The sequence below is a fragment of the Ricinus communis genome, chromosome 10, assembly GCF_019578655.1.
Source record: "Ricinus communis isolate WT05 ecotype wild-type chromosome 10, ASM1957865v1, whole genome shotgun sequence".
Taxonomy (NCBI): domain Eukaryota; kingdom Viridiplantae; phylum Streptophyta; class Magnoliopsida; order Malpighiales; family Euphorbiaceae; genus Ricinus; species Ricinus communis.
Genome location: NC_063265.1, coordinates 4,551,233 through 4,677,751, shown reverse-complemented (window position 1 = coordinate 4,677,751; position 126,519 = coordinate 4,551,233). Strand labels below are relative to the sequence as shown.

Genomic DNA, 126,519 nt, shown 5'->3' with positions numbered 1-126,519 from the left:
CAAAAAAGAAAAAAAAAAGAAAAAAAAATCATTAAGATGATGAAAAAATGACAACGTCGACTCTAAAAAATACATTTTTAATATAAGTTATATTATACCGCTCATCTTTATTTGTCTCAATTCTTACTTATATAATGTGGTATATAATATTTTTATTAAATCTATCTATTAATATTTTTATAAATGGCTTACATATTACACTAGGTAGGTAAGAAAGAATAATGAGATATTTAAAAATTCCCTTACTACATTGACAGAAAGGTTGAAATATCATATGGAGATATATAACTCCAATCCAAGTAAAAGTAAATAGGTTTAAATCCCCTTGGTGAAAAAAAAAGGTTTAATCTCATATAACTCATTTTAATAAATTGTTAAAGTAGAACTTTTAAGCTTGCAGAACTTTTATGATTATTATAAAGAAATAAATAATTTCTCTCATTTAATCTCTTTAAAATCCTAAATTTTAAACTAATAATTTATATACATATCAATAGTTATCTTTAAACCCTAGTATGACTCCTATTTTACTATTAATATACTACCTTCTCTATTATGGTTGCCATATTTTTGGGTAACTAGATTTTTGGTCACCTTATTTATGAACTTACTTGACGTATTAGCTTTTAACCACAGCTCACCGTGCAGGATTTTTATAAATATTTATCAATAAAAGTAATTATTCTTTTCTTTAATTTATAATTGTAATAATAATAATTTTTAAATTTTTATTTTTGTATGTACTTCTTTTATTATAAGTTAATTAATTTATTTATTTTATTTTATTTTCATACAGTATTTCTTGTTATATTACAAAATATTGATTTAAATCTAATCATCTATTTGATATATTTTATTTATTTTATTTATTTAACTTCATTAATGAATTTTATGTTTTTTCTATAGTTTAATTATTCTTTTATTGCTTTTTACTCATTTTAATCTAAGATTTGCATTTATTTATAATTATTTTTTTTTCTTTCCAATGATTTATTTGTCTCTTATTTATTAATTATAGAAAAAGTCTAAATATCATATAATTCTATAATATTTTATAATTTCTATCTAGAAACGGCCTCAAGAAAAAAAAAGATGAGAAACTTTATTTTAATAAAAAGGTATTGTAGCCATTTAATTTTTTAAAAAAGTTACTTCAATTTTATTCTATTTTATATTATTGAAATTTAATTAATAATAAATAAATAATTATATTTTTTCATACATATTTTAAATTGTCATAAATTAGAGTTTAGATATGAATTTTTTATTTTTTTATATTTTATATATTCTAATATTTTCTATATTAGTTTTCAATATTCAGATAAAAAATTTATAAATTAGATAAATTGAACCGAAATGGTCAAAACAGATTGGAACTATTTCAAAATCAGAGATCAATCAAAATCGGTTTCTTCTCAACTAGAACCATAACTATTAAGTCTAATTCTAACTCGTAAGAAGAACTATTTTAATTAATTTTTAGAATTAGTTGGATCAAGCTGGAACTAAAGTCGGCCGGTTCTATTATCATAACAACAAATTAATATCAATAGGGAATACGTAACAAATATGTTCTATTAAGTATTTAGTTTATGGTAGAATAATAATAATTTAGATAAAAATTGAGTAATATAATTATTATATAGGGTATAATAATTTTTTTATAAAATATGAACATAATACTAGTTCATAAATAAAATATAAATAGCTTTAAATTGGTTGACATATTATTTTAATCTTAAATAATAAAATATGTATCAATCATTTAATACAAAAAATATAAAACTCGTTTATATATATGTTATTCTCTTATTTATTATGATATATACATCAAGTCGAATTTTTTAAAATTCAATAGGATTAAGGATTAGCTCAAAATCAAATGTATGCCGTTTAAATTCTTTTTGGTTTATGGCTGTTTATTTAATCATTTTACCTCTTTGAACATTCCAAACTTAATTTCCATATATATTATTATTATCTTAATAAATATAAACTAAGAAAGCAATAGCATTATTATACATACTATTTCGTTTTATATTTATAAAAACTATAGATTCAAATTTATAATTTTACTTAATTAAAATATATATCTGATATGAGACTAAATCTATGGATATATATTTTAATAATATATTTGAATAGACTGAGAATAGTTATCAACTTTATTTCCATATATATGTAGATAAGATTAAATTTTATCAGTATCTATATAGACAATATTCGAGAAGCTTAAATATATAATTATATATGATGGGGACACTGAGGCAAGGAATTCAAGATCATTAGGTTAAGCTAACAAGCAACCCAATTTTTCGTAGCCCCCAAGTCTCTCCACTAACAGAATGTTTCAAGGATTATACGGAAATGAAAGGGATAGAAGAAACGCGTTTCATGGGCAATCTTGTGAGGCATGCTAGCGCTCTTCCTTTTTTTTTTTTTTTTTTCTTAAATATAACTTTATTTATTATTTTAAACTTTTTATTATAAACGAAGTGTGATCTTCAATTTAATATTTTTCTCAAATTGGGATGCGTATTTTACGTGCAAAATTATTGGAAGATTTATTTGTGTATGTCTTTCTATTTATTTAAATTTTCTACTTGGAGAAAACTCTTACTTGTTTTCCTATTTATATATTTATTTATTATATTATTATACTCTTATTTTATTTATTTTACATCTTAGTTCTTTTGTGACATTAAAAAGTCAACCATCTTAAATCGCAATGCTTTTTTCCCCTTTTCTACAGCATGTCTATTTGAGTTGATATTCATGATTTGTTCTAATAGTACTAACATTAATGATACACCCTCATCTAATATATTTCTTTTGTTATTATGAACATATAAAATAATTTATTTTACGTAATATTTCTCTAACGATTTTTATCTTATATTTTTCTAAAAAAGATATCATATTCTCGTATTTTGTCATATTTTTCGTTCTGTTATGTTCTGAGACAATATAAATATGAGCTAATTATACTTTTGAAATCTATCGGTAGTAATGAAGAATGATCTGTTAGTACCTCTATGCTCCTGGTTTGAATTGAAATATTCCACCACTACCTAGTCGACTTTTCAAATAAGACTCCTTATATCATGTTCTAATGGGAATAGTTATACATGTTCTACCACACGCATGACATACAAGAAAAGTTCTAGTCTTTCGTAAGAGTCTTTGGCTATTTTATCATTGTCTTGAGAAAATAGAAAGGAACAAAAGACAAAATGAGTTTGATCCAATGATTTTTTTTTATTATTCAATCATGTTTGGATGTGTTATGTTTATATGACTGAATTTCTTTAACTATAAATGCATACATACATTATTACTTTGTTATATTTTGTACGGAATGATGAAACCCTATTAATAATTGCAGTAGGTTTTTGGCATGGTCCTTGGCGTGTGCCATGGAAATATAGTTTCCAGGATAGAGATCCTAGGAGTGAGTTTAAAATGACCAGTAAGGATTTTATGGAGTCTTGATTATTAGGGATGACAACTTGATATGTTGAGGCAGTGGAAATTAGGCTTGGACGTTTGTCAGCTATGGTGAAAGGAAGAAAAAGGAGATTTAAGGTTGTAAAGAAACAGATGAAAAGGAGGTTTGAGACATGGTTGGCAGCATAGAGGCTCTAACACCATGAAAAGATTTAGAGTATATGGAAAAGTTATATGATCATTCATCCATCAATATTTGTATATGAATTGTATTAATAATTCCAAAATAAAAAGACTCCTAGTATGACAAGTAAATACAATTGCAAACTAATTATAACTCTATAGATCCTATAAAGTAGGAGGATAGTTGTCTCCTTTCCGAGAAAATTTTATCTAGACTTGGTGTATGTACCAGAATAATATAATAGTGATATGAATGTATGAATGTCTTATATTTTAGTATTGGATGATTGATGCATACTATATTACTAAAACGAATAAATATATGTCATTCATCTATCAGTTTGGTATAGAGGTGGGGACATATATCAAACCTATGCAAGAATTTTCCTTCCATCTCTAATAAGTACCTTTATGTTTTTCTATATATTGATTCTTTTAACAAAACATAATCTTTTTCTGATTGTTAGCACCGTATTAGAAAATGATTAGCAGCTAATTATAAAATCACAATAAAATAGAAGATATGTATATATTTCATTTTAGGACATATATTTCCAAATATTAAAATTTAAACTAAAATTTTGTAGGATGAGATTATTAAAATTTAACTTTTGATGGGGTCATAATTAAACTTTTAGTAATGAATAATAAAACTTTTTATGAAATATAAGGCTATTTATGTAATTAATCAAAACAAAAGATAGATAATACATTACTTCTGTTTTTAAGAAAATAAATCTATGCAGGTGAAATCATCAATAAATAAAATATAAACATAGATAATTAAATCAGTGGTCACCTAATTATACACTTAGTTTCAATTAAGTCATTTAATTTTAATTTGAGTTATATAGTGGTACTTAATTTTAATTTATTTTATGAAAATCACTTACCTTTAATTGGAGTTGCATAATGATCACTTTAGTTTGAGTTTAATTTGTTATGCTCCTCACTTTGCTCAGTATCATCATTTAAAATCACTTTACCTTTATTATTGCTACCTAGAGTATCTCTCTCAATACCTATGTCAACATACTTCTTAAAAAAGTGATCACCCACATTAATTGATAGTGACTAAAAGGTAATTCACTTTGTGAAAATTCTACAGACATATGTTCTGAAAGAGATACTCTAGATAGTAACAGTAAAGGCAAAATAGTTTTAAATGAGGGTGTTGAGCAAAGTGAAGAATATAATAAAGATAAAGAAATGTAATACCCGAAAATTTAATAATAATTATATTAATAATGAATTTTTATTTAAATTAATTTTATTTTATCTTTATTTGGTCTAATTGGAATGATTTAAATGCAAATTTTAAATTTTTAATATTAGACTAATAAAGGAGTCATTCTTTCTATATCCTATTAGTTTGAATTTTAAGAATTAATTAAGTAAATTATTTGAAGGGTAGATTATATTTTTGGTTATTCTAATTTAATTATGTGTAAGACATAATTGGAAATTTATTTTGGAATAAGGATTAAAAGGATAATTTTATATTTATGGGGTTTTAATGGAAATTTGTATGTTTTTGTGTCGACAAGGGTATATATGTAATTGTGTATTTTCAATAATTCTGATTTGACCCAAATTAATTAGTTAGGGGCTTAATTGAAAGGCTAAAAAAAAGTTTAGGGGTTAAATTGGAGTTCTACTGGATGAAATTGTAAGTAACTAAAAAGGTTAAGGAACCAAATGGTAATAAGGAAAAGTTTGGGGGCCTAATGTCGATATGGAGAAGAAGAAAAGAAAAGAAGGATCGGGGAGAGAGAAAGAAGAATTAGGGAAGAAGGGAGAGAGAGAGAGAGGGGGGGGGGGGCGTCAGCGTGAAGAAGGAGGAGTCGGGTGCTGCATCGTTCGGTAGGTGGCGGGGCGCGGCGCTGGAGTCGAGGCAGCGGTGGAAGCGGCGGCGTGAGGCGACAGAATCGCAAGGAGAGAGGCAGCGGCTTTTAAGCGTCGTTCTAGCCATTTCTTGTGGCCTTTTCGGCCGATCTCGGTGGCGATCGGCTCCCCTTGGAGAGAGCTTCCTTTTGGAGACAGCGGCATCGGTTTTGGTGGCCGAAGGAGAGAGTTCCGGCGAAATGGTGGCAGCCGTGCTTTCTGGCTTTTTCGGTGAGCTCCGACGGAGGATGGACGATCGAAGGGCATATCTCGAATCTCCTCAGCTCAAGCTTCGCAATGGCACCGGTTTTGTGGCGATCGGACTTCGTTTGCAAATCGACGGTCGAGATAGTCCGAAAAATCTCTTCGGATGATCAGGTGTCAGATCGGAAAATTAGAAGCAGGAATCATCGTCAGCGCGTAGTTTTGAGTCCAATAGTGTGTTCGGATCGTCGATCGGACTCCGGCGGCTAGAGGCTAGTCGACCGAACGATCGAGCGTCTCAATAATTTTTCTGTGGCCTGTAATTCTAGAAATTCTTGGTTTAATTTGTGTCTATTGGTTTATATGATATTTGTGAGTAAAAAAAATGATTGTCTGTCAGTTTGCCTGCCTCGTGTTTTGTGCTGTGTAGCGGAGTCGGGAAAATAGTGAAGTTTGGGGACTCGACTCTCGTTGTTTAAATTATTGGTTATTTGAAGTGTTTTTCTGTCAGGTCTTGGACCTGTTTTACGGGGGGTAAATATTCGTGTTGTAGGGGAGGTTCTGCCGGATTTTCGATAGAATTCTCCCGAATCGAGATTCTTAGACAGTCAGTCCTAGGAGTCTAAACCTAGGATTAATGATCGATTGTTTCAGCGTTTTAATAAATTGTTTTCCTTGATTAGATGATCTGTCTGTTCGACTCGCTCCAACCGAGGCACCGGAGCAGAGTTAGGAGGTCTCCAAACCTGTGAGTTAAAGTCATATATCGCTTATGCACGTGTCATGCATAAAATTTGATTTGCTACTGTGATTGTTCATTTGCAATTCCAATTATTCATTTAATTATTATTCACTGAGATTAATTTCAATATTGTTACTCGTAATAGGATATCACTATTTTGATAGTTAATGTTATATTTACACAATTGTTATTATTATTTTTTCACACAAATTGCATGATGTTTTCCTCGGAATTCTAAATCTTTATTTTAATATGTGTTGAATAATTTTGTTAGACCATGATTATTATTATATGTGTTGATTGTGATTTGGGGATGAGACTTTAGTAGAACATGCCACCTGGTGGATTGCATCAGGACCGTGTGTGCACCGGTAATGATCATGGACATAAGATTATTATGGATTTGTTTGCCTTGATCGAGCATTGCTCTCTGGGCTGAGTTCAGTTGTTTGCCGGAGATAAGGTCCCTAATCGAGCAACGCTCTCTGGGCGCTGGCTTAGTTGGAATTCAAATGTTCAGGTTGGAGGTAAGGTCCCTGATCGAGCTTTGCTCTCTGGGCGCCAGTCCTGTTGGAATGAGAGAGTTGAGATATAAGTGTTCAGGCTGGAGGTAAGGTCCCTGATGAGCTTTGCTCTCTGGGCGCTAGTCCTGTTGGAACAAGAAAGTTGAGATATAAGTGTTCAGGCTGGAGGTAAGGTCCCTGATCGAGCTTTGCGCTCTAGGCGCCAGTCCTGTTGGAATTAGAGAGTTGAGATATAAGTGACCAGACTGGAGGTAAGGTCCCTGATAGTGCTTTTGCTCTCTGGGCGCCAGTCTTGTTGGAATGAGAGAGTTGGGATTAGGGTTCTACTGAAGTACTCCGTCCCGTTGCGTGTGGAATAATTTTTGCTTAAGCATGGCATGACACATATGTTTTAGCATGACACATATGGTTTGCATGATTTATTAATTATTTTAAAATTAAATATTGTGATATTGAGATGTTTGAAACTGTTTTAGATATATGATTTTAACTCACTCTCGAGACTGACAGTCTCCATTTACTGTTTTTTAGATTTGTGACTGTTAGTCTTCTTGCGACTCTTACTCAATAACCCGACTTCTTCACCATCGGGTGGTGTTTGATTTGATATGTCAAATTGTAAAAATCTTAGATTCTCCGCAGTAGTAATAGTAGAGGTATCAGTGGTAATTTTTCTGTAGTTTCGCATCTCACCTAATTCTTCTGGCAGACCGATTCAATTGTGTAAGATTTAATGTCACTGTAAATTATAGCGTTAATAATAGTAAAAGTTGAGATGAGATTTTTTTGAGTTGTGAGTGTAAGGCTTACTACGGGATTCGGTGGCCTTACGTCTACCCATTCCCTAGTGCCGGTCACGGGCCCACGAATGGGATTGTGACAAAAATAGTGTGAGTAAAAAGAGTAAATTATATTGGCGACCATCACACTTTACACTTTATAACAAGGTACCAAACCTTTGATTTGTAATTAAATGGTTGCTAAAATTTGATTTTAAGAACACCAGTGGATTTTTCCAGTACACATAGAAGGAATGACATATATAGTGACCAGACTTTATACTTTGTAACAAAAAGATACCAAAAATTATGATTCGTTACCAAAAAGTACCACTTATGTATGTTCTAAAATTAAAATTTTACTACCTTTTTATTACAAAGTGTAAAGTTTAGTGATCGACCATATAATTTTTCATCACACTTGCCAAAAAAACTCATTGATATAATTAAAAATAAAGTTCAATAACCATTTAGTTATAAATTAAAGGTTTGTTACCTTTTTGAGATAGAGTGTAAAGTTTAGTAACCGCAAATATAATTTACCCTGAGTAGAAAGGTAAAGATCAAATACCTTGAATTTGATAATAAAGGGAAAATGAAATAAATTGAAACTCATACCAAATTAACCATTATGCAATCTAAATTAAAGTTAAGTGAGTTTCATAAAACAAATTGAAATTAAGTGACACTATGCAACCCATGTTAAAGTTAACTAACTTTCATAATTAGATACCCATTGAAATAATTATCCCATATAAACACCTAAACTTGAAAGGACGCCTGGCATATGCCATTTCTTAAAAGAAATATTTTCGTCAGTTGAAACTTGTTTGTCACTTTGTTGTTTATAGATAGTGTACAGACCATGCTCACTTAGGCTCTATAGTAGAATTTGCCTGGTTTCTTAGTTCTTTAACAATAAAATAAATGGCCAAAACTCAAAGAAACTCAAATTTTCTCTTAAAAAATTTAAAATATACAATAATATTTTAAAAGAGAGCTGCATTGTGAATATAAGGAATATGTAAATCTACAACATTGAGAGTCGATCACTCCCCTTATACTCACTTACAATGTTAACATTAGGAAAGTTTGAAGTACTATGATTAGTAGCTTTTATATCTAGATACTAAAATTGAATTACACACGGAATATATAATTTTCATGATGCTTATTGGAGTATCAAAAATTATAGTGTACAAAAGGATTAAATAGAGATTCTTAATTTCCTTGAGAAGAAAGGGACCGTGATGGTAGATGAAGATTTATTTCCTCATGTGGCATCTTTTAATGCAACTATTAATAAGAGTATGTATGGTAAAGGCTAGGAAGTGAGGTCCTAAAGAATCATCAAAGGTCGAATAATCAAAATTCAAGGAAGCATATCACAGAAGATGGATATATAAGGAGTTGCAGATTTACCTCTAATTATAATGGTACCGGAGCCTACAAATTGATTTTAGAGTCTGTTGAAAGAAATAGGCAGATTTAGGTTTAAATTTGAGCCACTTATTGAGAGTACATTTTGATCATCATCATCTTCCTAGGGAGGAGCGCCACCAGCCAATTAGCATCTCCATAAATTTTGGTTACTAAAAGACCTACCCGTGAGCCACACGTCCTAGTCCCATGCATTGATGCATGTAGGCGTGTCTATTGTCAAAAATTATTTTGATCTTCCCTAGATTTTTCTAGTTTTGTACTACAGATATTTGTGCTTTGTTTAAGGACCATCCATTTGGGTGTAACACTTTAGTATGAACAAGTGTGATTTTTCTTTTCTTTTCTTTTCTATGGCTAAATACTTTATTTATTTAATTTCTAAAATTACGATAGACAATAAATAAGTATTTATGATATATTTGATTCTAGTGATGAAAAAATCACTGAAGATAAACTTAATGACTCTAATTATCTGGATTGGAGTAAAATTGTTTGTCTTTATTTATGGAGTATTGACAAGAATGATCATATGCTTGATGATTATAGACAAGCATGGCTAAGGTGGATGCTTGATTATTTTTTATATAACGTGAATTTGAAATTTCATTAATAATGGGTAATTGATTAGATCAATTATTGTGAATTTATTAAAGAATTAATAGATTGTCTGAATTTCTTATATGTCAGAAAAAGAAATATTTCCTCCATTTATAAGTTGTGGAAGGCTTCTTATCATGCAGAAAAATAAGACAAGTCTCTTATAAATTATTTCATGGACTTTAAAAACATTGATGAGGAGCTTAATATATTGTTGTCATATAGTTATAATGTGAAGGTTCAATATGAGAATTTTAATTGGTCTACCTACTGAATTCAAGACTGTGAAGTCTCAGATTCTCTCTAGTTCTTATATATGTTCTTTTTAAGATATGTTTAATAAGGTACTTTACATAGAAGGTACTCTACCTATTGAGTATAGTAGTACCTAATTTTTAGTTTTATCAAACATTTTCTAAGTTATTCATTAGTTTATATATTATATGTGTGTTGATATATCGAAAAAATACAATAGCAAAAGTCTTTTTTATTCATTAGAGGGCCAACTGGCTATGGACTATATAACATGAGGTAATTATTCCCTTAAACTCGTTATAATAGCAAAAACTCACCTAATGTGAAGGAGAGGACTCGAACTTGAAATTTCTTACTCCTAAGAGTAAACGCTCTTGGCACTTGAACTAAGTCTTAAGTGTACACTAGCAAAAGTTTAATAAAAGAAGAATTCTATTTGTGCAGTTTTAAAGGATTATATGCACATGATATCATAGAAAACTGAGCCGAGCTTTGGTTAGCTAGGGCTTGATTCGTTTACTATTCAACCAAACTTGAGTCGACTTCACTAGATTTTTTCATATCCAAGAGTCTAAACAAGTTTAATGCATATAAATCAAAAATTAATTAGTGATCAATCTAGTAAAAAATTAAAATAATTAAATAAAATTTATAATTTTATTTTAATAAATATTTTCAATATGTACTTCAAATATAGCAATAATTACAAATTTAGTATCTTAACTTTTTTATTTTTTCTATTTAAATATTTAAATTATTTTTTTATTTAATTAAGTATCTGAACCTACTAATTTATATATGTTATGATTTCTCTTAATTGTTTTACAGATTAAAATAATAATTTAACTCAATTTGCGTATGAAATGATCAAAATAATCGTACTTATTATTACTTACAATTTTTTCCATTTATTTATCTTTTTTTTCATTAGTCTTCTTTCTATCTTTTAGCAGGATTTTCTTTTAGCATTAAAAAACAAAGGTGTTGCATTAATTTATCTTAATTTTTTATTCATTTTAAAAAATAATAATTTTACTCAACATTTTTTGTTATTTAGATGAATATAAGAAAATAAAAGAATAAAAAATGAAATTTATTTTATTTTTAGTTTTTTGTTTGAGTGAGTGAGAACAAAGAATTTTACTATTTTTTTCTTTTAATTTCTCGAGAAACAAATAAGAACTTTTGAAAAAAATGTTGAGAACATATAGAAAAAAGAAGAAAAGGGGGAAAGAAAGAAAGAAAATATATTATTATTTTAAAGGAGGGAATTTAAGTCAATTTATTATTCAAAATAAGTCATATAAACACTTTAACTTATAAAACCTGTTATAGATACTATATTAAGTATTTTTAGCAAATTCAAACACTTAATTGAATAACAAAAATTTAAACACAAATAAAAAGTAAAAAAATTAGAACACCAAATTTATAATCTTCCCTCTAAGTAAGAACATATAGATCTTATATTTAAGTTTAAAACTATTAGATAATTTCTAATGCACTTTTTATATATGTCAAACCTTTTATTTTAAAGAGTCATATAATAAAATAACACTCTAAAAGGATTTCCAACGGTGCTTCTTATTTTAAATAGTATAATTTCTATAATAAAAAGCATCTTAAGGAATACTGATATATGAAGAGTAAAATATTTTATTTAAGTCCAGTAGACTCTTTATATTTTATTCTATATCTTGCTTTTATTTCTATAAGCATTAATAATTTTAATTTCTCTTTATTTTTCTTTTTAACTTTTACCAATAGAAAAACAAGAATTACTAATATCAATTAAATCAATGCATAGAAACTTCTGGTGCATTTATTAAATATAGAATATGAAATGAAATTTGGCTCTTTATATGTAGAAAGTCAAATTGACACTCTATTTTATATTTAAAGAATAAAGAGTATTTGAAATGTCATTTTATGACATGAGTCTTTAAAATAAAGAGTCTGCACTCTTTATTCTTTAAATATAAAGTAAAGAATTACAGAAAGTCAAACTTCACTCTCAACTTTATACTTAATAAATATACTACAAATTTTTATATAATTGGTCGATTGATATTTGTCAGTCTTATCTTTTTATTGGAAAAGAAATTTAAAAAAATAAAAAAATTAAAACTATTGATGTTTGTAAATAAAAATAAAATAACGAATAAAATATAAAGAGTGTTTGATTTAAATAAAATATTTTATTCTTTATATTTAAATATTTCTTAAAATACTTTTTATTATAAAAGTTATATTCTTTATAATAAAGATCACCATTTGAAATGCTCTTAATATATTAATTTATAAAATATTTCATAAATTTATATGTAAATCAAATCACGAGTCTAATGAACTGAGTTTTACCTACCTTGGACTTGACTTAATCAATAAACGAGCTAATACATTTTATCCAGTCAAAGAGTGACTCGACTCTAGTGATGAAGTGCAAGAGTTAGCATATACATGGTTTCAATTTTTGTCTTGCTTCTAGTTGCATGCCAAAACCATATGATTGAAGTATCTTTTTTTTTTTTTTCTTTTCCCTTTTTAGGATATTGAGTTATCATAGTTGGAGGAAATCAAAAGGAGAATATCATTAGATTTTACGATGGACGAGAAATTCTTGTTGTAGGTGTAATTAATTGCTTATGAAAATCACAAATATACGAGAGCGTCGAGAGAGAGAGAGACGTGTAATACATTTGATTTCAGTACAAATGTATAAAACATAGTGTTAATAGAATAACTTTTTATTTAGATTTTAAATAAATATTTTAATTCACGAAATTATAAATATAACGTCATGTGAAGCATATGTTCTTATATATTTGAGGTTACGCATTCTCTGTGTCACCAAGACAGCCCAAAAAATGTGCACATTTAAAGCGTACTCCACCTTTTTAAGATGGCTCTCCCCAGAATTCAGATTTCCTATACAATTCCTTCCCCGTGGCAAAGAGAACATGGAGGAAGAAAACAAAATTTTCGAGATTTCATAATTGGAAACGGTGTCGTAACCGAAGCTCTCGCCAATCTTTTTCTAATAATACCCTCTTTGTTTTTTGTTTTATTTTTTTGGGAAAAATATATGTTTTTTGTTTGTTTAGTGCTAAAATTTATTTTCATATGCATTTTGGTCGTTTATGAATTATGGGTCCTTGAAGATTATTTATGAGAATTTTGAATTCTAAAACTTGCTTATTTCGTTTACTACAGTGGACTGGCTTAGACCTACCAAGAGAGAGACCAAGAAGTAGTTACAGTAAGACAAACAAGGTAGAGTACCCACCATTCACCACTCTCTAAGCAATCATCTAAGACTTTCTCTTCTCTTCTCTTCTTCTTTAGTCTCATCTCTCCTTCTATCAAAGCAAATCTTGCAAGCGTTTTGAAACTTGTAATTGTTAGTGTCAATACTCGGATGTAGTAATGGAGCAAGCAAGGTGCTGGATGTGGACTAAGCGAAAACATAATTTGACTAGTTCTCATCTTCAAGCGTCGACTAGACCTCCTCCTTCCATAGATGATTCATGGGAAGAACAGGCTTTTGCCGAAGACGCAGCTGGTCCTTTAGGTGGGTGTATATGGCCACCAAGATCTTATTCTTGCAGCTTTTGTAGAAGAGAATTCAGGTCTGCTCAAGCTCTAGGTGGTCACATGAATGTTCACAGGAGGGATAGAGCTAGACTAAAGCAGTCTCCACCAGGCCCCCATAATGAAGTAGTTCATCATCCTCCTCATCATCACCATGATGACCACCAAAATCATAACAATCTCTTCCCTAGTCCCCATACATCTTTGGCTTTTCAATACCCATCTCATCAGATTTGTGCCTTGGTTTATAGCCCTAACCCTAATTCTGATCCTGGTATTATTGCATCACCATCTTCACCTTCTAACAAGGCTTCCACTACACCTACTCGAGCGAATTGCGATGAAAAGAACCTGTTCCCTCCTTTCTCTTCTTCTATTATTAAAGAAAAACTTGACGAGAGGTACCGTAGATCTTCCCCTCCGTCGCGGCCGAACTTGGCCGAAGAAAGATATTACCATATCTCAGATCCCAGGAGTGAAGGAGATCATAAGGATTCAATTCTAGAATCAGGATGTAGAGCTAAGGTAGATTATGTCAAGACTGATCTGGCTGTGAGCTTGAATTTGGTTGTTCGACGAACTCGCCAAGCAATATCAGATGATGATGAAGCTGGTGATGAGGAGACGGCCATAGGCTGCAAAAGAAGGAGAACTAGTACTTCATCATTATCTTTCTTCAAGAAGTCGAATTCAGTTGATAGACATCATGTCCAATCAGAGGTAATCGAAATTACTCCTTGTTCTATAGAGGAGTTGGATCTTGAACTCAGGCTAGGTGACCGGCCCAAGGTAAAGTAGTTGTAGAGCACTCCCAAGTTGCCATATGGGCATATAGTTACTAAATACCGAGTTCTTCTGCGTTATATTGCTTATAATTATTTCTTTGTTGCTTTCAGTTTAATCACTTTCTTCTATATTTGAGTGCTTATGAATTCTCACAAAGGTGCATGTAACAATAACAAGAAAAAAATGACAAAACAAAACAAGTAAAAGAGTGAAAGTTTCATCTCTATTTTGAATTATAGCTAAATTACAGTACTAATTCTATACATATATAGCATTAGTCATTGTTGCTTCTATCTATCATTTCTAACACGGGATTCCTCTACAGCAAAATGGTCATCAAAGAAATGGAAGTGCTTCAATCTATATTGCATATCTATGCCTCTTAATTTTAATTCGTTCCTTATTTTCAATGAAGATTTATTATTGAAATAGAAGTGTCTTTTTTTGGTTACATGAAATAGAAGTGTTTTAAGCAACGTAAACTCGGTTAAAGAAATATAGGGTTTCCTCTGTTTGTAGCAAATCAGATTTCCTTTTTAACCCTCTTGACAATTTTTCCCAGAAAAACTCGATATATAATGTAAGTTCAGGTCTAGGCTAGCTTATAAACGTAAGAATAAGAAAACTACTTTTTTTTTCTTTTTTCTTTTCTTTTTCTGCCAGCTGGTAGAGGTGCTTAACATAATCAACTGGATGCGTATACGTCCAGAACTTCAGGTTAAGATGGAATATATGTCTGCTCGTGTCCCTTATGTTTGAGAGAGAGAGAGGGAGATCAATAATAGAAGTTAAGAGCCATATAGGTTAAGAGAGATCAAGAGGGGTATGAATGGGGTTTAAGGGGCAAAGCAACTGACTAAAAATATTCATGGAGAAGAGCAGTATTATTTCCTATCTGAGTACTTTACTGACAATCCATCAGAGTTGCACAACTAAACTGACCCACAAAACACACAGAGATTAGTGTCCATGGTAATACAAGTCAAATAAGTCAGATACATCACAACATCGAGTCCCTTTTCTCTTGTACTATTAGTAATAGATCATCGTCATCATCAATCAGATTTCTTCAGTTTCAATATCTTCCAAATAAGTCCATTTGCTTGTGTTCTATTCTATCACTTTTTATCACTCTTTTTTTTTTCCCTCTCTCTCTCTCTGTCTCTATTGTTCATAATCCCTCCAAAATTTGCTACCTACTCCGGGAATCACTGCATTTAAGTATTGCGCAAGATATTATATTATGCATTTTTTAATCGCAAAGAGAATATTATCGCATCATGATTCATGGACATCATCTATGCATCTTTTGGTTTCTTCTGAAATGTATAATTAGTTTATATATCTATACATCCTCTTGATAATATAACCCTTATGCCGAAATAATTAAGGAATATAATATAAATACTATTAAAAAACAAAGCTAGACTAGAGAGGACAACTAAGGTATAAACATTAAATCCCTGTGAAAACCCTAACCCTAGGCGCTATTCACAAGAAGGAAACCTACGCAGAATTATCACAAGAAATTGGGTACTCTTTACTTGTTTCCATTAATGGGAAATTTGATAGAACATGCCCTTGACTTCAATGGAATTTCAGGGAAACTGATGAGAAAGAGAGAGGGATCATCAATCATCATACAGAAAGAATTAAAGTCATACCCAACAAAACCTTTCCAATTAAAGGCCAGGAACTGAAGTTGTTTTAATGATTTGAGGTCATTTTTACATGTGGGTTACTTTTGTCTTCTACGATGCATGTGTATGATAGAAATTGCTATAGTAGTAGTAGTGCATAGAGTAAAATGAGTACAAGAGAGGAAACTGGGATTGCTTGCATTGGATTCTACGAAGTAGTACAAATGTGTGTAAGATAGTTTAAAGTTGATTGGTTGGGATTTGTCAGCATTAGGATTATGAGTTGGATAGGTTAATTTGTTTGGCAACAACTAGCGAGGTCTGAATCTGATAATTTCATGCAGTGGCAGAAGTGCACATGGGCATTGGATGTCGTTTCTTCTGCTTCTTTAAGGAATTAAAAATGGACTTAAGTGAGGGAATGGGGAAGTTATATTCTCTGCTTGCTTGGTTTCCCTATCTTAAAGGCATTTTTGTAATTCCAAATTATTGTTTAAAGAATAAGAATTTTAGAAAACAATGTTAAAGAATAAAAGTTTAGTAGAATTAATTCCATAGCAAATGGGTCTGTTTTTTGGAATTATGTGTTTTGACAACTAAAGGTATATTTGCATGGGAGGAAGTTCCGCTTCACGAGCTCATTTTACACTTGACAGTAGCGCATATTTTCCAGGCACTTAGTCAGGCATCACATATCCTTCAGGAAGCCCCTCACTCTCTCCTCTGAGTCCTCTCTCTTGACCAAAAAAATAAAAGGAAAAAGTATAAAGATATATTTTGTAGTTAGATGATTTTTCATTTTAAGGATTGTTTTTTGTGTGATAAAGAAATATTTTATGATTTAATTTTCTTACATTTTTACTATCTTACAAATTAATATTTTAATCTTTTATAATTTAATACTAGTATAATATTCATTTTCAATAGTAAAATTATTTTATAGATGATTTATCATCAAATCAACTATAATGATATTTCTAAAAATATTATAATTTTATTTTATTAAATATTTCATTTTATTCTTAATAAAATAAAAAAGTATATGTTAATTTTATTTAATATGAATTTAATATGGTATGTTATATATTAAATCACTTAATAAATGACTTTGTTATTGAAAATGAGTATTATAATAATATTAAATCATAAAAATCTAAGACTATTAGTTTGTAAGATAGTAAATATATAAAAAAATAAAATTATAGGATACTTTTTTATCATGAAAAAAACCAAAGCCTTTTAAGTGTAAAAGTGTTAAGCCACGTCATACTTTTTTATACTTTTTCTAAAAGTAAAAGATTAAATATTCAAACCATTAATAATTTTACACTAAAATTATTTTAACAAACTATGAGTTCGTACTTTTAAATCACGTGATAATATTTTATTATATATATAAATCAAACTAAATTGCTGCTATATATTAATTAAAATTCCAGCAAAAGAAATATTGAGTTTGTTATTTAATTGCAAGATTAATTAACTTTAAAAAAAAATTAGGGAGGCGTACGTAATGTTTAAGATTTGTCCATATATGAATATGATGACAAGCTTGAGCTAGCTTTTAAATTGTGTATCAATGAGACGTGCAAGGGAAAGACGGGTGATGTTACCTTGTAATAGCTATCTTTTGTTTTTCATAGGAAACATATATATCAATGTAATAGTGCACAGGTTAGTTATACCTATTAACGATACTTTGATTGGTCTTATTGATATCATTGGAGGTGTATATGTATATATATTGCTTTATGTAACAATATGATAATAAATGCAAAGTTAAAAAGGGTACAGAGGTAAAGATAAAGGAATATAGAGACATTAATAATGTAATAATTATCAAGTTGTTTCAAAAATATATACATATCAAGTAGGAGATGCTAACCTTCAACACCCTTAAGAACATGGGCCAGTGGAGATATGAACTTTCACAAATAAAATCATACTTTCTTCCATCAATTTTGATAAATTATTTTTCTTTTTGATCTGTCCAAAATTCTTTTAGTCATTACTTTAATAATTAAATATTTAAAATATTATTTACAAATTAATATATATATATATATATATATATATATATATATATATATATATATACATCTTTTGATATTTTCTTAATTTTAAAATTGGAGATTATTATATAATTTTTTTTAATTTTAATGTAAAATATATTTAAATTATTATGCACTATATTAAAAAGATCTACGAACGTATTTAAGAAAATATCGAATGATAATTTCAAAAATTATCATTTCCTCTCGTGTTAGCATGACTTTAGCCTTGAAAGCCACTCCAGAAATGGCCCAATTTAGCCCTACTGTTACTTGCTCCAACGAATCCATCTCTTTTCCAAGGTCAAGCCCATTTTTCTTTCATATAATATGAGGTTTGAGGATTACCCGGAGAATCTTTTTAATTTTTAATTTTTCTTTTAAAACACAAACCTACTAAACTCTCTATATTAATAATAAAATATACTAAACTACTAAAAACATTAATTACCTAAAACATGAATCAATTTGTGTAAAATTAACTTAGGTAACAGGAAAAAAGAAACCCTTATATTGATGAATTGCTTGGTATTTGCCCTTCACTAATATTGATCTCCGGTTGAAAGTCTCAAACAAAAATAAACCTTTTTATTTGACCACTCTTAACAATAGCTAAATAGGTATTTAAGAGAAAAATAGATTTTCTAAGGAATTAAATATAAGATTACATATATCTTATGAGTTTCTCTTAATGCTCCGTATATAGACATATAAAAGTTATATCTTTCCTATTTGAATTGGTTTAGATATATCCTATACATTGAGAAAATTTATATTTCTAATTTCAATCTTCATAAATTTAGAAATCATGCTCAAATCCAACATATCTATGACCTATAAAAAAGGTTAAGTTTTTTTATATGATTCCATATAGCAAAATTCTATGAAGTCGTGTCATATTACTTTTCAATGAGAAAATAATATATGACACATTTATAAGAATATCAACCATAGATTTTTATTAAAAAAATTAAATGTAATTTTAGATACTAATAGTGGATATGATATTTATGACTTATTTAAATATAAGATTATTATATAATTTAATAATTTTTATAGTTACTACAAATTAGTAATAAATCTTATTATCTTTCTATAAAATATATATATATATATATATAAAATAATAATAAATTAGTAAGAAAATAGAAATTTTAAATTTAGATCATAGAAATAGTTAAATAAATTTGTGACTAAACTTATTAGTTCAATATAATAAATAGGAAAAAAAAAGTCAATATATATACATGTGATATCAAAACATATAATAATAATAATTAAAAATAATTATTATTTGGATATACAAAAATTTATTAGTGTAATGAAATAAATAAAAATTAAAATTGATAAGTATATATATTTCTCATGTTTATTTACTTTAGCATATAAAAGTATAAAAGTTTCATAAGAATGTATTACATAAATTTTTTATAAAAGACTAATATATATATATATATAAATAAAAATATTATAAAATAAAAATAAAATTTATTTTTGTATTAATATAATTATATATTGATTATATAAAATAGATAAAATAATCATACAACAACATGAGCAAAGTGCTAGTATTTACATGTGATTAAGCATCCTTTAAAAATATACTTCAATATTGTTACTTTGCAATCAAAGTAAAATGTACAAATAAGTCTTTGAACTTTCGACCGAAGGAAAATTAAAACTTTTAAATTCTATAATAGCTCAATTACAGAATAATTACATTTTTGAATCTAATTTTTTTATTTTACTATGTAATTACATGAGATTCAGTTAATTTTTAGGCGTTAAAAAATCGTTTAATTTTTTTCAACTCACATTTTTTTACATATGAAAAAGTATTAGTTTTAGATTTTTAGTATGTATAAATCACAAACTAATAATCTCTTATTCACTTTGACAAAAAAAATACAAACCATTATCATTAAATAAAAAAGAAATTAGCTCCAACAATGTAGTTTTTTTTTTTAAATCTTAGAAGTATAATTGAAATACTTTAAGGACTTAATTGCACCTTGAAAAAAAGATTCAGCAAGTCATTTATAACTTTTGCCTATTATCAATAGTCATTTACTCTTATAAGACGCCTAATCTAAATATTAGAAAATAAGGAACCGTAAGATCTAAGGTCTGAGTCTCTCCTAACTTGGATGAGGTCACTCTATACAACACCAGCCGTATGTACGATAGCTCCCAATGAAGGACAATATGTGTCATTTTCATTTTATTATTAAATTGTAGGCTGCCAAACAATAGTTTATTGGGGGTACTAAATTTTAAGTTTTATTTTATTTTCAAAAAAATCAAATTAAATTATTATATTTTTATTTTTGCTAGTGCAATTATAAATATTTACTATTTAACTTTTAATAATATATATAAAAAATTTAATTTTTAAAATTAAATTATTATATAATTAAAAAATAATTTATTAGTTTAATACGATTAAAGCGTTTTGCTTTCGCTCTTCGTTAAAACTTTTAAAATCGCAAGAATACAGAGATCGAAAATGCTCGGATATTTTACTTATTATAAAAGCTATATTGCCTGAAGGGCATGCTGCAAGAGCTTGAGTGAGCAGTGAGCATAAGAGGCGAGCCCGATAAACAACCGCAATCGTGTGGTTTCAGGTGTCGTTGCATCACTGGAATTTGTGTATAGTATCAGAATATTATTTTTTTTATAATTAAAATGTGATTAATAAATTAATTTGTTAATTATTAAAATATAATATAGAATATTATTTTAAAAATTATAATTTAATTGTAAATAGGATTTATTAATTAATACGTTAATAGAAACAATGGCATTACATAAATTTAAATTTTATATATTAAAAGAATTAAAATAAAAATTATATATAACGGTGACATATATCAAAAACGAGTTCATATACCTAAGGAGTTTAGAAAATGGGCAGAATAGTGTTTAGCATTTAGGTAGTTTATTTTATTACGAAATATTATGTTACTGTCGGTTGGTCAGGCACATCATTTTACCCACGTGTCTTAAAACTTTTGCCTTAGAATTATTTATATGGAATTGGGGAGTGATGATGAAATAGTCGGTTGCCTTAAAATAGAAGTCCTAGAAAGAACCAAGTTCATGCACTTGTGCCCACTTGATTAATCGTGGTGACAAGTTCATACATATTATGACATTATTTTTGGACGGCAAAGGATAGGGCTTAGCATTATGTTTAATGTATTGGTGTACGCTATGATTCGATTTTACCAATATTTGTACGAAAGAGTTTCAGTTGAAATTGATTAAAAAATTATTTTTTCATAGCAGAAATTCTGATGTCATATTGAAAAAAATATTTTATTTAAAAGTTTAAGATTTCATATGAATATTTAAAAACAGTTTTATAATTAAAATAAATTGAATAGCGTTTAAATAAAATTTTAAAGAGAGAGTTTACATTAGTTATTTTTATATATCATTTTACTATTAATAAAATAGATTTTTTCTTGTATCGGAACTAATAGTTCTGAGTATTATTATTATTATTATTATTATTATTATTAATATTAATATCGGGACATAATAGAAAGATAAAAGATTTAAAAAAAAAAAGAGTATAAAATTATTAGATGATTATTATAAAAGAAATAAACTAGAGAATATATTTGTTTTTTATGCGTCAATGATATGAGTTTAACTATGGTAACATGCAAAGTCTACGTGTGATATCATATCATTATAAAAAATAAAGCACCCCAACAGCAGCAGCAGGCAAGTGTCATTATCGGAAGTATGTCGTCAAGGCATCATGCGAGAATGGTTAATAGGATCATAGTATAGTAGAGGTGTGCTGAGACCCACCTAATATTCCGAGGGAAGCTGACGCCGGATAAGCCCACCCTTGTCAATTTCATGGGGTTCTCACTATAATTCAATAATAAAGATATTTACAAGGTAGTTTTAGTTTTACGTTTCAAACTCTGTCCATTATGATTATAAAAATGCATTTCTCTCTTCAGTTTAACGGCTGCACTCTGTATACTGCTAATTTTTATATACCAGGGGGCCTGCTGGCCGTAGCAGTAAATTTATATATATTTAATTTTATTTTCTAAACTTTTTGCTCTACATTAATTATCCGTTGATCTAATATCATTATAAATATAAAATTATTATTAAAATTTCATTCAAAATTCTGAGCGGAGTTATTCTTTGATATAGTGTTATAACTTTCATGATAAGAGATTCTAAAATTTGACTAAATATTTTAGTAAAAAATAAAATAAATTTATATCTTTCACCTTTATATTCGATGAATATTTAAATGTAAAAATATATTAAAGACATAAGATTGTTTTTGAGATTCCATTTTATAATTTAAACTTTTAACTGAAATAATTTTTTTTGATAAATATAATTATTAATATGTGTAAAAGAATAGTTGATTAAAATTGTTTTATTTACATGCATATACAGTCTTCTAGTGGATTGATAAAGTAAATGCACAAAGTGATAGACCAGAGACTTAGGATAAAATTTGAGTATTTGTAACTTTAGAAAATACACAACTGATAAAATATCTTGAGTCAACTGATAAAATATTTAATTTTCTATGCATGGAACAGGAAAGATAAACACAAAGGTTCTGTTATCAAATATTGAAGATCAAATCAGTGTATTAAACCACTTTTTCTACCAATCTATTAATACTTAGGCCTTAACTTTATTTCTTTTTGCAAATAATTAATTATAGAAAAAAGTTGTGTTTAATGAAACTTCGGATGGAAAATTGTATTTCAATAATATATATATGTATATATAATGTTCAAATAGCGTTCTAATGATTTTTAAACTGAAAATACACTTTTGAAACATTGACCAGATATATGGGCACTGGTGGCTCTCTTATGTTGTCTCCAGAAGAGTTGGAGCAACTATCGATCCGTGGAGCATCTGGTATTATATATCTAATAGCTCATTACTCAAAAGACAGAAAGAAAGAAAAAGAGATAAGAAGAGAAAAAGTGCCCTTTGGATATTATACTCATACCCAGTCAGAGCTTGAAAAGAGAGTTTTAAGCTCTCGCCTAAGCGAATTATATAGTCCTCATTAATTAAAGTAACAACCATGAAACTATTAAAGTTATTAATCTTTATCATGAAAATATCAAGTTTTACTAGAGTATTATTGTTACACCTTACTATTAGGACTGTAATCAAATTAAACCGAATTGAATATCAATAAGTTCATATTTGATTCATTTCATTTTGACAAAGATTAAGCTCGGCTCGAGTTTAATTTGAGTTTTTATAATAGAGCTTGACCTCGGTTTATTTAAAAATAATTAGGCTTGTGAATAGTTCGAGTTCGGTTAGCAACTAGCTCAGTTCAGTAAATAACTTAAGCTTGATTGAACTTGATCTTTTAAGTAGTTACATAATAAGAAAATATCGAGTTTGAGCTCGTTAAGTCTATATTGAGAGCAAACTCGTTAAGCACAGTTCAAGCTCGAGCTCAAGCTCATTAAGTACAATTTCAACTCGAGTTCAGATTTGGATTTGTTAAGCACAGTTCGAGCTCGAACTCAGATTTGGGCTTATTAAAATTTTTTTAATAATTAAATTAATCAACAACATCTAAAAATATAGCAAGAATGATGAAAGTATCAAATATAGTAAAAAAATAAAAAAATCTAAATTTACAATAAAAATAATATAGAAAATCAACGTCTAAACACACTGTAATATATGCAAAAAAAAATTATTAAAATAACATAAATGATGAAAGTAAAGATCCACAATACATAAAAAATTACAAAAAGATCATACTAAACATATCAGAAGTTTATATTAACTTGAAAAAAAGTATATAAACCAGCATCACAGTCCCCTTTTTTAGTGGCACTTATATTTCAATGAATTATATTTATAAAATTTAAAACAAAATTTAAAATATCAAATAGTCTAAGTGTGATATAATAAAGAAGCTAAAATTTTTCATAATAATATATTAATTTATATAAATTACAGTTTTAATTAACTTTAACCTAGTTTTCAATTTAATTGTTATTTATAAACATAAACGTAAATTCAATTTAAACTTTTAATTAAATTAAGATTTTCTCAAAGAAACTATGTAGTCAATACCGATACTCTATTATATTTCGGGTTGGACAAATATAAGATATCTAAGAACTGAGAAGTATGAAATCAAAAAAAGAACACTTTGTGTTAAGATTAAAACATATAAGATTTCTCAATGGCAATACCATTGACTATATATATTCATTTAGATACAATTTAATATTTGCTTTCCACACTAGTATTTGATTAGTCATGACCTATTATATACTAATTAAGATTTTAATAATAAATAATTTTTTCATTAAATTAGTATATTAAAATATGCATTTAGAATATTTTTACTATCATAAAAATTTAATTTAATTTTTTATAATATACAATAATTTATAAGTAGAATACAAACTGTAATAATCGGTCAACTTTATTTTATCTAATTTAGAAAATATTTATTTTATTAAAATATTATAAAATATTTTTTTATTATTTATTATTTTTGTTGTAGTTCTTACTAATAGTAATAGCTTTATTTAAATATTATTATTATTTATTATTTTATTATTATTATCATTATTATTATTATTTGAAGTCGAGCTCGAGCTTATAGACGAGCTTGATCACGATCCTACTTTATCGAGATTATGAAGTGAGTATGTTCACAAACTTTATAAATGAGTTAGATTGCTAGCATGTTCATAAACTTTATAGATGATCTGAGCTCGAGCTCGAGCTCATAAGCCTATTCATGAGCCAGTAAACGAGCAGGTTCGCGAGTTAACGAGTCAACCTATATCAAATTTGAGCTCAATTCCAGAAAATTATATATTGGGAACCAAACTATTGTGACAACCTACCAGCTATATTATAGATCTATTGTTAATTATAAACAATCAATTAATATTATTTTAAATAATTTATTTATTTATACATCTTTCTACTAATATAGATCATTAATAAATTCATAAATAATTTTTAATTATGTATATAAATCAAAATTATATAGGTGAATCTCGTAATTATCAAGTATCACTAATTAAATCTAAAAATATATAAAAAAATTTAATATATGAAAATCATATATTTGATTGATAAAATAAATATTATAATTAACTAATATGATATTTAATTATATTAATAACTTGCCAAAATTATAAAAATATATTAAATTTTTATAGATTTATATGATATCGCATATTAGTACGTTAGAATGACTCCATCATACCTTTTGTTCCATTTATATTGAATTAGAGCGCATAAGCTTTATAAAATAAGAAAATATTTATTATTTCTTCAAATATATTCGAATATTAAACATGATGAATAGTCGGTTGGAAATAGTTTGAAGGGTGAGGACCCATGGCCCTCAGAACTTTTTAAGATCAGAAATTTATATAAAGGAACTGAGATATTCTTTAAAAGCATTACCATTAGTAGCCCCTCAAAATTTTTGATAACTTCATAATATTCTTATCCCAAAATTTTTGATAATTTCAACAATATCTTTTCCACCACTAATTTAAGTCATATCCCGTAATTTTAATAATTCAAACAATATCTTAATATCTTATCAACCACTAATACATGTTTGTATTTTTTTATTCTTTGTCTTTAGTATTAATTTTGTTCATTTTCTTTTTATTTAATTTAGCATCCATATTAAATGGCCCATTACTTCCAAAAAGAGAATGTTTGCCCTACACATTCCAGTTCTCCCCTTTCCTATTGGTAGCTACTTAAGAAATATACAAAATTCAATTTTCTTTGAGGAAAAAGAAACCGATTTTTATAATTGATATCTGGAAACTGAACCTTTTTCTTCTAATACTCCAAATATATAACACATGAACGTGGAGTTTTTCTGTTTGACTTAAAGAAAAAAAAAAAAAGTACTGGAAGCTTGTCAAATGATCAACGTGGTTGTTTCAGGAGTTTGTCAAATGACTTTTTCTAGTCATCTTAATCAGTGTTTGACAATCCGCAAATGAAAACTTTCAGAAAATCACCTGTCATGCATCTCCGTTGAACAACTTAATATCACTTATTAATTTCAATTCTTTATATATATACTATTATAGTCTACTTATTCTGGTGTACAGTATAATTCAATCATCCACTTCTATACCCAAAGTGCAGCCATTTTAGAAGTCTATTAGGAACTGTTTCTTGTCCGAGCATTTTATCTTTTTTCCAGTATCCATTCATCGCTTCTTTAGCCAAACTGTCAGACAATGATTACTGGTTAGACCTAGTTGCAGCCAAACACTAGCCAAAAGCCTAGCCTTCTCGAATTCTTGACGATAGCAGCTAGTTAAGAACATTTGGAGAAGCAGAGAGGGACAAAGAGACAGAGACTAAACTCTTCAGTTGTAAATGATTAAGATACTGCTGTCTACACAAGCAGCCAAAACAAGTATAATATAAGACTGAATGCCATTCAAGAAATTCTAAATTAATAAAATTATTTATAGGACTTATAAAGCTATAAATATATACATCTGGAATCACTTACGTCCTTCGTAAGCAGAATAATAGAAACTAATGATCTCTTGAATCCAAACACAAGGATGAAGCCAAAAATGCTGCTGCTGCCCTTTTCATGGCATCTAGCCATCTAGCTACTTAGACTTTTATACTTTTTATTAGGGATAAAAATGAGCTGAGTCTTTTTGAACGGCTCATTGTTCAAGCTCTGCTCAATGAAATTATATCAGTAATTGATATCGGTTCAAATTTAAGATATTTTAAATGAATCCAAACGAGTTAAAAAATAAATCAGCTCGATTCAAACTTGAACCGTTCATAATACTAATATCTTTTAACATTTTACTTATTTTTATTATATAAATAAGAATAATAATAAAAATTATTAATAATAAAACTAAAAGGAATAAACAACAAAAAATAATAAATTTTTATTTTGATTTATACGAGATTTATTTAACTTTATTTTTATTATCATATAAATAGAATTAATCTTTAAAAATATATATCATATTTTATTATTATAGATAATTTATATTATTTATAACGACATTAAAAATTTATGAATATACCGATTTGAGTTTTGTCTCTCAAACTTGGCTCAAATTTTTAACAAGTTTAAGAATAAAATCAAATTCGAATCGTTATACGTTTTGAACGAGCTTAAATAAATTTAAACAAAAAAACGAGCAAAATCCAAATCAAGAGCAAACCGTTGAACTAGTTACAATCATACCTTTTATCATATATCATAAAGTACTGTAACTATAGAACTTATGGCATGGCAAAACAGTGAGTGCATAAATTTGTGACCCTATTTTATATATATATATTTCAAAATTTTGAACATGACCACAATTATGTACAACTCTAGTCTCTAGAAGCATATATAAGAATGAAAAATTCTTTTACTGTATAATCAAATGAAAACTTCAAATAGTGGAGCACTCGAGTTGCATTTTGATATCATCCGCTATGTCATTTTTATAGTTATCTTATTCTAGTTTCTAACCTTTTTATCCCATTTCCAGTGCCGCATGCCATTACTGACTTTAGTTAAACAAATGTAAACTAGAATGGATCTTCTTCTTGTTAACTAAAACATGCAGCTATTAACTAATTCAACGTTTTGTCATATTGCTTAATTCTAAGCAACCCTGAAAGGGCGTTTTGGTCATCAAATAAACAAATATGTAGTTAGAACTTAGGAATTAAAAAATTGTATATGTTAGTTCTTGCATGTATTAAGTTAGTAAAGCAGGCTTGAAAGCCTCTCATAACCGACTATTAGGTTGACCACATCTACTCGCTTCTCTCTTTCTTGAATCTTTCCCTTTCCCCTTCCTAACTGTTTTAAAAAAAAATTGGAAGTATGGAGGTTAATCATTCTACCATTGAAAAATCTGATGAACAGGTGATTTGGAGATCATCAGGTGATCAACAATGGAGTGTTGCTACTACCCTTGTAAGATCATATACCTGTTCTTTTTGCAAGAAAGGATTCTCAAACGCACAAGCATTAGGAGGTCATATGAATATCCATAGAAAAGATAGAGCAAAGCTTAGAGAAGCCTTTGATGATGAAAACTTGCTTTCTTTAAACTCGATGAATCCAGCTGATGATCCTCATAATCATCAGGTTTCTGAATATAAAAATCTTCCATTAGAATATAGTGAAGAAGGAAGCTGTATCCCTAAGACACCATATACTTTATCTACAAGGGATGATGCTAGAACTACTCATACTAACAAAGAGGAGACAAAGATAATTAATCGTGTTGATGGAGAAGAGGATAAGAAGCCGCGGCAATTGATTCGTGAATCGACCCGATTAGAACTGGACCTTGAGCTTCGGTTGGGACCTGAGCCTCTTGAATCATCATCTTCTTCATCATAAACGAGGAGTACTAGTACTACTAATGCCAGAGAATTCTTCTGAGATGGAGTCTTTAAGCTCATAGCTAAAAGAGGTTTTTTTTTTTTTTTTAATTATTGTAATTTTCTTTTATACCTACTTTTTCTTTCTTTTCATACACTAAGAAACTTTATCATGCCCACTTCTGTAGATATACTTGATCTTATACTGCTTTTGTTTTTCATCTTCTATCGCGAACTTCTTTGTTTTGTAAGCGGAAGATTACTTCAACTAAACCTTCATATATCATATCTTTCGACTTTTCAAAAGTCTGCTATACCTAATTGAGAGACAGTCAAGGATAATTCTTTATTGTTAGCTTTGCACAAGGTAGGTATTCAGAGCTTTTGCATATAGAAAAAAGAAAAGAAAAAAGGTAATACATAGCTCAAATCTCGGCATGAATTACGAAACCATGTTGAGACATATGTTTAAGAACTTGTTTTGTGATTTTGAATATGAACCAGAATTCTGAACTTCAATAATAAGAAAAAGAAAATCTGAATCAGTTTAACTATTGCAATTAGGAGCAAAGACTACTGACTGCCTTTGAAAGTTTTGTTGGAATCTCTTGGAAAAAGGAAAAGGATAAGGAAAAGAAAGTGAAGAAGTTATGTTAAGATCATGAAATTCATTTTTGTTATCGGTAGTTTATGATAAATTGCCCTTGAATTACTAGATGTCACTGCAGCATCTCCCATTATGAATGTTTCTTGATCGAGTAAAATAAACGAGTGCTTTCGTTAGCTAGTGGTAGTCAGGATATTTTTGCGCACCTTTTCTTGGTTGTTTTGATAACTGAATAGAATCCACTGTGAAATTTGAGGCCAGAACAAACATTCATATGATTACTGGATAATATATACAACTGATGTTACAAGAAATCAGGGAGTTGTCTATATAGGAGTGAACTCCTATTCTAGCTCTACAAGAAATAACAAGAAGTTTAGCAAACTCCTAAAAGGAACCAAGAAGAATATGAATAAGAAAATATTTCAGTACTCTTTCTTAAGTTGGAGCATGCAAGTTAACACAGCAAACTTGGATAAGAGGAAATGAGATTGATCTCATCCAAGAGCGTTTGATGTCATATCTGAAAGTTTTAACTTGGAGGAAACATGAGAAGCAATTAATTCTTTAGACTGAATTCGTTTGGGAAACCGAATGACAATCAATTTCTATATGCTTTGCATTAGGAGTCTTGTTATCACAATATAGCTGCATTAGTAGTTGTCAAGTAGCGCAGGACATCAAGCAGCTTGCTATTATCAAGTGGTATTTTATGTTGTTGCTCAAAATGAAAGTTGAGAGGCTTGTCACCTAGCATTCCTGCTTCATTTAAATTATCCAAGGCAAATCTTCTTCATGTCCACTACCCAGGCAAAATCAGCGACAGTGCAAACTGATTCTGAGAAACCAGGCAACTGCAGCTGAGAATACCCAGTTTGCCTACTCAACTCGCGCATCAATTCAAACACAGGTTTTTGTTCTGGAGATGCGCTGGTGTAGAAGTTAAGTGTTATTATCTTGATTCTTATAATTGGTATCCAGGGCGATTAGGTTCAAAACGCTGAGTTTTAATTTCTTTTACTGAATTCATGCAACTAATTTTTAAGACAACTCAGCAGAGAGCATTCTACCTCTGCATACCACATAAGCCAAGGCACACACCATCTCAATTGAGGATAAAATTGTAGTAATTTCATTTAACTAACTTTCACGTAAGCTTATTATACCAGTAATTGAATTTGTTTAAACTGTTATCGAACACTTTACTTTTATAGAAAAATTAAATAGTTCTTTACTAATGACTTAAAAAAAAAAAATCAAGGCAAAATAAAAACAAGTGGTATAGAATATGTAAAGATTTAATAGGAGAGAACAATTATATAAAGAATTTTTGAAAAAAAAAAAGCTTACACTCATAAATAGATTTATTAAGAATTAAGGAAATATATTTAAAAATTATATAATTTACCATGTGAAATAAAAGATAATGCTTATGAGAATTAATAGTAAATATTATTTTGATTTTAATTGCTTAAATTTCTTATAATAAATAAGAAATTATATTTTAAATGTAGTTTAATAATTTAATAGAATTAGTGGCGCATGTAATGCTCATATTCTAAAAGAACTAAAATTCTCATAATATAAAAAATTAATATGAAAATTCATTTAAGTTACCAAATAAAAAAAAAAGAATTTTACAGAGATAGAGTTCTATTTACAAAAAGAAGTTTATCAATAGACATAATGATAAACATTCAATATAACCTAAATATTATAATATTATCATAACATTCCTCATTTTATGTCTATTACAATGAATATAGTTCATTAAAACCTTACTAAGAAAAATTTCATGGGAAAAATCTCAGTAAAGGAAAAAGAGTATATTATTCATGTAGAAGCTTGCGTTATAACACTGCCTCGTTAAAAATTTTACTAGAAAAATCTAATGGGACAAAACCTAAGCTAAGAAAAAAAGAGTACAATGCATTAAAATCTTCCGCTCATGAAAATATGACTTCTAACAAAGATCACTTAGTCGGCGCATACTAATTTTGTTCACCAACTTTTCAAATGTTATTATAAGGAATGCTTTTGTAAACAAATCTGTCAGATTATCAATAGATCGAATTAGATGAACATCTAAAACTCCTTACTTCTTAAAACTCATGTGTAAAAAAGAACTTTGGTGAAATATATTTGGTTCTAATATATCATCCTTTGAGTTGGGCAATACGAGCAACATTATCTTCATATAGCATTGTTGGGCTTCCTTTATCAAATAAGAGATCACATATTTTTTTGATATGTTAGATCATAGATCTTGACCATATGCATTCTCTACTAGCCTCATCAATTGCCAATATTTCAACATGATTAGATGATATGGTAGTTAGAATTTGCTTAGTAGAACGCCAAGCTATAGCAATACCACCATATATAAACAAGTAATCCGTTTGTAATCGAGCTTTATGTGGATCAGATAAATATCAAGCATCTGCATATCTAATTAATTCTGACTTCGAGTCTTGTGGATAAAATAATTCTATATCTGATGTACTACGTAGATAATGAAAAACGTGTTTCATACCATTCCAATATTTTCGAGTTGGTGAGGAACTATATCTTGCTAGCAAATTCATAGAAAATGCTATATTAGGTCTTGTACAATTAGCAAGATACATTAGTGTTCCAATTGTACTAAGATATGGTACTTCTGGACTAAGTATTTCTTTACCATCTTTCTAAGGATGAAAATGGTCTTTTTTCACATCCAGGTGTCTAACAATCATAGGAAAACTCATTGGATGAGATTTATCCATATTAAAACGTTTTAATATCTTTTCAATATAAGTTGACTGATGAATAAAAATCCCACCAAATAAATGTTCGATCTGTAGGCCAAGATAAAATTTTGTTCATTTCAATTTTATTTTTTAAATAATTTATTATTTCTGTCAACTCTTCAGGAGTCCCAATAATGTTTAAATGATCAACATAAACTGCAATTATAACAAAATCAGAATTTATTTTCTTAATAAAAACATATGGACAAATTGAATTGTTAGTATATCTTTCCTTCAAAAGGTATTCACTTAGACGGTTATATCACATTCATCCAGATTGTTTTAATCCATATAAAGATTTTGTAGCTTAATTGAATACATTTCTTGAGGTTTTGAGCTATACACATTTTTAATAAGCTGTAACGACATCCATAAGATGGATATGAAGTTGTTCTAAACTTGCCATGCTAATTAAAAATCTAAATGTAATTGCATCCACTATTAAGGAATAAGTTTCTTCATAATCAATATTAGATCTTTGCAAGAACCCCTTATGGTACAAGTTGTATTTTGTATCTCACATTTCATTTTTCTCATTGCTTTTATGCACAAAAATCTATTTATAGCCTACTGGCTTAATATCTTCAAGTATTAAAATAATGGCCCAAAGATTTGGTGTTTTTCTAATGAGTTTAATTATGTCTGGAGCACCTTTCCATTTAGGCCAATCGTTTCTTTGTCGACATTCAATGACGGACTTAAGTTCAATGTCCTCATTTTCTTTTGCAATATCAATTACCACGGCATATGCAAATATATTGTTGACAATAGTTTCACTTTGGTTCCGTCTCTTACCTGAAGTGACATAGTTGATTGATATCTTATTATTTTCATAATCTTCATGCACTTGAACCTCTTCTAGAGTTATCTTTTCTTTTATATCTTTTGTTATAGACTCTTCAAGAACATCAATTTTGGGACTGTCACTTGGTTTATTTGTTCCCTTTTCTTTCTTGGATTTTTATCCTTGAAACCAAATTGCCTACCACACTTCTAGTGTGTCATGGATTCATTTGCTATAATATTAACATATTGTCCTACTGGGTTATCAATTCTAGCTGGAGCATTTTCAACTGGTATATGAGAATTAGTAACTCCTTTTGGATCACAAAATGCATCTGGCAATTGGTTTGCTATACTTTGCAAATGAATGATCCTTTCTAGTTCACATTGTTATGAATAAAGATCAAGATGATTTAATGATGGCTTATTCTAAATAACTTATTTCTCTAATTGTTTGTTCTTTCCTCCCAATTTAGGAAACAAAGACTCATTAAAATGACAATTATTAAATCTCACAGTAAAGACATCCCTCGTTAATGGCTCAAGATATTTAATTATAGATGGAGATTCATATCCAATATATATTCTCAATCTCCTATAAGGTCTCATTTTTGTGCGATATAGTGGTCAATTGAGACATAAACAAAAGATCCAAAAATTCTCAAATGGAAAATATTTGACTCCTGGCTAGAAATCAACTGTAATGATGAAAATTTATGATAACTAGTTGGCCTGATGCGAATAATATTTGCTGCATGTAAAATTACATATCCCCAAGCAATTATTGGGAGATTTGTTTTCATAAGCAGTGGTCTAGCTATTAATTGGAGACGTTTAATAAAAGATTCTACTAGACCATTTTAAGTATGAACATAAGCTACTGGATGTTCAACAGTTAATCCAATTAACATGCAATAATCATTAAAGGCCTTAGATGTAAATTCACCGGCATTATCAAGACGAGTTGTCTTAATAGCATATTCTGAAAATTGTACTCTTAATCAAATTATTTGAGCAAGTAATATGAAAATGTCAGATTTTGAGTTGATAATAAAGATATATATGATCATCTTGTTGATGCATCTATTAACACTATTAAATATTTAAATGGTCCAGATGGTGGATGAATTGGTCCATAAATATCACCTTGTATACTTTCTAGAAATCTAGGTGATTCATTTTGAATTTTGCTTAGTGAAGGCCTAATAATCAGCTTTCCTTGAGAGCAAGCTGAACATGAGAATTTATTAGATTGAAGAATCTTTTAGTTTTTCAACAGATGGCCATAAGAGCTTTCAACAGATGGCCTAACAATCATGCCAAATAATAAAATATTTGAGTCAGTAAACTTTTGGTTTACGACCACATTTGTTTCAATAGTACATATATATGTGTAATAAAAGCCAGAGGAGAAAGTAGATAATTTCACAATACACATTTCTTTTCTATTTGTGAGGATTGTAATATAGAGATATTCAATATTTTTCATATTTGTAATTCTAATATGATATCCATTTCGGTGAATATCTTTAAAGCTCAATAAATTTTCTTGAGATCTTGGAGAGAAAAATTTAATTTTAATAAAGAAATATGTATCTTCAAGTAGTAATATATTTGCTCTTCTGGAGCCTTCAATTATTCTTTTACTACCATATATTACATTAACATAAGTCTTAGACATTTACATTGTCATCGCTGCTCAAATTATCAAATTTTCCTTTAGAATTTTTAAAGAAATCTGATACATTTAAATGTGTGAGATCAATAATTTCGATATCTAATATCCATAACAAATAATTCTTTTAGAAATTAATATTAGTTCTTCGGAAACATAAAATATTAATTCTTTAATAAGTTAGGATATTATAGTTTAGGATACTTTGTTCTTTAGGAACTCATGTTCAAAATTCTTTAGGAATCTATATCTTAATTATTTATTCAATTAGTTCTTTATGAATTAAAATTAATACTTCTCTAGGAACTAAAATTTATAATGCAAGCTCTTGAGGAACTAAAATTTATAATGCAAGTTCTTCATAACTAAAATTTATAATAGAAGTTCTTCAAAAACTATATATAACACTAGTTCTTCAGTAACTAAAACTTATAATACAAGTTCTTCAAAAACTAAAATTTATAATACAAGTTCTTCAGGAACTAGAAATTAATTAACATTAACTAATATCAGATAATATATCTATAAAAAAATTAATTATAAGATAGAAATACAATAAAACTATGATCCTACAAAGTATACAGATAAAATTATAATTGCAATGTAAACAAATATTTGGCTAAAACAAAAGAATTTAGTAGAAATTCAAAAGCCACAAAACTAAAATAAAGAAATAGGTGCTACATACTCATTAGGACTACCAAAATGGGTCATTGTGAATTCAATAAATTATTTTACACTCATTTATCTTCATAATTTAAATTAAATAAGATTTACATTCATCATAACTTGATATGGGACTTTCATACTTTTCTAAAAATATAATATAATATATAGTAGAAGTAATAAATACTTTAAATTAAAAAATATTAGATTAATATATCAGTATATTTTTTATTTTTTATAACCTTTCTTTTAATTAATTAAAAAATAATAATTTTATTTTATAATTTATCTCTAGTCATTGTTTTACTTTTTTATGCTAATAATATGATAATCTATGCATATCACTTTTTAACTGTAGACATAGTTCAAATATTTCTTTTTCATCTTTAATTTTCTACATTAATAAAATAAAATAAAACTATAATCAAGCACAAAACAAGCTAATCTAAACTCTAAAAACTAATTTTTTTACGAAAGAAACAAGTTTCTAATATTTTAGATCTTCTTAATACCTAAATAACAGTCCACGGAATTGAAAGATATTTTAATAATAAAAATTAATTTCTAATCTTTTAGATTACGTTTAATAAATAAATAATAGTTCAAAAAAATAAATTAAAAATAATTCTAAAAAGATCGACTAAATATCAACAAAATTATTCAGAAATCATAATGGAACTATAAATATAGTCCAAAGACTAGAAGACTTCAAAATATAAATATAAATATAAATATATATATATATATATATATATATATAAAAGAACCAAAATGATTCTTTTTACAGAAAGCTTGAACTTCTTATTAGAGAGCAAAATTCTATGAATTGTTAAAAAATTTTAAAATGGTGATTTATTCTTTTCAAATAAAGAAAAGAACTTAAATGAGAGACATCTACAAAAAGAGAAAAAAAAAAAGAAATTAGGACCTAAAGAAAAAGAAGTTCAAAAGAAGAAATTGAAGATAAATCTTTTATAAATTGAAAAATCAATGTAACAGTGACTAAAAATAAACAAAATATCAATAAATTCAATAAATAATACATCAATCAGACATCAACAAAATATCAATAAAGTCACTCAATTAAAAAATAAAAAATATAAGTTGACATAAAAGAATTGTAATAGAATAATAAATATACCTTAATAAAAGAAAGAAAAAATAAAATTAATACCCAAAAGAAAAAACGATTTAAAGAAAAAAATTAAAGACAATTCTTCATAAATTAGAAAATCAATCAAACATCAACTATTCTCATCTTAAAATCAGCTAAATATTAATTAAATATCAATAAAATTAAAACATAATAAGAATTTATTATTATCTATTGAATATTATACATATATATATATATATATATATATATATATATATATATATTGCTCAATAATATCACTATAGACCTATTTTGTAAAAGATAAGTGTATATCATAAAATAATATATTCATTAATGCAATGACCATTATTACCAGTATAGTATGATTAAAAGCATCTCCATTAATGTCATATAAAAATCAGATATCATTATTTGAGAATGTTGTAATTCAAAGAAAAATTCTCTGAAATTGTGTTTATAAAATCTGTTTCTCAAAATTATTTTTAGAATTATAAAAATTATTTAAAAAATAAATAAATTAAAGTTTTCAAAAAACATATTTAATTTAAACATTTTGTAAAAGATAATACATCAAACAAAATTTATAAATCTATTGTTTAGATATCCAATATTAATTTCAAATAATTAAGTAACGTATTTAACATTTTCTATTTGGAAAATTATGCACTAAGATGTGTATTGCACTCTTTAACTCTCATATTATATGTTTACTATTTTTCATATGAAATAATTAGGTGCTCTTAATTGGTATAATATCTTTCGTAATTAATAAATTATTCATCTCAATAGGATATAATAAAATAGTAGAAAATAAATTTAGATAATCATTTTTATCTTTTTATGTGTGTGAGAGAGAAGTGGATGCAAACTTTAATGTGAAAAAGTAAAAATAAAGAGACAGGTAATACATAAACTAAATTACTATTTTCTAAAATATTTTGATAAAGCAGAGGCACAAATATAATAATGTTTTTAAAAAAAATGTCTATATGTAATTTCCCTGTGTGTTTTTCCTTTGGAATCAGTTAATTATTTATAATATTGATTTTAGACAATTACATGTAACTCTAAAAGAAATGTGTTGTAAATGTATGTTTAAATAATAAAAAATTATTTTTATTTAGAAAATTTATTTAAAATTAATTTATAACATTTTACTAAATATATAATTTAATAAATTGGTGTTACTATAAAATAACGTTTCTTTTTATTCTTAGTCCCGAAATATTTCTAGACATTTATTTTTATTGTTGCCATATTCTACTCAAATTGTACATAATAACTGGAATTAATTTTGTATAATTAATCCTCATCCTAACAAATAACATGTTTTTTTATGATTATAATAATTTTCCTTATTTTTCTAATTAAATAATTATTTCTTCGATGGACTCGAATTCAGGCGCTGGACTTGGAACTATGGTTCGAAAATGAGACGGTTGGGGTCTTAATTTCTACCAGCAGCACGCATTTTGCCGCAGCTGAATCTTGAAGACATTTTTATAAACTGCTATTTATTTTCAGTATTCCTCTTTTAATTATGTTAGTTAAACTTGTAATAAAGTGCTCATAATCTTGCTTTATGAGCTCTTAGCATTGATTTCAAATACATCATATATATATATATATATATATAAGATTAGATATATCAAGATAGATCAACAAGTTTCTGGTGTGCAGGATCGTCAGTCGAGGCAAGCAGAGAGCATACGCTTATTAAATCTCAAAATAGAAGATAAGAAGATAAATTTTATTGATAGATACAAACTTTGAACAAATATACAAACTTTGAAATAAAAGCTTTAAAATGAAAGCTTTAGACAAAAGAAATATAACTTACAAGAGGAGGAATTGAATATAAGAGGAAGGTGTTTTTCACTATCACTCTCACACTATACTCTCTCTTTTCTCACTATATTTCTCTTTGTGTGACTTGAAGAATACAAGAAGTTCTTCTATTTTTGAAAAATTATTTTTTAAAAGATTTGAAAAAATCTTCTTTGCATTTTCCTTTGCAGGTAGGGGAAGGCTCCATGGGATTATACTCAAACTGGTTGCAAAAACTATCTAGTTCTTGCCTAGTTTTCTTCATTTCTCATTTGAGTTGTCTTTGAAGTTTAAGGTCATGGCAAATCTTCAAACCTTCTTTCTGGGTAAGGCTAACTAATTCACCATAAGTGTAGAAATCATAAGGGATCTATCTATTATGGGCTTCTCTTATGGTATTCTTAACTCTTTCACCTAATATCTTAGGTAAACCAGCTAAGAATTTTTCTTTCCAGAAGAGTTGGTTTGAATCTTCCCTAAGTATGACTCTGGTCAGGAAGGTGTCTTTGTAAGCTTGAAAATTGCTAAGCTTTTTACAGGTTAGATTGCTAAGGAGTTCAGCATTCTTATTTTTCAGAAGAGAATGGTCTCCTATGAAATGGAAGGAAATCGTCAAAATTAGGGATGACACAGCATCCTCAATTGGATTTCCTAGTTCATCTAAGATGGGGGTCCCTTCTATTGTAGTTTGGATAGCACCTAGGATTTAGAGCTATTGTGCTTGTGTGAGATGGTAATCCCACCATCCTTTAAGCTAGCCAGAAAATCCAGCTATAAGGAGCTCAGCAATGGCTCTATCAAAGGTACCACTTTGGGTTTTGTAAGCATTGGCTGTCATGGTCATCTGTTATATATATATATATATATATATGAAAATAAGGTTTCTAATTTGCTTTTTCTATCTTCTTTTCACTTTTTTATGAATTTTAAGATTTTTTTTGATTTTGGTGAGTTAACTAATTACAAAACACATTTAAATAAGTAAATATATTTCATTAAGTAAAATTAATTTTTTAATTTTTTAATAATTTAAATAGTATTGGTAAGTTACAGATTCTCTATAAATAACCATTTAGTACTTATAACCATCATCATTAAATATTGTTTTATATTTCTTAAATAGATATTGAATTAATTTAAAAATCACAATTAAACTCTTTTTTGAAATTTGTTTTTTATTAAGATTCATCCTAAAATTAAACTCAAAAAAAATTTTGATTAATCGATTTTTTCTTTATGAGTTTAGAAAAATATTGGTTCTGAATAATTTGAATTTCTATACCTGTTTTTTCAATTTCTTTTCAAGACGGAAAAGATAGTGAAAATGAATGGAATAGTATTGCAATAGAATTTGGGAAGAAGAAAAATAGAATTTGAAAAAAATATTGCTTAAAATACTGAGAGAAAGTGAAGAAAAACTCTTAAAAAATATGTATGTATTTTACTATATAAAAAGTCATTTAAAGTACACAAATATCTCTATAAAAGTAAATAATTTTTTTAAAGGAATAAGTTTTTGAAAATTTATTTATTTATATAGTCTTTATAAAAATTATATTTGAATAACTCTTTTCTAAAATTTTTAAAATTGTTAGTATTGAATACCTATTTTTATTTATAAAGTCTTTTGTCTTCTAATCCTTAATGAATTTATCTATTTTTTTCAAGAATTAAATCTATTATCTATTTTTTCTAGAAAGTAAAATATATTTTATTTCTCTAAAAAGAAAATCTATTTATTTTAATCATATATAGCAATTCAGTTCATGATTCTCAAATGATTTCAAGGCAATGAAATATACTTTTATTTAGTAATATTGTATCTCCCACCAATTCCAATTTAGTCCATCTCTAAATGATAATAATTATTTTAGAGTAACAATATTTGCTTCAATTTTGATAATATTATATCAACATAATTATTTTTTATTTACAAATACAAGAGAAAGTGAGTAGCATAAGCAACATAGAAATCAATAGACATATATACAGGAGAAAAAACGAATAGCATAACCAACTTATAAACTAAGATGTCTTCGCTCAAGTTTATTTTTCTCATTTCTTTTCTACTGATCGGCTCTTGTAAGTATCGATCTTTGCTTTTCTTTTATAGTATTATGAATAATTTTATTTTTAGGTTTGCATGTATTAATTCAAATATAGACATGCAAATATCAAAAATAAAATCTAACTAATAAATAATTTATAAGAATGGCCTAGACAGTAGTATAAATGTTACGCTGATAAAAGGATATGATTGCAGAATTGCATGTAGAGGTGGAGGCAAGAAGTCCAATAGTCTCCTTCTGATACAAGACTAATGCAGATTGCATAACTAATCCTAGATTCGGGCCACCACTTTGCCGTGCTCCGTGTACTTGCATTAATATTATTTGTATTTGTCTCGGAAGAGCTTCTTTAAAAAAAACTGCTCTCAAGGAGTAATAATGCATTGAAATGAAAGAACAAATATTTGGATGTACTCCTTTTGAATAAGACTTAAATACATAGCGTAAACTATCTTGCCTATTTTGTTATATTTTCTTTTTTTCTTGTTTTACTAAATTTATTGAATTAATTCACTACTTCAATTTGAAATTTGCTTACAAGAGATTTTGAATCTCAAAAAAAAAAAATCACAAGTATTAAAAATAAAAAACTATTTATTGAATTTTACCATTTGACTTTATTCAAACTAAGTCATTGAATATCTCATTAGTTACTCATATGAATAATTGTTTTAAATTTTTACTCACCAAACAACTGAAATGAAAATTAACTTTAACGGTATTCATATTTAATTTCACATATATAGAATTTATATAAATATATTTTAATTTCTTTAAAACATATTTATTGACTTTTATCATTTGACTTTATCCAAACTAGCCATTGAATCTCATTAATTATTCATTTGAGTGGTTATTTATAAAAAAATAACTTACTAATACTATTTAAATAATTGAATATCTAATTAAAAAATTAACTATACTTAATGAAATCTATTTACTTATTTAAATGCTTTTTCTAATTAATTAACTCACCAAAATATAAGAAAATATTTTAAAATTTATAAAAGAACTAAAAAGTAAAGTGCTTTCATATATATAAATACACTACAACCTTTAAAGTTTTTACTTCCATTAATTTAATATATGTTTTTAATATTTTTTTTATATTTATACAAATATAATATTAATTTTAATAATTTAGTACCGCGCATAGAACGGTAGTAATGTAGTTATGAATGACGGTCCTCCTCAGTTGATTCAATTATCATTGATGATGTTTCTGACGAGTCTCGTTGAGCTCTTTTAGTAAAAGTCATTTTTAGTTTAGAAAAATAAATATGTCTTTCGGCTTAAATTGGATAGACTAAATTCGATTAGCAGATTGTAGGTCTGTCCAGGAAATGCTAAGCCAATGACAATATGTGGCCCAATGGGTGATTCGATAACCAGGCTGAAGATTAGGACAGTCTAATAATTAGGTCTTGTGCTTAAAAGGAAACCACTTGCTCATTATAATCAATTTTTTCATTTAGTAATTTAGTGTAATTTAAAATGTATTAGAAAAATTATAAAATATTAGCTTAAAAATTTTAATAAAACTGTACTTTTAAAGTTTAAATTCAAAATTTTAATTAAATTAAAAAAAAATTATAATCATACAAAATCATATATATATATATATTTAAATTAAAATAAAGAATATAATCTTTATTAAATTAGAGCAACTTCTTTTCAATTGTTGATTTATTATAAATTTACTTTTTCATAACAAATGACTAATTCTCTAGTTGAAAATTTACCCTTTTTTTTAATCTTAACAAATATATAGTAAATAAATTAAATTTTGATAGTTTATTAGAAATTTACCTTTAAATAATAAATTATTATTTTCTTAATTAAATAATAATCTCTCACCCTAAAGGATAGGAGATTATAATTTATTTCCTAATAAACAATGCTTCATTATATTAAGTGATTTATTTCCTAATTAAACAAAAATGATAGCATTTTTTTCCTTTTAAAATGAAGATATTTTGTTAATATCATATTTTATATTAATTTATATAAATTTAATTAATGTACAGATTAATTTTAATAAGCATTAAATTTCTCATTTAGTACTTTTATATTTATTTATTACAGATATAGGTGGACAACAACTCTGCAATCTATAGTGTTCCCATTCCCACTCTGTGCAAGTCAATAGGTGAGATAGGCACCACGTTTATCAATTAATTATCTAACTCCTATTTTGGCAAATGACCCATAACTCAAGAGGCTATGTTGAGGCTCTATGACTTTATGTTATGGGTTGATGTTTGAGAGAGCCTCATACATATGTGCCACTTTTGAATCTGGAGTTGCATTTTTCATTATCGGCTTCTTGGATTTGCAGTTGGAATACATTTTTTTTTTTATTTAATTAAAATGGATTGATGCCACCCAAAAGAAAAAGCTCCTTTAATACAACCATAAATAACACTTGAGCATTAGGATGGGTGGAGTTTGATCGTGGGATGAGAATGCCTTGACAAAGCACACAAACGCACCTGCCACCATATATGTTCTGACAGTCTTTGGCTCTTTACATTGCATTGATTGTTTTTAGGCAAAAGAACGTAAACAGAAGAGCAAGTCAAAGAAAGACAAAAGTAGTGGTGGGCATTTCTATGCCTACATGTTAACTACCTTTTGAAGATTTTCTGCAGGAAATGTCTTTATAAATTTCACGAATTTATCCCCCCAAATACCGTTCTTGTTATGTTTGTTAGAAAATGCCAAATCCTTTCTTTCTCTATTATATATATTTTTTTAAATAAAGCCTAGTGTTTTTTTCATTTATTATATCTCTCAATTCCAAACTATACAACAAAACATGCCAATGAGCTAAACTGGCATCTTCTTATTTAAAAAGGGACATCGTGGCGAGAAAAACTAGAGAATTAGAATTTCATAATCCTCTTTTATAAAATTCCATTTCAATTCTATCATTTTTTCCTTTCCTTTAATTATCAAAGAAAAAGGAAAAGAAAAAAAGAAGATATGTCATCTCCTCAAGACACAATTCATGACCCTTTCAAGGCTTGGAAATTCTTGGTTTTTCCCATAATCAGAACGAGTGATATCTTTTCCTTTCTTGTAAAAACAGTTCTTCTTCTTTGCACTCTTCTTTCAATCTTTCTTGTTTTCTCTTCTGCTTTCTCTAACCAATTTCAATGGCTTTCTTGTCCTGGATGCGATAGAATTTCACTCGCTGGTCACCATAAATTAACTAGAAGTAATTTCTCCAGTGATAGTCATCGAGTAACAAACGTATCCCATATTTTATTTGGCATTGGTGGCTCGGCAAAGACATGGAATGACCGTCGCCACTACTGTGAGCTATGGTGGAGACCTAATATTACTCGAGGTTTTGTCTGGCTCGAAGAGAAGCCTCCAGAGACGGATGTCTGGCCAGTAACCTCGCCACCGTATAAAGTGTCGGAAGACACCTCTATTTTCAAGTACACCTGCGGGTATGGTTCTCGTTCCGCTTTGCGTATTGCACGCATTGTTAAAGAGAGTTTTGAGCTGGGACTGGACAATGTGAGGTGGTTTGTGATGGGAGATGATGATACTGTGTTTTTCATAGATAATTTAGTGAGCGTATTGGGTAAATATGACCATAATCAGATGTATTATATTGGTGGAAATTCGGAGAGCGTTGAGCAAGATGTTATACATTCTTATAATATGGCTTATGGTGGTGGTGGTTTTGCAATTAGTTATCCTTTAGCAAAAGAACTTGTTAGGATTTTGGATGGTTGCATTAATCGATACCATTCATTTTACGGCTCTGATCAGAAAGTTCAAGCTTGCATTAGTGAGATTGGAGTTCCTTTAACCGAAGAGCTTGGTTTCCACCAGGTTTGTCTCTGCTCACTTTCTTTTTCTTTTTTTCATAAGCAAATTTTTGAAGAACAAAGAATGTTGAAGTTTGTGTACTCTATTTTATAGTATTGTATATAAGTTTACAAATTCTAACAATTAATTTCCTTTGAAATGTTAAAAAAATAAGTCTTTGATTATTTTCATTGTGTTTTTTATAGAACTTTTTTCCCCTGAAGTGTATTGTTGATTTTGCAGGTTGATATTAGAGGAAACCCTTATGGTTTACTAGCTGCGCACCCATTGGCTCCATTAGTCTCACTCCACCACCTGGACTATGTGCAACCAATATTTCCAGGCATGAACCAGATTGACTCACTTCATAAGCTAGTTAAACCATATGAAATAGATCCGGGTCGGACACTACAACAAAGTTTCTGTCACGATTTGAACCATAGTTGGTCGGTATCAGTATCCTGGGGTTACACCATACAACTATACCCATCACTGATTACAGCAAAGCAGCTAGAAACAACATTCTTAACATTTCAAACATGGAGGAGTTGGAGCCATGATCCATTCACATTCAACACCCAACCCTTGAGTGAAGATCCGTGTGAGAGACCGGTTGTGTATTTCTTGGACGGAATTGAGAGTGTTGGGCAGGGTCAAACCTTGACTAGGTATAAAAGACACGTGGAGGAGTCATATAGAAGTTGCGACCGACCCGAGTATGCCGGACTTCAAGCCGTCCAGTTTGTTAATGTGACAACAGCTTCCACATTGAATCATGACATTTGGAATATGGTAAGCTAACACTTTCTTAATTTTTTTATCTCACTTTCACTTAAATTTCTCTTTAAAAGATGCCTAAAGACCAAAAGTGTCAACATTCAAATCAAATAGCCGTCTACAACTTTAGCTCAGTTCATCTAATTAAATATACATTAGACAATAACTAAGTGGTTATTCTATTAATAATTAAATTTAATAAGTAGTCACTATATAATCCAAATATATAAACCGGTGATAATTAGTAAAGAAATAAAATAAATAAGGAAGGAGCTATATATTTTTAATACATTACATCCGCATTTTAAATGAATGATACAAATTTTAAATATTTTAGTTATTTAATCATTTTAACTTTTAATATAATCTAATAAATATTTCAACTTATTCGTTTATGATATTTAAATATTTTTTAACATATAATGTCATTTAATACATCCATATATATTGATATAAGTATTTAAATATTATTAAAAATTAAAAAAAAAATTGAGACTTTTAAAAAGTTATGTTAATAAAATTCACATAGTTATTAAATTAAATTAAAAATGAAAGTAATTAAGTAACTACTACACATGTTAATTATGGTTCCACCAAAATTAAAAAGAAAATACAGTTAATGACCAAGCTGTGGATGGTAGGACCCATCCAAGTCAAATTCTTTAAACCGGCCCATTTTTCTGATTGGTGCGATGGGGTCCATCGCCATAGAACATTTGTCGTTAGTGATGGTTATATTGAGAGTTGTTGTTAGTTAGACAATTAAGTTACGTGCTTAGCAGTCATTGGTTAGCTGATCAGGAATCAGGTTTGTCTTTTCTTTTTTCTTTTTCTTCTTTAAGCCAGAACCTGGAGTTTCAAATATCTGACTTGGGTTATGCTCAATTAGTGCCCAAATATATGATATGATTATAAGGTTTTTAATTTCTGTCATGTCGGAGGATAGTATTCCTTTACAAGTGTAGATGTTTTTTGATGGTGAATAAGTGACTAACACGGCTGCAAAATGAATAATGATTGAGCAAAACAGGCGCCACGTAGACAGTGCTGCGACATAATCAACGGCCAAAAAGAGGTGGTAGAGGTCAACATTAGAGGCTGCAATCAATTTGAATCCGTGACACCTCCATAGAACATTTATTTGCCTATATGTCTTTTGTGAGGAACACGTTGGCTTTCGAGCTAATTTTGTTGAGTTCTTTCTTTCTTTCTTTCATCTTAATTGGCCTACTGCGACTTTGGTTATTTGCTGCCCAACTAGCTAGCCAACTTGCCTTGTAAATATTCTTACTCATAAATTTTGTACTTTACTTTTTCTTAATCTTCTTCTATAATTAATTTGGTATTAATTTCTACTATATGATAAGAGAAATTATATCATGAACCAGACATTTTATATCAGCATCCGACACAGAGTGACAATTCAATAAAAATAACATATGTCATCTGATATTTTTATTTCTCTTTTAAATATAATTCAGCTTAATATCCATCAATGAATACTGAATATGTACAAGAATTATACAATGGTTTGCATCAAAATTGAAGAAATAAAAATTTTAAATTTTTGTTCATACAATAAGAATTCAATTTCTTTTATGATATATTATAAAATACAGTTAAAATAACATCTATTTTGCATACATTTCTTTGATTTCAGAAAGAAATTTGAAATAGAATTTCTACAGCTTAAACGTTCATTTACATTATCAATCCATTTCCAGGAGTAATAGACATATCTTAAAAGTTACCTATTAAGAAATTGGCGACACTAATAACCAAAATTTTATTGAAGTTAAAATTTATTCAGTTAGAAGGGGAAAGGGACAATTTATGCCGTGTACCCTCCTCCTTGCAGTGTGGTCCGGAGACGGGCCATATGTGCGGGACTATGCCCGGCGCCTTTCAGTTTTTTTTTTTTTAATTCGAAATTATAATAAAATTGATTATAAAAATTAATATTATAAATTAAAAATATAAATTAAATAAATATTTTTATATTTATAAAAATTTATGCCCTATATGATTGTTATAATCATTTTGATTTTAAATAATAATATAAATTAAATTTATAGATAAAATCATATAGCATTTTTAGTATTTTATAATTATTTATAATTTTCTATAAATAATAATAAATTAAACATTTGTAATATCTTTCTTATTTTTCTTTATAAGTAAACTTAAATATTATGTGTTAAAAATAAGTACACATATCAAAATATAGTAACACATATCAAAAAATTTATATCTAGAAGTTATATATATATATATATATATATATATATATATATATATAAAATTTAAAAATTAACATAATTAGTAATATATTTTTTTATTTTTTCAACTAATCATATTTTGAAGAATTAAAAATCGATATACTTTCGACAAATGATAACAAAAATTATCTATTAAAACTAATATAATATAATTATTAGGAACTCTTCAAATACTAAATTTTTATATTATTAGTAAATGAAGCTATTTGACAATTTAAGAATTTCATCAATTTGTAATTGATAATTTCATAACCAAAAATGTTATTTTTAACAATATACATCAATATTCATCATTCATAGGATAAATATTCATTGTTTACTGTAACAATGTTCATTTTGTATTCCGTCAAAATCTAAATGCTCGTTATTTTAGTGAAGAATGTCCATCATTTATGATCTACATGTTCATTAATTTGTTCTTGTCAATTTAGTAATTATAACTTTATATATGCTTCTTAAATTATTGTAAGATATTTATTTTCAAATGAAAATAATATTAATTTTTTATAAAAGTTAGATTTATCATTAGTATAATGCATATTAAAATAATTTTTGTGATTGATATAAGCATTCATCATTTATATGTATAATATTCATTAATTTGTTTATAGATATTTATTATTAATGAATAATATTTATTAGTTTATTCAAATAGACATATATATAACATAAATATAATATAAATTATTTTTATAGTTAGTAAATAAAAAAAAAAGTTAAGCTAAAGTTGTCCTAGAAATATTTATATTGTGGTATAAATATAATTTTAATAAAATATAGTTAATAAACAATAAACATTTAATGTTTAAACGATTAATATTTAATATTTATTTAATAAATATAAATTTGGTTAGAAAAGGCATGCGTCAGAAAACTAATACATAGAATTCTGACTCACATAGATAGGCCTTACGATCCTGGGGAAAAGGTTTTCAAGACTTGGGCTGCACATAGCTCATTTTTGGGATAAGTTTGCCTCTCAAAGCCCATGTAGATATTCTATTGGAAGCCCTAAAGATTTCTTTTATACAACTATTCAAGTGGACGTAGCCTACTTAATTTTAGCCTACAAGTTTGTAGGGCCTTATATTCTGGTCTCCGGAATTATATTATAGTCCAGCTCAAATATAATACATGCATCAGAGTTTTTACATATATTCTTTTAAGATAATTTATGGTCATTAATATGTACTAAATATTTATTATTACTAACTCTATTTTATATTTACTAAAAATATTTATTAAATATTTATTAATACTATTTTTTTAAAAAAATGTATTTGTATTATAATATAAAATATTTGTAATATAATTTTAATTTGACCTTTTATTTTATTTACTAACTATGAGGACAAATTAATGCTATGTTTCTGTTTGAACTCATTAATAAATATAGTGTTCATTAATTTTAAATATTTATTAACGAACTAATAAATATTGAGCCTATGAATGATGAATGCTTATGTCCATTACAATATGCATCATAAAAACAACGAATCTAACTTTCATAAATAATCAAATATTATTTTCATATGAAATAATATTTCATAGTGATACGAGGAACATATATAAAGTTATAATTACTGATTTAACAAGAATAAATTAATGAACATACAAATCATAAATAATAAACAACCTTCACTAAACAATAAACATTTAAAAGTTTGTGTAATAAATAATGAACATTATTACTATAAAAAATAAATATTATGCATATGAATTATGAATATTGATGTCCATCATAAAAATGTAACACCCTTGGTTATGGAATTATCAATTACATATTGATGAAATTCTTAAATTGTCAAATATGTAAAAGATTAGTTTCATTCACTAATAATATAATTTTTTATATATACAGACTTCTAAAATTATATTATACTAATTTTAATAAATAATTTATTTTATTATTTGTCAAAAATATATCGATTTTTAGTTTCTTCAGAGTATCACTAATTAAGAAAATAAAAAAATATGTTTATAATTATATTAATTTGTAAATTTTATTTTCTTATAATATATACACACACATACATATATTATTTATATATTAAATTTTGAGACATAAAATTATAGGCATGTGTTACTAAATTTTGATGGATAGAATTTTTATCTTGACACGTATATTTACTTTAACACATAAAATTCAATTTTATATGTAAAAAATACGAAAGGCATAAAAAATATTTAATTTATTATTTTTTTAAATATTATAAAATATTAAAATTCTATTTAATTTTATCTATAGACTCAATTTCTATTATTATTTAAAATCAAGATAATTACGGCAATCGTACAATGTACTGTTAAAAGCTACTTTTATAAATATAAAATATTTATTTGATATATAAAATTAATTTTTATATCTCATTTTATCATTATTTAAAAAACTAAAGAAGCAAGGATTGTCGTCCCAGCACTTATGGTATGCCTCCGGACTACAGTGAAAAGTGGTATGAGGTACAAGTAGGGGTGAGTAAAATTCCAAAACAACCGAAATGATTTGGTCTGGTTCGGTTATTCTTTTTGTAAATTCAATTTATTCGGTTTAATTTTTAAAAATTTAAAATAATATCGGTTCAGTTTTATGCCAAAGAATTCGAAATAACTAGAATAACTGATTTTTTAAAATTATTTTTTAAATTTTATTTTTACTTTTAATATAAAATTTAAATTTTAAAATAATTTTAAATTTAATTCAGTTTATTCGGTTCAGTTATTGTGATTTACATCCTATTCAATTTGGTTTGGTTCATGTTTATATACAATCTAATTATTTCGGTTCATTAATTTTAATTTATTTGAAAAATCAATTTCAAAACTGGTTTGATTTATATAAATCTGGTTCCGATTGATTCAATGCTCACTCCTAGGTACATAGCATAACCTACCAAGATTGAAGGACTTCCTTTTTCCAGTGATCGTAAATTGCTGCCGGGTCCCTGGGGCACCGTGCTTTGTAGTGCAACGAGCAGCTTGCACTTGCGGGGACATTATAATATTAAGCCTTTTTTTCCTAAATTATGATAAAAATAAGGGGTAATTACTATTTGTCCCTTCTATTTTTTAAAAAATACTAGCTACTTTTTAATATTTAAAAATTATATTTTTTTATTTTTTATTTTATAATTTGTTACTAAAATCTCTTTCTGTCAGTATTTTTATTAAATAATTATTAACTAAATTTAGTTTTAAATTATTTGTCCTCTGATTTTTATTGTAACATACAATTGCTTCTTATAGTTTGTTTATTACAATAGTTTGTTTAGAACCTCTCTTATTTTTTAATAAAACTAACAATTTTTTCTTTCATTTAAATTCAAGACAGTCAAAAGACTAAATTGAAAAAAAAAAATTAATTAATTTATTAAATTATTCTAAATCTATTTTTAAATCAAATTAAAATAAAATTCTTTTTTTAGTAACTAGTATTCTTACTTGCTACAATTTCTAGTATAATTAAATCTTAGTAAAATTTAAATATTTTAAAAGTACTTATATTTATCAAAATATTACAAATCCATATAATTTAACTTGAAAATATCAAAATAGAATAAATATTATTCTTATTATTAATTTTATTATCTAGAATTGTAACTTTAATGATGATCAAATTATATCTTTTAAACAATTTGGCTTTCAATTGTATTGATTTTAAAAATGCAAAGGGATTTTAGGACAATAAATAAAATATAAAAGGCAACTTGTGTATTACACAAAAAGTTAAAGAACAAATTGTATAAAACCTACTCTAATTAACAACTTTTAACAGAAATTCTGCAGGAATGGGTTTTTAGAATAAAAGTACAAAATATAATGAAAAAATATAATTCTTAAATATTAAAAGATAAGTATTACAATATGGAAAAATACAGGCGTATATAATAATTAATCTTAAAATTAATTATAAAAATTAATATTATTTCAAATAATTATTAATTAATATATTTATAAAAATTTATATTATAGTCAAATAAAATTAAAAAATTAACATAATTATTATCATATTTTTTAATCTTTTCAATTAGTCATAGAGAAATTAGAAATCGATAAAATAAATTATTTATTAAAATTATATTATTTAATTTCAAAAAAGTTTATATACTAAAAAGTTTCAGTATTACTGAATGGATCTAATTTTTTTACATATTTGACAAACTTTAAATTTCATCTATATATAGTTGATAATTTCATAATAAAAAATGTTATTTTTTTATGATGTATATCAATATTTATCATTCATAAGCACAATATTCATTATTTATTATAATAATATTTAGGTTTTATTCTGTCAATTCTTAGACGTTCATTATTATGAAGAATGTTCATCATTTATGATACGGATGTTCATCAATTGGTTCTTATAAATTCAGTAGGGGTTAATTGCAAAAGAATTCTCGACCTTTGGCAGTTTTCTCAATTTAATCATGTGTTTTTAATTGTAACAATGTCATGCATGACATTATCAATTTTGTCAAATTGATACATAAATAAAAATTCTGGTGAAATTTATTCCACGTGGCTGTCGGCGCTCTGGTAACTTAAACACGTAGATACGGTGCGTTTTAAAGCAAAAGCAGAGTAACTATTTGTTGCATTCTGAAGCTTTTTAACGGAGAAGCAACAGACAAGATTACCTTTGCCATTATTTAAGGCAACCGACTTTTCTAATAGGGATCTTCCATTTTCTCATTAGCGCTTTCTCATACTTGCTATCTCCGAAGAATGAAAACATATTTGCCTATCCTGTTCGCCAAACCACAAATTCACACACTATAAATATACCCAAAAACTTCTGTCTAATGTCTTGAGCTGATCAAAAGATGAAAAATCAGATTACATTAAAACTAGATATATAGTTCATGATGAAATAAAGATAAGATGATTACCCTTTTGCAGCCAGATTATTTGATCTTGGAGAAGCATGCAGCGGAAAGAACAGAGACAAAAGAGATGCAGTTATGTTGATGGAATTGATGGTTAACCAGTTGCGGCTAAACACAGCTTTTCATGGATTTGTATAACCATGGATTTGCTTCAGAATGGAACAAATAGTTACTCTGCTTTTGCTTTAAAATACACCATATCTACGTGTTTAAATTACCAGAGCGCCGGCAGCCATGTGAAATAAATTTCACCGAAAATTTCATTTATGTATCGATTTGACAAAATGGATAATGTCACGCATGATATTGTTACAATTAAAAACACATGATTAAATTGAGAAAACCGCCAAAGGTCGAGAATTCTTTTGCAATTAACCCATTCAATAATTATAACTTTATATGTCTTTCATATTACTATGAAACATTGCTTTCAAATGAAAATAAATTTCATTTTTTATGAAAGTTAGATACACAATTTTTGTGATGGACAATTATAGTTTTATATATTCCTCGTGTCACTATGAATATTATCTTCACATGAAAATATGTTCAATCTTTCTGAAATTTAGATATACTGTCTTTATGGTGAATATAAACATTTATTATTTATAAGTATAATATTAATTAATTTATTAATAGATATTTATTATTAATAAAGACCATAATCATCACTTGATTCAAACAAACATATAGTATATATATGACAGCAAATTATTTGTAATAAGAAAAATTAAAATCTAACTAAAATTATACTATAAAATTTAAATTTTAGTAAAATAAAATTATAAATAATAAATATTTAATATATAAATAATAAATATTCAGTACAGACATAAATTATTTTAGAAAATACACATTAAAAGAATTATACGTAAAATACTTAAAACTCAACCAGAACAGTCCATTGTGGTCTGGAACCGGGATATAACGCCTCTCCAGTGATAGCTCGGTCAAACATTGATAAACTGCAAGACAAAAACGCATAAGCCATGAAAATTATTATCCTCTTGCGTTCATCCCTAATATGATAGAAGCATTTCCATTGGCATCCGTAGTAGTTACCACGTGGCATTCAGCTTCGTTTTCAACCAGCAGGTTTTGGCCGTCACTGTTACAGAAGTTTCGGGATAACTGATAGTTTAGTTTCCTTTCTTTTTCTCCTCCAACGTCGTCTTTCTCATGCTTCTTAAAGAGTATCAATGGTTATTTTACTCATACATTTAATCTTTTACTCCAAGAAAAAGTTCTTTTACAAATCTAGTGATAATATATTATTCCGAATGATTTGGTAAAATTAATTTTTATCTATAGATTTTCTTAGCTTATTAAAATCTGAATTTTGATGCAACTTCTTAAATAGTTTTATTTTATTACTGGATTAGGACTTGAAATAAAGGTTATTGTAGTAATAAATAAAGAGTAGTAATAAAGAAATATTTAATATCTTCACTGCACATGCTTTTTATTTTTTTAATTCGATGAAATGATCATATCATCCAATATTGTTGTGTTGTGTTGTGTTAAAGTATTAAATGTCAAATTGTGGTCTTCTTTGATTTCATTATTGTCCTACAAAAGCCTAGAGAATGTGAACAAAAGAGTGTAGCTAATGGTTTTCGAATCAATTGGAGTTAGCAGATGTGAGTCCAATTCTTTTAGTTCCTTATCTGAATCTTCATTGCTCACAGTTTAACAATTTACATTATTTTATTATTGTAATCTCTTAATTGAATTTTGTAATTATAACGACCGAATCTCGCATCTCTAACCCAATTTTTAGTTTAATATTTTTGTTAGTTTTTATTGTGGACTATCTCTTCTTTCTTGCCTTCTGTTTTTGTTCTTAACAATTATTTATTCAGTTTGGCTAATGCTCATACTTAAAACTAGTAGTAGTTTAAAACACCAATAACATATCAAGTGTGGAAAACTAGTAGCAGTTTCTATTTTCTTATTCTATGTTGGCTAACTCAGTAGAAAATTTTAGTGGAGAAAAGAAGAGAATGTTAAGCCCCAACCTGAAACAAACTAAGCTCCCAGAAGGCTCCATTTTGTTGGTAAGTTGGCCTCTTAGATTAGACCATGCCCCTGAGGTCAAAACCAACGTCCTTCTCACTCACACTCCACATAATAATACCAAAATCTAATTTGTGTGGCCGTTGTGAAATTTGTAAGCAAATCCACACAAACTCATCTGCCACTTCACTTCTCTCACGCACTCCAACAAAACGCCACTTCTTCTTCTATAAATCCCCATCAGACTCCCCATTCCTCTTCTCAAAGCTAATCCCCCCAAAAACACCCTTCCATTCTCATTTCGTCTTCTTCTCTCAAAACGACTAAAAGCCCACCAACCCACTTGTTGATTCACTGCCGTTGGATCAATGGCTGCAGCTGTGTCATCCATCGGAGCTGTTAACAGAGTACCGGTACTGTGATTTTCCCGCCCTTTTTTCTTCGTTACGTAACGATCAGTTTCATTTGTTTTAGTTTTTATCTAGCAGACTCATATATCTCTTTGTTTTTATCGCTTTCTTACTTTGTTATAAAGAAGCATATTATTTTAGCTGCATTTTGATCGGTTCTGTTTATGTTCTGTTGAAGTAAAGGACTTTATACTTTCTTTATATTATTGTTCTTAGACTATTGACAAGAGTGTTTCTTTTTTTTCTTTGCAGTTGAATTTGAATGGTGCAGGTGCTGGACCATCAGTACCTAGCACAGCATTCTTTGGGAGCAGTTTAAAGAAAGTGAACTCTAAGATCATACACCAGAAGATCTTGTCAGGAAATCTGAAGGTTTCCGCTGAATATGATGAGCAGAAGCAGACTGATAAAGACAGATGGGGAGGTCTTGCATATGATATATCAGATGATCAACAGGACATTACTAGAGGAAAAGGAATGGTGGATTCTCTCTTTCAAGCTCCTATGGGGACTGGAACTCATTATGCAGTCATGAGTTCTTATGACTATCTCAGTCAAGGTCTTCGCCAGTAAGTAATTTCACTCAATTCTTTTAGAATTCAATGGTTCTTAGGATTAATTCTGTTTTGAGTATAGAATTGTGAACACGTGTTTCTATTGAAAATATTTTCAGGTACAATTTAGATAATAATATGGATGGTTTCTACATTGCACCTGCATTTATGGACAAGGTTGTTGTTCACATCACTAAGAACTTCTTGAACCTCCCAAACATTAAGGTTAGTTAAACGAAACTTCTTGATATATATACTCTGTTGGCTAGCAGTGTTCTGACCCTAAAAATGTATGGATAATTGGGACAGGTTCCATTAATCTTGGGTATTTGGGGAGGCAAAGGACAAGGAAAATCATTCCAATGCGAGCTTGTCTTTGCCAAGATGGGAATTAAGTAAGTCAATCTTTAGTTCACCATTCTTTTGCTCTGATTTGCTTTTCTGAAGGAATTGGTTGAAATTTATCTTCTGATTTTTGAATACTCAGTCCAATTATGATGAGTGCCGGAGAATTGGAAAGTGGCAATGCTGGAGAGCCAGCGAAATTGATCAGGCAAAGGTATCGTGAGGCGGCTGACATCATCAGAAAGGGAAAGATGTGTTGTCTCTTTATCAATGATCTAGATGCAGGCGCTGGTAGGCTTGGTGGAACTACACAATACACAGTCAACAATCAGATGGTGAATGCTACTCTCATGAACATTGCGGATAACCCAACAAATGTCCAGCTTCCTGGGATGTACAACAAGGAGGAGAACCCACGTGTTCCCATCATTGTCACTGGCAATGACTTCTCCACACTGTATGCACCCCTTATCCGTGACGGTCGTATGGAGAAATTCTATTGGGCTCCCACTCGAGAAGACAGGATTGGTGTCTGCACAGGTATCTTCAGGACTGACAATGTTCCTAAAGAGGACATTGTAAAGCTTGTCGACACTTTCCCTGGACAATCCATTGGTAAGCTTCATATTTATCAGTCCATCTCTTTCCTAGAAAATTTTGATCTTATTCATTCAGAGAAAGTCTTCTGCTATTTATCAGTTGGATTAACAATTGATTGATTGCTTTATTTTAAAAAAAGAAAAAAGAAACAGAGTGCGTAGAATCTGAAGTTCTAACTACTGTTTTATTAGTTAAAGAAATTGAGATACCATATCAAAATCACTTTACCTAAAAGTTTAATGTTGTAACAAGTGTCCAGGATACAGAATTAGTTGTTAAGGGGAGCCAAAGTGTAATTGGGTATGCTGAGAGTTAAATTTATATAAAGTTAATAAAAACTTGAAAAAATAACTTGAGAGGAACCAGAAGTTAGAAATTAAAATTGCAAACAATAGGGAAATGATATCATTCGATATAAAGAAAAATTGATAAAAAATAAAAAAGGGAAAATGTTTAGTATAAATATGAATAATAATGTAATAACTAATTAAATATGCATAAAATAAAAATAAAATTTTTGAGTCATGAGTCATGACATAACCTGTAAAAAGAAAATAATGAATAATTATATCTCTTATTACCCAAAAAATAAAAAATTTGGAGGGCCATAATTCAAGCATAACATGGATCCGGCACCAAGAACAGATTTTAATATACTGACACTCACTAAGAGATTGAAGCAAGCAGTTAATTGAAATCAAGTGACAAATGTAATTTGTTTTTGCCTGTAGACTTCTTTGGTGCAATTAGAGCAAGAGTGTATGATGACGAAGTGAGGGCATGGATATCTACAATTGGAGTAGAAAATGTCGGGAAACGACTAGTGAATTCAAAGGAAGCACCTCCAACATTTGAGCAACCAAAGATGACTCTTGACAAGCTTCTTGAGTATGGCAGCATGCTTGTCAAAGAGCAGGAGAACGTAAAGAGAGTCCAATTGGCTGACAAGTACTTGAAAGAAGCAGCACTTGGGGATGCAAATGATGATGCCATCCAAAATGGAAGTTTCTATGGTTAGACTCTTCATCCTAAAAGCCTTGGTGATGATGATGGGGAATTTGCATCTGGCTTTAGGATTGTGATCTAATAAGGGATCTAAGAAGAAATAATTGAGCATTTCTTTTGTTTTTTTTTTTTTTCTTTTTCTGTAATTTGGATGCAGGCAAAGCAGCACAGCAAGTTAAAGTTCCTGTTCCAGAAGGATGCACTGATCCATCTGCTGAAAACTTTGACCCCACTGCTAGGAGTGATGACGGGAGTTGCCTCTATGAATTTTAGGTTTGTCCAATGTGTTTTGGATACATATCAGTTTCAGTATGTCCAGTGTTTTCTTGAGTATAGATAATGTTTAAGGATGAGAATTAGTAATTCTGATGTGAATATATCTTGAAATTGTGTCGAATTAATGTATAATCCTTTTGTGCCAAATACAAATATTAAGCACAAAACCTTGTATACTTTCCTTTTACAGATGAATATTATCCTATGCTTCGTTCATGAGGACACGTACGAAAGATGTAAAATAATGGCAGAATCCATTACCCTCTGAAATTTTAAGTTTTATTCTATTGAAATTATTATACTAATTTCATAATTTATTAAATATACAATGGAAAACTAAGGAAGGAAATCAAGTAACTTGAGCATTATTAAGCCGCTGGCGTTCGTTCCTGGAAAAGAAAGAAGTCAGTTGAAGCACGTTTTATTGGCAAGCCGAGAAAGCAGCATCTGGATAGGGACGGACGCAATAACGTTACCAAACATTAGGCCCAGTGGAGCCCACTCTATTTCGTCTTAACACATTATGCTCATTTTTCATGTTCTTTTGCTGTTTTGATTGATTGGGGTACTCATCACTACTTTTTTCTTTTTGTGGCAATTCGCTTAGAAAATTTTATTAGCTTTCAGAAAGTAAAGTCTGTTGTTTAGTTGTCAAATTTCTCAAAATAGTGAATTAGGAATCAATTTTCTATTTTTACTTTACTTTTTATATATACCAAAAAGTATGATTGTGTTTTTCTTTTTTTCCACATCATTCGCACAAATCTTGTGTTTGTTAATTTACTACAATTTTGATATCAATTGGTGGAAGCTTATGATATTGCAAGTAAACTACAATTTTGATATCAATTTCCTATCTGGGAATCATCGAAAAATGCATTGGGAGTTGAAGGCTTAAAAGTTTTATAACTATTGAGAAAAAATGAAAAAATAAAAATCATAATATTGCAATTCTCTTGGTATAATTAAATTTTAGACGTATTTATAGTTTAAATTTTTAAATTTTATACATTAATTAATTATAATTAAAGCATAAAGAAGTAAAATAATTTATTGTGGCCAACCTTACAGATTGTTGAAAGGAAAATTGGCCACTAGAGGACACTCATATAATATGCATTAAAGGTATCATTGGCCAAAGAAGAAAAGCATGGTGTTTTAATCTATTTCAACTTTCACGATAGGGTAGACAAGAAATAAGAGAAATTGAAGAGAAACCTCACCATGTTGTGACTGACAATAATAATTCATTTATATACTGTCATAACTACAAATTTCTTTAATCAATGAACTCATCCTGGCTATATACGTGGAGCAATATTAAAAAAAATTATTAACATGGAATCTGCTGCCCATGATTACAAGCATAATAAAAAGAAAAAAAGACAGATAGCATATAATTAGCAGGCACACGACATGTAGTTTTTCCTCATAGCACATGCTTCTTCATAAAGTCTATTCTAACTTGCAAACTTGGGGATGGTGTTCCTGATTCAACCACTCTAAGTTTGTCCTTCATGAAATTGAATATGCTGTGTGACAATGCTTTTATAAGGCAGTATGCTATTTGGTCATGAGATGGAACAAACCCGACATCTAGTTTCTTGGCTAAAATTTTGTCTCTTATAAAGTGAACATCTACTTCTATGTGTTTAGTTCTTATATGGGATACAGGGTTCGCAGCAAGAGCATTAGCACTGAGGTTGTCATACCACAGGATTAGTGTGCAGACCAAGGAAAGAGAAATTTCATTTAACAAGGATTCTATTCAAATCATTTCACAGGTAGCTTCTGTTAGGGCTCTATATTCAGATTCAACATTGGATCTTGATACAACCTTCTACTTCCTAAATAACCAGGATATAAGGGTATCTCCTAGGTAGATAAAATAGCTAGTTGTTGACCTCCTATTATCAACATAACAAGCATAATCAACATTAGTAAATCCTTCAAGAGTTAAGGCTGTACATTGTTTAATGTGAATTCCTATCTTTCTAGTGCCTTTTAGGTATCTTAGAATTCTCTTAATCCCTTGCAAGTGAGTAGTTCTAGGACATTGCATATACTGGCTAAGTTTGCTTACAATGTAAGAGTTATCAGGTCCTGTGTTGGTAAGGTACTGAATAGCCCTAACTAACTTTATGTATTCTGTTGGATTTCTTAGTGTTTCTCTATCAATTGATATCTTTCTTCTCAAAACAGCTGGTGTAGGACTAGGTTTGGTATTCTCCAGGCCAGCCTTCTTAATAAGTTCTTTTATATGTCTTGTTTGAGTTAAGAACAATGCCCGTAAAGTCTTTTTTAACTTCAATTCCTAGAAAATGATGAAAATTTCCCATGTCCTCAAGAGCAAACGGACAATGCAACCTCTTTATGGATTGTTGTAATTGTAAAGATGAATCTTTGCTACCTGTGACTATTATGTCATCTACATAGATTAACACCATAATAGTTTGCTTCTTGTCCTTATAGAGGAACAAAGATGTATCACATTTTGAACTGTTAAAGCCGCTGAAATTAGATTGAATAATTTGTAGGCTTTCGATTTTTTGCTAATTCCAAGAAAGACACATTTTTTGCTTTTGCCATCCAACTTCTTCCTCTTCTCATATGGAATGTGTGCAAATGCAATATATCCAAAGACTTTGAAATGATCAATAGAAGGCTTGTCCACTCTAAGCTTCTTTTAGCATCATATTTCGAACAAGTATAGGACTTTGATTCAAGACATGAACACTCCAATCTACTACTTATGGCTAAAAAGTCTTTGAAACACCTCTGTTTGCCAACATACATCGAACCATGTTCATGATAGTTCAAATTTTTCTTTGATACACCATTTTGCTTAGATGTATAGGCTGTTGTCAATTGTCTTTGAATTCCATGTTCTTCACAAAATTATTCAAATTCTTTTGAGCAAAACTCTCCACCGCAATCCATGCGAAGAGTTTTAATAGATTTGCCAACTTCATTTCAACATGTGCCTTGAAGAACTAAACGCTCTAGATTTTTCCCGCAAAGTTAAACCTATTTTTTGAATATAATCATTAACAAAAGTGAACAGATATTTCTTTTACCCCCATTAGAAGATGGGTTTATTGCTCCACAAATGTCAGAATGAACTAGCTCCAAGACCTCCCTTGCTTTCCACATTTTTACAATAGGAATTATTGATGATGTTGTTTTCCAATAATGCACTTCTCACATACTTTGTTAGGAGGAATGATTTGAGGAAGACGAGTGACCATATTTTTTTGAGAAATACTTTTTAATCCATTGAAACTCAAATGGCCATAGTGTCAGCACTCATTTTTTAGATCTAGATATTAAGGAATAAAAAACTCGATGATGAAAGTTACTGCCTTTCTCGAGTTTCAAGAGATTGAGGAGGTGCGAATCCGAGTAAGGATTAAGAATAATTAGACTAATACTACTTTTTTAGAATCAATTTAAATTAAGTTTGAAGGGTGAAATAATAATTTTTATAAATTCAGGGACTAACTTATTAAAATTCTTAAAACTTTTACTCCTTTAGAATCAATCAGCTCTGCATATAGCTTGATCAACTTAGCATATAGCCGATTACAATTTTACATAGTATCGATTGATTATTTTTTAAAATTTGATGTCGTTTTACATGTACTTTTTTTTACCTAAAATGCTAGAATTGTTAAAAATAAGTTTCTAGAAAATGTTTATGATAATTGTTAGGACTTCTAAACATATTTAATGTAATTATTTGATTTAAAAGACTTTATTGAATATTAATCTCATAAGAGAAAAGATTATCGATTAACTTTTTAATTAAAGTAATTGCATAATTCTATGTTCCTCTAGGGTTCTTAGTCGTACTCCTATAAATAGAATAATATGACTTAGGTTTAGGATTAGCTGCACTCATCAATTACTAGAGCAATACACATCAATTTTTAGAGCTTGAGTTAAAAGGAAAGTCACTAAGTAAGTGGAAACTGATTTTGGAACAACAAAAGATTTCTCAAAGCCAAGTAGCACCGGATTCTAAACCAATATTTGATTTCACCACCTCTTCATCTCTAGAGACAAAGATCAGTATTCAACAGTGACAACTTGAGAGTTCTCTAAATTCAACACTATCAGCATTCATATCTTTACAAACTGATTCTTTTATTTTAAATTATAGAAACATGATTAGGAACGGTTTTCTTTAGTTATTTTTATATGATTCATAGGGTTTACATGTAACAACAAAAGATATCTAATGTAGAATTGATCTCTTTTAACCGAACTACTTTGGAATATGTCCTAATTCTGAATAATAAATAACTAACTTTATTTTCAACAATCTATACTAAACAATAGAGTTTTTATAAACTATAAAACTGAACTAGGGAAGGAAATCAAATAAAAAGGAAAAAAGAAAAATTCAGTTGAAGCAAGCTGTTGGCAAGCGAGGAGTCCCATAAAGTCTCCGAGATTACCATTATGTTCTTTATTGGACTCATTTTTTTTATGTGTTTTCTGTTAATTTATTGGGGTACACATCATTCTCTCAAAAGCATAATAACTAAATAAAGAGGCATTATTTTATGTTATTTATTTATTTTTTAAATAAAAAATAAGATGTATTTATTAGTATTATTTTTTTCTCATTTTAAAATTTCTTATTTATAACTTAAAAACTGAAATTTAATTTCAGTAATCACTAATGTTGATGTTATAATTCTTTTTTTTCTTCCATTTTTTCATATTTCCTTACATTCTCTTTTGCTCATAATCACTTTCGTTTTTATTTTATTTTCGTTTTTTATTTCTATATTTCTTTTTTAACTTTTTTCTCTTCACGTTTTTAATGTGAAACTGAATAATAATACTCTTTATTTCTATATATAAAAAACAAAAGACATATATGCCGCTGATTAAGTGGCAATTGCGTCCTTAACTTTCCAGCAAGTTTCCAATTCTTGAAAATAATTTACAATTTTGCTAATTTATCTTAATTTCTCACAAAGTCAGAAGAGTGTAGTATTTATTTATCTTAATATAATTACTAATTATTTAATATAGATTATCAGTTTTTCAAAATTTGATTAGATATTAAGTAATTATTTACATTTATCTGCTTAAGCCAATTAACTTTAATCAAGTCCGTAAAAAAGGTTAATTTGTATTTAAATCCTAAAACTCATAAATTTTAGCTCATATATGCATTCTTGACCATGTATAAATCTTCAGCTCCCTTTTCAAGAGTTGGTTTTAATAATCCTTAATATGAGGAAGCATAAAAAAGAAAAGTTAATTACAGAGTCTTTTGGAAGCTTGAAGTGAGAAGGAAGAAATACAAGAGTCAACATGTGGAAGTGAAACATATCTAAGAAAGAAAAAATACATTTATGTTATATGAAGAAGGCAGTTGAGCATAAGCATAAAATGGAGTGAAATGTGAATAGAAAATTAAAAGAGTAAAGAAGTAAACAAGAAAGTTGCGTTCCTGTCAACATTTGCAAAATATAAAAAGTAACAGTATATGCTCTTAGGGAGAGAGTTAATTAAAGACCAAGTCAATAATGAAAAATATGTCAACGCATCTCTTAAGCCATAAAATTCTATAAACAGGCAAGGAATTCCTAGTGTGCAAACCCTAATCAATTAAATACAAACAAAAAAGAGATTGAGAGTCTATAAACTTTATCTATACATTAGTCAAGCTACCCTTAGATTAGAAAAGCAATCCTTAGTATAGTGAAGCAATCTTCAGCTTTAATTTATAGTACAATTAAAGCTTTCAAGTGTTTCTCAGCATTTAATTACATTTTATAAGTTACTTACTTTATGCAAAAAAATTCTTAAACCTTTCTAATTATTGCATCAACATTATTTATTGCAATTAAGTTTCTTAGCTTATATTTTATATCATCATTGTTGACTTACAATAATTTAGTCTTAATTTCGTTTCTTAAGCTCATTTTCATTTTTCCAACTCACTAATTACATGTTTCTAGCTCATTAATGTAGGTTCACAACTCATATTTATATCCTTAGTTCATTATAGCTTATCTTTTAACTCTACATAATAATTTGGTAAAATTGCATCATTTTAGCTAAGAACTCAAGATAGTTTAGATTTCTTTATTATGTGTAAGATTATCTAAATTAGAAGTTAAACAGTCACATATTTTATATTTATTACATTCACAGCAACTATTTAAAATAATCATTGTCTAACACACTCAAGAATCAATCACACATTAATGGTCGGAAATACTGAGCAGAGAGCAGTAATTTTGAATTAGACTCTTTGATTTCTAAGTCTAATTGGTAATTAGTGTTTCATAAACCTTAAAGAATGAGACTTGCGCATGACATAAAATGTTAATAAAATTAGCAACATCAGTGGCAGCCTTAATACCCAATAATGACTTTATAGCTGTTTTTCTTGAAAAACTAGTTAATCCGAACGAATATTTGGTCCGCAAGTCAAGTTACGCGGCTGTGCCTTTTTCCCTTACCTTGCAGCCCAACATGTGTATGTGATTTGTGGGTTTCAAACCTCAAATAAACCATATTTGATGAGTTCTACTTTAATTTTGAGGTCACTAATTTTACTGTTTAGATTCAATTTAATTATTTTTAAAATTTTTAGACATTTTAATTTAAATCTTTACATATTTAGATAAAATTAGCTATATTTTTTTAAAAAAATGAGAGTGAGTTACACACTCCCTAAAAAAGAATAAATAGAATAAAAATTTAAAAAATTAATTTATTATATTAATTATTTAAATTAAAAAATACGTATTGATATTTAGATAAAATATAATAAAAATAATATTGCTATAGTGTTCTTTTCTTAATAATGACAATAAAAGAAACAGTTACAATAGTAGTAGTGCCAAGAGTGGTGAAGGTTAGAGAAATTTTTAGCAAAAATAATAGTTGTGGTAATAACTACTTATTAATTAATTATATTAATTATACTGAAATTATAAAATAATTTTAAATAATATTATAAATTTTTAACTATTTTTTATTTTCAAAAAAGAGTGACTCTCACTCTCTCTTATTTTTTCAAAATAAAATTAATTTGAACGAAATATATAAAAATTTGGACTAAAAAGTCCATAAATTTGGAATAGGACTAAAGTGAGCATGGGTGACAAGATTAGGCCAAATTGCACTTTATTCCTTTTATTTTTCCTATTGAGTTTTATTTTGTAATATAAAGTTATTGTACTTTTATTTTGATGAAATTTAAGTCTTTCTTTTAGCCGTAGCTATAAGCGTGTATTATACGCGCGAAATAAATTTTAAATTTTTATGCCAAATTTTATATTTTTATTTTATGAAATTCGGTCCCTTTACTTTTATTTTCATAACATTAAAACTTCTATTTTTTTATTTTTGTAACATTGACCTCCTAAAATTATTATCTAAATTTTAAATTGTAAAAACGATAAAAATCTATAAAAATTTAGTTTTAGCTATATTTTATATTTTAATAATAAGCTATTAATTTAATTATAATTATACTACTTGATTCTAATTTATTTAAATTAAAATTTTAATTTGTTAAATTAAATTATTTATATTAATTCAAACATGTTTTGATAAGAACTTATTAATTATAAGTATATTTAATTAGGACATTAGTCAGATCATAAATCTATTAGTTAAATATATACATAATAATAACTAAATAAAATATGCGTTGTTTCATATTATATTTCTGGAATTTGAAGATTCATTATCAAACAAATTTCTAACATTTTTTATTAGTATATAACTTAAAAAGGAAATTTTGTTTTTTATTTTTAAATAAAGTACATAATTTAGTCAAATTTCTTTTTTGAACAAATTCAAATTCCTAAATTTTTGAACTAATCTTTAAATTAATTTTAAATAATTTTAGTGTGTTAAGTTAAAATTCTTTAAAAAGACTAATTAAGGACTTAACTGGTTAAAAGGACTTGATAGGTAAAATTAAAGATGAAGGACCAAATAGCATATTTTGCATGCTGAGGTAACACCATTGAATTCTTCCATCATAAAACAATTTGCGTTTCAAGAAAATAAAAGTATAAAGATTCAATATCATCAAATAAAAGTACAAGGGCTCAATCCAAATAAAACAAATGTGCAACATAGCCAAATATAGGTTATTCCTTAAAACTTTTTCTCAAGGCTATTAAGTTCACCAGTACATCAAGTGACTTACTTCTAAATCCTGATAGGTATAGAAGGTTCATTGTAAGACTTCTTTACCTCAATTTCACTCTTGTTTCGATATAACATATAAAATCCAGCAATTAAGTCAATTAATTCATTAATGCTCATTGCTATGATCATTAGACTACTTGGAGGTACTCCATCTAAGGGCTTATTTTACCCAGTTCAGAGTGACTTGGTTCTCATTGTTTTTTGCAATGCTAACTCAGCTTCTTAGGTGGATATTAGATAATCGATTATTAGTTATTACATGCAACTTGGTACAACTTTGATTTCTTAGAAAACCAAGAAACAAACAACAACTTCTCGTTCTTCTGCAGAAGTAAAATATCCAAGTTTGATCTTAATAGTTTGAGTTAAAATGATGTTCCTATATCTTATTTGAAATTCATATTAATTGTCCTCACCCTATTTATTTACGGTATATGATAATTAGATATGTTTATAAATTATGAAGAATCATATTTTTATGAGCAAATAAAGCATTTAAACATAGATCGCCCTCTCATCGGAGATCAATATAAAGCAGAGTTTGTTCTCCCCCGGTATATTCATACAAGTAATCAAATTGTTGACTTCTTTACAAAGGTTTTATGAGTCTGTCAGTTTCATCATTTAGTTTTCAAGTTGGGCATGACTGATTTAAAAACTCCAACTTGAGGGAATATGAGGAATGTCAGGTGACACTAAATTATTGTAGCTTAGCTCATGTAGGATTACAAGTCAGCAAGTTGTTAAGCTTTGTTGACTGATTAGCTGAGGTGTCATGTGTTCATTTGTCCTAAGGTATTTGAGGCGGTTATCAATAGTTGTGTATATAAGTAACTGATGTAGCTAACTTATACGAATGAGAATAAAGTTTTCACAAAATGCATTTGGTATTTTTATTTAATCTTGAATTCATAATTTATTTATCTAAATAGAAAAAGAAATGTAAAGTGTTTTAGTTGGGTTTTGATGTTACAAGAAAGTGATTTCGGAATGAAATGCATGATTTTGAATAGCAATGAAAGTGATAAGGATTTGCTTTGAAATACGGCAAAATTTATTTTAAATGAATATCCTTTTTAATCATTAGAACGTATAATTTTATAATATTTGATTAAATTTGTTAGATGATGGGTTTAGTTGATTTAAAAATTAAAGGTGATGGGTATTTTTAACAAAAAGAGTTTAACCTTTTTTTTTCAATATAACAACACAAGTTCAATGTCCAAAATTGCTCTTTATCTACACTTTAAATTTTTAAGAATATGTTCAATGTATTTTTTATATTTTTTTAGAGATAAATATAAAAAGATGTTTTATTGTTTTACTATTTTATAACTTTTAGTATTTGATATTTTTAGTATTTGATTTTTTATAAACAAAGAGATATAAGGTTGTAAATTGTGACAAAAATATTTTCCAGAGTTAAAAAGTCTAGATTAGCAAAGATTTGATCATTTTTACTTTGATCAACCATCATTATCATATTGTACATATTTGATAACGTGAGTTTGGAGCTTAACAACTTCTAATTCTATTAAAATCACGGTTTATAAAGTCATTGATCCGATAAAATTGATTAAAGGTCAAATAATAACGTTTTGAGATGTTAAGTTCTAAAATCATATTATCAAACATGAGAAATATGATAATGATAACTTATCAGAGTAAAAATGGCTAAATCATTGTCAATCGATAATTCTTTAATAGCATATTACTTCTTTTTATCATAAAATCACAAATCTTCTTCTTTAAAAAAATTATAAATTAAAAACCGTCAAATGGTGAAATATGGAATACTCTTTTGTATTTATTCTTATTTTTTTATTTTAAATAATTATTTTATAAAATAAGACTTTAATAAATTTATTATTTTTTAAATTAAAGAGTTGTCGAGAGCCAAACATTATTTTTATTATGAATCTAATAAATGTTCTGTAACTTTTATACACTTTATAATTGATATTCTTAAATTTTTTCATTTTGGTAATAGTCAAAAAAGAAAAATTAAAAAATTTAATACTTTAAGCGTAAAAATAAAATAAAATAAAATACAAAATATTAAATGTCTATTAAGTCTTACTAAATGTTCTTATTTAAGTTTCTTATTATAAAAATGATACCCTTTAAAATGAAAAGGAGGATTGGGGATACTCTAAATTCTTAATCTTTCATACCTTTTAACAGGCACAATTTAGTAAAATAAACAGAAGCACTATGTCAAAACTCTATCCGCCTCTTTTCTTTTTCTTTTCTTTTTTTCTCTATTTTTCATTAAAATTTTATTTTTTTAACTCATCATCAATTATTTTTAGATTGGAATAATTTCTTTATTAATTAATTTTGATAAATAAATTTTAATATTTTTAAAAAATTAAATTTGATATTTAAACTATTCAACTCATTAAAAAATATTTATAATATCAATAAATGACTCAATGCTATCGATTAAAATATTTTTCTCGTAAAATTATATAATTTACTATTCCATCAATATTGTTAATGATTATTATAAATAAAATTTTTATATGTTTTTTTAATATTTAATATTTATTTTTATTTTTTATATTAAAACATATATTTATTAATTTTTATTAATGAAATATCTTCTAAAAGAACTTAAGTAATTGAGCAATTGCCACGGGATGATTGTTTGGAAAGAAAATTTAAAATTCCTTCTGAAGCTGCGGTTAGTAGCAAGATTTGACTGTCTCCTCTGATGTCTGCCAATCAATTGACTAAATCATTTGTCGGTCCATCGGTCAATTAGTTAAAGAGTGCTAAAGAAAAGAGATTAGCAACCCAAGCGGAAATTTAAAGAAATATGCTTCAGTTTGCGACAAATATTCTTATTAATAGTCTTAAATTCCTTTATGGTCAAATTTGTATCCAATTGAAATTGTTTAAAGACATTTTTGGAGTCAAATTTGTAGTCTTATAAAGTCACTGACTACAGATTGACAATTAATATGAGAAATTCTCTTTATTATTATATGTATTTCTTCATTATTAGTGTTAATTTTTTATTTTCTATGATCAGTTCTTTTTAAAAAGAAATTAAATTATATTTCTTTTTTATTATAGGTAGTAAATTGAAAAATCAGAATTTTAAGAGATTTTTTAATTAGTTCTTTTTTTTCCTAAAATATATTAAAAATCACATTTCCTCTCTTCAAATTTAAAGAGGGAGAAAACGACACTCAAGAATTTTTTTTATTTTTCTTTAAGAATCATATTCTCTAATCAAAATTATTCTCTTTTTTTTCATTAATTAAAAAACTAAATAAAAAGTAAAATAAAAATTATTGTTATCCAAAGATGGCAAATGGGCGGGTCAAGTCGGATTTGGATAAGATCGTTTTGGGTTTCAGAGTCATTTCGGATTCCGGTCTTCTCGAGTTCGAATAATTTCGGATTATGTCGGGTTTGGTCTTTCTAACCCTGCTTCTTTTCATATATGGATCATTACGAGTTCAGTTTGAGTCGAGTTTGGATAACATCTAGTTCGGGTTACCTCGAATTTATAGTTAATTTCATATTAATTATTAAGTTCAGATTAATTTATCTCATTTTATTTTTTTATCTCATAAATTTTATGTATTTTCTAGTTGAAAATTTAAAGTTTAAATTTCTGTATTATGATGGGTTTTTTCAGTCTTATATCTGCATGGCTGCTTCTTTATTGAATTGTCGTTTTTATTTATCTTATATTTTTTAATAACTAAATAAAAAAGTACAAATTTTATTAATTTTAAGAATAATTAATTTAATTATTTAGCTTATTTGTGAAAGTGACATAAATTAAAAATTTTAAATTCAAAATGGTGTCAACATTGAAATTTATGTAATTAACTTTTTACTATGAATTAAATTTTTTGACTTTTGTAAGAAAACCGTTTAATATAATTAATTTAATTTTTTTATTTAAAGTATAATTTTATTTTTAGTCTCAAAGATGATTTCACCTTTTTTTAAAGAAAAATCTAAATAAAAATTAAAGTACGTTAGAAAATTCTTAACTTGAATTATTTTATTGGATCACTTTTTAATGTTTTTATTTTTTGATATTATATATATATATATATATATATATATATATATATAAATTAAAGCTAATTATTTTATTTAATGATTAATAATTTAAAGATTAAGGTCTTAGAAATGATATTACAATAAATATTTTTTAAAAATTTAATTGAAAAAATATATTAAAAAATTAGTATTAAAATTAGCTATTAATGATAATTAAATGTCACTAAAATGCTATTTTTATTTTAATAAAAATTATATTTCGAATTATTTCAGATTTTAAATCAGGTTGTGTTAGTTACTAATTTGGGTATTATCAGGTTTTGGATAGTACCCATCTCGAGTTCGGGTTTTTTTTGCGCTCGGGTCACTCGAATTTCGGATCACTTCTTTTTTATATTACTTTAGGTCCAAATTTTGAGTTCGGACGAATCGATTTCAAGCAAGTTGGATCAAATTTTTATGTTTAGATAAAAGTGCAATCGAAAACACATATTTTAATACAAATAGAAATAAATTATTTATACTTGAATTAAAACATATAGAAAATATTATTAAAAGTACTCTTAAATACTTAAACAACCGATAATAATAGAATATATTATTTGCACTAGGGTAATTACAATACCAAAATTATGGCATGACCCAACTATGATGTTCGTCGGACCAATATAATCATTGCAACATAGGGTAATTACAATACCAAAATCTTTCCTTTTTATTTCTTATTTCCTAAGTTCTTCTTTCGATGAATGAGTGGAGAATATGTTCCTTTGTTTTCAACGGACGAGTCTCCTGTTTGCTTGGTCTCCCACTTGCGCATGTCTTGTATTAAAAAATGAGCACGCAACTATGGGATGGCCCACGCATTATGAAAATGCTTGATCTACCCAAAGATATTAAATTATCATTGATAATGTTTTTTATTTTCTTTTGCTTTATTTAAATCTTAAGCTTTTTTAAGTGGGATCCACTTAGGATGACAAAAATAAATAAAAAAGAATTTCATTTAAAAGAATGAATGGGTAAACTTATATTTATATAGTTGGTGATCTTTTCACATCCTTTTAAGGATAAACAATTAAAAAAATAAAAAAAGAACGTGAAATTTAATTTATTTTCTGATGACGAATTGAAATATCAAATCTTGTGCGAAGACCAGAAGTACTTGGATTGTGTAATTTGTTATGACAAAATCTTCTCAAAATAAGTGTACATTTGACAAACAAGGAGCAATTCAAGCAAATCAATGAGTGAAAAAGAAGCAATTTAAAGGGTCACAGGAACGTCACAGCTGACAAATGCTTGCCATTTCAGCAGATAAAAACAGTGCTCCCCTGTTCTAATCTCGTGAGGGGATCCAAGCTTTAGGTATGGTCTATGTCACATAGCAATAGAACAAGCTTTTCATAATCATTTTAGGGTTTTGTAAGGTTTGATCATCTAACTTCTGATTGAGAAAGAATAGCCAGTATTACATAGAATTATAGAAGTTCTCGCAAAGATTTAAATTCCTTCAAATATCATATTACTAAACTTATTGAGCATTTTTTTTAGCATATTGTTATCCTAGTTGCTGTGAATAACATCATCTTTAGCCTTTTCATATGTAATGAGAATTGAACGTGCTAAAGACAAAATATTTTAATTAATATATGTAAAAATAAAATACAATTCTCTTAGAAAACTGTACTGATAGCAAATCAGCTTAGACTATTTGTAAGTTCTTGGCTAAACTCAAGCAATTTTCTAAACTTAAAAAATGTATTAATTTGTTAATACAATAATGCATAAATTGAACACTTCATTACGATATGTAAATGAGTTTCACAATTTTTACTTTAAAATTCTGACTTTTAGAAAGAAAAAAAAAAGATTTATGTAATCGAGTTTCATATTTTGTGTTTTAAAATTATAAATTTTAGAAAAAATTTAACAAAAGTATCTTTTAAAAAAAGTGATAAAAAATAACCTACATTTTAAATTTATATGCAAATTCTAAATAGATTATGAAATTATAATGAAGTAATTTTTTTAGATGAATTATAAAATGTCATAGTTGTATTGATTTTCAATATCTTTATTTATTTATTTATACAAGAATTTATAAAATTTTAAACTAATTTACATGATAAATTTACACAAAAATATAATTTTATATAAAAATTATATATTAAGATATTTTATATAAAATTTAACTGAAATTTTTATAATTTTTAAATAAATACAGAAAGATATTAAAAAATTATTGTACTAAGATACTCTAAAATTCACTAATTATTCATTATCTGTTTTTCTAAAACCACATTTCAAAACTCGATAAATATATATATTTATTTCACAAGTACTTTTGTCCACTTAATCTGATCGGAATTTGCCTCTCAAAAATTTCATTTACTATACATTTGTTTCTTGAATAAACTAAAACCAAATATTTTACCTCTTATTCTTAAATAAACTAAAACCAGTGATTCTACCGTAGCTTTTAAGATCTTAGCTTTATCTCCTACATAAAAGTTTGTCATACTTCACATCAATTTTGCCAAACAGAAGAGTCTAGACTTCAGGGCATGCATTCATTTCATATTCTTTTTCTTTTACTGTCATGTCTGTTAGCCCATGTGACTCAATTCATTTGCCTTTTCTTGTTCTTGCCTAGAAACTCACCTCTTGCTCTTACTGAAAATCTAAAAGCTTCTTCTTTTACCAACCTCTTTCTCTTTCAATCAACAGTGAAATCTTCTTTCTTCAAAAGAACACTCACCAGCCTCTTCACAATCTTATTCCAATGCGCTGATTCTTGATTTTCTCCATACATGGCCTATGTTTTCAGGTTCGTCTATGTTCTTTTGTTCATATCCATTCCTGTCTCATGCCAACTCAACGAACTCTACTACCCTGGTTTTAAACATGTCGACACCGTCAATATAAGTTTAACAGGAGTAGCAGAGATTCAGAAAAATGGCATTATTCGCTTAACTAATGAAACAAGTAGACTAATGGGTCAAGCTTTTTATGCCTCTCCGTTTCAATTCAAGAACTCTAGTAATGGCAAAGCTTTCTCTTTCTCTACTTCTTTTGCTTTAGCTATATTCCCCGAGTATAAAAAACTCGGTGGTCATGGTCTCGCTTTCACAATCTCAGCTTCAAAGGATCTAAAAGGTCTTCCAAGTCAGTATTTAGGTCTTCTAAATGCAAGTGATTTAGGTAACTTCACAAATCATCTTCTTGCTGTTGAATTTGACACTGTTCAAGATTTCGAGTTTGGGGACATCAATGATAACCATGTTGGTATTGATATCAACAACTTGAAGTCGAATGCATCTGCTGCTGCTGCTTATTACATCAACGATACTTCGAAGCAAGATCTAAATCTCAAGACTGGAAAGCCAATTCAAGTTTGGATTGATTATGACTCGATCCAAAATCTTCTCAATGTGACTATTTCACCCACTTCCGAGAAACCAAGATTGCCAATCTTGTCATTTCCTATAGATCTTTCACAAATATTTGAAGAATATATGTATGTCGGGTTTTCTGCTTCAACGGGTTTGCTTGCGAGCTCACATTATATACTGGGCTGGAGCTTTAAAATGGATGGGCAAGCTAGAGCTTTGGATCTTTCTTCTCTGCCTTCACTTCCAAGAGGTCCCAAGACAAAGCATACAGGTTTAACAATTGCAGTCATAGTCCCATCAGTTTTTCTTGCAATAATTGCACTATCTCTTGCTATTTTTTATGTGATTAGAAAAATCAGAAACGCTGATGTAATAGAAGATTGGGAGCTGGAGATTGGGCCTCATCGATACTCTTACCAAGAACTCAAGAAAGCAACTAAAGGTTTCAGTGGAAAGGAGCTTCTTGGGCAGGGTGGTTTTGGTCAAGTTTATAAAGGTATACTACCAGATTCAAAAGTTCAAGTTGCAGTCAAGCGGATTTCAAATGAATCTAACCAAGGTCTGCGTGAGTTCGTATCAGAAATCGCAAGTGTTGGTCGACTTCGTCATAGAAATTTGGTTCAATTGTTGGGGTGGTGTCGTAGAAGAGATGATTTTCTTCTAGTTTATGATTATATGGCTAATGGGAGTTTAGATAATTTCTTGTTTGATGAGCCAAAAATTATATTGAACTGGGAACAGAGGTTCAAAATTATAAAAGATGTTGCTTCCGGACTTCTTTATTTACACGAAGGCTATGAGCAAGTGGTGATACACAGAGATGTTAAGGCCAGCAATGTTCTACTAGACAGTGAACTGACAGGCAGACTTGGTGATTTTGGGCTTGCAAGATTATATGAACACGGATCGAACCCGGGTACCACACGGGTGGTTGGCACCTTGGGCTATCTAGCACCAGAAATGCCAAGAACAGGAAAGGCAACTGCCTGCTCAGATGTGTACGCATTTGGTGCACTTCTGCTCGAGGTTGCTTGCGGGCGTAGGCCAATTGAACCGAAGGCATCTCCTGAGGAGATGGTGTTAGTAGATTGGGTATGGGAAATGTTTAAACAAGGGAGAGTACTCGACGTGGTGGATTCAAGGCTAAATGGGGAATACAACGAGGGTGAGATGATGATGGTGTTGACGTTAGGGCTGATGTGTTCAAATAACGCACCGATGGCAAGGCCAAGCATGAGGCAGGTGGTGAAGTATTTGGATGGGGAAGTTGGGATGCCTGAAAATTTGATAGCTCCTCATGGTCATGGTATAGGAAGTGGTGGAGCAAAGGGAATTGGTGAAGGGTTTGATGATTTAGTGAACTCATTTGCATCTTCTTCATTCGACAACATCAGTACATCATATTCTTTTATGGAAAACGGGGAACGTTCTCCCCTTTCACTTCTCCATCTTAGTGGGGAAACCAGGTAATTATTGAGTGAGAGGTGACATGCAGAATTCTTCTTCTTCTTTTGTTTTAATCTAATGTCATGCTTGTTTTGATAGGCAAAAACACTGGTGAAATGACCACGATATATCCTGGGTTATATAGTCAACTTTTTTTTTTTTTTTTTTGTTTTTCAAACCTTTCCAATGATTAATATATGCCAAATATTGTGGAGCAATTATGAATATTTTGTTTATTTGATTTTTCCTTGGGTACTTTGTAGCAATTTGTCACAATGACTGCTCCCAGAGATTTGAAGTCTATTACAAGAATTGAGAGAACGAATCATGTATATTTCAATTGTATAGAAATAGAATACAGTAATATAAACATACTAACATCCAAGGTACCAGCCTGAGTTTGTTAATTATTTAGTTTAATTTCATAAAGAATCAGCTGCCCTTTATTCACGGAGGATACGAAGAATAGTGGCAGAAGGGTGAATGTCATTCATTCATTTCTTTCAGTAATTCAGATGTAAGTATCTGATATTTGATATATAGAAGACGACACTTAGATATAATGAATTCAGATGTAAGTTCATTTAAATTGTGATGATTATCTCTAATAAAACATTTATCTTTAACCGAGTCTGTTAAAATAAATATATAAATATCAACAATATATTACCCCTAAGTGTAACAACCTAAAGAAGAAGAGATTTTATTATCGTTCTTAACAGTATATTCCTCTCAGTTTTAACCCTGACCATATTTTCATTTCATTTTTTTAAGAAATGAATGAAATTATTTTATTATTTTTAATAATATATATAATCCTTAATTCTGAAATATAGAAACATTTTAATATTCATATTCTGAATAAGACAATAATTTAGTATCGTATTATTTAATATTTTAAGTACTAAAAATATGAAATTCAAGGTCAAAAATATTATTTTTGAATAAAGGATTTAGAGAATAAAAACATATTTTAACAAAAAGGACTAAAGAATATTAAAAATGAAAAATGAGAAATTAATTTCATTCAACTTTAAAATAAAAGAAATTTAAATATAATTAAGGTCTGAGTAAATTGCTCTATTCTTTACAACACATGTTGGAGAAGGCATCCACATGCTGATTGGCTTCTTAATTATACCCTTGTGTACAAATAGATTATTATAAAAGAAGTTCACTTCTCCATCCCAGAATATTTGCTGTATTTTTCATATCTTCAAAATAAAGATAGAAATAATAAATAATAAAATTTCCCTTGTTATGTATGGTAGTGTAGAAAGGACTCCACCCAGCACAGCTACCCAATAAAATATGAAATAAAAAATGTAAAAGCATCGTATTATCTCATTAAAGAATTTAATTGGATGGGGAATTATATATACTGTGGAAGCACCAAAATGTGGGCTGCTGTGCAGTTGATGCTGTTTTAATGAAATATTAAAATTGAAGTGGCAACAAACGAGGGCCTATTTTCTCTATTTATAGAAAACGGACCAAAGGGTTCTTTTTTCTAAATCAAGTGGAGTTGCTAATACTTTGTGTTTGTTTTCGTTTTCGTTTTGTGACAAGGGAACTTTGTGATATCATAAAACAAAGAGTTTACGCATATGGTTGTCTTATTAAAAGAAAATTATCCATAAAAAGCTTTAACAAGACAAAAGTGGTGGGAAAATATTTGTTTCTTCTAAAAAGAAAATGGTTTCGCTAAAAATCAACTTCAAAGTGGCGGAACTAAAATCATAAAAATCATATTCTAACTTTTATAATTAATTTATTTATAACATATGATCATTTTATTATTTAAAAAGCTATATGATAAAAAAAAATAAATACAATTGAAAAAAATAAAACCCTAAAAAAATGTTATATACATAGAATATAATTTACCTGAAAAAATAGAGATGAATTCTTTCAATAAATAAAATTGTTGATATTGCATATATTTTTATAATAAAAAGTTTTAGAAGCCCCTCTATCATTTTGGTTCGCAATAAATTTATGTTTGTGAGACCAAAGTCAACAATTTGAGAGTAGACGAAGGAGAGAAACAATTCAACATGTGATGTAGATATGATACTTTTTTATTTAGAAATTTAATATTAATTCTTTAAATTGTAAGAATTTTAGTCTTTTAAATAAAAAGAGAAGAGGTTACAGTTTTTAAGAAATTAGTAAGAGTTGAGACATGCAAAATGTTTGAAAAATAATAGGTAGATTACAAAGCTAGAATTGTAGAAGCATGCATTTAATGCTTGATTAAGAGAACTTATTTAATTAGATTCAACATAATTTAAAGAATGAAAATGTTTAGAAAGTTATTCGTAAACATAAAATGAGGTTTAAATTTATATTTAATTATTACATAAATTTATGTTAATTCCTTTAAATTAAATATTTTTTTGATATTTACATGAAACTAGAATTACTAAGATCAAGAGTAAAAACGTCGGCAACATTAATGTATTATTATATTATGGACAAGTAATATGTGACACATTATCTATATTTTTATTTTAGATAAAAAAAAATTTACCGATTTTACTATAGTATCATATTAATATCAAATCATATTCAATATCATCTATAATGATGTATAATAAATATTATATTCATGCTTTTTATTTAAAAAATAAAACAAAACTTTTTAGTAATACTATAATAAGCATCTCAACAATTAATATTATCTCAATAATTTTTTATAAGAAAATAGCTATTAATATTATTTGAACCAAGGTCTTTACAATTGTTATTCTTTTTTTATTTCCATTGATTGGAATAAAGGAATAAAAAACAACAATTGTCATATATAGCTAACAACTTCTTAAGCTAAATCATTATATTAGCTACAAATATATCAAATTTTTTTATGATATCTCTACTTCATGGTGATAAACAATTATTTAGCTATAATGTTTTAGCCATGGTAAACAATATCATAGCTAATTGATTTAATAAACTCCAAGTATTAAAAAGTAATAGCAAATAGTAATTAACAACTAAAATTAATATATAACTGCTATATATTTAACGATTATTAAAAATAATTATATCTAATAGTGATGATAATATATTGATACTTTATTATTATTTTATTACTGTTAAAATAACCTTCTTGCCCGCGGGTACTAAACTAGTTAGATGCTGATGCAAGACGTATCACATAGAATTAAGTTTGAAAAAGCAGTATTGAAAAATTTCTTTATATATTTTTTTTAAATATTTTTCAGTTTTTAAAACTACTTTTAAAGACAAACATTTCTCTAAATATATATTTGACAAAAATAACTTATGAAAAATTTACGAAATTAATTTATCAAATAAAACATATACTAAACTTATATTTTAAACACCCATCAACAATCCCAAATATGTCATCATCAACTTATTACCCTTTCTTAGGTACTGATTTGTATATATTATATGTTAAAGGCATTCCTTTCACTTGCGAGCACAAAAAATTATTTACATTTATTTAAGGGGCATTTATCCCTAATTTTTAGTTTAATATACAACTTATTATAAATTTCGATTTCATTATATTAAATTCTCCTTTTATTTTTACAAAACTAGCTATTAACGCCTGCATCTAAAGTCAATGCAATTAATGAATTAAATTGAAAAATAAAATTACAATTTAATTCTTAAACTTTTATCAAATATAAAATTCGTTCAAAATTATTTCTTTAATAATGCTAGAATGGAATTTTTAATTTTTATGACTAATATTTAATTATACAATAAATTGATTTTGGTATTTAACAAAATTAATTAATTATTACTTTTACTTACTCTAATTTTTAGCATAATTTAATTCTAATAATTTAGATATTCTAAAAATACTTATTTTCAGAGCAATATTATTAAATTAGTATATAATTTAATTTAAATTATTAAATATAATATATATTTATAGTTATAAATATTTAATTTTATTATTATTTTGATAGACATTAGAATTAAACTATGCTAAAAATGAAATTTTATTCAAATTTGATAAAAAAATTTAATTTTGGACTACTTAAGGAGCAAATATAATAAGAAATTTAAAGAGCAAGTTATAATTTTATTTGCCAATTTGATCCTTTGAGTACATTGAGGGTAAAAGGCCCCGTTGGTACCAATTCTTTGGTACATATATTAATTTGGTACCAAAATTTTAATTTTTTTTCTTTTTAGTACCCTGACTTCAATTTCTATTGCACCGTGAGGTACCTATTGGGATTCAGGCCAATTTTTTTATTACTTGGCAATCCGAGCTCCACATAAGCGGACAACTCAACTGCCTCGTCACATTAGAAATACACAATCACATGCTGAGTCATTAAGTAAGTGTTCCACCTTATGGTAAAATTCCTAATTCTAAGTTTTCCTAATTTTATGAATAAATTACAGTAAAGATTTTTATTATCTAATTATTTTTATTAAATAATATGAATAAATTACAATAAAATTAAATAATTTTACTTTAACTAAAAAAATTCATTTTTATATAAGTTAAAATTTAATATGAAGTTGAAGGACCAAATTAAATTTTTTGATTTAAGTCTTTTGATTGAGTTGAATTAATCATTTTTGCCAAGTTGCTGAGTAAATTAGCTAAAAAAATAAAATCTGAGCCAATTGCCAATTGATTCCAAGTTCAATGGGCAAATTGGCATTTTAGCCAAAATTTTGCTTAAGAATAATTTTGGAATGGTTGACTAAATATCAATACTAATTCTTAATACAGATTTTGGAAATATGGCAGTAGAATGGTTGGTTGATAAATTCCCTGATAAATGAGGCTGTGAATAGGCACCCAATTGCGTTGAATTGAAGTTCAAAAAGGAAACAAAATTCAAGAAAGTACTAGCTACACTTGAAATCTTCCTTTCTTCTGTCGTCCTGTGATATTGCCTGATTTGTATACTAAGGACATTGAAGCACGCATGGCAGGATTAGATCAACTGGGTTGCAGAGACCAAAGATGGTCTCTGCAGGGTATGACCGCACTTGTCACCGGTGGAACCAGAGGCATTGGGTTGCTTCAATTACTCATATATCTATGTTCTTTTCTATTTATTTTCACTTGTTTCTTGAATTCCTGTTTTAGGTTACTGAGTTGATGATCTGTTTGTGATTCAGATATGCTGTAGTAGAAGAACTAGCAGGATTTGGGGCAAAAGTTTATACGTGTTCGCGCAACGAGAAAGAGCTAAACGAGAGGATTAAAGAATGGGAGATTAAGGGATTTAATGTATGTGGTTCAGTTTGTGACCTCATTTGTAGAGACCAGAGACAGAACCTGATTGATACAGTGTCCTCTAGTTTTGAAGGGAAGCTCAATATCCTTGTAAGTTGTCTTTGGTTCTGAAAAATTATCCATTTCTTGCATTACTTATGATACTGCAAGGATATTGCTTCAGAGTTTTTGAGAGGCTGATTCTGTTACTTCAGGTGAATAATGCCGGGACAATTAAGCATAAAAACACTGTAGATTACACTCTTGAAGACTACTCAAGTATAATGAGTACCAATCTTGAGTCTCCTTATCATCTTTGCCAACTTGCATATCCACTCCTGAAGGCATCGGGAAATGGAAGTATTGTTTTCCTCTCCTCTGTTGCTGGGTTCATAGCTTTACCATTGATCTCTGTTTATGCAGCAACTAAAGGTTACCTATCGCAAAAAGCTTAAATCTGAAATGTTTTGCTCAATCTAAACTAAACAACTGTTAATTGCATTTCCAGGAGCAATCAACCAATTAACAAAAAACTTGGCGTGTGAATGGGCTAAGGACAACATTCGCACAAATGCTGTTGCTCCTTCTGGTACCAGAACTACGATTTTACAAGAACCTGTAAATTCCTTCTCTTTCATTCATCTTTAAGAAATAAGTTTGCCTTTCTTATTTCAAGATTTAGCATTTTTCTTTTTCTGGCTTCAGGATCCTGCTGTCATCGAGGCATATGCTGGAATAATACCTCGAAATCCAATCCGCCCAATTGCAGAGCCGAATGAGGTTTCATCGCTAGTGGCTTTCCTTTGCCTTCCTGCGGCTTCATATATCAACGGGCAGGTGATTTGTGTGGATGGAGGATTTACAGTGAATGGTTTTTAGTTCATCCTGCAGTCTCTCTTGTCCTTAAGCGGTCTGCAACTCTATTTCTATGAGTAGTAGCTCCACAATTTTGATCTGCTGCTCTTCTTTTTCTTCCAAGGTTTGACTGAAAATATCTCTACTGTGTCATTTACTATGTGATCTTCTCATGGTTGTCTGTAAGATTTAAGCTGAAACACCTTTCTGATTGAACATATCCTGGAGGGTTTTTCTTTTATTAAATGCTATAGTGCTAAAACTGACACCTAATACCAGAAAACCACAAAAAATATGAAAATAAAGAAAAGAACTAAGTTACAGAAACCTGGAATATTAATCTTATATATGGTATCTGGCTTCAAAATTGCTATTATAAAGTATCACAAGTTTGAAATATTTTAACAAAGTTAGCCATTCAAATAGAAATGATTGCAAACCCAACAAGCAAAGGGAAAAAAGAAAAAAAGAAAAAAAGAAAACATCCCCAAATGATGCAACTACTCATACATATATAAGCCAGTTAGCCAATTCTAGGGGGTCTTGCAACTTTGCCTGACGAATCAATGAATAATCTAACTCTTCCCTCCCTAAAATCCATGGTAATGAAGCAATTAGGTTGAACTACTTGAACTTCAACTCCTGGCATATCTTCCTTTATCTTTCTTTCAGCTTCTTCTGCCATTACGCCAACTAGATCAGGCCATGTCTTTCTCGCAGGTGAATTGGATCCAAGTAAATGCCCGTAAGTCCCTGTATTCTCTCCACACAAGCAGGCAAGTTAATGTATCACTACTGTTGTCAAGAACAAGAGGAATTTTGATTTGATTACAGAAAAATCCTAGCTCCGATCTCAGAACTATAATGTTTAAATGCAACACAAAGTAGATTTTTGCAAGTTGGAAACACGTATAAAGAAATTATAACACCACCCTTTCATATAAAAACTTTCTTAGAACACTTAGCATCAAGAATTGAATACCTCGAATCTGTTTTATATGGAAGCAGATTTTCGATCATTAACGGCCACAGTGAACCTTAATTATCGAAGAACTTACTTGGCAATAAGGATGGTGTTGATTGAACAGGGACATGTTCTTCGGAGGACTTGGTCTCCTTGTTCTCCGTCATATCAAAGATCAGAGCTGGTATTTGGGAGAGAAAGATATGTGTCTGTTGTCATTAGAATTAGGCGTTAACATAGCTTTTTATTCTTTATTTCACCGTCAACTGAATTCCTTGGTTTCGCCAATCCTAGATTGACATTATCATAATCTGCCATTTGGCCTCTCTTACTTGGTTGGCCAAAATATAGTAATTTTATTACAAACTAAGAAGCTTCTTGGTTTTGCCAATTCAGTTTCTCTTGAGCAGAAAAATACAATCAAGGGCAGTATGTGAATTTGATTATCCTCATATTCTTCCATTTGTCCCTCTTTCTTTGCTGGTCACATGAAAAAAAAGAAAAAAGGTTTTGGTCCCTATTGGATGATTAAACAATTCAATTTCGTTTCAAATTTAGACAAGGTTGGTTTCAAACTCTAAAATTGAAATTGGACCCTGAACAAAATGGACATTTTAACAGGTTAAAAATTGAAATCACAATGAAAGTCTATAAAAAAAATTATATTGTTTAAACATTTAATATATAAATTTTATTATTATAATTTTATTTTTCTGTCTGTTACACTCTTAATTATTTATATATCATGTAATTTTTAATTTATTATTATATATTTTAGTATTTTAATTGTGATTTTAGTATTAATATTAATAATTAATTACTTTTATATGCGATATATTATCTTTTATTTATTTTGGTCATCTTATAATTTATTCGATTTAATTATTATTAGAATGAGAAGTCAATTATTTAAGAGGCAGGAAACAATGGAATCCAATTTTAATTTCGTAATACGCCAAACGATATGCTATGGTTGATTTAGATGAAAGTTTTAGCTAAACTATATTTTCAAATCATCTAAAATTATCAATCAGTTTAAGATTTTTTTATGACACAATATATAATAAATACCCCATAAATTACACAACATGGAATAAACACATTTAGTGCATTTAAGAGAGACTTAAATACATAAATTTAGTTTAAATTTAATCCTTTTATATATTTACTGATCACATCCATTAGTATATAATGCAATCCCTACGCTACACATGTTAATAATTGGTGGTGTTATTGCCGCTCACTATTTTATTAAAGTCAAATTAAAAAACTTCATTTTAATATAAAAGGATAATCTCATCCATCGATAAAATAATTAGACCTATAGATCTTGTGCACCGTAACTAAGTTGCAATATTTTCTATTCTTTCCTAATAAAGAATAGAATATAACTTTTTTAGCTTCTTTTTTTAGAAAAAAATATTTACTTAAATTATTTATTTGATATTAAAAATATATAATAGTTATATTTATTTTATCTAGTAAAATGCCTATATGCATGGATCTTATTTTGTTCTTTTTCCAGTATTTATTATAAATATATTTCTTTTATTTTTTTAACATGATTCATGATATGAAATTATATTTTCTAAAATACTCAACCCATTTTATAAATTAATGTGTCTTAATTAGAATATTTTTCTATCTTGATTAAAATATCTTACAAACTTACTTTTACTTTTAATAATGACTATTTTTAAAAATATTTATGACTTATTAAAAGAGTTAAAAATAAGTACTCTGAAAATGATAATACAATAGTAAGAAAATAAAATAAGAGATTTAATATAGTAAAAATAAAAAATTAAATGTGAAATTTATTTATATGACTGTTGGTTAATCTTTTCTACTTAATGACTTGATTCTATTATGGCTAAAATAATCTTTAAATTAAATAAAGAAAAATTATGTGGCCTTAACAAAAGAAGGAATGTGAATATTCCAACAAAATATTCATAATTGCACAATCTTGCCATTCTTACTAAGTAGCCCAGAAGTTATGGTTTTTTGAGCTCAAGATTTTGAAGTCAAGCTCTAATTAAATCTCAAGTCTAAGATTGGGATTGAAGGCCCAAATTCACATAAACCATGAATATATAATACCAACTTTTATGGGATTTCTTTTAAGCCATTATCCGGACTGATTGCCTCCTCTGGCATAGTCATTAGACACATATATTTTGTTATTGAATGTCTTCTGAATTGCATTTCGTTTCATTTTAAAAATTTGAAGTGTACTATTTGACAAACAAATACTTTTTGTTATTAAACTTTTCTTAGGCTTGTATTTTGTTCCATTTCAAAATTTTCGAGATATTTAATGTATACTATTTTTTGTTAAACATATATCTTTAGCTTTTTTTTTTTTTTTATGTTTTATGAATATTTTTGTTTACATTCTTTTTAGCTTGTAAATAGTGTGAATATTGACTAAATTATTCATTTATATTTTTATATTTAAGGAAATTGATATTTCATATCATTAGTATTGATATATAAATTTAATTGAAAATTAAAAAAATATTTTATTTCATTTATGTAAGAATATACTAGACATATACTTTTTATTTTCAATGTATACCAAACATATACCTTTTCTCACCTTATAGCGATTTGTCTCATTTCTTAGATATGATATTCTCAACATTGTCTCAAAATCCTTAAATTAGCAAAATATATTTTAGATTATTTATTTATTTATTCATCAATAATATTATAAAATCAAATAAAATACAATAATACTTCTCAAAAATTAATATATTTCGGATTCAGTATCTGCAAAAAATATACCAAATATATACATTTTTCTTCAAAGTATATTCAACATATATCATTTTTCATCTTTCGAAATGTTTTTCTTTTTTCAAATATGATATTGAAAACACATATCCAAATCCTTAAATTAATAAAATAAATCTTAGATTTATGTTTATTTACTGCTGGTTTCTTACGGTACTTAATCCTTGAATCTTGCATTTTATACTTGATTTTTGGTTGCTTTTATTTTTTTTTCTTGGTTTCCTTAGGAGAAACCTAATCTGGATATTTTTGTAAATAAAATTATGTTTTAGAGTATTTTTATTATTAGTAATTTTTGTGGATATTTTTATAATTATTTTATATTTTGTGACATTTATGAAAAAACTATATAAAAGATATTAATTAATATGATATTTTATAATTAAAATCATTATTTAATTACAAGATAAGTCATTTAGTATTTAAAGATATATTAATAATAATTCTCATAATTAATTTATTTTAGATATATTTTTTTAGAATAAAGAGTAATTATATAAAAATAATTCTAATTATGATATATAAAATAAAAGGCAATGATAAAAAATTAAATATCTAAATCTTTTGAAACTAGAAATAGAAAAACAATTGTATTGCTTAATAACAATAACTCAATAATTAGTTTATTAATCAAACGAATTAATATTAAAAACTACAATATTAATATTAATATGCTACTTTTCTAGTACTATTTTAATTAAAAAACAAGTCATTTACTGTTTAAATATAAATTAAATCACTTGAAAATTTAAATTACTTAAAACATATTCTTAAGATAAAAAGTAATTATTTAAGATTAATTTCAATTATGCATATAGTTTGAGTAAAATAACAAAACAAATAAAAGATAAAAATTAAAATATTTCTTTGAGATTAAATAAAATAAAAAAATAAATTTTGTTACATAATACAATAATACATATATATATATATATATATATATATGTATTAAAGCTGAAACAAAGAGAATAATTTAACCGTAGTTTGTTACTTAGGAATATTAAAACATGACATTTGTTATTTATTTATAAATATTAATTTATAAAAAATAATTCTTTTCTCCTTTAATCTATAAATGCAATAATAACAATGTTTTAATTTTAATTTTTTATATGTACATTTTTATCATTATCTTAATTAATTAATTAGTTTTATTTTATTTGTATATTATTTTTTTTATATACAAATTTTACTTTAAACCTATTATTCATTTTATATATTTATTTTTATTTTTATTTGTCTTTATTTGCTAATTTGATTTTATTAATGAATTCTGTATCTTTTCTATAATTTAATTACTTTTACACTTTTACTCATTTAAATTTAAAATTTGCATTAACCTATAACTTTTATTTTTCTTTTTCAATAATTTTTTTATTTTTTGATTATAGAAAAATCTAAACATGATATAATTTTTTAATATTTTATGATTCTATCTACAAACATTTTAAAGAAAATAAAAAATTTTACTTTAACAAGAAGATATTGAAGCTATTTAAATTTTTCTTAAATCACATCAACTTTGCCTTTTCTCTTTTTGTTTTTATACTTTAACTTTATTTTTTAATTTAATTTTATTTTATATTACTGAAATTTAATTATTAGTAATGAATAGTTAATTGTATTTGTTCATGCATATTTTATATTTTCAATAAAATTAGAGTTTAAATATGATATATTTTATTTCTTTTTTACATTTCATCAATTCTCATATTATTTAATTTAATTTATAATATTCACGTCAATGATTTATAAATGAATAAATAGAACCGGATTGATTAAAACAGGCTAAAATCAGTCCAAAACTGGGAGACCGGTTCAAAGATCGGTTTCCCTCAGCTAAAAGGTTGAAACTATTGGTTCTAATTCTAACGCATAAAATAAAATAATTCATTTTCATGAGTTTTTTTATTTTTCTAAAAATTGATTGGAACCGGCCAGCTCATTGTTACCACGTCTACTTTTATATATGCTAGGAGAATTATTATATTTATATTTGACATATAAACTAATTAATATAAATATAAAATATTTAATATATATACTATATTAATTATGTAATTTATGTTAGAAATTATAATAATTTAAATAAAAATGGACTAATATAATTATTATATGAGGTTAATAAATTTAGTTATTAGATATGAATATAAAATCAATGCATAAATAAAATATATATAATTTATTAATAAGATATTTAATTAAATCTTCCACCAAAACGCGGATATTAAGCTAATTATCTTATCTTGCCAAGTACAGTAAGTAAAATGAATCAATCTTGTACTATTTGATATTTTTGTAGGAAAATGCATATTTGGTTCCTGTAATTTTATTTTTTTGACATTAAATCTTTTTTTAATAGAATATGTTTTTATTGACATTAAGTCTTTTTTTAATAGGATGTTAGTGCATGTATCATACATTCCGTTAATGAGAGTGTAAATAAAACTTTTAAGTCTTCATTATTAAACTTTTTTTAAAATGTTTGCCTCCTCTGTTTTTATTTTGAGGGGCCAATATTGCTAAAACAGAAAGTATAAGGGCAAATGTATAAAAAATTTAACATAAAAAAACTAAAATAAATTATTCATATTCTCGTTACTGGAGCGTGTATCACATTCACTAATTTACTATTACAAAAAGATATAATGTTAACAAACATAAAAATTCATGGACTGAATATATCCAAATAAAATTGTAAGGGGTAATTATTAAAAAATATAAAATTGCAGGAGGAAAAATATATTTTTCCTTTTTATACTAATTTCAAAATTATACAAATTAAAATTTTATTTTTTAATTTATTACAGTAAATATATTGTGAGAGTTATAATAAATATGTATAATAAATAGATCAAACGAGTAACGTATGAGACATATTTGTCAGAAAATAGTATTTATAAAACTCATTTATCTATGTAATTCACAGCATATATACTTATCATCATATAATTGGGTAGCATCTTTTGCTTTTTTTTTTTTTTTTTTTCTGTTAACCCAGACGTTGTAAAATCAAGGGGAAAATACAGCTTTTGCAAGGTTATGAGCTAAAACGTTTAAACGAGGAACATAAAAGAAGGAGACATAGTCGAAGGCAGGCAGAAACCATGTCAAAGATGTCCGCATAGGCTGAGATAAGCAAGAGAAGCCTCGTGGCCGTTGAAGTTTCCAAAAACAAACAATCGTTTTCACAATTTTATTTATTTTCGAGGCATGTTCATTCGCTTGACTTGGGGCAAGCTTCCTTGTACACTTCCTTCTCAATAATGCCATTCTCTCCATCTCATTTTCCCCATAGTATACGTTATATCCTCTTGTGACTGATAGAGACGACAGGGTCGAAGCAACCTGCCAAATTTGAAAACAACTAGTGATTTAGATGTTACTTTAAAAAACTAAGACAAACTCTACTACTTACAAAACTTAATTAGGTTGTCAGTTGGTGGCGATTGGCAATCCTCCCAAAATTAAATATTTTAGTTTTTCTAGAAGGTGATATTAATTATATGGACCGTTTATAATTCTTTATGCCCATATTTTTTTTGTTATCCTTTCAGTGGTTCCACATAGACTTCATCAATATATGTCATAGTTGCTATATTTGTTTTATGCAAAGAGATGAAAAACATGCAATAGAAACTATATAAATTTTGTATATATATATTTAGAGTTAATTTAAACCTCACTGGATAGGACATTAATAAGTGACAAATTACTTTATTAAAAGTTTTAACACAACTATATATCTAAAGTTCCAACTCGAGACTTTGGTTAAACTAGAAAAAAAATTTATGATCTTAGAACTTTACAGACTAAAAAACTGCTAGAACTAAGAAATTAAGGGTCACCTGAGTCGGTTATTGATTATCCCTGTGTGTTTTCCTGAAAAAATATGTAAAGATTTGCCCTTTATCTATATCTATGTAATTTAAGTGCATAGAATATTTTACTTTAACAAAACCACACAAAGACAGAAGTGTGTCGTGAACTATAAATGACTGGAGAGTGCATTTTTTAGTGAATTATAAGAAGTTTTTTTCCACGGTTTATCTAGAATATTTATACACTATAATAAATAAAAAAATAATATATATAAATATCTTATATTTTAATATTAAATAATTAATAATATATTATTAATTAAAATTAATAAATATATTATTAATTAAAATTAATAAATATATTAATTATCTATCTTTTTAATAATAACGCACCCCGCGCCCAGATAAAAGTATTCATAAGACTTGATTATCAATAACCAGCGAAGGGTGCCCATGCAAGTTGATAAATCACCTCATGTCTCTTGTCCAGCTAAGATATTTCCCTTTGATGATCTCTTTTCCTTGTATAGTGGAAGAGTGATATGATAAATAGTGATTAAATTGCTAGTTACTTGTCTTTCCTGTAACAAACAAGCATGCTCCACAAGTTTAATTTCTTGGCAGTATAGTAGATAAATACAAATTCATTGACTGACAAATTCTGAAAGAAAATTGATTTATTATCTAGTTTATATCACTCTATCATATATACAAAAATTTCACTGTTATATTGCTTCCATCTATGTACTAAATTTATAAATGATTCACACATATCTATTAGTTTTAAATAATAAAATATATATTAATCATTGAATATCAAAGCGTAAAATACTCATAATATAGTACGTGTTACTTTCATGTGTATACATCAAATCTATATATATAGTTTTGTTAAAATATGTTATATGCAGAATATATATCTAAACACATGAATTTTAATTACTTAAAAATTCTAATATTTTAATTTTTAAATTTAATCTAATAAACACCTCAATTCTATTTTTATAATCTCTTAAACATCTTTAATTCTCGATTTAATATAACAGACACTTAAATTTTATTTTTTATAATCATCAAACACTTGTGAGTCGTATGCATGGATATATTGAATGAAGCTATAAGTTAAAAAATATTTAAATATCACCATAAAGAAATTTTAAGTATTTACTAGGTTATATTAAAATTTAAAGTGTTAAAATAATCAAACAAATAAAGTTGATGTATCTGAAAAAAGGATTTAGCCAAATATATTATCAAATTAAAACTTATAAATGATTTCATCAGCACCCACTTGATTATATCATTATATTCTGATCATCTGCTTTTATATAACAATTTGTTAATCTTCTGAAACTAGAAGTTATTAAATATGCGTTGAAAACCTGCAGTATAACTCTTCTACTGTTTAGTTTATTGGACACTTGGGAATAGTCAACAAAAATGTACTTTATTTGGCAGGAATGCCATGGTCAGGGTTATATGGATGGCCAGGATAGTATGAGGCTGCATGCGCTGGTCAATCCTCATCCTTAGCCTTCTTCTAAGCAAAATAATTTCGCATACAGAAAATTGGTGTAAGCAGGAATAAGCAATGTCATTCAAGCTTGTGATTCTGATATCTTTTTTAGTAAGCTTAGCTGATTCCCAAGATCTCAGCTTCACCTACAATGGCTTCCGGTCTGCTAATCTAAGCCTTGATGGTATAGCTGCTATCACCTCCAATGGCCTTTTGAGACTTACAAATCACACCAAGCAACAAAAGGGACACGCCTTTTATCCAAACCCAATAACATTCGAGAGACCATTAAATGGCTCTGCTGTCACCTTCTCTACTACCTTTGTCTTTGCTATTGTGTCCGAAATTCCAGATCTTAGTGGTCATGGGATAGCCTTTGTGATTTCACCAAAAAGAGGCCTACCAGAATCTCTTCCGAGCCAGTATCTTGGTCTTTTTAATGAGAACAACAACGGTAACGACACCAACCATGTTGTTGCCGTGGAGCTTGACACGATCTACAGCAGCGAATTCGGCGATATCAACGATAACCATGTCGCGATTGATATTAATGGATTAAGGTCTGTTCAGTCTGCTGCAGCAGGATACCATGCTAATCCTGGAAACAGGACGACAAATTTGAGCCTTATTAGTGGCAAACCGATGCAGCTTTGGGTGGAATATGATGGTGCAAAGAAGCAGCTTAACGTCACTTTAGCTCCAATCAAGATTGGTAAACCCAGTGTTCCACTTTTGTCTTTAACCCGTGATTTGTCACCAATCTTGCAAAATACTATGTATGTTGGCTTCTCATCATCAACTGGCTCTGTCCTAACATCTCATTATGTATTGGGCTGGAGCTATAAGATGAATGGCCAGGCTCAACCACTCGATCTTTCTGCACTTCCTAAGCTTCCACGAATTGGACCTAAGAAGAGGTCCAAATTTGTAACCATAGGGGTGCCTGCGATTTCTATAAGTTCAATTTTAATAGCAATCTCAGGTTCAGTTTACTTCATAAGAAGAAAAAGGAAGTTCGCTGAAGAGCTTGAAGATTGGGAACTTGACTATTGGCCTCATAGATTCAAATATAAAGATTTATATATAGCCACAAAAGGTTTCAAGGACAAGGAGCTATTGGGTAGTGGTGGATTTGGCAGGGTTTATAAAGGCGTATTACCAATTCCTAAGTTAGAGATTGCAGTGAAAAGGGTGTCGCATGAAACAAGGCAGGGGATGAAGGTTTTTATAGCTGAAATTGTTAGTATTGGTCGTCTTCGTCATCGGAACTTGGTCACTCTCTTGGGCTATTGCCGGCGAAAAGGAGAACTACTTCTGGTTTACGACTACATGCCTAACGGAAGCTTAGACAAGTACTTGTATGATCAACCTGAGGTCACTCTAAATTGGAGCCAAAGATTTAAAGTGATCAAAGGTGTAGCTTCCGGGCTGTTTTATCTACATGAAGAATGGGAGCAAGTTGTGATTCATAGAGATGTGAAGGCTAGCAATGTCTTGCTAGACGGCGAGATGAATGCAAGATTGGGAGATTTTGGTCTTGCGAGATTGTATGACCATGGAACAGATCCTCAAACAACTCATGTTGTTGGTACTTTTGGGTATCTTGCACCTGAGCATACTCGAACCGGAAAGGCCACAACAAAAACTGATGTGTTTAGCTTCGGTGCATTTTTACTTGAGGTTGCTAGTGGGAGAAGGCCAATTGAGAGAAGCACAACACCAGAGGATATAATATCGGTTGATTGGGTGTTCTCTTGTTGGATTCGAGGTGAAATTGTTGAGGCCAAAGATCCAAATTTGGGTACAGATTTTATAGCAGAAGAAGTGGAGTTAGTGTTAAAACTTGGATTGTTGTGCTCTCATGCGGAACCTGAAGCTAGGCCAAGCATGCGACAAGTCATGCAAATCTTAGAGAGAGATATTCCTCTACCAGAATTATCATCACTTGGCCTGTCAGCCAGCGGCCTTGTATTTGCACGCCATGAAGGTTTTGATGATTTTGCCATGTCCTGTCCCTCTTCTATGGACAAGGCATTCTCTCATACATCTACTATTGCAGAGTCCCTTCTTTCGGGAGGCCGCTGATTTTTTGTCTTTTTTGTCTTCTTTCTCTTTTGTTTAATTCCGTGTTCCATCTTTCCTTGTGGACATTATGCATTCAGCAAGTTCATGGTGATAGAGGTGGTCAGATGGTTTCGTCTTTACTGTATGCCATGTACTACATAGAAACAGCTACTGCTGTACTATGCAAGAAATAAAATTGTCCAAACCATCAACTTATTAATTTAGTCTCGTTAAAATGGTTTCCTTCATAAAATATGAAACTTACAAACAATTGCTGATATAACTTGACATGGAGAAAGTTAAATCCAGGAATAAATTAGAAAACTACCAAAACTATTGGCAGCTCAAGAACTGAAACTAAATACTTTTGAACTTTTCAATCCTAGGTAGCAGGCTACTTCTATTTCACCCCTGAAGGCACAAACAGGTATATATATACAGAGAGAGATACCAGAAAGAAATCAATGCAACAACCAAGTCGAGTTATATCCGTATATGCGCAGCCAGCGCCCAGATGAAATTAGAAATTGATGGTGTAGAATACCTCCATACAACATGATCATCAAATTCTCCTTCATATGCTTTTGCCTGACTTTCAGTAACAGAATCACTGCGTTGCAAATAAATTAGAACTTGTTACATCTTTGGCCTAATATCTGCAACAGTATATTAGCAAAGTAGTCCAAATTTCAAAACTAGTTCAACCTCCTCTGCCTTGACATTAATGTATTTCTTGTAATGATCTATTTAGGAAGTGTAGCATTTAGCTATTTTTAACAAATTACTTTCTCATTAAGTATATATTTATAAGTTATTTTAGGGTGAGATTTTTTTTTTTTTTGTTAATATTGGTTTAAAATTTTCATAGTTCATAATTGTAAATCCCAGCAATGTTAAAATTAAGTTTTTCTTATTATGTTAAGATTAATTTTCATATCCTGCCTTAAACATGGACAATGTGTATTTGGCTATTTGTTGATCAATGGTTTTAGAGGTGGTTGTCTTTATTGTACTATACATGTTAAGAACACGACTCCAGATCTACTTATGGTTGTCGGAAAATATTATATCAATATTCCCTGTATGAAAAGAGATAAAACCTTAAAGGTTAAGGTTCTTGCTTTTATACTAAAAAGCAGAGCACCATTTATTAATCTAAATTCATAATTTTTACAATAATTAACCTATATTTCAAATTCTCTCACAGGCACTGTTCATTATCTATATGTTGTTCTAATAACAGAGAAAAAAGATGAAGGAAAAGAAGGAAAAAAAAAAAAAGAAAAGAAAAGAAAAGAAAAGTTCCATCCAGAGAATATACTTTTATGCTCAAGTATTGTCAGATTGATATTACTCACTTGTAGCACCCAGAAGACCTGAACTATATGCGCAGTTGCAAGTTGCTAAGCCAAAAGGGTTTCTTGACAATAAATATCTGATGCTTGGTATAGTAAACATAACCCCATTTCTACGGGAAATGCATCTTTATCAGAATTTTTTCAAAATGATCAAGATATCAGACATTATCTAAATACTCTCACCTGTGATATTTTTTGACCCCTAATTTTGCTTGCTGTGAAATTATACATCAGCTTTTCTCATGCAGACTATGTTACCATATTCAACGACCAGCAGACTTGAAGGATTCAGTGACTGTAAATGGAGGTGTAGTATAATTCAATATGGCAGGACTATACGACTTTCCTATCTGATCTGGACCTGGAATTTGGAAATCAAAGTTTTCAGGGAGTGAAGCATGGCCCTTAAGGTACAACAGAACTTGTGACATTCTTGGCCTAACTTCTGCGACAGGATGAGAGCAAAGTAGTCCGAGCTTCAAAACAAGTTCAACCTCTTTAACATTAAAATCTTTGTTCAGTTTAGGATCCACTGTGTTTAAGATCTTACCCTCCCTCCAACTTCGGTACACCCAGTCCACTAAATTTGCCTCTTCCGGTGATACTCGAGACTCCACTGGCCTTCTACCGCAAGCAACCTCCAAGCAAAATGCTCCATATGCATAAACATCGGTGCTTGTAGTTGCCTTGCCATTTTTTGCAAGCTCTGGTGCAATGTACCCGAATGTTCCGGCTACATGAGTAGTTTGAGGATCCTGTGCGCGTTTACTAATTCTTGCAAGCCCAAAATCACCCAGTTTTCCATTTAATTCACCATCTAATAGCACATTGCTGGCCTTAATATCTCTGTGAACTATAACTTCCACCAATTCTTCATGAAGGTAAGCAAGTCCTGAAGAGACATCTTTAATGATTTTAAATCTTTGATTCCAATTGACAGTCACCGGTGTCTTGTTATAAATTAATTTATCAAGACTGGCATTAGGCATGTAATCATAGACTAAAAGAAGTTCACCTTCACCGCGACAATAACCAAGGAGTCGAACCAAATTGGGGTGTCGCAGGCGACCAATTGTGGCAATCTCAGCTACAAATTCTTTCATTCCTTGTTTAGAATTATGAGAAATCCTCTTGACTGCAACTTGGATTTTTGAAACAGGAAGAACACCTCCGTAAACCTCTCCAAAACCCCCTTTGCCAAGCAGTTCCTTCTCTCTAAAACCTCTTGTAGCTACAACTAGGTCCTTGTATGAGAATCTATGAGGTCCATACTGAACCTCCCAATCTTCTAATATCTCAGCGAATTTGTCTTTCTTTTTCTTGAAAAGAAGAATTAAAGAGACTATTATAGCTGCCAAGACAACTCCAGTCACGGACAAGCCAATTGCCAATTCTTTATTCTTGTTACTTTTGGATTGCTCTTGGACAGGTAAAGATGGAAGTCGGGAAAGATCAAGTTGAGCTTTCCCTCCTATTTGAAAGCTCCACCCAAGAACATAATGAGATTGAACTAATCGACCAGTGGAGGAAGAAAACCCCACATACATCTGGTCTAAAACAATCGGCGAAATGTCTACGTCCAAAGATAAAAGTGGAAGTTTAGGCTTGCTAACATAAATTGGAGATAAAGTAACATTAAGCTGATTTCTTGTAGCATCATAATCCACCCAGACCTGTATTCGTTCACCACTTGCAAGACTTATATTCTTGAACTCACCGGTTGCATCTACAAAATAAGCTGCAGGAGCAGAGTCAACTGATGTTAAGCTATTGATGTCGATGCCAACATGGTTATCATTGATATCATTGAACTCTTGGTTCTGGAAGTTATCAAACTCCACGGCGACAATACGATTGGATGGATCTCCATCATTTGTACGATTAAACAACCCCAGATTTTGTGCTGATGCCCCAGACAACTCTTTGGAGGGAGCTATCACAAACGCCATTCCATGGCCATTCAAGGATGACTTGTCAACCACAATGGCGATTACAAAAGTTGTCGAGAAAGATAACGCTTTACCACTTGATGAGTTCTTGAAGGTCAGCGGCTGAGCATAAAAGACATGGCCAACTGTAAAACTTGTGGTGTCAGTGAGCCTGAAGAGACCATTGGTGGATACCTCTGCTACGCCTTGGAGTTCTATATTTCCATTGAAGGTAAAACCGCCACTGATTCCTGCTGCAACTCTGATCAGTACTGCTAGACACAGCGGAAATAACATTATGTTGTTGGGGCTGTCAGTTTTTGTAATCGGAAATTGATGAAATGTTTTCCTTTCTATTTTGCTCTGTGATCGTTCACAAATCCAGCAGCCTACGCGTCTAATGGAAGGTGCAATCGTAGTGTTGAATTTTCTGATTTGAAAACCTTTTCTCAAAGTGGAGTATTTTGACCAACTTCATCTCGGATTTGGTTGACTCGGATTCAGAGGGGATCCTCTTACACTTTATTAAATTCTTTTTAATATATACCATTTTTTAGTCATTCATTTTTACGACATTTGTTGCCTTAAATCTGACCGCAGATTTTCTTTTTTATCGTCTGTTGACTGTTAATTATTCACTTTCCGTCTAGTATTTTATTCTTCTATGTATTAAACAAACAAGATTCAATCAAAACTCGTATATATTTAAATTAAAATTAATATGTATGTCTATAGTACTATTAGAAATAAATTATTTAAATATATATACAAATCTATATATAAAAATATAAATTTTTTTAATCTGAATAAATAAATGATAATGAAATTTTTACAAATTAAGAATTATAAACTTCTATAACATTATTTTGAAAAGTAAGTTTTTAATTTTATGGCACACTTATAATTTAAGTATATTTAAAAATAGAAGTAAAATATATAAAAAAAAAATAGTCATCAGTATAAATTTATAGTAATAATTATAAATAAAGTACTTTTATATGAATTAGACAAGAAATACATGTATTCGATTTATTAGTTATAAACTATTTAAATATATATACAAATTTATAACAAAAATATAAAATCTATTTTTTTTTTATGAAATCAAACAAAAAATATACAAAATTTTAAAAAATAGATTAAAAATTTTAGAATAATTCTTATGAAAGAGAATGAGAAAAAAATAAAATAAATAAATGATATAGCATGAAATTATAGAAACTTTTTACAAGAATTAAATTAAAAATCTTTAAAAAATTCTTATAATGATATAGGAAAAAAATTAAAAGTAATTAAATGCTTCAAAGTAAAATTTAAAATTTTTAATACTAATTCATATACATCTTTAATACTCATACAATTATTAATTTTTAAGAGTCTTTACATTAACTTTTAAACCGACAACGGTCTAAAGAAATAATTAAAAAATTTAAGAAAACTTGTAAAGAGAAACAAATCAACAACCTTTTATATATATATATATATATATATATATATATATATATATATATATATATATATATATTTCTTAAATTTTTAATTATTTCTTTAGACCGTTGTCGGTTTAAAAGTTAATGTAAAGACTCTTAAAAATTAATAATTGTATGAGTATTAAAGATGTATATGGTTGGCAACGTTTGACATGATATATATATATATATATATATATATATATAGTTATGTGGGTTTAAATTTTGAATAAATATGTTATTTCATTTATGATATAGAAAAGATTAGGTTCAATAATTTGAACTGTTTAACTCACAAGTAACACACATAAATATATTTATTTAAAAAGTTAATAGATTAACAGATAATACATTATATGAACAAACATATTTAAACACATGTATTCTCTCTTTGTATATTTATGCAAATAATTATTTCATATAAAAAGTATAATTATATTTTAAGATTATAATATAAATTTAAGTCAGTTTATGTTTAAAGAAATATCTTTTTAAAAATTTGAATAATTTATTAAATAGATTATATAGGTAGATTCATATAACCTAATTAATACATGTGTTCATATTTAAGTTTAATATTTTAATACGATTAGTTAAATAAATTGTGTTCAGATTAGTTATTTTTATGTTATACATATAATTTGACACAATATGATTAGACACGTTATAATACAAATTGTCATAATATATACATAAGACATAAATTTTTTTTAAGAAAAACTCTCGAGAATGATGAGAGGGATATTAGTATCATGTGTGCATCTATTTATTTAACCTCACCTATTCTTTTTACATAGTTGTATATTTGGTTTAGAAATTTTGTATAGTTGTTTCTCATTCAATAGTTAAATTAAATATGTTATGTGAGATTTAAAAATTGCATATGATTTAGTGTCAATCAGTTGTTGATTCTATCAAGTTTTAGAATTTTTCTTTTAACTAATAACTAATTTAATTTTTTTATTTATTTTAAAAAATTAATAATAATAATTTATTTTAAATTTCTTATATAGTTTTTTTATAATTCATCATTAATAATTATTTAAATTTATATTTAATATTTTAACCATTACTATATTCATATATAGCGTTTGAGAGAAGAAACTTATTATTAGTGGAATTTAAATTTCAACCTTTTTTAATTTTTAAAATATCTTTTATAAATTTTTTAACATAAATATAATTAAATTAAATTAAATTAATTATAACATTCTTAATTACTATAAGTCATTTTTATTAATTTGTACAATTAAAAACAGTATTATAAGATAAAATATTTTTAAAAATAAATTATACTATTAATGTTTAATATATTAAACAATTACTAATAAAATTTTATCAAATGGTTTAAATTAGCAGCTGTCAATTATCAATTATCAACTACCAGCTACTAGCTACATTAGAATTGATAACCAATGCAAATAAGCCCTATGTTCGCCATTTTAACATTTTATTTCGGGCTTGTTTGGTTCAGTTGATCAGTGATAGCTGGTAGCTGATAACGGATAGCTGGTAGCTGATTCATACAAGTGTTTAGTAAATATTTTAAATTATAGCTGTTGGTATGCAAAATGACCAATATGGGTATAATTTATATTTAAAATATAATTTAGTTTATATTATACAAATAAAAGTGTAAAAGATAATTAAAATAATAGTGATGATATTAATAAAAAATTTATAAAAAAAAATGTATAATTGTTACCAAAAAAATGTATCTAGCTATTAATTATAATTTATATAGCATTTTAATCAATTTCATACATAAAACATGCTATAAATCATTTCTTACATTCATTAAACTGTGGGCAATTTGATCTTCTAATGCATTCATTTCAGTTATTTCGGCTTCCTCATAACTTTCATCCATATGAATGTCACCAGAGCTAGCAAATACATCAAGGGGCAGTAAACCAGAATTTTGATCCAAGCACTGAAATGCTGGATCTGCTAATGCTTTTTTTTGAATATACTTATGTAGTGCCATTGATGCAACTACAATATATAAAATGGATATGAAGGCATTATTTGTAAGATTTTCCATCTTGCCTTCCAAACTTCAAAAAGTTCATTCAATGCAACTTCTAAGGGATAAGTGCTACTAATATTCTGATTGAAGGAGTTAGTAATTCTTTTCAAGATTTTGAAAAAGGCCAATTAATGCATATTTGTCCATTCTAAACATATGAAGGCATCTTTTATCATGTCCTCTTATTATTTCTAATAACCATATGATCCTTGTTTGAAGTGAATCCATACACGGCTGTTTATAATTATGTTTCAAATAATATTCAGACACAATTTCAACAGCATATGTTGGTGTTTCCCAAACTTGATCATCATCATCATCAAAAATAATTTGTTGCACAATATCCATATCAATTGTACCATTAGTAGGATTCCATCCTAATCCAGTTTTTTTTTTCCTTTTAATTCTTTCTACAACTTCCATTGTTCCTTTATCCAATCCCATTTGTGTTTTAGTTGTTCTTTAGTGAATGAAGTGCCAGCAACTTTCATTTTCATTTTCTACCCATGACCACCCTTTATCACCCCATCCACCTCCACTTCTCTTAGTGCCTCGAACACATATATCAACAAAAAAAAAAAAAAATTGTTCGCTAGTCCATGCAATCCTTCCACTACTTTTAGTTTTCCGACTCATATTACAACCTATAAACATAATAAAATATTTATATTATATACAAATATATTATTGAATTCTTAAATAATTGATATATATTGTTTTTAGCATAGACTAAAACTTGATTATATCATTTTTAATAATTTATGAAAAAAATAATCTAGTTATGTTTAAATAATAATATAAATTACTAAGTCCCGGTTATTTGACTGAAAGCAAAGAGACTAATAGTAAGAGAAACAAATGCTACTTAGCTCAATGTACCAAAATGAACAATTCTAGATATAAGAAAAAGCTCATATGAGAATTAAACAATGAAATTACAAGTTATGCACAAAGAGAATGAAAGTGCTTGTAACTAATTCAAAAGAAAGATCATAGAAACTAGATTTAACACCACCAGAAAAGGAAAAAAAACAAATGAATATATTTATCAACCTGGCTGCAGCTTCAATGATCCTTTGAAGTATAAACTCCTTTTACACCTGAATCAAAAAAGAAAAGCAAAACATGATAGAAGCCAAGTTATTTTAAAGATAATATCCCAACTCTTATTTTTGCTCATGAAATTATTAGGAATGAAACATAAGCGTAACTGATATTGTTTTAAAGGCATCGGCAGCAAAACTCCTTACATTCTGCACTTAACTATATTTGCAATTTGAGTTACTAATATTTCAGCTTATTAGTTACTGTGTGGCTTGTCTTACGAATTTATGTAAATTCTCTAAAGGAAACTCCTTTTTATCTTCCCTGCAACAATATATATATATATATATATACTATTTTCAAGTGCATCTATAATGTCGAATAATCTTCTGTATACAATGCCTACCTTTTATCCACTAGAAAGAAAGTATGTCCACTGATTCGATTAGTGATAAACCTGAAGACCAAAACCTTTCTCAATGGCCAACCAAACAAAGAAACTGATTCTTGAATTTGGCCAAAGAGTATGTACATATAACTTGGCCATTTCAGGTACATCTCTAAAACAATATAATAATAAAATATATGTATATTAAAAATTATTGCAAAGCTGCAAAATGCCATCAATTTTCAAATCAATATATATAAATGAAAGCATGTTCGAATTTCCAATCCAAATAAAGCCTATAAGACTCCAATACTCCTTTCCACTTTTTAACTTGAACTAGACCATTCCCATCCCCCTCTGCTTTCCGTTAATTCTTTCTTCCCATGCCAGCGTCGGGTCGCCGCAATCAAACTTCCAGCTGAAAATCTTTGCTGAGAAGAACATTCCCTTTTCTTTTCCTTTTGAAATAAATATTAAGTAATGAGATTTGTTGCCCATAATAATTCGATTAGCACAAGCAGCAATCAAAGCACTTTCTTTCTTTATACCAAAAATCTATGTGTAAGAAGATATTTGATACATAAAGATTGTACTACTGTCAATGGTTTTAATTCACGAAGAAAACTATTAATACTAGCACATATAAGTATATACTATTATTTATTGATAATTCTTAATTCATGAAGAAAAACTAATCATTATTTTTATCAATCATAACAGCAAAAAAACAAAAATTAAATACGTGATGATCTAAATCATGTAAGTATATACTATAGATAAAAAAATAAATTAACGAGAGAGTTGAGATTTTATATACCATAATAAAGAGAATGCAAGAAATATCAAATTGTGGAAGAGATTTGAAAGAGAATTACCGTGTATTTTGAATATAAATAAAAACAACGTCAATTTAAAAAAATTTAAATAGTAGGATAGTTTTGTCTTTTGTATAAATATATTATCAGCAGTTGGCCAAAAGCTCCTAAGAGAAACTGATCCTATCAGCTGCTGTTTAAGTTTAGCTCAGCTACCAGCAGATGATATTAAATTCCAACCAAACAGGTTTTGTTGAGCTGTTGGATGTAAATCAGCTAACAACCGGCGGCAACCAAACACCCTACCATATTCTCTCATCCGCTCAAAAGACAAAAGTGGTGGGATATGACAATTGGGTGATGGCATTTTGCATCTCAATATTTTAGCTTCATGATAATTTGGTGACTTTTAACATCCTTGGTGGAGTTATTTGCATAATTCAGAATAGAGATAAAGAGGTGAGAGACATAAAATTTGGGTTCTTTTTATTTTTTTCTTTTATAAGTTAAAGTCCAATAAAGTAGGTAAAGTAAATTAAGATATGTTAATGTATAGATGAGGTGATTAAGATTCATTTGTTTAAATATATCTTATTTATTATGTTGTTTTTATGTCATTATACATATTATGCTATTTTGACCAACATTCTAATTTGGTTAATATTATGATTAATTAGTCGATTTATAGCTAAATTAATAATTTTAAAAATATTGGATAAAATAATAGAATTACATAAAGGATTAGATTTTTCTGACAATTAAACTTTTAAAAAATTTATTTGTCATATATAATAAAAATAAATAGTTATATAATATAAATATAAATATTTATATTATTTACATTTACAATTTAAGTCAGAATTAAAATATTTATTATATATATATATATATATATATATATATTATAACAATATAAAATTAACATATATATCTATATTTAGTTTAATAGACAAGACTTATACATATTTTTATTTTTATGAGGTTGCAACTTCAAGTCTTAATCTCCCGACAGTAATAATATTTCATTTTAAGCATAAACTTGTAATTTAGCTCAAGCATAATATTATGGAGTTCTCAAGATACTCGAGTAGCTCGACCTTGACTCGATGTTAGTATTTCTTTAATTGAGCTTGAGAAGCTTGCAAGTTGGCTGGAGTTGATCTTTAGTAATATTTTATTTTATTGTATAACCGTCAGATCAATCTCATTGAATTAGCAATTTTTTTATCATGATTTGACAGTCAAATAATGAAGCTAGAATTAAACTCATAAATTGGCTCGAACTAAGTATTATGGAATTCGAACTTGGCTCATCAAGCTACTCGAGCTCGATTAATATTGATTACATCTTGAGTATTTTTGGAGTCGATCTTGAATGCCTCATGAGTTGGCTAAACTTGATTGCATTTCTAACAATTTCTAACTTTATTGTTTGATTGTCAAATCATTCTCATTAAATTGATATTTTTTTTTGTTATCTATGTGACTATCAAATAACAAAATTAGAATTTATTAAATATTAAATTAGAGTTATCAGATATGAATAATATCATAATGATAACTAATCAAAGTAAAAATGATTGTATTTTTATAAATCGAAATTTGTAATAGTAAAATATTTATTTTTATTATAATTTATAACCATATAGTTTTAATATATATATATATATATATATATATATATATATATATATATATATATATATATATATATATATATATATATATATTTAAGAATATTAAAAAATGAAATCCAAAATTTCATTTTTGCAATTTTCTCTGGAGAAAAGAAAATCTTACAACTGATAAAGGAGTCAGATGCAAACGTTGGAATAAATTCTTAGAAATATCTAATCGATATATAGCATACACTTATATATAAGAGAAAAATTGTAACTTGTTTTTTCTCTCTTTCTATGATTTTTAAATTATTTATTTAAATTGTGGTAAGTTTAAGAATTTATATGGGAAAAAAGACTCTAAAAGATAATAATTATATAAGTATTAAAGGAGTGCGTTAACTATTCTAGAAAAATTATATATTAATCAGTATTAAAAGAATTTATGATTTTAACTATTTAATTACTTTAAATTATTTTCCTCACCCTATCATCATAAGAATTATTCTAAAAATTTTAATCCACTTTTTAGAATTATATATTAATCTAATTTTTCTATAAAAATTTATAATTTCTCTATCATTTATTTAATTACTTCAAAGTCTTTTTCTTACTCTCTTTCATAAGAATTATACTAAGATTTTTAATGTATTTTTTAATTTAATTTTTATATATTTTTTGTTCAATTTCATAAAAAATACTATAGTTTCATATTTTAATATAAAAATTTATATATTTATCTAAATAACTTACGATTAATAAACCACTACATCGACGTTAATATTTAATTCACATAAATACTTTATGGCTAACTATATAAATGGATCTTTGAACTTGTTCCGTTTTTGCCATTGGCCCTCCGAACTCAGTTTTGATTCAATTGGACTTTTCAATTTTATGAGTCGTTATTTTTAACCCCTCCAATAATGGTAGTAATAGAAAATCAAATGTTTTCACTAATAATATTGCTTATAATAGGCAAAATATATAATTAAATAATTGAATTTGTCTTATTTTTGCAATTGTGCATATGAACTTTACGAGTTGTTATATTTAAATTCTTAACAGACGAAAATTAAGCTCTTTGGATTAATTTTTTGTGAAAAATATGTTTCATTAATTTTAATATACTATTTATAAAATTATATTATTAATTTATTAAATAAAATAAAATATATATATATTTTAAAAAACTAAAATAAACTATTGTAATTATTTAACATTTCTATCATCAACTTCTTCTTTTTATTCTCATAGACTATGCCCACAACAGTAACCATAACCATGAAATTTTTAATAGATATCAAACAAACGACAACTTTTATTTGAGAACTAAAACTCATTGTTTTACTTTTTATTTTATTTACTTATTTTATATTTTAAATATATTATTATTTTATTTGAACTTACTCATTTTTTAAGTGGCGTAAAACACATGCCTTTAATGTCTATGATTAAAGAATTTAAAAATAACAACCAGTAAAATTGAGAGGTTCAATTGAATTAAAGTTGAGTTCGGGGGGCAATTGTAAAAAATGAGATAAATTCAAGGGGCCATTTATGTATTTAGCTATTATTTTATATTTTAAATATATTATTATTTTATTTAAACTTACATGTTTTTAGATGACATAAAATATATGTGCATAACGTATGTGATTAAAGAGCTTAAAACTAATAATCCGTAAAATTGAAAAATTCAATTGAATTAAAATTGAAATCGTGGAACCAATTGTAAAAACGAGACAGTTCAGAGATCCATTTATGTATTTAATCATATTTTATTCTTATAAAATGACTTCCGCTCAAAGAATAGGCACTTGGACTGTTTTATTACTGTAATCAATTTATTAATTACTATTTTTAATCTATATATTTTATTTTTATTTTTAAATATAATTAAAGTACAAGTAAATAAAAAAATTTAAAAAATTATTTTTAAATTTATATTATAAAATTTACAATTCTCAAATAATGGAACTTTCAATTTATAATTTAATTCATAATCATTTACTCATTCCGATTAAAAATTTAATATTTCTTATATATGAAAAAGTTTAATTTTATATTTTTTTGTAAATTTATATTTATATCTAAATAATTTATTTTTAATAATACTACAAATACATATTAATTTTAATTAAATATGTTATTTATGTAAGGTATGGCTAGTTTATAAGATAAGAATATAATTTTAAAAATTAAAAGAGTTTTTTAACACAAATCCCCTCTTGTTAGCAAGTCAATAATATTTTTACCTCAGAAAAAAATACTTACAAAAATCCCCTTTTAAGCTGATTTATTTTACAAAGCTCTTAATTTTCAACTACATTTTACGTGTTTTTCTTAGTGCTAACATTTCCATTTCAAATATTTTTGTTGTCCTAAGGAAAGCAATTTCTTTAGCATTTTTTCATACGTTTTGCGTTACTTATTTATTTGTAAATTTTAAACTTACTTATTTTTTTCTCATACTTTTTTATAAATCTATATTATCAATCATAATTATATTTTTTTTAATTAGCTGAAATTTTTAGTTAACTAAAAGATACCTTGATATTTTGAAGCTCTAAAATTGTCATGATAACATGTTTTAACCATTATTTGCCTTGGAGTGCATTGTATAACTTACTTATTTATTAAATTAATATTCTAAGCAAATATGTTCTTCAATTAAAATATTATATTTAAAGCAACTGTGACACATATTTTTAAATTTTTAAAAAATATAATAGTTTGTAAAGTAACTAATCATTTTTTTCGTTTATAAATTTAATTATTTTTATATTTTAATTTACAAATTATTTTACACTTATTTATTTTCATAATTTAAATTAAATAAAACTTACATTTATTGTAAATTGTTTTTGAGGTTTTCATATTTTCCTAGAAATAAAATATCTTGAAGTAATAAATATCTTAAATAAAAAAATTAATATATCGATACATTTTTTATTACTTTTCTTCTTGACAATTTTTTTCAATTAATAATAGAATTAACTATATTATTTTATAATTTTTCTATAGTCATTATTTTATAATTTTTTTTATCTTTAATTGTTTTTCAGATCAATAAAATAAAGAAAAACAACTATAATCAAGTACAAAAAATATAATCTAAGTACTAAAAAATAATTTTTCAAAAAAAAAAAATAATTTCTAATATTTTGGATCTTCTTCAATATGTAAATAACAGTTTAAGGAACTTAAAACTATTTTTTCAATAAAAAAAAACTAATTTCTAATATTCAAGATTGTCTTCAACATGTAAATAGTAGTTCAAGAAAAGAAATTAAAGACACTTCTTTATATATCTGAAATTCAACGAAAGATCAACCAAACAATAACCAATATCAACCAAACATCAACAAAATTATTTAGTTGCATAAAGACTTAAAACAAATAAAAAAGCGTAAAATTTGGCAAAAAAATTCTTACAAAAATAACAATATTTTTTTTATATAATAAAGAGAATTGCAATGAGAGAGATGAAATAAAGAAAGAAAAGAAAAAGGGATTGAGACCCACAGGAAATATAATAACCGTTCAATAAAAAAATATAGATCTGAAAATCAACCAAATATAAATTAAACATCAATCAAATGTCAACTAAACATCATTTAAATATCAACCAAATATTAACAAAATCATTTAAAGTAACTAGTTATATTACGCAAAAAGTACTTAATTTGATTTTTTCCTCATGTATCTACAACATATTTTTTTTGGAACAAGTTCTTTTTTTTCTCCATAAAAAAATATCGATCAACTTGTCAATGCGATCTATGAATATTTTTTTCAATTTTGTTTTATATATGTAGTAAAAGAAAAGAAGTAGATTATTTAAGATTATTTTTGTAAGGATATATATATATATATTATATTCTATTTATATTAAATATGATTAGATTCATGTTGTTTATCATAATAATATAAATTTTTATTTTATTTAAATTCTTTTAGTGTTACTTTATTATATTTGAAACATTAAAAATTTTGAGGTATATATAGACATGCTAATTTATTTTTTATTAATTATAATTGAGTTATTATTGTTTCTTTTAAATTATTTTATTTTAATATTATATTTTATTATTATTTCTACTTTAATTTGCGCAACTATCGTATTACGAAGAGAAAGGCTACAATACTTGCACAAATACTAAGAAAAATCTTACCATCTCAACATACTAAAGCAACTAATACAAGATTATGTAAAAATTTCACGAGATGGCTCAATAGAAGTGATAAATTTTAAATGAAGCATCAACTGTTTAAAATTACAATGAAATATATAAAAAAAATTAAAATTGATAAATATATATATACTTCTCATATTTATTTACGTTAGCGTATAATACATACAGAAATCTCTCAAAAATATATTATATGATCTTTTTTATAAAAGACTAATATAGATGTAAATAAAGACATCATAAAATTAAAAATAAAATTTATTTATACTAATATAATTATAAATTAAATTATATATAATAATATATAAGATAAAATTTTAAATATAAAATTAATAAAATAATTATGCATGAGCAAATTGCTAGTCTTTACAATAACTAGGAAGTAAAAAATGAAAGACTTCATGACATGTGTGGCTATTATTTCAAATGATGAAATTAACCTCTCTACTCAAATCAAATTTCACTAATTTGGTGGTACACTCATTCTTATATGAAACATGAGTCACTTTAAGTAGTATACTGGGAAAGCATAAAAATATAATATTAAAGCGTAAAAATGTAACAAACAAAACAAGAGGGATTTTTGCAATTATTTCTAAATTTAGGGGTAATATAGTATAAATTTCTCAAATTAGAAAGGAAATCTCAATACATCTCATGATGATTCAAACTCATCTAAGTTCCAAACCACGAGCAAACTTTACCTTTATGAATTAATTAAGAAGAGAGACAGGTATAATATATATTAAAATGGAAAAGAAAAATTGAGCTTCTCTTTCCCATCAAACGTAAGGGTTGTTTTTGTAATTATAGACATACAGAAAACAACTAATGTTTATTAGCCAAACGGCACCTTTTATCATCAAATAGAAATATTGAGATCTTCTAAATATGATCAATTTGTTTTAATCAATCCATTTCATTGTTAAGAGGAAAAATGCCAGTGAGAGTGGCGGAGGCCTCTGCACCTTCTCAAGCTCCAGGTATATTCCTCTCTTCATTTCTTCATTTTCAGTTAGGCGTATATTTTCTCCTTTCTAGTATTGGATTATAATATGAAATGCTTTAAACTGGAAAAGGTGCAAATCCTGGGCAGACTTCACGCCAACTTTGTACACTGTTGAGTGTTGGGCAGGTTAATAATAATCTTCTCCTTTGCTTTTGAAGTGGTGTTATAATCCGAATTTGAAATTTCCTAATTTAGTCTTTTTACCTAAAAGTTGTTTGTTAATTGTATAGTGAAAGTTGAAATTGATTACTGTTTGTTCAGGGCTTCTCTGGTACACAGAATGTTTCTAATATGCAGAAAGAGGAAGCTTGGAGAGTTAATGTTCGTATTCAAGGATGTGACTTTGATCATGGTTACTTATGTGGCACTATGGAAGCTCTCGATGTTCCTATGGCTGACACGCCTGTAAGCATCTCTTTTTCCTCAATTGGGTCAATTTTTCTTACTATTCGTTGAGTAGAGAAATGGGTTGATGTTTTTTGGCTTGAAAGATTGTGTGTATTTTCCTAATTTGATGTATTTGGTTGACTTGTGAATTAGTGGGAAGGCTTCTATTTTCTTCACTGGCCCGGTTAATATTTGTTTATTTTTCATTTTTATATCTTGTACGGGTTTAATTTACCTTGCTAGCGTGCTTAGGTTGGGATTAAGACACCCATGAACCTTGTAAAAGGGATATAGGGGTTCTGTGAAACCACAATGAAATTTACTCTGTTAGTAATCTAAGAAGCTAGTCAAATGATGTGGAATTTATCGTTTCTTCCATTTGAAATTTTTTTTGGTTGCATGTTGTGCTTCTCAGGTGGTAACTTTCTGGGAAGGAGAGATTGTTGATGGCAAGAATTATACATTTTTTACTGGCAAATGGGAAGCATCGTATGTGCCTTTCATCTGTTTCTTGAGTTTGGATCATTTATGAATATTAGTGATGATCAATTCTGACATGGCTTATTGCTGTATTACATAAAAATCCATTTTTTTCTTTTGATCAATTTGCTATATATGACAGAAAAGAAGATGATATAAGGCACTGGACAAAGTTTTCATCTTTTTCCCCATTCTCGGTAAGAAGTCAGAACTCATATTCAGATGCAGGAAAATCTGCCCGTTAGATTGACTTTGTCCTGTCCTGTTTACTTTATAGGGGCAAGTGGATGTTGATGGTGGCAAATCTTTGGACTTGAGTAACTACCCGTACATATTTATGGTAATTAACTATCAGACATTTGGATTGAGATACTCTTTAAGTTGTATCCTATACTAAGTTTGCATTTTTATGTGATCCTTTTATAGAGATGGAAAGAGCAATATTTTGTCAATGTTGGAACAGACTGTGGCTTAACCATAGCTGGGTTTTACTATGTTTGTTTCTCTTGCACTGATGGTTCCATCAATGGCTTCTATTATGATCCTAATAGCAGGTACTTCATCTCTTTGTTCTCTTTACCCATTAGCATTTTGCATATTATAGCTTCTCCTGTCATCAGAATGCAAAATGTCAGTGATGGCGAACTCACTGTATGTTCATTGAAATTTTGATGTGTTTAAATTAGAATTGGTCTTTTATATTTTTCTTTTTTACAATTATTTTTGACTTATCTACCATTTGGAACGAACTGATTGATGAACAATGCACTTGAATGAACTCGCAGTCCATTTCAGAAGCTTGAACTGAAATCCACCAATGAGGGACGATTAGGCTTCAGTTTTTCGTCTTATGATTTGCAGTAAATTGGAAGACAGGCACTTGATTGCAGGGTTAGCTCAGAGCTAAATCTGTGAAAATCATAAAGGATTTGCTGGTGCCAGAGGGACTTTGCCAAATATATTTAAGAATTTCTCAGAGAACATAGATTCGACATCTTATTATGCTGTGTATATTTAGGGCTCAGTGAAGAACTACAAACTGGTCAGAAATACTTTTCTTCGACATGCATTATTGTATTGTATCCCTGGTCATAACTCTGTGAGGATTCTAGTCTGACTCGTTTTACTTTGTGATCCTAAACAACTTTGGACCATTCAGACATATTTTCTCCTATGTATTCTTCCTTCTTTTTCTTTTTCTTTTTTCCAACTTAAAAGGGCATTGTTGTCCTCGCTTATCAAGAGAAGGGGAACGAGAGAGTAGCAAGGAAAGTAAAATAATTAACTAGTTTAGACATATGTAATCATATGGAGTTTTTACTATTTATTTATTATTATTATTATTTTTAATATCATATATATATATATATATATATATATATATATATATATATTGAAATCTTTTCTATTTATTATATTGGACTAATAATTTCTTTAACATGTCATAATTCTTTTCTAAACTATTTTTACGATCCAAATTTAAAATTTTTATTCTTTAATTATTTTCTTAATTTATATATATATATATATATATATATATATAAACATATATTTTATAGAAAGATAATAAAATTTAGTATTAATTTGTAATAGCTATAATAATTATTATATTATATTTAATAAGTTATAAATACTATATTCATTATTAGCATTTAAGGTTAAATTTAATTTTTTATAAAAATTTATAGTTAATATCTTATAAATGTTTCATTTGTCATTTTTCATTAGAAAATAATATGACATGTGGAGTCTCATGGAGAAATTTGATATTCTTTATATATATATATATATATATTAGCCACACGCTTGTGCTAATGCACAATTATTGATAAGTTTATGATACAAAATTTTAATTTGAAATATCTTATCTAGTAAAACACATTACATTATAAAAAATTATTTTATTGTAATAGCACTTAATATTATTATTTTACTTATATAACTTTAAAATTTAATAATTATAAAAAAATCATAATAGATATATAGTAAATTAGTGTCATTATCTAATCACTAATTCTTTATTATATCTAGCTACTATTTTATTTTAATAAACATTTAGTAATATTATTTTATTTACTTATGCTAATGCACAATTATTGATAATTTTATAATTTAGATGTTTAGTTTAAAGTATTCAATTTTAATTATAAATATGTTATATTGAAAGAAAATAGTTTCTATTTAGCTATATTTTACTTTAATAACATTAAATTTAATAAAAAGAATAGTAGATATATATAGTAAATTAGTGCCATTATATAATCACTAATTTTTAATTATATTTAGCTATTATTTTATTTTAATAAGTACTTAATCATATTATTTTATTTAATTATTATTTAATATTAGAATGCATTTAATATTATCATTTTATTTTATTAGCATTTAATGTTACAATAAATTATTATATAATCACATCAAAGTTACATATATATTTTTATTGAAACTCTCTATATAATGTGACTTATAAAATATTTTTAAGTAGAATTTCATAGAAAAATTTAGCCTTATATTTATATATATATATATATATATATATATATATATTTATATTTATATTTATACACTAAACCGGTAAATAAATAACATACATTTATTACTCTTAGATGATAAAAAGTACAATTTACTTTTTATATTTAATGTTTTATAAATATATCATTTATTATGATCTTAATTGGCAAGCTCTATAATTTAGATACCACAGGAAAAGTTTGGAATTTCAACGAAGGATTTGTTTTGATTTCGGCTGTCTCACACTAATGGCTAGTGTTCACCCAAAGTTAGGGTCGCAATATCAACATTCTACTGTTCCTTTGAACTCAATGATCACAATCGTTCCAATTCTCCCTCGTATGTAGGGCTCTCTCTCCCAAGTTTTGGGTCCTAGTTTCTTGCTTTCCCTTTCTTTTGCTTGGCTTTCTTTCTTAATACCTTTTCTTCTACAAATTTCTATACCGCTTTGCCTTTCTCTTTCTATAATTTTCTCTGAACCATTTATCACCCTTCTGGTTGGTGAGCCATTTATTATCTTTTTTCTTTGGAGAGCCATTTAGTGTCTGGCTATGTGGATGTAGTTATTATGGAAAACGAAGATGTATTGGTGGAACATCCGACAAGGAAAGCAGGAAAATTGTATTATGGGGAAAAATGTTAAAGCTAGTAACCTTGGAGAAAATCAGTCCGAAAATAGCAAAGAGATTAGTGTTGGTTGGAAATGTTATCACAAATAGGAACTTCGATGCTACAATTATCAAAATGCAATGGTGAAATCATGGAGACTTTATAAAGATCTCTAAGTTCAACGACTAAGCAATAACTGTTTTTTGTTGTCGTTCCACTATGAAGTGGATAGAAAAAAGGTCCTTAATGAGACACCATGGTCTATATCAAACCAACTGATTATCATAAAGGAGTGCCCGCTGAATATTTCTTTAGAAGAAATATGCTTTCATACAAGCCCATTTTGGATACAGTTTTAGGGTTTAACCCTAAACAAGAAGAATAAGGAAAATGCTAGACTCATTTCTCTACTGTTTAAGATGTTAGATGATGTGGATTTCAATCAGAGTAGTTCGTTAGGCAGGAGCTCATCTTTCAAACTCCACGTACTCCTGGATATAAGAAAAGAGATGGTTAAAGGATTTCAATATGAAAAGAAAGATGGCACGAAGGTATGGGTCCAAATTAAATATGAAAAACTCTTAAGACTTCTGCTTCTTCTGTGGAATGATAGGCCACATTACTCAAATTTTTAAGAGAAAATAGGAATTAGAATTTGAAGGTGGGGCTAGTTCGTCAAAAAAAAAAACTTTAGTCCTCGGATGAAATGCAACATGTTTAGACTAGCTCATAGAGAAAATGACGAAGAGGCTGCTGGTTAGAGCAGTCAGAATGACGAAGGAAGTATTGCATTTTCAGTAGATAAAAGACCTAGAAAAGACACCATTTTTCAAGGTAATTTCAAATCTATTTCTAATACTTTCATATCAACTAGAATAGCTTCCTTAAAACCACACCAATCCAATCCTCCAACTTTTCACCAAAATAACAATCAACTATAATTTCGGAAAGCCATACTAAGCCATCACTCATATTCGACCAAACAAGACAAAACCTTATCACAAATCCAAATAACCAATCTATACACAACCTATTAAATCAAAACTTTTTGAACAATTTCCATGCCCTACGAGAGTTTTTGCAGATTCAAGCTGAAAGAGGAAAATTAATGACTGACGAGCCCCTAGAGTGAGTGCTTGATTCCCTTAACATTGGTCAAACCTACACCCAATTGGGTTCCATCATTAACCAGAACACTCAAGACCAAAACCTAATCCACCATTGCCTTGATAGTCCAATAACCCAAAGCCTAACATAAAGAACTAAAACAAATCCTAACACTAGTCTAAAGAGGAAAAACAATGAGAAGGCCCACAAAAGCTTAGAGAAATTGAAACTGAACCCACTGGAAATGGAATATGCAAAGGCTTACTCCTTTCAGTTTTTACCCACCTAAATACCCCTCAAGCAGCCCAGGAACCCATACACCTAAACAACTATCTTTATCCCTATATGTCTCTTTCAAAGACATATCAAATTTCGTTCCCCCCAAAGTAATATTGTAGTGGATTCTATGAATGTAACGGTAGAAAATGGTGAAATCAATGTTATTGCAATAAGGTAAAAACGTGAAAGTGAGAAGTTAGAGGATAGAGGAACATAACTATTGAAGAAACGAGGGAAGAAGAAAGCCCTAGGATAGAGCAATCCTGTTGAGAAATATTAATACAAGAGGGTATAAGAGTCATAGCCTAAATAGTCTTCTTTTTAGTAACTACATATACAGATAGGGCATAGGATAAAAAGAAGAAGAAAATAAAAAGATGGGACAAAAGTTAAGCTTCTAACATAGATTTTCTCATGGTATCAGAGCAAATAGCTTGACCATAAACAACATTAACAAAATCTTCAACAAATTGGCAGCCATCTGCCTAACCACAAAGAACAACAACAAAATCAAAACTTCACATCTTCTCAAAAAAAAAAAAAAGGTCCATCTTCTTCACGCAGAGCCTTCATTTTCAAATCGATACTGCATCTAAACACATAAAATGACCTGAAAGAATACCTAGATCCACATTCATCAACCCGTGTTCAGCTCATGCTCAAACCGAAATGAACCCATGGCTGGCGTCGATCAACCAGCCCTCAAAATTGAACCAAATTCTCTTTTTTTCTTAGGATTGCAAGATCATCCTGGGGACTTCATTACCCTGACCCGACTTCGTGGAGAAAATTATGACGATTGGGCTGGAAATATACAAATTGCATTGGAAGCACGATAAAAATTCGGGTTCTTGGATGGCACAATAACCAAACCAAAGCCTCCTTGCACACAATCAGATTGGAATAATATTCATGCCAATGTTAATTTCATGGATTATGAACACTATTGAACCTGAGGTAAAGTGCACTCTCTCAAAATATAAGGATGCAAAACGACTTTGGGACACTCTTTAATCCCGATTTGCATTGGTGAATGGCCTTAGGATTCAGCAATTAAAATCTTCTATTGCTAAATGTGAACAAACAAAAAACATATCTGTTGCAACGTATTTTGGAAAGTTAAGTGCTTTGTGGGAAGAATTGCACAACCATGAGCCTATAATTAATTGTTCATGTTGTTCCTCTTGTTTGGCAGGACGTAAGCATGAAGAGAGACGTGAGAATGGAACGCTCCATGAGTTTTTAATGGGTCTTTATTTTGAATATTATATGTAACTCTGTACTAATATATTATCACAGGATTCATTGCCAAGTCTTGATAGGGCTTATCAGTTGGTAATTCAAGACGAGCATGTTCGTCTCGCCAAACCAATTTAAGAAAGTAAGTCGGCTGATGTTATGGCCTTTGTGCTTCGTTTGGGGGCTGCCAAGGGACGAGGAAAAATGGATAGAGTGGACGGTCTCATCTTGTTTGTTCTCATTGCAAGAAAAATGGTTACGAGGCTTCACACTGCTTTGAAATTGTTGGTTATTCGGAGTGGTGGCCAGATCAAGCAAAGGTGATTGGTAGAAGTTCGGGACGTAGCAAGCCACCACAATCAGTTGGGAAAGGACGTGGGTCAGCTCGAGCCAATGCAGCTGTTGCTTTGTCAATTGGTATAGGGGCTGCAAGAGCGGTTGGACCTGCTGGCAGCACTAGGTTCACAGGTTCTTCTTTGCATCTCTTGTCTGTCGATCAATGGAAGGCTCCTATTGGCCTTCTTGGTAATAAAAAAATTTCGGATGATCGTTTGAATGGTGAATTTGATGATAAATTATTGACACAGGAGCAACTCATCATGTCACTGTTAATACTGCTTGGTTGTATGATACACATGAAATTTCTTGTCCCGTAGGACTTCTCAATAGTGAAACCGTCGTGGCAAGGGCTCGGTTCAGTTATCGGGCCATATTACTCTTAAACATGTTCTTTATGTACCAAATTTGAGTTGTAATTTAATTTCGGTATCCCAATTAAATGATGATATGCAGTGTATTGTTCAATTTAACTCTTATGTGTGTGCTATACAGGACCAATCGAGGAAGTTGATTGGAACGAGTGTTAGGCGGGATGGACTTTACTACTTCATGAAAGCTACTTCAGTGGGACATATCTCGGTGCATGGGGCAGCATCTATGGTAGAATTGTGGCACAAACTAATGGGACATCCATCTGAAAAAGTAGTAAAGTTACTTCCTCCTGTTTGAATAAAGCTTGTGAAGTTTGCTTTCGTGCTAAACATTCTAGAGACAAATTTCCTTTCAGTGATAATATGGCAATTAGAAGTATTGAAAAAATACATTGTGATTTATGGGGTCCTTACAAGCATTCTTCCTCTTGTAGAGCACGTTATTTCTTGATTTTGGTGGATGATTATTCCTGTGTTGTTTAGGTTTATTTACTAGTTGATAAGACTGAGGTTTTCAAATATTTATGTCCTTTATAGCAATGATTGAAAGACAATTTTCTCAGCAAATTAAGGTTGTCCAAAGTGATAATGGCACAGAATTTAATTACTTACTTGATTATTTCTCTGCGACTGGTATTTTATTTCAAACTTCATGTGTGGGAACTCCAGAACAAAATGGGAGGTTGAAAGAAAACACAAGCATATTCTTAATGTAGGGAGGGCTTTGAGGTTTCAAGCCAATTTGCCAATTTACTTTTGAGGAGAGGGTATTCTTACTACTGCTCATTTAATAAATCGAACCCCATCTCCTTTGTTAAACAACAAAAATCCCTATGAAATTCTTTTTGGAAATCCTCCATATAATGCAATTCGTATTTTTGGATGTCTTTGCTTTGCTCATAATCAAAAATCAAAGGGAGATAAATTTGCTAGTAGAAGTAGAAAATGTATTTATTTGGGATATCCATTTGGAAAGAAAGGATGGAAACTCTTTGATCTTGATACAAAGGAATTATTTGTTTCTCGTGATATAAAATTTTTTGAAGATGTTTTTCCATTTCCTGATACGGAAGCAACTAATATTGAGCCAGAAAATACTATATCTAATATTCATGTAGAAGTAGATTCTGATTTCAGTGATTGTGAGCCACAATATGCTACATCTCATACCACTCCACAGCAGGACTATCCTTGTAATAAACATTTAGAGGCGGACCATCAGGCTGCCTCCAGCCAAGTTTCTGAAGCTCACACGGAGTTATCCATTTCCACTGCTTTCCCACAAAACCTAGCTTTGTCTAGGTTCTCTAATCTTCCTGAGCAGCCCGTTGCATTTGGGCCAACTGACCTGGGCCGTGGTATGAGGGATAAATTTTCTTCAGTTTTATTACGAGATTTTGTGACACATACGTTTGTTATCGAAAATCCATCTCCCTCCATTTCATCTCCACAGCATTCCTCAGGTACTCCTTACCTTATAGCACGTTACATAAATTGTGACAATTTTTCTATGCATTACCGAAAACTTCTTACAGTTATTACTACTGGCAAGGAGTCCGGGTCTTTTAAGGAGGCTGTGAAGGATGTTGGTTGGAAAGAATCTATGCAGGAGGAGATATATGCATTAGAGGATAATTGTACTTGGACATTACAACTCTTGCCTCTTGGAAAATATGCCTTGGGCAGTCAATGGGTGTAGAAAATTAAATATTGTTCAAATGGAGATATTAAACGCCTTAAATCCAGATTGGTGGTTTTTAGCAATCATCAAGAAGCCGGCATTGACTATACAGATACTTTTGCTCCAATGGCAAAAATGACTACCGTTCGGGTTTTTCTTGCTATTGCAGCTTTTAAAAATTGGGAACTCCATCAGATGGATGTTTACAACACTTTCTTGCATGGAGATCTTGAGGAAGAGGTGTATATGAAACTTCCTCCAAACTTTGAGTGTTCCACTCCCATTTTCTGGTTGTGTTTTTTAAGTGTTGTTCAGTGTTTAAGCTTTTTGCCTTGGTGCCATCCAAGAACCTGAATTTTCATCGTGCTTCCAATCCCAATATGGTATGTCGTCTGCGTAAGTCATTATATAGGTTGAAACAGGCACCTAGGTGTTGGTTCGCTAAACTAGTCATAACATTGAAAGGGTATGGCTTCCTCCAATCTTACTCTGATTATTCTTTATTCACTTATACTCGAGGAAGTCTGCAACTTAATGTTTCGTGTATGTTGATGATCTTATTATCTCTGGGAATAATTCCGCTGCTATACGGGTTTTTAAAGCCTATCTCAATGACTGTTTCAAAATGAAATATTTTTGCTCTCTGAAATATTTTCTTGGTATTGAGGTAGCTTGTAGTTCTTCTGGTTTATTTCTATATCAACAAAAATATACACTCGATATTATATCTGAAGTGGGTCTGTTAGGAGCTAAGCCATCTAACTTTCCTATTGAATAGAATCACAAACTCGGCCTAGCAAATGGCGAGTTAGTCTCTGATCCGGAAGCTTATCGACGTCTTGTGGGTTGTCTCATCTACTTGCAGTCACTCGTCCGGATCTTAGGTGCATATCTTGTCACAGTTCATGCATGTACCTCGTGTTGAGCATTGGGAAGCAGCCTTGAGAGTTGTTCGTTACTTAAAAGGCACTCCTAGTAAGGGTATTCTCTTGTGAGCTGACAGTGATTTGTCACTACAGGGTTGATGTGATTCTGATTGGGCAGCATGTCCCATTACTCACAAGTCTTTGACAGGATGGCTTGTTTTTCTAAGCCATTCCCCCGTTTCACGAAAAATAAAGAAGCAGCATATTGTGTCTCAATCTTCTGCAGAGGCGGAATACCGATCCATAACAACCATTACTTGCAAACTTAAGTGGTTAAAAGGGTTGTTATTGAGCATGGGTGTCCGTCATCCAAAGGCGATTGAATTTTTTAGTGACAGTCAATCTACACTTCACATTGTTAAAAATCCAGTTTTTCATGAACGCACAAAACATATCGAGGTGGATTGCCATTTTGTTCATAATGCTATAACAGATGGTTTGATTGCTCCGTCATATGTTTCTACGATGACACAACTGGCAGATATCTTTACAAAAGCTCTTGGCAAGAAACAGTTTGATTGTCTTCTTCACAAGCTCGGCATTTTGGAGCTGCATGCTCCAACTTGAAGGGAGGTGTTGAGAAATATTAGTACAGGAGGGTATAAGAGTTATAGCCTAATAGTCTTCTTTTTAGTAACTACATATACAGATAGGGCATAGTGCAAAAAGGAGAAGAAAACAAAAGGATGGGGCAAAAGTTGAGCCTCTAACATAGATTTTCTCAAATCCCAACTAATTGATAAGTAGAGCTTGAAGAAGGCGCTGGTGGCAAGTCTTAAGCCACTGGTACAGCCGTGAATCACTTAGTTTGGAGCTGTTAGGGACTTGGACAATCCTTGACATCTCGAGCTCTCCGAGAGGTAAATGAGAAATACAGTCCCTCAGTCATCTTTTTAATGGAAACCAAGCAGAAGCAATCGTTGCTAGAGTTGTTAAGAAGAAAGTTGAGTTTTGAGGATGTTGCCTATATTGATCCAAAAGGTTAATCGGGGGTCTAGCATTATGGTAGAAGGACTCAATTGATCTAGAGGTAAAGTATGCAAACAGAAACATGTTTCATGTGTGTATCCATGATAAAGTAAATGTCTTTATGTCTTTTTTCTTTGGGGACCCTCAGAAGAACAACGAAGAGGTGTGGCAATGTATTTTCTCGCTAAAGCCGAGGCTTCGGATTCCTTGCATCTGTATTGGTGATTTTAAACCAGTGAGTTCTAGCTTAGAGAATACAGGTAAAAATGGGTCATATAGGAGGCAAATGACAATTTTCAATGATTTTATAAATCAAAATGATTTGATCGACTTGGGTTTAAAGGATGTTGGTTCATATGGACAAACATGCAATCAGGTGTGAACTGTGTCCAAAAACATATTGATAGAGATTTGGAAAATAATGAATGGAGAGTCAATTTCCCTCATGCCCAGGTTATTCATGAAACTTTGTTAGGGTTGGATCATAGACCCTTAGTTCTGCTGGAAAAGACGGATAGAAGCAGAAAGGCCAGAATATTCTGATTTGAAGAAAAGTGGAAAATGGATGAAGGACGCAAGGAGGTTATTGAGAAAGCATGGTTAGAAATGGAAGAGTTGGTGGGTGGAAGACAATGTATTGAAAAGTTGGACAAGTGAGATGCGAATTAAAAAATGGGCAAAAAGTGCGTCTGAGAACCGCAGATCTAGAAACGAGCTTTTAAAAAGCAAAATTGAAACTATTAATAACATGCATCCCTGATGTTGATTAGAGGGAAAAAGAAAGAGCTCTATTGAAGGAAATAGACGAGCTATAAAAAAAAAAAAAAAAAGGGGAGATCTTTTGGCATTAGAGAGCTAGAATGAATTGGCTTTTCTGTGGTGATTGCAACACTTGATTTTTCCATTCCACTACAATCCAACATCATGCAAAAGGAAATCTTGCTCGAATTAAAGACAAGAAAGGAAGTTGGATTGAGAATGAAAAGTAGATTCATGGTGTAGTGCTGAGATATTTCAAGAGGACGTTTACGGAGGAAAGGGTAAGGGGGCTAAACGGAGTCATTAACTATGTCAATAAAGTGGTTAATGATGAGATCAACACTACAAAAAAAATAGCAATTTAGAGACTACCGGATGTGGTCGCTGAATCCATATAGCGATCACTTAGAGACCACATCTGTTGGTCGCTAAAACTCTGGTCGCTAATAAAAATAACGACCAAAAAGCTTGTGGTCTCTAAAAATAGAGATCACATTACATGGTCTTTATTTTGCTATCTCGCATATGGTCGCTATTTGGTCTCCAATAGGTCGCTGTTGTACTGATATGTAAGACCACTTGGAGACCACTTAGCGATCACATACAAGTGGTAGCTAATTTAGAGACCACATATATGTAGTAGCTAATTTAGAGACCACATGCGTGTGGTAGCTAACTAGTAGCTAATTGGGTACCATTTTATAATTTCTAAATTTATATTACAAATTCATAAAAATTAATTTTTATTGAATTTTTTAAACATATTTAGTCTTATTAATATTGCACTTCATGTCGTTTAAGTTATATTTATTACTATTATGTGCAATAAAAAATAACATTATAAATTAATAAAATGATAGAACAGAAGAGGAGTGTAATTTAAATTTAAATTTTTGTAATTTACAAAAGTATTAATAAGTCCAAACACCTTAAAAATGATAAAATAAATAAATTCCATATTACAAAGTGGATGTACGAAAATGTATCTTCATCGTGAGACAAAGACGCCTCCGCTAAGTGGTTCTCAAGACTTTCCTGTACAGTTATTGAATATGATAATTAAATTAAATTAATTAAATAAACTAAATTAATTAGTAATTGTTAATTACACACTTACCTCAACTTGTCTGGGGCGGTCTAGCTTTGTCACAAGCAACCAATTCAACTACACATGAAATGCTAGGGCTATAATAGAAGTGATTGCCATAACTCATAGTCCACTTTGCGCTTGGAGAAATCTATGCATTGGAAAATTTATTGCAAAAGCAAACAAGTGAGGAAGTACCCAGACTGAGTATCGTTCCAACAAGTTCTGAAATGTCTTTGTCTTGACAAAGGAGTTGTATAATGGCGAAGCAAAAATTTAAACATGTGCTAAAAACAAAGCTGCAACCCCAGTAATGATCCATGATTTTTGCATAAAGACTCCAAGCATGTTAATTGTCCATCACCAACAACTTGACCACATTGTGTTTCCAGGGCACTTCCCATCCCTAACTAATACAGAAAGGATAGCATAAGAAAAGAATTATCAGCTCAAGGTAATACTAATTTCAAAACAATTTCCATAAGGCATGAAAATCAAAATGTGCTATACCTATATCTTGTATGTATATATAGTTAATTGTCAATACGTATTCAACCATTCATAATAACAGAGAAAATTAAGTCTAAGGAATATAAAATCCAACTAAGACATAGATATGGCTTATTCAAAACACATTAAAAAAAAGGGTTTAGCTTGCTTATAGCAGACAGGAAATATTTATTACTGACATTCTTATAATGATTTTTCAGTAATGGTATATCAATAGCATCTAGAGCATGCATATTACTCTTCATTACTTCATCTATTCAAGAGTTTGTTTAATACTTAGAATGGTAATTAGTAGTAACTAGAGCATGCATAATCCATTATTTTTATGTCATTAAATAAAGAGAAACATCCAGTAACTTTGGAACTGATGTAAAGCACATGAATATGATGCAGCCAATAACACAACAGTTTCAATGCAAAATCTCAGAGTTAAAAGTTAACATGTACTCTACATCGTTCAAATTTGATAAGTTGGCATTCCTAAGGAACATGAGTTGAAACGAAACAATAAAACTGAAAGATTCTTGATTTAATGTATGTATAAGAGGTCAATCAAAATTGTGACGCATATTATATACATCAGCCACCAAATCATCACATTGTCGGAAATAGATTACAACATTGTGAAAAAACAAGAAAAATAATAATTAAACATGATTCTGATTTTATAGCATATTTTTCCTAGATTTAATTGTTTCCTTTTACTGCTTTTCTAAAGGATGATAAATTAAGATAGCAAAGGCCAAGCATTGTCAAATAGAATCATTTTATAAAAAAAAGTTAAAGGGAAACAAGAAAAGGGAATTTACTTCAAATTCTATGTGCAGGCAAAACCTGCATTCCCTTGTCCTTGTAGTCCCAAAATTCCAACAGACTTCCTCTTCACAGGATTGACACTTTCATAGAATTAAATATTCAATTACAAAGTATCAAAAGCAAAAACTGCAAGGCGAAAAACACTTTCCTAAACTTATATAAATGCAGAAAATCAATAATATTTCTAGAGCTAAGGAAATAAAGAAATCAAAGATACAAAATAATACAGAAACATTTTCAAAAGAATAGCAAATAAAAGATGGGTGAATGAAGTGCATATTTCGTATAAAGTGAATGACAAATCTTCACAGTTGAAGATACAAAATAATTCAGATTTGTAATTATGTTTGGAGCAAAAAAAAAAAAAACAGATTTCACAAATAATCTACTTTGCATTACATTTGTAACTAAGAGAATCTAAAATATAATTTTTGCATCAAGGTCAATATCAAAAAATATGAAACAATTGTTCCAAAATATGCAGCACTACCAACATCGGTACTGGAACAAACTTCAACAAATGAAGGAGAAAATTTTAGAGAAAATCAGAGGTAAAATAAACAAAAAAAACTCTTACAATTTAGTAGCATATTTCTTGTATATATATATTGTTATATCGTATCTTTTAGATATATGATAAATACCGTTTAGATATCTTGTTACTCAAAATTAAAATAAAATTTAAATTAAAAAATAATATTTAATACAGTTATATAGTATATTGATAAATAGAATCTTCGTAGTATCTTAATAGTAGCTTTTTAAAATCTTTATATTTGCAGATAAAACCATCTAATAACCAAGTTTATGATGTGATAGATAATGGATGAAAAATAGAAGTTAGCAAAGCAAACATCCAAATGCAACATATTCCAAATTCATGATATACCATATTTTTATGCATCAGGTATCATAAAATAATATAATATTGATTCATACGAATAGTGTTCACATTACTGCACTAAAGAGACAATGTTGGTTATATATGAAGAAAATATTTTTCTAATTGGAAACAAAAAACATATGGAATATACCAGAAGAAGTAAAAATGAAGTTGTTCTACCATCAGAAAGGAGGATTAAATCTGGTAAACAAAAAAAAAAAAGAAGAATTAAAGCACCATAAAAGACTCTGAAACAAAACAATTATGAAAAATATAGTCAATTTAGACATAACAAAATTAAAGCACCAGAATTCTCTTATTCACTAATTCCACTGATTTCTTTGAACCTTGCATTATTGTAGAGAGTAACAAGATATCAGTTATAAAGATTATTAATATTAAATCTTGTACATATCAACCTCAAATGCAAAGTACTCTTAGCAAAAGTAAAAATAAAAATATCACAATATCTAGAAATGAAAAAATAAAATAATTAAAATTATAAGAATATGAACAAAAATTTATGAATAATCCTTTAAAAAATAATTCTCACTTTGGCATGAAAATACTACTCTTGCTTTAATAATATATAGTTTTAGTATATCACCAGTATACTTTAAGTATTCTACTCTAAAAAAATAAAAACAAAATAAATTTCAATCACTTTAACAATATATTGATTTAAAATATTTTTAAAGTACATAAATAATATTTTTTGATATGCAATATTAAAATCATAAAATAATTAAATACTTCAACTAAAGAATTGATGAAAATAGAAAACATATATAAAAGAATCAAATCTTATCTAATGATAATTGTATCTATACGTGAAAATAGAGGTAGGATTCAAATAAATATATTATTATAATATATTATTCAAACAAATATACTATTATCATATATTATTTTAGTATATAAACAGTATGTATTGTATTGTAGAAAAACTAAAACTAAAATACAATTCAATCGGGTTAACAGCATACATATATAATATTTTTTTAGTATATAAATAGTATTTTTTTAATAGAAGACTTCTACAATATGGATGAACTATAAAGCATATATAAAGTAATAAAACTTTATCTAATCATTAACTACATTTTATCCATAAATATACATATGTGATTCAAATTTATATACTGTTATATTATATACTTAAAATATATCAAAAGCATACTTTAAGTATCATATGTTATAGAAAAATAAAAAAAAAATTCTCCAATCATTTTAACAGTATACTGATATATAGTATATAAATAGTTGTTTTTGATATGCAGCATCAAGGTCGTACATAATTTAAAACTTCAACTACAACATAGATGAACTATAAACCATAAAAAAATCAAACCTTATTTAATGACAAATTCAATTTATCTATGAAAATACATATATGATTTAAATAAATATACTGTTATAACAAATATTATTAGTAAATCAACATTATACTTTAAACTTCATGATATATAAGAATCAGAAACAAAATATACTTCAAATGTTTTAACAGTATCTTCTAAGTATATTTAAAATAAACAAATGATTACTACAAAAGAATACAAACCAAAAATTAAAAAAATACCTAGAAAAAAAATGTATAAAACCTTCTCATAAATATCTTTTCAATTTTCTTAGAAAATAATATCTCCAAAGCTTGAACAACTGGTTCTTCAATGGAGATTTTGCTCCTTATACATTGAACTTTAGTTAAATCAACAATAGGTTCTCTAATTAGTATTTTCCTCTCTTTCAATGCCTCAATAGAGAATCATCACCAACATTTTCTCTTTTTCTTTCAAATACCTTTCTTTTTATCATGGTCTTTATTTTATAGAAAATTTCAGCATTTAACTATTTTTTTAAAATATATTATAAAAATACTCTATTTTTTTATTTTTTAAAATCACCATTATTATTTTTAAAAGTATTTATCTTTCACATTTTTTATTTTCTATTTTTCAAAATTAGTTTTAGATATTTTACCACTACCTAATATAAACTATATTTTAGTAAACATATATCGTTTACTGTTGAACATTTGACTTGAATTCTGCTTCATTTAAAAAAAATTCGGATACCCAAAATATACTATTATTTAGCAAATGTATACCTTTTGCCTTTTAACTTTTTTGAGTTTGTATTTTATTTCATTTGAAAAAGGTTGAGATACCTAATATAAATTTAATGTATACTATTTTTTATTAAATATATATTTTGCTGTTATTTATTTTTATTTTATTAATGTTTCACATTTTTTTTTAATTTTTTAAAATACTTACTAATATTGTAAATATCAATTAAATTACTCATTTAAATTTTAATATTGAAAACAATTGATATTTCATATCATCAATATTTAAACATAAATATAATTAAAAATTAATATATACTTTATTTAGTTTATGTTAAAAGTATACTAGACATGTACTTTTTTTTCTTTAATATATACTCAACATATATTTTCTTATTTAATAGCAAATTATCTCATTTTTCATATATGATATTTTCAACACATCTCCATATTTTTTAATTCAGAAAAACACCTTTTAGTTTTATTTATTTATTTATTTATTCATCATTAATATGACAAAATTAAATATAATATAATAATATTTCACAAAAATTAATATTTTAAGTTTATTATTTATCAAAAACATAATGAAGAGATATATATTTTTTTCTTCTAAGTGTATTCGACATATACTTTTTCATCTGAAAAAATCAAATTGGGTATTTTTATAAATAAAATTTCATTTTTGAGTATTTTTATTGTCAGCAATTTCTGCATGCATTTTTATAATTATTTTATGTTTTGTGGCATTTATAAAAGAAGCCCTTTATTTTATTACTTTATTGTAATTTTTCTTTTTAAGCTTTTCTTTGTACTGTAGTTTCCTAATCGGGCCTATTGTTGGTATTTTGGTAGTTTATTAGTACATAGTTTATTAGTGGTAACATGTATCAACCATGGAAGTGTGGCATAGTCCAGTCCTCAAGCCCTCCAGTATCCTTAAGGAGTTCGTCGGCTAATAGAGCTGCTGGAGTTCTTAGGAGTGTATAGGCAGCAGTCAATTTTCTTTTGTTCTACTTTTCAGCTGGCTCTATTCCACCATTGTTAGACCGTCTGGTTAAATAGAATTTAGATAATTGTGCTTTAGTGATGTAAAGATTTGATGCCTCAAAAAGTTGAGAATGAAGATATCCAGTTTATGCCTCAAAAAGTTGGGACTATGGGAGGACAATTTTGGCAACAATTGATTTACTCATAGTTAGCCTTTTTTCTATGTTTGTAGGCCTTGAAACCGATTGTCCTGTACAATTACTTTTAGATTATTTTACCTTCATTTCTAATCCTTTATATTATAATACTGTTATTCCTTGTCAGCGCGCTGTGCTCATAGATTATTAGTATATAATAGAATATTAAATACTAAATAATAATATTATATTAAAGTTTTAAAATAATAAAAATACATAAATTAATATATTAATGAAATTAAATTGAAAATATAATTTTTTTATCATTTTTTATTTTTAATTTTTGTAAAAATTTGTATTGAATTATTTGATCTCTATCGTAGATATATAACGTGATATATAGTAATTTATTAATATCTTATAGGATTAAGAATGTATATAAAATTATTATAGGAATAGAATTAAATTATTAATTCTATTAGCATTAAGAGATTAATTACTAATTAATTCTATTAGAATTAAAAAGTTAAATTAATAACATATAGAATTAAAATAAAATTAGAATGGATATTTTAGTCAATTTAAAAATTTCTCCCTTTTATATATATATATATATATATATATATATATATTATAGATTGTCTAGGCCTTAGGATATATGATCCATTAGAATAAGTGATTCTTCTATCATATTAACCTTTTTAGGGGTAAGTAAAAGAATACCATATAATCTTACCGTTTTACAATTTTAAATATATTTTCTTCAAACAAAGAAAGGTATGTGTAGAAATGAATAGGTTGGTTACGCACCCATTTAAGAGTATCTGAACCCGAATCCGATTAAAAGATATATATTCGAACCTGTCCCATTAAGAAATTGTCTTTGTTACCCGATTCCACCCAAATCCGAATAAAAATACTTTGATACTACTCAAACCTTATTAAAATTCATTTAAATTAAATAACTATTAAGTATATTTATGGATATTTAAATGGGTAATCAATACCCTACCCGTTTATATAAATATTTAAATTATTAAATGGGTACTCATTTACCGAATTCATTTATAATAATTAAATTGTAAAATATATTAACATAAATATAAATACAAAATACAAAATATAAACTAATTAAATCTAAATATTCAACTTAAATATTTAATATATTAACACA

General features: G+C 28.1%; 10 protein-coding genes across 14 annotated transcripts; 8 read left to right on the top strand and 2 right to left on the bottom strand.

Annotated features, from left to right (window-relative positions):
• The first annotated feature begins 12,412 nt into the window (after positions 1-12,412).
• Positions 12,413-14,655, top strand: LOC8276606 (zinc finger protein 10). Its single transcript, XM_015727710.3, has 2 exons — positions 12,413-13,063; positions 13,272-14,655. Exon 2 carries the CDS (start codon positions 13,485-13,487, stop codon positions 14,445-14,447), a length of 963 nt encoding a protein of 320 aa, XP_015583196.1. The 5' UTR covers positions 12,413-13,063; positions 13,272-13,484; the 3' UTR covers positions 14,448-14,655.
• Positions 14,656-27,943: 13,288 nt separating this feature from the next.
• LOC112536875 (transcriptional regulator TAC1) lies at positions 27,944-28,756 on the top strand. Its single transcript, XM_025159771.2, has one exon. The coding sequence runs from the start codon at positions 28,025-28,027 to the stop codon at positions 28,547-28,549; it is 525 nt and encodes a 174-aa protein (XP_025015539.2). The 5' UTR covers positions 27,944-28,024; the 3' UTR covers positions 28,550-28,756.
• Positions 28,757-42,782: 14,026 nt separating this feature from the next.
• On the top strand, positions 42,783-46,071 carry LOC8276599. Its single transcript, XM_002532949.4, has 3 exons — positions 42,783-43,912; positions 44,132-44,680; positions 45,696-46,071. The coding sequence occupies exons 1-3, from the start codon at positions 43,049-43,051 to the stop codon at positions 45,795-45,797; spliced, it is 1,515 nt and encodes a 504-aa protein (XP_002532995.4). The 5' UTR covers positions 42,783-43,048; the 3' UTR covers positions 45,798-46,071.
• A 7,967-nt stretch (positions 46,072-54,038) lies between these two features.
• Positions 54,039-57,252, top strand: LOC8276600 (ribulose bisphosphate carboxylase/oxygenase activase 2, chloroplastic). The gene is made up of 7 exons (XM_002532950.4): positions 54,039-54,259; positions 54,509-54,825; positions 54,930-55,035; positions 55,120-55,205; positions 55,298-55,770; positions 56,487-56,768; positions 56,918-57,252. The coding sequence occupies exons 1-7, from the start codon at positions 54,215-54,217 to the stop codon at positions 57,031-57,033; spliced, it is 1,425 nt and encodes a 474-aa protein (XP_002532996.2). The 5' UTR covers positions 54,039-54,214; the 3' UTR covers positions 57,034-57,252.
• A 14,524-nt stretch (positions 57,253-71,776) lies between these two features.
• Positions 71,777-74,361, top strand: LOC8276602 (L-type lectin-domain containing receptor kinase S.4). Its single transcript, XM_002532951.4, has 2 exons — positions 71,777-74,122; positions 74,202-74,361. The coding sequence occupies exons 1-2, from the start codon at positions 72,075-72,077 to the stop codon at positions 74,215-74,217; spliced, it is 2,064 nt and encodes a 687-aa protein (XP_002532997.2). The 5' UTR covers positions 71,777-72,074; the 3' UTR covers positions 74,218-74,361.
• A 4,472-nt stretch (positions 74,362-78,833) lies between these two features.
• On the top strand, positions 78,834-80,396 carry LOC8276603 (tropinone reductase homolog). 3 transcript variants are annotated; one of them, XM_048380075.1, is made up of 5 exons: positions 78,834-79,115; positions 79,227-79,434; positions 79,539-79,755; positions 79,832-79,941; positions 80,029-80,396. In XM_048380075.1, exons 1-5 carry the CDS (start codon positions 79,069-79,071, stop codon positions 80,200-80,202), a joined length of 756 nt encoding a protein of 251 aa, XP_048236032.1. In that variant the 5' UTR covers positions 78,834-79,068; the 3' UTR covers positions 80,203-80,396. The 3 variants fall into 3 exon arrangements, with proteins under 3 accessions (XP_048236032.1, XP_015583197.1, XP_002532998.1); XM_015727711.3 differs by having other exon boundaries at positions 78,834-79,122; positions 79,539-79,683; XM_002532952.4 differs by having other exon boundaries at positions 78,834-79,122.
• Positions 80,397-80,496: 100 nt separating this feature from the next.
• Positions 80,497-81,450, bottom strand: LOC8276604 (subtilisin inhibitor CLSI-I). Its single transcript, XM_015727712.3, has 2 exons — positions 81,237-81,450; positions 80,497-80,931 (listed from the first exon to the last, which is right to left on the bottom strand). Exons 1-2 carry the CDS (start codon positions 81,307-81,309, stop codon positions 80,702-80,704), a joined length of 303 nt encoding a protein of 100 aa, XP_015583198.1. The 5' UTR covers positions 81,310-81,450; the 3' UTR covers positions 80,497-80,701.
• Positions 81,451-89,182: 7,732 nt separating this feature from the next.
• On the top strand, positions 89,183-91,562 carry LOC8280804 (L-type lectin-domain containing receptor kinase IV.1). Its single transcript, XM_002534493.4, has one exon. The coding sequence runs from the start codon at positions 89,354-89,356 to the stop codon at positions 91,361-91,363; it is 2,010 nt and encodes a 669-aa protein (XP_002534539.2). The 5' UTR covers positions 89,183-89,353; the 3' UTR covers positions 91,364-91,562.
• Positions 91,563-91,632: 70 nt separating this feature from the next.
• On the bottom strand, positions 91,633-95,125 carry LOC8280803 (L-type lectin-domain containing receptor kinase V.9). 3 transcript variants are annotated; one of them, XM_048380073.1, is made up of 3 exons: positions 92,884-95,125; positions 92,701-92,810; positions 91,633-91,952 (listed from the first exon to the last, which is right to left on the bottom strand). In XM_048380073.1, exon 1 carries the CDS (start codon positions 94,923-94,925, stop codon positions 92,964-92,966), a length of 1,962 nt encoding a protein of 653 aa, XP_048236030.1. In that variant the 5' UTR covers positions 94,926-95,125; the 3' UTR covers positions 91,633-91,952; positions 92,701-92,810; positions 92,884-92,963. The 3 variants fall into 3 exon arrangements, with proteins under 3 accessions (XP_048236030.1, XP_048236031.1, XP_002534540.2); XM_048380074.1 differs by lacking the exon at positions 92,701-92,810; XM_002534494.4 differs by having other exon boundaries at positions 92,701-95,124.
• An 11,877-nt stretch (positions 95,126-107,002) lies between these two features.
• LOC8258388 (glucose-induced degradation protein 4 homolog) lies at positions 107,003-109,238 on the top strand. The gene is made up of 8 exons (XM_048379854.1): positions 107,003-107,171; positions 107,268-107,323; positions 107,459-107,602; positions 108,000-108,073; positions 108,207-108,261; positions 108,342-108,404; positions 108,491-108,618; positions 108,850-109,238. The coding sequence occupies exons 1-8, from the start codon at positions 107,126-107,128 to the stop codon at positions 108,926-108,928; spliced, it is 645 nt and encodes a 214-aa protein (XP_048235811.1). The 5' UTR covers positions 107,003-107,125; the 3' UTR covers positions 108,929-109,238.
• Positions 109,239-126,519: the final 17,281 nt, after the last annotated feature.

What these genes read in the sequence shown, in the direction of transcription:
- LOC8276603 (XM_002532952.4), top strand. Translation starts at nt 79,031, where the DNA reads ATGGCAGGATTAGATCAACTGGGTTGCAGAGACCAAAGATGGTCTCTG. An exon ending in GGTGGAACCAGAGGCATTGG is followed by an intron (nt 79,123 to 79,226) that starts GTTGCTTCAATT and finishes TTTGTGATTCAG; the next exon opens with ATATGCTGTAGTAGAAGAAC. An exon ending in AAGGGAAGCTCAATATCCTT is followed by an intron (nt 79,435 to 79,538) that starts GTAAGTTGTCTT and finishes CTGTTACTTCAG; the next exon opens with GTGAATAATGCCGGGACAAT.
- LOC8258388 (XM_048379854.1), top strand. Translation starts at nt 107,126, where the DNA reads ATGCCAGTGAGAGTGGCGGAGGCCTCTGCACCTTCTCAAGCTCCAG. An exon ending in TGCACCTTCTCAAGCTCCAG is followed by an intron (nt 107,172 to 107,267) that starts GTATATTCCTCT and finishes AAACTGGAAAAG; the next exon opens with GTGCAAATCCTGGGCAGACT. An exon ending in CACTGTTGAGTGTTGGGCAG is followed by an intron (nt 107,324 to 107,458) that starts GTTAATAATAAT and finishes CTGTTTGTTCAG; the next exon opens with GGCTTCTCTGGTACACAGAA.
- LOC112536875 (XM_025159771.2), top strand. Translation starts at nt 28,025, where the DNA reads ATGGAGGTTAATCATTCTACCATTGAAAAATCTGATGAACAGGTGATT.
- LOC8280803 (XM_048380073.1), bottom strand. Translation starts at nt 94,925, where the DNA reads ATGTTATTTCCGCTGTGTCTAGCAGTACTGATCAGAGTTGCAGCAGGA.
- LOC8276602 (XM_002532951.4), top strand. Translation starts at nt 72,075, where the DNA reads ATGGCCTATGTTTTCAGGTTCGTCTATGTTCTTTTGTTCATATCCATT.
- LOC8276599 (XM_002532949.4), top strand. Translation starts at nt 43,049, where the DNA reads ATGTCATCTCCTCAAGACACAATTCATGACCCTTTCAAGGCTTGGAAA. An exon ending in AAGAGCTTGGTTTCCACCAG is followed by an intron (nt 43,913 to 44,131) that starts GTTTGTCTCTGC and finishes TTGATTTTGCAG; the next exon opens with GTTGATATTAGAGGAAACCC. An exon ending in ATCATGACATTTGGAATATG is followed by an intron (nt 44,681 to 45,695) that starts GTAAGCTAACAC and finishes TGAGCAAAACAG; the next exon opens with GCGCCACGTAGACAGTGCTG.
- LOC8276600 (XM_002532950.4), top strand. Translation starts at nt 54,215, where the DNA reads ATGGCTGCAGCTGTGTCATCCATCGGAGCTGTTAACAGAGTACCG. An exon ending in TGAACCTCCCAAACATTAAG is followed by an intron (nt 55,036 to 55,119) that starts GTTAGTTAAACG and finishes TAATTGGGACAG; the next exon opens with GTTCCATTAATCTTGGGTAT. An exon ending in TTTGCCAAGATGGGAATTAA is followed by an intron (nt 55,206 to 55,297) that starts GTAAGTCAATCT and finishes TTGAATACTCAG; the next exon opens with TCCAATTATGATGAGTGCCG.
- LOC8276604 (XM_015727712.3), bottom strand. Translation starts at nt 81,309, where the DNA reads ATGACGGAGAACAAGGAGACCAAGTCCTCCGAAGAACATGTCCCTGTT. An exon ending in AACACCATCCTTATTGCCAA is followed by an intron (nt 80,932 to 81,236) that starts GTAAGTTCTTCG and finishes GAGAGAATACAG; the next exon opens with GGACTTACGGGCATTTACTT.
- LOC8276606 (XM_015727710.3), top strand. Translation starts at nt 13,485, where the DNA reads ATGGAGCAAGCAAGGTGCTGGATGTGGACTAAGCGAAAACATAATTTG.
- LOC8280804 (XM_002534493.4), top strand. Translation starts at nt 89,354, where the DNA reads ATGTCATTCAAGCTTGTGATTCTGATATCTTTTTTAGTAAGCTTAGCT.